General features: G+C 38.3%; 1 protein-coding gene across 3 annotated transcripts; it reads left to right on the plus strand.

Moving 5' to 3' along the window:
* Window positions 1–1,450: 1,450 nt before the first annotated feature.
* On the plus strand, window positions 1,451–118,250 carry SMURF2 (SMAD specific E3 ubiquitin protein ligase 2). 3 transcript variants are annotated; one of them, XR_006782790.2, is made up of 20 exons: window positions 1,451–1,585; window positions 61,679–61,717; window positions 67,768–67,876; window positions 76,675–76,808; window positions 79,135–79,200; window positions 83,425–83,509; window positions 85,587–85,670; window positions 88,186–88,388; window positions 90,664–90,748; window positions 95,337–95,495; window positions 99,694–99,889; window positions 101,072–101,175; window positions 103,845–103,959; window positions 105,909–106,087; window positions 107,126–107,263; window positions 110,464–110,584; window positions 113,170–113,371; window positions 114,570–114,645; window positions 114,966–115,441; window positions 116,895–118,250. XR_006782790.2 is itself a non-coding variant. In XM_045814604.2 (19 exons), exons 1-19 carry the CDS (start codon window positions 1,534–1,536, stop codon window positions 115,063–115,065), a joined length of 2,247 nt encoding a protein of 748 aa, XP_045670560.1. In that variant the 5' UTR covers window positions 1,451–1,533; the 3' UTR covers window positions 115,066–118,250. The 3 variants fall into 3 exon arrangements, 1 of the variants encoding a protein (XP_045670560.1); XR_006782791.2 differs by having other exon boundaries at window positions 116,899–118,250; XM_045814604.2 differs by having other exon boundaries at window positions 114,966–118,250.
* Window positions 118,251–122,576: the final 4,326 nt, after the last annotated feature.

Below are 122,576 nucleotides of genomic sequence, written 5' to 3' on the forward strand. Positions count from 1 at the left end.
TTAATAACAGCCTTCAGCAAAGCTAACAAAGCACATAAAAAAATCCCCCCCAACTGTTATTCTTAGTTTTCATTGTCCTACATCCTTTTGCAGGCATACGACTTTTTGTTGTGCTTTTAAACTTTATTTGTAAACTCTTCCATATTATATGATCTTCATAATTGCCATTTAAATGGCTGCATAAAAATTGATGGGGATGATGTAATAACATTCACCATTAGGCTGTTCCCTCAGCCCTCTTTTGTTATTAACCGAACTTTGCAAAGAACATCTTCTGTATTATATATCAAGAATAAATTTCGAAGAGTGCACTTACAGGGTCAAAGGGCAAGGTACACTTATTTTTATTTCATTTTCTATTTTTTCCCCCTGAGATAACAAATACAGTACTGTATGAAAAGCTTTGCATACAATGCTCTCCGAGGTTTATCTTGTTAATAATCCTTTAAGGTATTATTATCAATCTCCTATCCTTGGAGATACAGTCGGAAAAAGAGCCGGAGCAGGCAGGTAACCTGATCTCGTCCACCAGGTGAGTCCTGGATGGAGGTGGCAACGACGATACCAGGAGCAAAACACCCCACGGATTTGCAGGAGCCCTCGGTATGGGAACAGTGTCTCTTCCCTTACCCCAGCGACGCTCAATTCCCGGGGACTTCCGCTCAATTCGCGGACTCGGTTCCAACCATGCTCGCCCCAGCCTGTTAGATCGCCCTGCACGCAGTGGGCGTCTAATAAATGAAACCTGCGTCGCCCGGACAAAAGCTCTCCCTTAAGTGGGCTGGACCCTAAGCCCCTCCTGGTGCCACAGAGCTCGGCTCCGCCACTTTGCTCTTTTGCCTGTTCTCTCCCCAAGTTCTGTGTGGGACCCTCGGCTGCAGCGAACTCCACCCCCAACCCTTCACCGCCAGCGCCCAGGCCGCCCCGGGCTCCGCGCCCCGCGCCCCCCGCGCCCCGGGCACCCTGCGCGCGCCCGCCCGCCTAGGCCCCGCCCCGCCGGCCCCGCCTCCCGTCTCCTCCCCGCCCCCTGGAGCCGACGAGTGGCGGCGGCGGCCCCAGGACCCGGTTCCCTCAGACAAGAGGGCGGGTGGAGGAGGAAGCGGCCGAGACCCGAGTCCTGCTCCGGCGCCGCCGAGCACCTCCCGCCTCGGCCGACCAGCGCCGTCGGCTCCTGGGCCTCGCCGAGCCGAGAGGAGGGAAAGGCGGAGGCGGCTGCGTGCGGGCGGCGGGGGCGCGGGCGGAGGCGGCGCGGCCGGCCGCGGCTGCCGCTTTGTTGTGCGGCCCGGGCCGAGGAAGGAGAAGTGGGAGGAGGGGGGAGCTCGGCGTCCCGCTCCCTCCGCGGCTCATGGCGACGACGCTCGGCACATCCGGGACCCTCCGGCCGTGGCGGCCGCGGCGCCGGCTGCTCGGGCCCCAGCCCCGGCCGCTGTGGTGACTCCGCCGCGCCTCGCCGTCGCCCCCGCCCCGCCCGCCGGCCCCGGGCCCCGCGCCGCGGCCGCAGCCCCCGCCGCCGCCGCCCCCGCCGCCGGGGACATGTCTAACCCCGGGGGCCGGAGGAACGGGCCCGTCAAGCTGCGCCTGACAGGTGAGGGGGGGCGGCGGGAGCTGGGCCGGGGCAGCCGCGGGGTGGGCGAGCCGGCGGGGGGTGTCTGTGGCCTTGGGAAGGGCCAGGGTCGGGATCAATGGTGAGTTGGGGGTCGGGGACGTGGGAAGGCCTAGTTCAAGGAGAGTAATGGCAAAACCACTCGCCCTTGTTGGGAAATTCTTTAAAAAGCCGACGGTGTCTCGGGGGTCTTTTGTTGCGGGGAGGGCTCCCCTGGTTGGACTCGCAGGCGGATTTGAGGTCGGAAAGCCTTGGCCGAGGAGCACGACACTCTCCGGGGCCTCGGGGAGCAGCCCCTGGGCTACTGCCCAGGTGGGGTCGTCGGGGGGATGAAGAGCTCCTGTGGCGGGGATTATTGGATCCGGTTGCTGACTGCGCGCAGTAAACACTCCTTAAAGATGGAGCGCTTAACGGGAGGGCGTGTGTGTGTTCCCTGGTTGTTAACTTGTTCGCCCACTTAATGCCCGCGTGCAAAAACCTTCATTCTCGGCCGCCAGCCACTGCAGCTGGTGCCGCACACCTGAAACACACGTCTTTGGGAGGGGAGGAGACCGGGGTGGATTTTTCCGGTGTGTCCGCCTTCTCCGACGACTCCGGCTCATTGTACACTCTGTGTTTTGGAAGTGTTTGATTGTAGGGTAGCATGTTTTGGGTTGTTCCTTGTAGGCCGCAGAACTTGTGTCTCACTTCTAACTCTAGACCTGCTTTAAGAACACACTTTTTTTTTTTTTGGGGTACATTTCTAAGTATGTGCTCATACAAACTTGCAGGCGAAGTTTTCTCTCTCCTCCCCTCCTCCCCTTCCCTTTTCTAAATGGAAAAGAATGTATGGAAGGGTTGCTAGGTAGAAGGCTTCTCTCTTACAAAGTGTTTATGATTCCAAGTGCCTTAAATCTTTAACATTATAGGTACATTTTGCTTACACAGTGCCATTTTTTGTATTCTTACGTGGTCGTGTCACCCCATTTTAAGGACAAATTATTTTTGGTTTGAAAGTGGAATTGAAGTCACTGTAGTTATCCTAGTTTCACCATTAACTATTAATAAATCATACAAGTCGTTGGGGGTGTGTGGTGAGAAAGGTTCTGTGTGTGTGTGTGTACGCGCGTGTAAAAATAAACTGTAGTTATGTTTGCCTTTACTAGACTTTGAGATTTATATGGACTAATTTTGTAATTGAATGCTTGTGTGTCACATCCCAGTCCGCTGGCTGAACTTTACAGATAAAAACTTGAAAACTTGCAGTGAATTTGGTATTTGAGAATTTAACCTGTTAATTTGCTGCGCTTTAAAAAAAATATGACTTTTATGACAGTTTTACTTTCCTTGGAGAAAATTGCAAAAAACCATGAACTGAGTGGTTCTTAATGGAAAACCTGGATTGGAGATCCCCCCCCCCCCTTGCCCCCTTTCAGTTTCCTTGTTTTCTTGGGTAACCTTTATAAGGGATCTTTGTTGCTTTAGGGTTTATCTACTAATGTTCCTCTCGGAAATCAGTCCTGTGGTAGTGATCATGGAAAGAACCTGTGATTTCAGGTGTGCAAAAAGCATCAGAAATAGGCTGTGGGCCATTTATGTCCTTCTAGGCTATATGCATAATGAGAAAATGAGGGAGAAAACAGGTATTTTGATTTGTTTTGCAGATATAATGAATTTGAAGTTTTTACTGTGACTCAGTAGGTCTTAAAATGTTTATTTGTGGTTTTCTTACAGCCTATGATATGTTATAAAAATTCATGAGTAAACTTAGGAGAAAAGATGACACTTCTTTTTGGAGGGGGAGAGGGAACACCAGACTAAATTTATAGAGGGACTTTTGTATTTTTAGATTTTTCTGAGGAATATTAAATACACTGTGTCTCCTTAATTGTAAAAACAGTTTGAGGTATTCTCAATTTTTTAAAACCATTGGGAATTTGTCTCTGTCATATTTTAAGAAAAAACTATTCAGATATTAAAAACATTGCCCTCTTCTTTTTGGTTACATTTGGTGGATTCTCTTCTGTTTTGCCAGGAAAGTTAACATATTTTTTCATTTTTGCCCATTTACAAATTAGATGGTATAGATTTTAACAAATAGATTTCAAGAGCTGGATTCAATTAGCAGCTTTTTAGGACATAAACATTAAAGGGTTAGATGGAAAAGATTGTTTTGACTGACTGGATAAATGACAGGGCTGTGTTTGATGTGCGTCCAGGAATTGGTCTGGAGCTGGTGCCCAACTTTTCAGTCCATCTTGAGAAGCCAAATAAAATATTTAACCTAGGCCTCGTTTTGTTTAAAAAAAAAAAAAAAAAGTTGATTCTTTGTTAAGACCTTAAGAAATGTTTGGCATACCTTTAGACTAAGTGTTTAACAGTTCATTTAGATCGGGGTTCCATAATAGAGGAAAATCACTTTAAAAAAAAAAAAAAAGACACATCCCACAGTGAATTTTTATTTGGTTTACAATACACTTGGGCTGTAAGATGCTTTAAAATTATTGTTCTTTGCTTTAAGTCAGCACCATACTAGTATTTTAAATTTATAGAGTGTCTTTGATTTCATGGTGCTTTATGAACTGTACTCAATTATATCTTTAACATAGAGTTGCCCCTTTACTGAAAGGTATAAACAATTCTGGCATGATGACCCACACACACTCACACATACACACAAACTGAAGAAGAAATATTTGAGCCATGAGATCTCTGCCCACAAACAGATACTAGACTTTTCCACATATTATTACTTAGTGAACTGTTTGGTATTTTTGATGCTAAGGAGGCAGGGTTAATTTAATCCCACATTCGAAATTCTTCAGGCCATTGGTGGTTAAAATCTGATTTGGTCCATCAGGTACTTCAGTTGTTCTTATGACATATTAACACTTAATCATTAAAGTAGGCTGTATGGTAAAGTTATCAATTTCAACTATTATTTCTGTAGGGAATTGATTATAAAATGTAAAATTTATATACATTATACTTATTAATATCTGATACAGGCTTTTCTTACAGTGCTTTGGATAGAAAATATTCATTGTATTTGGTTACAGAAAAAAATGGGGTAATTTTTTATATCATTATTGTTTTTGAAAATCAAAGACTTGAAAAAGCAGTTTAGTATAATTTGTAATGTTTAAATTTCTTAGATATGGAGAAATAACAGAATACTTCTCCAGAAAATTTATTGCAGACCTTTTTGTAACCTAAATGTTTTTGTATGCTGTTCCTCATGTTATTAATTTATAAAATCCTTGGCAGTAATGAGGTTAACCTTGTCTATAGCTAAAGGAAAATCAACTTTAAAAGTCCCACTTTAGATATGCTGGTATCTTAGTATTTTACTGTATATTTTATTGATTCTCAAGGGTTTAAAAATCACAACTTGATTATATCTCATAGGTTTCTAAGTAGGGGTGTTAGTGATTTGAATGTCCTCAATTCATTTTATTTTCTTGGTTTTTGAGGAGGAAGCTAATGTGGCTTAAGCCCTTTCCTTTTGTCTTAAGTTGTCTTTTCTAGTCTAACATTCAGACATGTAGTGGAACCTGCTTAGGTTCCTCATGTAGTTTGGTTTTCATTGGTGAGTGAAGGGTGTGTGTGTGTTTTAATCTTGGATTTTACTTTTTTTCCTGTTGGTTGAACTGTAACTATTGTATACTACCATGTTACATATTTGGCTTATCATTTAGCATATTTAGCATAAAACTCAATTTTCAAGGTAAACAAAAGGTCACACTTGAGGCACACAAGATTTTTATTGTCGCCATTTTTGATGTCCGTTAAAGATTTTGAAGGCTTTTAAAGATGTACTATGTCCTAGTTTTTCAAATAGAACACATTTAACGGAACTTAATATTTTATTTATGATTCAGTATCATTGTGAATATAAATTAGCATCTGTTTTAATGTGTAGTGTAAGGATATCATCATGGTGTATGCAGAGAACTGTTTGACCCTGACTGTATGGTGATAAGTTGTTTAACCCCATTCTTACTGCTTTTTCTCTTTTTTGCTGTCATTTTTGTTTACTGTTACTTTCTTTGTTCTAAGAATGCTGGACCCTTGAAATACACTATTGTAATCAGCATTGTTGTGTGTTTCTCTATGACTGACAGGTATTGAATGTTTATTAAGTGCCAGATGCTGTGTTAAGTTTATATCTGTTATCACTCTTAATTCTCACAGTAGGTCCAAGAGGTAGGAAAAACTTGGGGAGGTCAAGTTCATGTCAGAACCCCAAATTGTCTGTCTAGGAAGCTTGTTACAACGTCTAAGATTTTGTGTGGAAAAATAAATACATTCCATTTAGTTGGAATTACGCTTGCCCCTTGAGATTCTCACGCATCTTTTAAGGTTCACCTCAAGGTAGGGGCGCCTGGGTGGCATAGCGGTTAAGCGTCTGCCTTCGGCTCAGGGCGTGATCCCGGCGTTATGGGATCGAGCCCCACATCAGGCTCCTCCGCTATGAGCCTGCTTCTTCCTCTCCCACTCCCTCTGCTTGTGTTCCCTCTCTTGCTGGCTGTCTCTGTCTCTGTCGAATAAATAAATAAAATCTTTAAAAAAAAAATTTAAGGTTCAACTCAAGGCTTACCGTTATCCCTAGAACTTTCCTTGACCTGAGTTGGCCTTTCCTTTGTGACTAAGAGGCTCTTCCTCTGGTATCAGACCTAACTCAGTGAAGGGTATTTGTTGTTTCTATGCTATAAGCTCTAGGAAGCCAGAATCTTTGTTTCAGTAGGGTTTTTGGCATTTTATTGAATGAATGCTGGAGACCTAGAGGTAATTCTCTGTAGTTCTTTATGTATTCTTTGTGGCTAATGCACTAGATGTGAATGGCAAGAGGTGAGGCTGGACAGGAACCAACCCAATTTGGAAAACTTACTATGTTTTGCCAAGGTGTTTGATTTTTTTTTTTTTTTTTTAAGGTAGTGGGAACCATTGAAGGATTTTTAGCTTTGATATCTTTGATGTTTAGAAACATTGATCTTTGGGCAGTAGGGAGGATGGACTGGGATGGGAACTGTGAAGACTGATTTTAGGTCATCTAGTTAAGAGTAGGCTACATAACAACCGTTGTTCTTTTTTTCTTTTTATAACTTTTATGTCTAAATTTTTTTATTACAGGTGATTGCTGTAAACGTCTTGGTGTAGATAACTTTTTAAAAAGGATTATTTTCCTAAGATATTTCCACAGAAAGAGTGCTATTACAGGGGCACCTGGATGGCTCAGTCAGTTCAGCCTCTGACTCCTGATTTTTGGCTCAGGTCATGAGCTCAGAGTCCTGGGATAGAGCCTTGCAGCCAGGAGTCTGCTTGAGGCTTCTCTCTCCCTCTGCCCCTCTCCTTGCTTACATGCACTCTCTCTCTCTCAAATAAATAAATAAATCTTAAAAAAAAAAAAGAGTGCTGTTGCATTATGGGGTGTGGATCTTTTATAAGTTCTTTATTAATTTTTCCTCAGCGGCTTCCTATAAGCATTGTGCCTATTTAGGGCAGCAATGAATAAATAAGTGTAACTTTTTACTATCCTGTTACAAGCATTGGTTCTTGTTTTAAATTTTTTGCCGATCATGGAATATAGTATTTAAACATTTACTTGTGAAGTTGAATATTTTCCTGTTATTAATGATACTTCTTTCTGTTGACTTGTTTGGCCTTGTCCTACTTATCTGCTAAGGCCTTTGTGTTTTTCTTATTGATCTGCTTGAGAATTAAAAATGTTAATCTGTTGTTAGATTTGCTACAAATGTTTTCGCAGTCTGCTATTTGACTTTTAATTTTTCACCATTTTTGGACATCAGAAATGTGTTGTTTTAGGAATCAAATCTGTTAAACTTCTCTTTTGTTTTTCTTATTCTATTACTTGGAAGACCTTTTTCTTTAAGAGGCTTAGTAAATATTTAAGTACATTTTATTTTAGTGTTTCTTAAAAATCATTTAGGAAGATATTTCTCCCCCAGTTTCTATTTAGTCATCTCATTATTATTGATTAACCCGATCTTCCTTTTGACAGTGATGGAATATCTTTTTATGTTAAATTAGTTATAATAGAGTCATATTGTCTCTTGTTCAGTGCCACACTTTTCATCATTGTAGCTTTATAATTTAGTTTAATATGCTGATTGTGATGGAACTTTTTCTGCTATTTTCACTTATTTGCTCTTCCACACAAGTATTAAACTTGTTAAGTTTAAGAGGAAATTTCCTTAGGGTTGTGATTAGAATCACCTTACTTTGGGAAAAAGAGGCATTTAAGTGTAGTTTTCCTTCCTAGGAGCACACTATATTTTTACTTTCATTTAAGCTTTTGTCCATATTGCTCAGGATAGTTCAATAATTTTATATGTTTTTTTTTTTTTAAGATTTTATTTATTTGAGAGAGCGAGTGAGAGTGTGTGCACGTGTGCGTGCATGAGCAGGGAAGGAGGGGCAGAAGGAGATGGAGAAGCAGACTCCCCTCCCTGCTGAGCTGGGAGCCCCATGCAGGGCTTGATCCCAGGACTCTGGGATGATGATCTGTGCCGAAGGCAGATACTTAACTGACTGAGCCACCCAGGTGCCCCTAATCTTCTATGTTTTGATGTAATTCCTGCTAATTTATATTTGTGACATTTTCATTGTATTTTCTAATCTTATTTATTGTTTGTTTTTAGGAATGCAGCAATAGGTATTTTTGCTTGATTAGAGCAATTTTGTTGAATGCTAATCCTGCTAGTATTTTACTTGATGCTAGTTTTCCAGGTACCAGTATTTGGCATTTTTTACAGTTGAATGTTTACATTAAAAAAATTTATTTTCTTGGGGTGCCTGGGTGGCTCGTCATTAAGCGTCTGCCTTCGGCTCAGGGTGTGATCCCAGCGTTCTGGGATCGAGCCCCGCATCAGGCTCCCTACTCTGCTGGGAGCCTGCTTCTTCCTCTCCCACTCTCCCGCTTGTGTTCCCTCTCTCACTGGCTCTCTCTCTCTCTGTCAAATAAGTAAATAAAATCTTTAAAAAAAAAATTCTTTTCTTTTGGATTTTTCCACTAAAGTATAATTAGTTTAACAAAATGAGGAATTTCATGTTAGTTTGTTTTAGAATAAGTTCTGAAGGCATGGACTACTTTTTTTAAAAAACCGCATTTGATATACTGAGAAGTATTGACATGTATCTTAAGTTTAGCAGTTTGGTTTCTTACTAAATTAACAGCAGACATAAAACTTAAGTCTTATTTATTTATTTGGTTTTTTAAGATTTAAGATGTATCTTTATGTTAATGAATCTAATAATACCTAAAATGTTAGGAATTATTACATAGATAATTGCATAAAGGTTATTCTTTTTTCCCAGAAAGTTTCCTCATGCCCCTTCACAGCCAGTCTCCTTCTCCCATCCCCAGTCCTTGGCAACCACCACTTTACTTTCTGTCACTGTGGTTTTGCCTTTTCTAGAATTTTAAGTAAATGGAATTGTACAGTATGTAGTCTTCTGGGCCAGCCTTCTTTCACTTAGCATAGTGGTTTTGAGATCTGTCTATCTTGTATATCAGCTGTTTGTTCCTTCATATTCCTGAGGAATGTTGCATTGTGTACATATGCCCCATTTTGTTTATCATTTCATAAATATCCACAGATATTTCAGTTCTTTCCAGTTTTTAGCCATTACAAATAAAACTGCTGTGAACATTTGAGTATACCTCTCTTTGTGTGAACATGTTTTTATTTCTCTTGGGTAAATGATTAGATTGTTGGTTCATATGGTGAATATGTAAATATGTGTTTAACTTTAAAAATAACTGCTGAAGTGTTTTTCAAAGTTGTACCATTCTGCATTTGTACCAGCAAGAGTTCCAGTTGCTCCCAGTCCTAGCTAGTACTTGAAGCTTGAACACTTGCTGTTGTCATCTTGGATTTTAGCCATTCTAATTGGTGTGTAAGATATTTCATTGTAGCTTTAATTGTATTCCCTTATTGACCTACAATGTTAAGCATTTTTTCATGGGCTTAGTTGCCATCTGTGTATCTTTGGTGAATATCTGTTCAAATATTTTGCTCATAATTTAAGTTATTTTTTTAATTATCAAGTTTTGACATTTCTTTTTGTATTCTGGATACAAGTCCTTTATCAGATATGTGTTTTGCAAATATTTTCTTCTAACTTGGGGCTTTCCCCCCAGTCGTGTTTCAAAAAGCAGAAGTTTTGAATTTTGATTTAGCCTAGTTCATCAGTCTTTCATTTATGATTCATGCTTTTTATGTCCTAAGCTATGTTTTCTTAATCCACAGTTCTAAAAGTTTTCTCTCATGTTTTCTTCTGTGTTACAGTTTTGGCTTTTACATTTACATCTATGACTCTTCTAAAGTTAATTTTTTTAGTAGTGTGAGAGGTAAGGATTAAGGTTTTGTTTTTTTCCTTCCCCATATGGATATCTGATTTTCTTAGCACTATTTGTTCACATACTTTTGTTTCTTCCATTGCATTGTCTTGGTACCTTGGCTGAAAATCAGCTGACAATATACATGTAGTAAGTTCTATTTCTGGACTCTGTTCTGTTCCTTTTAGCTATAATTCTATCCTTTACAAGTTTATCATTTATAAGCCACAATTTCCTGATAACTATAGCTTTAACATAAGTCTTCTGATTTCAAACAATGATTAAAAAGCTTTTCTTAAACATTTTGATAACAGTTTAATAAGCATAATTAAGTCTTTAATTTAGGATACTGTAATGATTTAGGATTTTGTAATGCTTTGGAGCCACTATTTCATTTATTCAGCCAATAAATATTTATCAAATTCTTGACATTTGCAGACATTGATTATTAATGATATATAGTACCATGAAAGGAAATATGGGAAATCAGAATAAACCTAGATTGGGGTCTCTATTTTTCTTCTGAAAATTTCTATTATGTACCTTTAAAAAATTTATTTTTATCTCTTACTGATAAAAGTGGATTGCAGCAGGTATGAGTTAACAAGGTTTGCCTGTTTACCAGCTATCAGCCCCCTCAGGTCATTTTTGGAAAAAGGTGGGATAAAAAGAATAAACATACGTAAAATGTGACAATAGAAAGGAAAGGATATACTGTAATTTTTAAATGTGTGTTGGATTATGGGTATTTTTTTGGTTGTATTATTTTGTATTATGAGCATGTATTTTCTATAAGACAAAGGAAGAAAGTCAATTTTATTAAAATCTAAGCAGACTGAGAGAGAGAGAGACAGCATGAGCAGGAGGGGGGGGAGGGAAAGGGAGAGAGAAACTTAAGACGACTCCATGCTGAGTGTGGAGCCCGATGTGGGGCTGGATCTCAGGATGCTGAGATCATGACCTGAGCTGAAACCAAGAGTCGGATGCTTAATGGACTGTGCCACCCAGGTGCCCCAGACTTTTTTTTTTTTAAAGATTAAAAAAAATTTTTTTTTAAAGATTTTTTTATTTATTTGACAGAGAGGGAGCAAGCACAACCATGGGGAGTAGGAGAGGGAGAAGCAGGCTCCTGCTGAGCAGGGAGCCCCATGTGGGGCTTGATCCCAGGACCCTGGGATCATGACCTGAGCTGAAGGCAGATGTTTAACCGACTGAGCCACCCAGGTGCCCTGATTTTTTTTTTTAAATTAGAGAGAGCGGGTGAGCATGAGCAGGGGGAGGGGCAGAGGGAGAGAGAAAATCTCAAGCAGACTCCATGGCAAGTGTGGAGCCCCATGGGGAGCTCAATATGGGGCTTGATCTCATCACCCTGAGATCACGACCTGGGCTCAAACCAAGAGTCAGTCACTCAACCAGCCGAGCCAGCCAGGCGCTTCTAAGCAGACTTTTTTATTTGACCGTAATACATTTCATGTCACAAAACAGACATCCGTAATGTAGATCTTATTTACTGTGTAAGATATACTTTGTAATTTGGAGGGAGGCAGTTGGGATGTTGTGGAAAGAGTATAGAACTTGCAGAAAATTTAGGTTCAGATCCTAGTTAGGCCACAGGTAAGCATTGTCCCTTTAAGCATATCACTTACTTTCTTGGTGCCTGTGCTTTTAGTTTTTTGTTTTTTTTTTTAAAGATTTTATTTATTTATGTGGCAGAGAGACAGCCAGGGAGAGAGGGAACACAGGCAGGGGGAGTGGGAGAGGAAGAAGCAGGCTCCCAGCGGAGGAGCCTGATGTGGGGCTCAATCCCAGTAGTCTGGGCTCATGCCCTGAGCCAAAGGCAGATGCTTAACGACTGAGCCACCCAGGCGCCCCTGTGCTTTTAGTTTTAAGTGCATGCTTAAAATGATAGTATTACGTATTTTAAGATTCTCCTAGACAAGAAATAATGTATATGAAAAATACTGTTCAAGCTGTAAAGTATTATGTTAATGTATTGTCATTTTCGATCAAAGACTTTTAAATGTTGGTCATAACCAATTATATGCTGTTATTTATAAGAGTAAGTATAGCATTAATAAGGATTAATATAGTTATCTGTTTAATTAATACCATGTCTTATAAAATAGGCACAAATGTATAATTGGGGGTACCCCGTGTATCATAAAGAATTCATATAGTTAGATAAGCTACTGTGTTACAGTTTTCATTACATTAACTCATATAGTATACACTTGGACAGTTAACTGTGTTTTCTCCCCTCCCCCTTACTTTTGGTGAAAAGTAGAAGAGCCTTGGAGAATAGTTTGAATAGCTCAGGGTTTTGGAGGTGGCAAAACTGTTTGGATCCAAATCCAGTCTTTAATGACTTAATACATGTCCCTGTAGCTTGCTGGCACTTTCAAGAATAGCCCGTAGTTTCACCTCTTGTCAGTAGGTGGGGATATTTCTGCACAGGTAGATGTTGGAGTGTGTTAAGACCTATGAAACTCAAAGTCTGAATGAGTGTACTTGAAATAAATGGAGTTGGAGAATTAGAACCTATCAAAGGTGACAGTGGCTTTTAATGAAAATCCATATATTAGGATAAATTTCCTTATATAAACTATATGCTAAATGTGTTATAGGAGTAGATAAAAAAATTCTTATTAGAATTACAAACATAAGTAGCTAATTCTTTAATTTTTGTATATTATCTTATGTCATCTGGCTTTAAATATAACTTTCTCTAGTGAAGAAAGAACAGTTATTGATTGGTCAGATTATTCAGAATCATGAATAGTATACTACTATAAAAAAGGTTGAATTTTTTAAAATTGAATTTTGGAAATTTTGTAAAGGAAGAAAGATGAGAAAAAATTTTTTTAATTTAAGAAAAGTGAGATGGCTTTTGATACATGTGATACATTCAAAATACCCTAAAGTAATACTCGATACATAGTATACGCTCAGTAAGTATTTGTAAATTAAAGAATGATTGAGGGGGCACTTGGGTGGTTTAGTCAGTTTAAGGGTCCAACTCTTGATTTTGTCTCAGGTCATGACCTCAGGGTGGTGAGATCAAGCCCTGCATAGGCTCCGCACTCAGTGGGGCATCTACTTGGGATTCTCTCTCCCTCTGCCCCTCCCCCCTGCACTTTCTTGTGTGCAAGCTCTGTCTCTTTCTCTCTAAAATAAATAAATGTTTCAAAAAAAAAATGAGGAAATTGGAAAAAAACTTACCTGGTCTTTAGGACTTCAATTGAGACAAATAATAGGATCTGTCTTTGTGATGTCATTATTGAATTAACTGACATTTTTACCATAGTAATTTTGACAGAAGTTATAAAGATAGAGGACTGAAGTATTCATTGAGATTAATATTTGACTTCATTAATAGAACTCTTACTATACTCTGCAAAACTTTTTATTTTATTTTGGGGTCACTTGGGTGGCTTAGTTAAGTGACTCTTAGTTTTGGGTTGGATAATGATCTCAGGGTTGTGAGATTGAGCCCTGAGTCAGGCTCCATGCTGGGTGTGAAGGCTGCTTAAGATTCTCTCTCTTCCTGGGGCGCCTGGGTGTCTCAGTCATTAAGCGTCTGCCTTCCGCTCAGGGCATGATCCCGGGATCCTGGGATCGAGCCCTGCATGGGGCTCCCTGCTCTGCTAGGAGCCTGCTTCTTCCTCTCCCACTCCCCCTGCTTGTGTTCCCTCTCTCGCTGGATGTCTCTCTCTCTGTCAAATAAATAAATAAAATTAAAAAAAAAAAAAAGATTCTCTCTCTTCCTTTCTCTCTTAAAAAAAAGGGGGGGGGGAGAAAAAAGATCTTATTTTTACCCAACATGGGGCTTGAGCTTACAACCCAGAGATCAGGAATCACATGCTGTACTGACTGAGCCAGTAGCGGAGCCAGACACCTCCAAAATTTACTTCTTAACAAAGTAAAGATCTGTCTGATAGTCACTGCAAAAAGATCTGTTTTTGTAGCGTCACCTAAGAAAATTCACATATCCCTGTTGATGTTAGGGAGATAATTAATTTTTCAGAGCTCTACAGTTTTAAAGTATTCTTATTTATAATCTAACCACTATTCAGATCCCAACTTTATAAGTATTTTGAACCAATGACAGTGAAATGAGAATCTTTATCTGATGAACTTTTTTTCTTAAGTCTTATGAAAAGAATGGTAATAGATTTTTGAGGAAACAATTGGTACAACTGTTCCAGTTCTATAGAAGCGAGGCTAGTTGAACCAGAAGTCCTTTGTAATGAATTATGAATCCTTCTAGAGGCGCCTGGCTGGCTCAGTCAACGAAGAGATGCATTTCTATCTCTTTTCTTCCTTGTTCCCTTCCCCCTTTTTGACTAATTGGTTCTAATAAGGAGGCAGGAAAGGTCTATGCATTGTTTGGTTGGTATGTCTCAAGTCTCTCTTAAACTATAACCGCCCCCCCCGCCCAACTCCTCACCTTTTCTTATGCTTTTCTCATATCTCCCCAATTTTTGCCAGTGCTGTTTCCTTACTTTCGTTCCTTACCTAGTCTTCCTGCCTAATCTGCTCGCCTATGAAGACATAGCTGAAGAATGATCTCTTCTGAGAAGTCTTCTCAGACTTCTCCAGGCTTAGTTAGGTACCCCTCTCTAGCAGTTGGGGTCCTGATAGAAAACAGGTAACATTCTCACTATAGGTGAAAGGGATTGTTATGAAGGGACCACTTATAATGAATGGACAGGGTTAAGGGAATACACCAAGGAGTAGCGCAGCACCTAGGGACTAGCCCATCTTTGGGCCAGCAAGTGCAAAGGAAGAGAGTCGTTTTAGGAACCCAGAAAGACCCTTGCTGTTGTTTCTTATTTACTGAACCCAGTTTGAAGCTGGAGGGCAAGGGAGCCTAGGTTGTGTGGTCCATAAAAGTCAGCTTCCTAGGACACTAAGCACTGGGTAAAGAGTGGAGAATGGATCCGGAGGAGCAAATAGAGAACATCCAGTATACCCTTATTTATACTCCTGCAGTACTGCAGCACACTTCATTGTGCTGTCGTATTGACTTAAACGTTCATTGGTTGTATTGATGTTTTCCTTGTAGCACTGTGAACTCCTTTGTAGCTATAAACTGACTTTTTTTTTTTTTAAAGATTTTATTTATTTATTCGACAGAGATAGAGACAGCCAGCGAGAGAGGGAACACAAGCAGGAGGAGTGGGAGAGGAAGAAGCAGGCTCATAGTGGAAGAGCCTGATATGGGGCTCGATCCCAGAACGCCGGGATCACGCCCTGAGCCGAAGGTAGACGCTTAACCACTGTGCCACCCAGGCGCCCCTATAAACTGACTCTTATTCATATTTGCATACCCATGGTACTCATTAGATATTTGTTAATTAAATGAATAAAAGTTTAAAAAAGAGCTGGATGAGATACATAATTTTTTAGAAGATTTTGTTTATTTGACAGCACAAGCAGGGGGAGCGGCAGGCAGAGGGAGAGGAGAAGCAGTCTCCCTGCTGAGGAGAGAGCCTGATGTGGGGCTCAACCCAGAACCCTGGGCTCATGACCTGAGCTGAAGGCAGATGCTTAACCGACTGAGCCACCCAGGCACCCCGAGATACATAAATTAAAAGGTCTGTCCTACTTAGTGGTAATGTGTGGTGATTCTTAGTTCAAAAGAGAATAAATTTAATAATTTTTGTTTTGTTTGGCAGTTTTGATGCTTCTGCAATAATTGGCTCACTCATTTTAGTTGAAGAGAGGCCAAGGGATTGATTTAGTCTGTAATAGATAGCTACTATATTTAGAAGGATTATAATGCAAGATCTGAGTTGGCTGCTTGGTGGCCTGGTAAGTATATTTATGCACTTTCTTTTGCCATAGGAGAATCATGATACAGGGCAAAAATCTGTAGAGGCTGTAAGGCTAATTATGTTAGCTTCAAGAAGAATGTGACTTATTAGACTTTCTATGGGTTCTGACATAGCTTTTTCAAATCTCATAAATATATGAAAGCTGGTCTCTATCAGGAAAATTCTTCCTTATTGTTTGCCAAACAAGTTCTTTTTCTCCCCCTAATTAGTTGAACTAATTATCATATTTGCTATAAAGGCTTGTTAGAATTGCTGCATAAAAAATTACTGCAAAACTTAGAGGCCTAAAACACAAATGATAATTTTATTATCTCTCACAGTTTCTGTGGGTCAGGAGTTTGGGAAGGGTGGTTTTGGCTCAGAGTCTGTCATGTGTTTTATTCAGACGGTGTCTGAAACTGGAATAGCTGGGGGCAAGCTGGGCATCTGTTTCTCTTCAGGTCCTCGGAGAGCCTCTCCGTGTGGCCTCTGTGCGTGGGCTAGTTTATGACAGTTCTAGGGCAGTTACACTGCTAGTATGACTGACTCAGGGTACCAGCAGGAGTTGTCCAAGGAGCAAGGTGGAAGCTACATCCTCTTTTCTGGAGTAATCTAGGAAGTCCTTGCCACATTTTATTGATTATGAGCAAGTTAGTTCATTACAAGCTCTTCTAGATTCAAGGGGAGAGAACATAGACCTCATCTGTTGATGGAAAAAGTATCAAGGAATTTGCAGCCATTTAAAAAATTGTCATAGGCAGCAGCTGCTGCTATTTCTTGTTGTTTTGTGGGTTGAACTACATACTATTTGGTATCATAATCTAATAGATACCATTTTTCAGCTTTTATAATTTATGTTCTGCCTTTGAAGTTTACAAGAATTTTATTAGAGAGCACTTAACAAGTGGCATACAAGTTTTCAACAGCTTCTAGAAGAGCTATGATAATTTGTTTTTGAAGTAGAAAAATCCGGGGGCACCTGGCTGGCTCAGTAGGTAGAGCATGTGACTCTTGATCTTGGGGTTGTGAGTTCGAGCCCCATGTTGGGTGTAGAAATTACTTTAAAATTGAAAAAAGTGGGGTGCCTGGGTGGCTTCGTTGTCGGGCGTCTGCCTTTGCCTCAGGGCGTGATCCCAGAATCCTGGGATCGAGCCCCGAGTTGGGCTCCTTGCTCCGCTGGGGGCCTGCTTCTTCCTCTCCCACTCCCCCTGCTTGTGTTCCCTCTCACCCTGGCTGTCTCTCTGTCAAATAAATAAATCCATAAATTTTGGTAAATTATAAAAAAGATACTCAGTGGAAACAAAAGCAGACTGGTGAAAAGAAAGAAGGCAAATAGTGTTTGAAGAAAATAATTTATGCAAATATAAAAATTTAATTCTTTGATTCTCTGGAATGATTTTTATATTGAAAAAATAGTTCAGGCCTAAAAAATAATTTTAGTGTTCTCCCATCAGATCTCTCTTGTTTTTCTTTAACCCTTTTTTAGTCCATTCTCCACAAAGCAGCTTCATATGTTTAAAAAAAAAAAGTGAATTGAGTAATTTTGCTCCCTTGCTTCAAATTCTCCAGTGGCTTTCCATTATGCTTTGAATGACGTAGACATTATTTGCACAAGATCCTGTATAATCTGTTCCCTGGTGACTGTTCTTTCCTTTTGCTCATTATGTTATAGTCCTATTGATTTTGTTTTAATTTCTTGAAAAGATCAGTCTCTTTCCCATCTCAGGGACTTTGTGTATTTTTTTGTGGGGTGGGGGGATAGGGATCTTTTTTTATCTTGCTACTTATGTTTCTGTGTCAGTTTAAGTATCATCCCAAAGAATTCCTAAATACTCTGTCTAAAGTAGCTTCCAGTCTCATTATTATCTCACAATATCCTGTTAACTTCAGAGGACTTAATACAATTCATTTTTATATTCATTTCGTTATTGTCTTTTAAAAAATACTTGTAATTTTAGACTAGTTTTAGATTTACAGAAAAATTGGAAAGATAGGACTGAGAGTTCCTATATATTCCATACCCAATTTCCCCTATTATTAAGTAATCTTACATTAGTATGGTGCGTTCATCACAATTAATGAACCAATAATGATACATCATCACTATTATTTTAATTTAAATGTTGTTAGTTAACATATAGCGCATACAGTGCAGTGTTAGTTTCTGGAGTAGAATTCAGTGATTCGTCACTTATATCCAACACCCAGTGCTCATCACAGGTGCCCTCTTCAGTACCCATCAGCTATCTAGACCATCCCCCACTCACCTCCCTCCGTCAGCCCTCAGTTTGTTCTCTGTCGCTAAGAGTTACTTGTGCCTTGAATGATACATTATTAACTAAAATCCATACTTCACTCAAATTTTCTTAGATTTTACCTAATGTTGCTCATTGTCTTTCATCTCTACTAGATTGTGAGCTCCTGCAGGCAGGGACTGTGTGTGTTTCACTCACCTAAGGTAATACTAAGTAAACACTTAGGAGGTATTCTAAATATTTCTTGAATGACTATTAGAAAGATGTCTCAGAGTTTACAGACTAATGTCTTTCCCATTTTAGGTGAGTATCTTGCTTAGGGACATCCTGCGTGTCTTTCCCAGTTCCATGGCTAGTTTGCAAGATCCAAGTCTCCAAGGTGGTACTAGAACCCATATCTTGTCATATCTAATTTGCTATATATAGGGGTGAGTTTACTGGGAGACTCACAAAGCTGGTGAAATTCATGAAACTAATAAAGCTTAACTTTCAGGATTCTGAGGGCCTTGGAGGAACCCTAGCAATGAGTTCACATGGTCACTTTAAAAAATCTTTTATTGATATATATTATATACATGGAAAAGTGCAAACATTGTAAGCATCCAGCTTAAGACTTCTCTCAAACTTAACACACCTAAATAACCAGCACCCAGATCAAGAAACAGAACATTTCCTGTACAGTATCACATACTTATGAAGAATTTGTAAATATCCTAACCACAATCAGTTAAGATTGCCCTCTCTTTTTTCACTGACTTCCCCTCTATCACATGTGTCCTTATGTTGGTGGCACTGGAATGGCTGTAGGCATTTTGGGCATCTGGTTATGGGGAAACTGACATTGGGATACATTTAATTGGGTTTTAGCAGGGTATGTTTATTTGGTTCATAGTCCATGTATTGTCAAGGTATTGTTAGCCATTCCAGTATAGGGATAGTTTCTAGGAGTACTACACATTATTATGTTAACTCACCTGGCATTGTGACATAAATGTGCAGACCTAGAAATGGTACAGTAATATCAGTGTGTCCCATGGTATCTGGCACCTGAAGAATGTGGTTAGTAAAGGAAAAGCAAGGTTTGATGCCAAAAGCCAGTCTGTGAAAATTCTTCCAAATCTTAAAGCTTCATATGAAAAAGACTTAAGAATTTTCCCAAGTTTGACCACAATCCTAAAAGTTTACATAACATTACCAATAATGGACCTGTGCTAAAAGAAACTTTTTGAAGCCAACAATAACAACAACAACAAGAAAAATATATTCAAGTATGTTAGAGGAAGGACTGAATTATTTTTCTGTTGTTTCTATAGAAATGACATTATAAAACTCATGAGAAAGTGCGATACTGGCATAAGCGTTGATGGATCAATGGAATAGAATCAAGAGTCCAGAGATAAACTCATATACCCGTGGTCAGTTGATCTTTGACAAGGGTGCCAAGACCATTCAGTGGGGAAAGGTTAGTCTTTTCAACAAATGATGTTGGAAACAACTGGATATCCACATGGAAAAGAATGAAGTCGAACTGCCACCTCACACCGTATATAAAAATTAACTCAAAATGGATTAATGACCTAGTTTAACAGCTAAAACCATAAAAATTTTTAGATGGAAACACAAGACCTTGAATAGGAAATGATTTGTTAAATGACACCAAAGAGCACAGGTAACCACAGGAAAAACAAATTGGACTTCATTAAAACTTTTGTGCCCCTCTGGCAAGGATTCTCATACACTGTTGGTGGGAATTGAAAATGGTTCAGCCACTGTGGCAATATGTTTGGCGGCTCCTCAAAAAGTTCAACATGGAATTACCATTTGACTCAGCAGTTCCATTCCTAGCTATATAACTAAGATAACTGAAAACCTAGGTTCACACAAAAATTTATACATGAATGTTCATAGCAGTTTTATTCATAATAGCCAAAATAGTTGGGTGTAAACAACCCAAATGTCTATTAACTGATTAATAGATAAAATTTGGTATATCTATACAAGGGAGTATCATTCATCCATAAAAGGGAATGAAGTACTAATACATGCTACAATATTAATGAACCTCAAAAATATGCTGTGTGAAGGAAGCCAGACATAAAGGGTCACATATTGTATGATTCCAGTTGGAAAATCTGTAGAGACATAAAGTAGATTAGTGGTTGCTTAGGTATGGAGTTTCTTTTTGCAGCGATGGAAAAGTTCTGGGATTAGATAGCAGTGGTGGTTGTACAGCATTAGAAATATACAAAAAAATTGAATCACACAGTTTAAAATGTGAATTTCATGTTATGCAACTTTAATCTCAATAAAACAAATTGCAAAAAATCTGTTATATGGGAAGAGATAAAGAGTATGCAGCCAGAAAACTAGAACAAAAGGTATTGTAGGGCTGTGTCCGTTAACAAAAATATTGTTATTTTCTGTTTTGATGATGTATTTGTCAGCTTGTTAAAATTTATGATTTTCCCATTCTAAATTGACTATTTGCTTTCATACCTAATTTTATATTCATAAAGTGGGACCCTCAAACTGTATAAACTCTGGGCTTTGCAAAACCTGGATGCACCCTAGTATATAAAGTAGCATCAAATAATCATTCAAGAACCATTGTCTTTTTTTTTTTTTTAAGATTTTATTTATTTGTCAAGAGAGTGAGAGAGCAAGCAAGCAAGCAGGCACAAGCAGGGGGAGCAGCAGGCAGAGGGAGAAGCAGGCTCCCCGCTGAGCAGGGAGCCTGATGCGGAACTCCATCCCAGGACCCTGGGATCATGACTTGAGCCAAAGGCAGACACTTAACCGACTTAGCCACCTAGGCGTCCTGAACTATTGTCTTTTTAAGCATGGGGGATTGAACAAATGTTTATTTCTGTTCTCTCCCAAAACCCCATTTCATGAGAGTAAAGGAATAAAAACAGCATACCACCTGCAAGAGCAAAAAGAACAGGAGACAGCACATAAGTGATGAGAAAAAAATTTCAGGAAGATGGAAGGTAGTTGGAGTAGGTAATTTAGCTGAGAAAGTAGGGTATAAAGTGTGCAGACGGGTATACCAGATTTCTTGCAGTATTCCATCTAGTTCATGTCACAGATCTCTAGAAAAGGCTCAGGAGCTGGAGGCACTCTGTATCTCTGAGGCTGCAGGTGAGATGTGAGGCAGCAAATGGGAAATGGTTAGTCTATAAATGGGTCTGTATGTACTTCATCCCAGACAGATTCACTCCAGGCAGCCAGGTGACTGTTCTTCCTCAGCCCTCACAAAATTGTCTTATTTTGTGGAGAAAGTTAACCAAAATGGCTTCTGTCCCAGGGATACCTGATACTGTGGAAGGTGGGGGAGAAGTGCTCACCTGAAAATGAGGGGACTGGCAACATCTTCAACAGTGAAACTCCCAGCCCCTTTGCACTGCTCAGCTCCAAGAACACTAACAGCCAGTTGTATCTTTTATCCTTTACGAAGAAATCTTTTCTGGAAAAAATTGGACAGCTCCAGAGAAAACACAAATGCTAAGTCTCTCAGTGAAACAGTCAGGTCCCCTGCCAGACGCCCTACAGTCAGAGTATCAGTTGCCAGTAGGGGGAGGGAGGGTCTCACCATTCAGTCCTTAAACTTTTAATTTCACATGAAGAAGTAAAAATGGCACTGACTTCTCAACAGCAGTATCAGAACTGCAAAAAGAGTTGAGCAATGCCTTCGGTATTCTGAGGGAAGATGACTTGTAGCCTAGAACCCAACCATTTGTTCCATCAAGTATGAAGGCAGAATAAAGGTATTTTGCGTGCCAGATCTCAAAAAAATCCTGTCCACTTGTCCTTCTTAAGATACGAAAGATATGCCCACCAAAATGAGGGAGCACACTCTGAAAGAGGAAGACACAGGTGATTGTACCCTTGTACACAAAGGGAAAGGCAGATGGAGGCAAAGGAAAGTCCTAGGGCCGTAAACCTAAAGTCAAGGGTAGGAGGAGACTCCACCTTCAAATTTTATGCAACATCTTGTGTATTTTTTCTTGAGAGAAGGTCTGTACTGGGACCCTTGTTTATAAATGACCAAAAGCCAAACTTGTGAAAATGCATTGCCAGCCATGACCATTATCACTTTTTTAGTGTTTAACAATTCTGTAGGTGAGAGAGATGGTATGTTTAAAAAATTTTTGAGTTTGAAAGTCTTTTTTTAATCTTTTAAAAAGGTGTATTTATGAGAGAGAGAGAGCGTGGAAGTGAGGGAGAGTGTGTGTGTGTGTGTGTGTGTGTGTGTGTGTGTGTGTGTGCGCGCGCGCGCGCATTCAGGGCGGGGGGTGGGGGAGCAGAGGGAAAGGGAGAGAGAAACTTAAGCCGATTCTGCACTGAGTGTGGAGCCCACCACGGGGCTCTGTCTCAGGACCCTGAGATCACGACCTGAGCTGAAACCAAGAGTCGGGATGCTTAACTGACTGCGCCACCCAGGCGGCCTCAAAAGTCTTTTTTATTGTCAAGTTGATCACTTTTACTGTCAGAACTGTTTTTTTTCCTGCTTTTGTCAATTACATTATGGCTTTACTGCTAAAATACTTGCTAATAGAAACACTCAAGTTTTAAAGCTGGCTGAAAATCAAGTAATTACCTTAACCTGGGATATGTAGATCTTTAAGAGGTCTGTGGGTTGGTTCCAGGTGAGTACTGTGAATCCCTTGAGTTGTATGTAAAATTGTATGTGTGGACACTCCCCCCCCATCCCCCGCATTGGGTCCAGTTTCATATTATTAAAAAAAGTATCTTAGGTTAAGTGACTTACTCAGCAGTGCTCTCCTGGCTCCTGTTTTGGTGTGCTTCCCCTGTTATGTCATGCTGTCTGCAGAGTTTTGAATTAGTGTACTTTAAAAGTTTTTAACTTTGCTATATAGTGAGAGGGGGAAAGATCAGAGTTGCCTTGGGGTGGGTAGTTAGTTTGAACTATGAAGAGGAAGACTTCGTACTTGTTCTGCTATTGTGATTGATTTGAGGTGAGTTGTTACCTGGTTTTTGTATATTTTGTACATGAATTAAAAAAAACTAAAAAAATGAGCTAAATATATATGCATGGCAAATTTAGCTTGTACGAAAGATTATACAGTGAAAAGATTAATTTCCATCTGCTTTCTGCTTTCTTAATGTGGCTCCCCCAGATGTAATCAAGTTACCAGTTTTACCTACTTTATAAATTGCCTACTGTGAAGTAGAGGATGCTTGCAGTTTTGTCCCCTTTTCTTGGTAACTTAACCTGTTATTCTTTTGGGAACCTCTTCTGTCCCATTCACAGTCCAAGTAATTCCAGTGTGCTGAGCCCATCTCTAGACTCAAGCTGTTCTAATCTTCAGCTAGAGAGAGAAGCATGAGCAAAAGTTAAGGGTATAAAATGCCCAGTTATATGTGTGGAGTAGGGTGGGGAGGGGAAGAAAAGGAACACCTGAGGTCAGATTTTTACAGTGACTTAAATGATAGGCTAAGGAGTCTGGATTTTATCTAGCAGGTAGTCAGAAGTTAATAAACATTTCCAAACAAGGGAGAAATTTTGGATTTATAATTAATTCCCCATTCCTCCCAACCCTAACTGTAAAGCACTGCCTTTTCTGCTTTGGAATCTTTAGACCCATCCCTTCCTTTTCCATTCTTACTCATTCCACTACCGTAAGTCAGTCTTTGTTACATCAGACTGAGACTGTTGCTGTGGTGAAGGAACAAACGGTTTCTCTGCTTGAGTCCTTTGTCCCGCAGTCCATTCTGGATGTCACTACCAGATTAATCTTACCTGGAGCTTCACTTTGATCAGCTCTTTTTCCTGCTCAGAAACCTTCAGTAGCTCCCTGTTGTTGACAGGATAAGATCCAGACTTCTTAGTCATTCAAGCCATTCCAAAAATTAACCCAGTCTACCTTTTAAGCCTTATCTTTTTTCCATCATTTAACCTAGGTTCTAGAGAACTTGGAATGTTCTTTTTTACCCTCTCATTTATCTTGCTCCCTCCATTTAAAAATTTTGTCTTTGTTTCTTTCTTCCTCCTGGGTTATCTCTTCTCTAGTCTCATCTCTACTGATTAAAAATCATACCCATCCCTAGAGTTCAGTTAAAATTATACCCTTTTTTTTTTAAAGATTTCATTTATTTATTTGACAGAGACAGAGACAGCCAGTGAGAGAGGGAACACAAGCAGGGGGAGTGGGACAGGAAGAAGCAGGCTCCCAGCAGAGGAGCCTGATGTGGGGCTCGATCCCAGAACGCCGGGATCACGCCCTGAGCCAAAGGCAGATGCTTAACCGCTGTGCCACCCAGGCGCCCCATATACCCTCTTTATTTTTTTATTTTAATGTTTTTTTTATTACGTTAGTCACCATACAGTACATCCCTGGTTTCCGATGCAAAGTTCTACGATTCATTAGTTGTGCATCACACCCAGTGCACCATGCAATACGTGCCCTCCTTACTACCCATCACCAGTCTATCCCATTCCCCCACCCCCCTCCCCTCTGAAGCCCTCAGTTTGTTTCTCAGAGTCTATAGTCTCTCATGCTTCATTCCCGCTTCTGATTACCCCCCCTTTCTTTATCCCTTTCTTCTCCTACCGATCTTCCTAGTTCTTATGTTCCATAGATGAGAGAAATCATATAATTGTCTTTCTCTGCTTGACTTATTTCACTTAGCATTATCTCCAGTGCCGTCCATGTTGCAGCAAATGTTGAGAACTCGTTCTTTCTGATAGCTGAGTAATATTCCATTGTATATATGGACCACAACTTCTTAATCCAGTCATCTGTTGAAGGGCATCTCGGCTCCTTCCACGATTTAGCTATTGTGGACAATGCTGCTGTGAACATTGGGGTGCATATGGCCCTTCTCTTCACTATGTCTGTATCTTTGGGGTGAATACCCAGTAGTGCAGTGGCTGGGTCATAGGGTAGCTCAATTTTTAACTTTTTAAGGGACCTCCACACTGTTTTCCAGAGTGGCTGTACCAACTTACATTCCCACCAACAATGTAGGGGGGATCCCCTTTCTCCACATCCTCTCCAACAATTGTTATTTCTTGCCTTGTCAATTTTTGCCATTCTAACTGGCGTAAGGTGGTATCTTAATGTGGTTTTGATTTGAATTTCCCTGATGGCTAATGATTTTGAATATTTTTTCATGTGTCTGTTAGCCATTTGTATGTCATCATTGGAAAAGTGTCTGTTCATATCTTCTGCCCATAAAATTATACGCTCTTGTACAGCTTCTTCAGATAATTGAGAAGGTAGTTTGAGTTCTTTCCTCTGAAATCTCAGAATTCTTTGCTTGCATTTGAGGCACTTAATGCTTTCTACTGTGCTTGTCTTAACTGCCATGCTAGATGATAGAACTTTGTTATAGTGTTTATTTTTCACACACAGTGCCTCCATATACTTGTGTGCAAATATTTATTCTGTTAATTGGATTTTCCTATTTTGGACTGCCTTTGTGCTGATGTGTTTTGTTAGTTCAGTTTAGCACTAATTGTTTAGCACTGATTTAATAGTAGTTGTTTTGTTTCTTAGTCATGGTTTCCCAACTAGACTATAAAATTCTTAAGGGCAGGAAATATGTCTAATCTCTACTTGCAGAATCCTTTCATAATGTATGTATAATGTTTCTCTTTTTTTAGAAATAGTGCTTAGATGCTTTTGTCTGGCATGAAATACTTGACAACTGGTGAAAGGACTTAAAGTTTTTTAAATAACTGGAGAAATTTTAAAATGTTTCTCAGGACATGTTTCTGAAATATATTTGACAAATACAAATTATGAAATTTGTATAGCTTTAGATTATATTTTAAGGGAACAAGTTGCCTTTTTGGGGGAGTACATATACAAGGTGATGTCCTTTTCTATAATTTACATTTTCTATAAATATAATCTATAATTTTCTGTAATTTCTCTTTTCCTCTGTGCAATCAAAAGCTTATCTACTTGAATAGTTGTTCTATAGGAATTTGTGACAAGAGTGTCTTTTTCTATGTCTGAAATTTGACTTTGATGAGATGGTTTTACAACAACTCTCTTTTGTTGTTCTTTTTTAAAAAAATTAACATATAATGTATTATTTGTTTCAGGGGTACAGGTCTGTGATTCATCACTCTTACACAACACTCAGCCCTCACCACAACACATACCCTCCCTAATGTCCATCACCCAACCACCCCATCCCCCTCATCCCCCTCCCCTCCAGCAACCCTCAGTTTGTTTTCTGAGATTGAGTCTCAGGGTTTTTCCTCTTTCTCTGGTTTGGTCTTGTTTCATTTTTTTCTTTCTTTCCCTGTATACAACAAATCTTATTTTCTTTTTGTGGACAGTTTGTTATAATATGTTCTTTATAGTTGCTACCTAGTATAATTTAATATATTATCTTTTTTTGAGGGATATGTGTATGTATGTTTGAGAATTATATTTATATACTGATGGCATTGAGTTTAATAATGTGTATTCTTGTGTCTTTATTTTTGCCTAGTGATTCTTTTTCTTAAAACCACAGAAAAATCAGTACCTTTCACGAACAGTTAGTCCAGTCATCTTGAAGTATTTGAACACGAATACATAAATGAAATAAAAACATAAATACATAGGAACCTTTGACAAGGCTCTTAGATTGTGTGACTGTCTGGTTTTGTAACAGACGTGTTAATATGAAATAAAATTGCAAACATAGTCTGCTTTTGAAGTGGAATTGGGCAGTTTGTGTTCAATTCAGAGGCTTTAAAACTTTTCAGAGAACAAAAGTAGAAACAATTTTGCACATATATAATAATTTAGAAAACTAATATGTCAACTATACTTCAATAAAGTTTAGATTAAAAATAACCTTGACTCTTTATTCCTTTTAAAAATTGCAAATATATTCTCTGTAAAGCAAATTTTTGGAATCTAAATTATTTAAAAACCCAGGTAGTAGAAAATGTTAAACATTTTAATATTCATTGTTTAGTTATACAAGTATTGTAAGTCTACATTCTCACTAAAAATTTCAATTTTTTTTCTTTAATAAAACATGGCAATGGAATCACACTGTACAAGTGTTCTATGACTTTTTCACTTTATCTTGAAGTTATTCTATTTTAACCGTAGTATGGATAGTATAAAATACTATATAGTGATTAAAAATAGAGGACTCTTGTCTTCTTTGCTGAGTATTTAGGTTGTCTCTTGTCAGCTGTAATAAATAGTGGCCCAGTGAACATTTTTGTGTGTGCATCATTTTGGTTCATGTTTTAGTATGTCTGCAGAATATATTTCTAGAATTGGGGTGCCTGGGTGGCTCAGTCGGTTAAGTGTCTGACTTCAGCTTAGGTCATGATCCTAGGGTCCTGGGATGGAGCCCCCTGTCGGGCTCCCTGCTCAGCGGGGAGCCTGTTTCTCCCTCTCTCTGCCAGCTGCTCCCCCAGCTTGTGCTCGCTTGCTTGCTCTCTCTCTGTCAAATAAAATAAATAAAATCTTAAAAGAAAAAAAAAGAATATATTTCTAGAATTGCTGAGGAGGGTAACTGAATTTTAAATATTGTTAGATACTGCAAAATTGCTCCCCAAAAAGGAGTATTAATTTACATTCATGGCTATGCGTATTTAAAAAAATCGGTTTCTTTATAACCCTGAAAAATACAGAATTTTAACAAATCTTTTAAATTTTGCCAGTTTGATGGGTTAAAATGTTTTACCATGATATTTAATTTCTTGATTCTTAGTGTGGCAATCATATTTTCATATTTTTATTTGCCATTTCTACTTCTGAAAATTCCATGTTTATATTGTGTTAGCTGTTTTTCTATTCTGAATTTTTAAAAATTGTTTTGTAGAAGCTCTTTGTATGTTCTGGATATTAATCCTTTGTTACACTCTATTTTGTTTTATTTCTTTTAAAACTTTGTTAATGGTAACTTGCTGTACAGAAGTTTTTAAATGGTTGATTGTTGTGATTAGATGCATGTTTAATATTGCATAAAGATCAAGTTAATATGCCAGATTTTAATTTCTTAAGAAAAGTTTGATAAAAACTGGTCATCGTTTCATTTTATTTTCTTGCTGTTATATAACATGGACACCTAAAATTCATACTTCTAAGTATAAAGTTGTATACAGGCCTCCTTTTGTTCCTAATTTTAAATAATAAGGACAGGAATTTAAATGGTTGGATTATGTCTGGTGATAGCAAAATTATGTAATTTTTTAAAAAGATTTTGTTTATTTGACAGAGAGAGAGCGAGAGCACAAGCAGGGCTAGCGGCAGGCAGAGGGAGAGGGAGAAGCAGGCTCCCCGCTGAGCAGAGAGCCCCACGTGGGGCTCAATCCCAGGACCCTGGGATCATGACCTGAGCCGAAGGTAGACGCTTAACCAACTGAACCACCCAGGCGCCCCCAAAATGACTTTTAAGGCAGTAGTTTCTGGATAGCTTTTTTTTTTTTTTAACTCCCCCCCCCCACAGTTGATTTCTTTTAGAATTGGTACATTTTCCTAAGAAATGAAAGCCTAGAAAAACTTTATTTTCTGTTAAAAAAAGAAAAGTGAAATCTTGTATCACTTTGGACTGAAGTCTCTTTTTTGATATTTTAATAAGCATGTAATTATGGTACTTGAACAAGAGATTGATTCTAAGCATATATACAAATAGAATTTGTGGTCTCCAACAGTTTTGAGCATATTTTCTGTAAGGGTACTCTGGAGGAAATTTTGTCCTGAATAAGTGATTAATAAACTGATTCTAGCAATGTTTAACCCCTTTCAAAATATGAAATAATTAAAACTAAAAAATAATGACAGAAAATTTATCTCGACCAAGTAGGCGTTTTCCTAAAACGCAGGGTTATTTAACTATAGAAGACATGCTAAATGATCACCCATTAATAGAATAAAATGGAAAAAGCATATTTTCATCATAATTGATGCAGGAGCAGATTTTAACACCCACTTATGTTAAAAAATGCTTAGAAAAGTAAGCTTAGAAGAAACTTTCTTAAGTTGATAGTGGATTATGTACTAAAATCATAAAGGAAAAACGATACTGATCAAATGGTAGAAGTATTCTCTTTAGGATAAGGAATAAGTTCAGAGAGTCCAGTATTACTGCTTTTATTCATCATTGCATCGTTGTAATAGGAAGTACTTACAAGAATAAATATAAGAATTAGAAAGGAAGACATAAAATCACAAATGGCAGGGGCATCTGAGTGGCACAGTCTGTTGAACAACCAGCTCTTGGTTTTGGCCCAGGTCGTGATCTTAGGGTCGCGAGATGGAACCCTGTGTTGGGCTCAGCGTGGACTCTGCTCAAGTTTCTTCCTCTCCCTCTGCCCCTCCCCTCCCTCTCTCTCAAATAAATAAATAAATCTTTTAAAAAACAAAACAAAGCAGAAATGGCATAAAAACCTAGGGCTAGAGACAATACCCTTGATAATGACAACCATATTTAAGAGTAGAATAAAGGACCCAGCAAGAGTTGCACTGAACTACTTTTTAAATTGAAATGTGATAAACCTATTTCTGCTACTGTACTTGACGGTTCGAAGTTTTTCATTTACTTTTGATAAACCCTCAAAAGTTGTTTGCCTCATTTGGGGGATTAAGCACCAATGAGTCTTTTTGTGTCTAGGATGGTCATTTTTAGTGTTAAACAGAGCAAGCTGCAAATAATTTCTGAGATTACTTCAGGATGTCATTACACTTCCTTGGCAAAAAAGTTTTCATATTAGTATTCACGGTAATTGGTGAATTTGTAGTTCTCAGTTGATTCTGAGGTAAATTATCCTCATTGCCTGTGCAAATTCATTCATTCTGTTGCCTAGTTTGTTAGAATGAGGTCCTGAATGTGGTATTGCTGCTGTATGGATGGATGGAAAGGTGATTCAGGCAGTCTCTCCCTTCTGGAGATCAGTTATAGCTTCAGTGACAAAAATCATGTAAGCAGATGTTTCATTTGTTCATATCCCAAATAACTCATTTGGTATATGTGCGATTTTTATATAAGGGGTGTATATCAAATATATTATGGGAAAATAGTGAGGTAATTAGGTCTGTTTTTGGTCTTTATATTCCATTCCATCAATCAGTTTACTAATGCACCAACACCTGTGTCTGTTTATCTGTTAGTGGTTTTAATTATAGAGGCTTTGTAGTTTGTTTCAGTATCTGGTAGGACTGCTCTCCTCTACCCCATAGCTTTTCCTTTTCTGTGTTTTCCTAGCTCTTCTTTTGTGATATTTTTCATATGTAATTAGGTATCTGTTTTTCCAGCTCCAGAAAAAAGTTGCTGGTATTTTTATTTGGATTTCATTAAATTCATAAATTAACATAGGGGCAGTATTTTAATGATGATGAGTGAAACTTTTTTAAGATTTTATTTTGAGAGAGAGAGCGAGCACACACATGAGCAGGGAGAGGGGCAGAAGCAATGGGAGAGAGTCCCAAACAGACTCTACACTGAGCTCAGAGCCCAACTGGGGTGCCCTGCTGAGTGAAAAATTCTAGTCAGTAATAAGGGATTTCATTTCATTGATCACATTTGTTTTTCAGAGATCAGAGTATAATGTTTCTACTTTATAACATTCAGAGGGTGCCTGGGTGGCTCAGTGAATTGGTTAAGCATCCAACTCTTGGTTTCAGCTCAGGTCATGATCTCTGGGTCCTGAGATTGAGACCCACGTGAGGCTTCTCACTCACTGGGGAGTCTGCTTGGGGAGTCTTCTCTGCCTTCCCCTCTCCCTCCTCCTCTGCCCATCTCCCCCCTCGAGTGTGTGTGCGCGCGTGCGCGCTCTCTCTCTCTCTCAAACAAAACCTTAAAAAAATATATAAACATTCTGATTTTTTGCAGGAGAGTGGTCCTAATAAGACCAGTTTCTATTATGGTTCTGTGTGTATGTGTGCTTAATATACCCTTTTATCAGGGTATTATATATAAAATCTGTCAGAACATACAATATTTGCATACTGTGCTTTTACATGTGTTCTGTCTTTGTCTTCTATTTAGTTCTTTAAATAGATAATGATAAAATGCTCGTCCCCAACTCTTTTACTGAGTTGCCTCAGTTATTTATTACTTGATGAAATTCATCCTGTAGTTAGACTCCTCAGAAGTGTCCATGGATAGAATATTTCTTGAGTTCTTGTACATTTGAAAACAACCGTTTTTTAAGTATTGATACTTGAAAGATCGTTTTGCTTGATGTGAAACCTGTGGCTTGCACTTTCTTTTCCTAAATTTCTTGAAAATGCTTCTCCACAGTTGCCTTCCTATGTGGTGTTCTTGAGAAGTTTGATATCACCCTGTTTTCTTGGGAGTATTAATTTGATCTTGCCTGGAAGGTCTGGGGATTTCTCTTTGTCTTTGAAGTCTAGTTTTACTAGGATATGTCTCAGAGTTTATTGTTTGAGTCTGTTTTCCCAGGTATACGATGGGCCCTTTCCAAGATGTAGATTTGTTTTCTCTTACTTCTGGAAAGTTGTTTTGTATTGTGACTTCAAATACTGGTTCTAAAAATCTTTTATTACTTTGTTTTTCCTCCTTAGAGACTCCCAGTTATATATGTATTGACCGTCTTTGTCTCCCTTCCATTTCAGTCTCTTTCTCTCTGCCTCCTTTTAACTCCTTTTTGTTCTTTTGGTTGTCTTCCTGCCTTTCTTCAGTGACCCTATTGGCTTTTCATTTGATTCTGTTCTCCCATGGACACTTCATAATTTTTTTTTTTTTCCATTTCTGCAGTGGTTTTGTCTTTCTTCAGTTTTTGTCCTTAGTTTGGCCAATTACTGTTGCTTTTTTCCTCCTCCCCCTCTTCCTGATTCTTTTCCGCCTCTCCTTTTCCTTTTTCCCTTTCTGTTCTTCATTTTTGTACATCTCTGAACTCTTGTTTGAGCATATTTAATTCAGCTAGGAGTGTTTGTCAAAGGGTTTTTTTCCCATCTTTTTTTTTTTTTTTTCTTTAGGGGGGACAGTTTTTATCAGCTGAAGTGTTTTGTTTCCATTTTCTGTTTTTATACTATCTTTGTATGGAGAATATAAAATTCTTCATAGTTGTGGTTTTTTTTTTTTTGCACTAATCTCTTGGTAGTTGCCTGTGTTCTTAAATTACCTCTAAATATAGTATTGAGAGCTGTGTACAGTGTTTTAAGCATACTATTGAAGCCTCAGAATTGTAGAGATGAGAATTTTACTGATACCCATGATGCCTCTAATTAATTGAAGTTGTGGAATCATTCATGTATGTGAACAACAAACCAATGAAGGTAGCTGAGTCCTGGAATTTAGGCTTACCATCCAGTGAATATGACACATTTAATGGTTATTCTGACGTTGTTTGGTAAATATGTGCTAAGGGACTTATGTAAATGACTATTTTACTAGCTGATACAAACATTTCACCTGGGATGGAATGGTACTGGAGTGGGTGTGGAGGAGTCAGTGGAAAGGGCATTTCCTGCCTCTACTTCTGTTTTTATATTGCACTTTCTCTTTGAAGTTGTTGTTCCCTCTGATTTTAAGGGATTCTGATCAATTCCCAACATCCTGGTTATAGAGGAATCTCTTGTTAGGGATTCTGCCTTTTACTGTAATAATAAATACCATGTACTTCTGTTGCCAGGTAAGGTTTCCTCTGCTTATCCAAAAGTAGAGCGTTACTATGAAACCTTTTGTAAACTTAAATTGCGCATAGCAAAGAAGCGATTCTCATTTTGTAGAATCGAAAATTCTCTTCAGATTTCTTTTGGTTAGTGAAAACAGGTACTGATACAGGTCTGTCCTGAGAGTGAAGTGGCGTACAGCAAACTTTCAGATAGTGGAGGAAACCTCTAAGAAATTCTCTACCTGAATCCTCTCATCTAATTCTCAACGTAATCCTATGAAGTAGGTGGGTACAGATATTATAAATATACCATCCTCAGAAAACACTGATGATGGTTAAGTCATTTGTACAAGGGCTCAAAGCTCGTAAGTGTGGGGGAGCTAGAATTTGAACACAGATGTGTTTTACTCAAGGTTCTGTGTTATACTGTCTTCCTAAACTGTTTAGATCTCTTGACAGGTCTGGAGACCTTTGAACAGTTCCCCTCCTCCCCCTTACCCAGGCAGTTCCTTTTTGTCTTTTCCCTTGCGCCCCCCCGAAAAGGGGGGGGGACACAAGCATTTGTAAATTCCTTTAGAACCAGGTTTTAGCTCAGATAGGCTCAGTTGAGTGTTTTGAATTAAGAGATGTTTGGTTTTTTTCTGCCCATGTCTCTTTCTGACAGTTGACTGAGTGTAATCAATTGGGGATTCATTTCATTTAATTGGCGAACATTCCCTGGTAGGATTGATGTTAGGAGTGTGTTGGGACACAGTGACTTATTAACCATGTGGTGTGGATTACAGAGGACATTTTGGCCATTTTACCTTCAGACATCTGAACTAATGGAGAAATTTGTGATCACTGTGTCAAAAGTCAATTAAGTCAAAACTTCTGGAGATTGAAATTTCCCTACCCTCCTTTTTAAAGATTTTATTTATTTGAGACAGAGGGCACAAGCGGAGGGGAGGGGCAGAGGGAGAGGAAGAAGCAGACTCTGCTGAGCAGGGAGCTCTGTGCGGGCCTCAATCCCAGGACCCTGAGATCATGACCTGAGCTGAAGGCAGATGCTTAACTGACTTACCTTACCCTTTTCCCTTTTTTTTTTAAAGGAGGCTTAAAACACCAGAGTGATGGCTGGCTAATGGATGGTCTGAGAGGTAGTATCTGATAGTGAAGTGCATCTTCGCAGGGTGGCTGTGTGTTGATCTTCTCTAAACTTTCATTTTCTTCTGTAGAATGGGAACAGTGTTAATCCAGAGAATTTAATGAGCTAATCCATATAGGTACTTAGCCCAGTGCCTGAGAAGTAGTAAACACTCAGCGAATATCAGTCATTGTGTAAATACTTTTTACACCCAATAAAGAGGGTATGAAAATGAGTTCAAAAGTAGAGTTTAGGATCTTTTTACATTTCACTGTTTTGTTGTTGTTGTTTGCGGGTAGGGGTGGGCATTGGTTAAATGCATTTTGTCTCATGAAACAGTAGATCGAGGAGCTGGTGTTTGGAGAAGACCCGTCAAGGTGTGTTCCTCATTCATCAAGGCCAGTTAATTTTCCTTTTGGGATCTGAAACTTTTCCCTGTCAAGTCATCTTTTATACTTCAGAATTTAAATAATCCACATGCGCCTCTCATATTAAAAAGTCTTTAGCCCTTTTCCTTTAATTCCTGTATCCTTGTAGAAAGTTTGACTTTTAGATAAGAATAGTCACTCTTATTACTATTCACATTTTCACCTTTTTTTGTGTGCTAGTCCAGTTTTTGCTCAGCCCTTTTCCAGAATTGCTCTTAGTGATGAGACTGGTGCTCTCATTGATAAAATGAATGGAAACTTTTCTGTTTCAGCTTTCTTGACCTCACAAATTCATTTGAAAGAGGTAGTTTTGGGGCGCCTGGGTGGCACAGCGGTTAAGCATCTGCCTTCGGCTCAGGGCGTGATCCCGGCGTTGTGGGATTGAGCCCCACATCAGGCTCCTCCGCTATGAGCCTGCTTCTTCCTCTCCCACTCCCCCTGCTTGTGTTCCCTCTCTCACTGGCTGTCTCTATCTCTGTCGAGTAAATAAAATAAAAAAAAAAAAAAAAAAAAAGAGGTAGTTTTAAGGATACCCTAGAGCTAGTCGAGTGCTGGTGAAAGTAGGGCCTCGGGATGTTTAAGTTCCCTTCGGTCCTATCCAAGGAAAGCTCTTAGCTGGAGCTTTCAAGAAGTTTGTAAAAGCAGCTTGTTTTTTTATCAGTTCAGCTACTGAGTGGCAAGCTCTGGGTAATTCTTACGGTTTTCTAAGGACAGTTTAAAAGACCTATTTGGGGTAAATTTGTTTCAACTCTGGATGGACCGTCATTTTTTTTTTCCTCCCCCTGTGGATGTCCTAGAGCCTTTAAATAGAAATTTTTAGGTCCGATAGTATTAACAGACAGTTCTCCTGCCTTACTGCTTACACCAACCTGTTGTACCAGTTTGGGTGTGGCGACAGGAACTAACTTCTTGTGTTTTGGCAGATTAGCTCTCTGTGTGCTTACAGAGTAACAGGTTGCCTTTCTTTTGTGGCATTTCATTTGAGCATGATCATATAATTTTAGAAATTTCCAATTGACTGATAATCTCTCAAATGAAGTGGTTTTCAACTTAATAAGACATGACTTTGGAAGCCTCTTGTAAAAAAAAAAAACCAAAAAAAACAAACCTCTTCTAGGATCTTTGGTAACCACTTGATCTGCATTAACTTTATATTTCACAACCTAGGGGCTAAAGCAGATGATCAGTTCCTCTAGTCGCCTCAAGTGACTAGTCTTTCCTGTCATTCACGGTCTCCTTTTGTAAAACCACCCTGTTCACTGAGCTCAGGTTTATAGCTAATCTTCATACATATTATGAGAGCATTTCTGGGTTCAGATGACATTTAGTTGAAATACAAGTAGTTTCTCATCTCTCAGCTTGAAACTTGTTTAAAATATTAAATAGCTCCTTTCAGGAATCTTTCGTGATTTCCCAGGTCATTCTTCTAAACCTCACTAACACTTAGGGTTATTGTTTTTATAGGTTTTCTCTACATCTTCTGGGTCTAAGCCTTTATTTTCTCCACCAGGAGCCTATGTTTCAGGATAAGTATTTTTCTTGCAGTCAGGTCACTAGATTCATTTCCTGTAGACTTTAGGTCAAAACTGTTGTCTCATGGCGGGCTTCTTTGGTGGGTGTTCTTCCAGGCTCTTACTGTAGGAGGTTTCTGAATAGGCTTTCTTTGGTTCTGAATAGTTTACCTGTTTATTATCATGATTGTTTTTCCTGGCCTTTGTTCTCTTAGTTCTGTTTTTCTGTTTGTTTTCTGTCTCCTTTTGCAATGTTGTTTTTAAAATTCTATTAACGTTGCTCTTCTTAGCCTCTTTTCTTAAGATTATTTGTCGTTCTTTCTAGTCTTTCTTTTCTCCTGCTGTGTAACTAAAAAGTCTTAAGATTCTGGCCTAGGACATCAATCCCAGTCTCCAAGATTCTTTTTTAGGACATCACTTGGTTCCTCTGGAAATTTTATCTATTTAGAAATTTGTGGCCTATTCTGGTCTGGTTGTCCCTTTAATTCTAGTGCAGTGAAAATTGCTCTAACTTAAGGATTCTTAAATACCCTTTACAATTTATAATCATGTTTTGGGGAGGGATGAAGTTGCCACAGTAGATGGGGGAGGCTATTTTCTCTTTAGATTTTATCCATAAGTAAACAGCAAAATGTGTAGAAAGAGTATGAGTTTTGAAGTAAAAAGAATTTGGATTTTAAATCTTCCTTTTCTGCTTGTTTTTGTTTTGTTTTTTAGAGGGAGAGAGAGAGAGAGCGCGCACGCGCACACAAGGGGTAGGGATGGGGGTGGAAAGGGGGAGAGGGAGAATCTTAAGCAGGCTCTGCACTTAACCAATGTGGAGCTCGATTTCACAGCCCTGAGACTGTGACCTGAGCTGAAATCAAGAGTCAGACGCTTAACCGACAGACCCACGCAGATGCCCCCGTGTGGTATTTTTGAGGCTCTGAGTCATCTTTTCCTCATCAATAAAATTATATCCACCTCCTAAGATTGTTGTAGGACTAAAAGGACGATTTCTATAAAAGGTGATACCTAGAAGGTAGTATTTACATACCAAAGGTTTTTTTCCTCTTAGGGAGTAGACCTCAGTTAACTAACCTTACTGTGGTAATCATTTTGCAATATATATAATCATCAGTTGTGGGGCCCCTGGGTGGTGTAGTTGGTTGAGTGTCAGACTCTTGATTTCTGCTCAGGTCATGATCTCAGAGTAGTGAGATCGAGCCCCTTGGCGTGCTCTGTGCTCAGCAAGGAGTCTGCTGAAGTTTTTCTTTCCCTCTCCCTCTGCCCTTCCCTGTGTGTGTGTGCATGCGTGTTCTCTCTCTCTCAAATAAATAAATCTTAAAAAGAAAATCATCAGTTGTGCACCTTAAATTTATACAGTGTTATGGGTCAGTTATATCTTAACAAAGCTGGGGGGTAAAAAAAGAAACAGACCTCTGAGACCATTAAAGTAGTGAAGTCCAACATACTCAGAGCATCATTTATTCAGTAAAGAAATATTTATTGAGCATTTGATCTGTGTCAGGCACTATGGTAGGAGAAGTGTTAAGACCTCTTTGTTTTTAAGGTAGCTTTACCATGTGGTATTTTAGTTTATTTTGGTAAATGCTGTGGTAAACACAGTACCATGAGAAGACTGAGAAAGAAAAATCAAACTTGGCTAGTAACTCAGTAGGTGTTGAGGATCACTTTCTGCTGGGAAATGATGGTTGTGCTCAATTTTTAAGGATTATTAGGATTTAGCTAGGTATATAAGCTGAGTAAAAGTAAAGGAGGTATTCTATATTGAAGGAGTATAGTGAGATTAGGCTGGAGAAGATGGTGTTCAGGGACCAAATTATAAAGTACCCTGTGTGCTAAGGTGTTTTGGCAAAGCCCTTGAAGGATTTTAAGCAAGTAAGTGATACAGTATGAGTTCTGTTTTAGAAAGTTTACTCTGGAGAGTGTATACATGATGCATAGAGGTTACTTTCCAAGCTTTCTTGATGACTGTGTGGATGGGTGATACTGTTAATAAACTTGAGGGGGAGAGGGAAAGATAAAATTTGATAGTGGGGAGAACCCTAGAAACTATTACCAAAGAGAAAAATAAAGACTATTAGAGATCCAGATTGGAGCATTGAATGAAGAACTTTTATTGCTAAGCAGGGAACCTGATCTAGCAGAGAGGATAGGGAGGTTCTGGAAGACAGCATTTGAGGAGTGAGAAATGAAGACCTTTTAAACCCAAAGACTATGAGACAATCTCTGTTTCATATTAGGAAAGCAAAGTGCTGTTGGTAGGCTGGTGATGTATGGATTTGTTGGTCAGATAAGCCATTGACTGGCCAGAAGTCATCTGTGTAAATGTCTTGAGTGTATGTAGATGTTCCTGTCTTGAGATTATGGTGTATAGCTAGCTGCCAATGCATAGGCTAACCTATAAACATATGTTTTGACCGTACAAGGAACTAAACGTAGTTAAACTCAGTCTCATTATGCCAAGAGAACACAACGATCACTTGGTATTTGATTTAAATCCCCAGAAAAATACTAGAACAATCTTTTTTTTTTTTTTCTTTTTAAAGCACAAATCATTCTGTGTTTTCCTCCAGTATCTTGTTCAGAAGCTGTCTATATATGTAGTCATCAGCTGGATCTGTGGTTATGGGGCAAGTTGTGTGTTTCTTGGAGTCGTCTGCTTCCGAAGGTATTTTAATAAATTCACTGGTCTGGATTGATAGCTTGTTTTCACTGTGACACATAAACCCATGCATCAACACCTAAAAGCTTGACTGTTGTAGCTGTTGACAGGAGGACTTGAAATGGTTCCTTGAGGTGAGGTCCTTTTCAGAGGAAAGGTCACTTATACTTATTGGGGATAAGATTGAGTAACTAAGGTTAGTCTCTCACAGTATTTAGCTAGATTTGCATGTAAGCACAGAAGAAGTTTTTAGTGAATTTAGGGCCCAGTTGTGTTGGGCATAGTGTAGTGATTTCATATGGAGAAAGTCTGTGTGAACTCTGAGGAAACAATGGCATGGCCATTGATGCTAGTGGCAAAACTTTAGGAAGGATGAAGGGTTTCTGAAACACTAGGGATAATATGAACAGTGGAGTTTCTGTGTTAAGAGAAATACATTACAGAATTTCTGTTTAACTCCTCCAGTGAAATGAATTCCTTGATCATTTGAGAGGAAGGTAGGGGTTCCTCATGTTTCACTAAGCAGTGAACCTGCTTCAGGGCCTACATGTTCATTGGTAGTAGCATATCCTGCACGGGGAATGCCTTTGTCATTTTTTTTTTTTTTAAGATTTTATTTATTTGACAGAGAGATAGCCAGCGAGAGAAGGAACACAAGCAGGGGAAGTGGGAGAGGAAGAAGCAGGCTCCCAGCGGAGGAGCCTGATGCAGGGCTCCATCCCAGGAGTCTGGGATCACGCCCTGAGCCGAAGGCAGACACTTAACGACTGAGCCACCCAGGTGCCCCATGCCTTTGTCATTTTTAAGATAAGTCATTCCACAAGCAATATTAAATCAGAATTGACAAAAGCAAGTATTTGTAGGATCAGAGCTGGGCATAATTAATTTTTGAATTATTGCTCAGCAGTCATGCAGTTCCCCATTATCTGAGGAGGAATTGATGTTGCAAGAGTAAGTTTTGAACAGAGTTGAAGGGTGATATAAAAAGTGAACAAAAAGAGATTTCATAAGAGGTGAGATGGTTGACAGAAATTCTTTAACAAATCTGTAGTCCTTTCCATTAGTTTTCTCAAGGAGCAATAGGGGAGTATTACTAAAGATAACACATCTATGTTCTAATAAAGGCTCAATAGGAGATGTATTGTTGATAATCACTTCAGGTTTAACTATTGGAGTGACTGAGGCAGTGTTTTGTAAGGATCAGTTTGAACTCTTAATGGGGTCAGCACCATATATTCTGCCCGTGTCAGTAAAATTTTTAGTGCAAAGAGTACAGGTATCATCTAATAGTGGGTTAGGAGAGGCCGGTAGGCACAAGACAACAAGGGTATCTAGGGCTGCGATAATTTGGTTTTGTGTACACTTTTCATTTGGGATCTCTAAGTATATGCCTTCTGCAGAGCATTTAATTTGACAGTGCTATCTACAGAACAAGCTTCAACCTAGCAGATTATACAGAGCAGAGGTCATACTAATGGACTAATTGAAATTGGTAAAAGTTGGGAGCCTGGGAAGATAATAGAGTTATTGATGATACCATCACTATTCTTTTAGCATAGTGAGGAAGAGTAGAAAGGAATTTAAGGTAGAAACAGAAGACCCTATACCCACTAAGGATTTGTAGGTCTGTTCTTGAACAGAAAATTATCTTCATCTTGTCTGGTAATAGCAGAGAATATAATAGAGTATTATGGAGGTTCTCAGAGGTCTGTCTGTACTGTATCTCTAATTTAGATTGTATTCCTTTCTTGTTTTTTAAGGGACAGTCACTTCTCCAGTACCTGAATCTTTCATAGATGCAGCATCTCCCCCAGGACAGGTCTTTATCTGTCATAGGAGGGAAGGTTGGACTTTAAGTTGTTTAATTTAAAGGGACATGTGGGTCTCTCCTACCCTTTTCATTGTTTCAGGGTTCTTTGATAATATTCTGTTATAATTCACCTAAATAATCTGTTTGCCAGTTTGGTTATTTTTGGTTTTAATCTGTTAAAGGACTGAAAAGCCCTTGTGGTGGTCTGCCTCTAGGTGTATATCAAAATATTCCCTAAAATTTCTAAAATCTTCTGAATATGAATGATTTTGCTTGCAATTTTAGATTTTGGTCTAATCTACTTTGGTAAGAAAGGCTTCTGGGATGGCCAGAAGCACTTTTCTGTGTCTTTACCTTTCTTTTAAACTTTCTTCTGATTTGGGATATCTGATCTGCATTAGGATCCTGCCTTGTTTTTTTGAATCATCTTTGACATTCTGTTGGGGGAAATTAGTAGTCTGAATAAGCTCGTGAAGTTCTGGAAGGCCTGGGAGCATAAGTGTCTAGAAGTATTCTAAATTCCTCAGAGAACCTTTGGTTCTTAGTGGGTTTGGGGATTCCCTCAGGTACTAAAGTTTAAAAACAACAGCATGACCTTCTTTTGAAGAGTGATAAATCCTTAATGGAAATTGCATGATTGTCTGTTCCTCATTATGTGGGTGCTCAGCAACAAGGGAGGAGATAGGACCATCATATTTAAGGGAGGAAGATATTAGGGAAACCCATGATGATAAACTGAGAAAAGTATGAGGTCTTCATCTGAAGAATCAGAACATTGGGATTCTAGAACACTGGATAAAGGTTAAGCTTTGGAGGCAGGAAGTTAGGCACTGAGGATAAGCTGCCTTTTCTTTAGCTTTTGCCAGGGAATCCTTCAAGGAAGTTAGTTATGAGTTATTGAGGCATTTAGATGTCTTGGTGTACCAGTTTAAGAAGGTAGACTATTATCTTGGGGGTTTTGCCTCCTTTGGTTCTAAAGTATTGGAGAAGTATATGTCATTATTGAAATCATGATTTCCCCAGAGTGGCTGCTGCAATTATAAACTATCCATGGTGTAATTATACCATATTATTAGAAATGTATATGAACCTGGACTATAATGAATATACATGTACTTGATTCTTTGAATTGACAGCTCCTACAACAAATTTCAAAAAGGAGTTCCCTTTACTATGTGATAGACAAATGTATACACAGAGTACCTAGGCAGTTGAGAGGGAACCAGTAGTCTGGTGCCTGCAGTCCTTGAATCTGGCCCAAACGATGAGTTTCCTGAGGAATCTCTTAAACAAGACACAGGTGGACTAACAACAGACATAGACAGAATGGATCCTCTCTCTTTGTGTCACTCAAGAAAGAGACTGAATTTCCTCTCCATCTCTACCCATGAGAAACCAGATGGCTCTGAGCCAGAATAAACAGAAACTTGTGGGACAGACCAGAACAAACTCAGAGCTGAAATCAGCTGAATCACTATCAGAAGGTGCCAAAACTCTGCTAAATCCAGGGCTCAATAGGTTCTTAAGTGTCGGTGGTCCGTCAACTTCACTGGTAGCTCAATCATACGATCTCTATGGGACCTCCAAACTGTTAAAGTGGTAACGACCCTTAGAGACCAAAGACTGAGCACTAAGTGAAAAAGCTTTATTGCCAAGCCAGGAACCTGATCCAGCCCAGAGTTTAAGGAGGCTTTCAAGGATGAAGTTCAGGGCAGGAGAAATGGAGTGGGTAGGTTTTTTAAAGCCAGAAGACCATGAATTATCTTTATTTCATATTAGAAGAGCCAAATCTTTGAGTGTTGCTGATTGGCTGGTGATATCTGGGTTTGTTGGTTCGTAAGCACTGGACTGGCTGGAGATAGTCTATAGCATATGTGTGGTACAGAATTATGTCTAGCTGCCTCTGTTTTGTACATAGTATGTGTGAGTTAGTAATATGTCACCCATCTGCTTCATTGGCATCAGCAGGCTAGGTGGCCAGGTCAGGGTTTATCAAGAGTTTAGCAGTGTTGTTTTGTTTTTGTTTTTTTGTTTTTTTTAAAGATTTTTATTTTATTTATTTGACGGAGAGAGACAGCCAGCGAGAGAGGGAACACAAGCAGGGAGAGTGGGAGAGGAAGCAGCAGGCTCCTAGTGGAGAAGCCTGATGTGGGGCTCAATCCCAGAACGCCGGGATCACACCCTGAGCCGAAGGCAGATGCTTAACGACTGTGCCACCCAGGCGCCCCAGCAGTGTTTTGGATATGAGGGGATTAGTTTTAGGAGAGAGGTCTGGGTATGGTTCTATAGCTATGTACTTTGAAATATGGTCTAGTACAGAAAAATACCAGCTTTAGTGGGTCTTAATCTGTTCTTATGTAGTAGTCTAATTATCTGTCGACGTACAATAAACCACCTCAAAACTTAGTGACTTAAGACGATATTTATTTTGAGAAACTGCCATTTATAACAGGGTATGACAGGCTCAGTTTGTTTCTCTTCCTCTCAGCATCAGCTCGGGTGGCTCAAAGGCTGGGATCTATGTTATCTGAAGCTTCACTAATATTCACTGGCAGTTCAGCTGGCTGTCAGCTGGGACCTTAGCTGGAACTCTCAGCTGAAATTCCCACAAGGCCTTGGTCAGTTGCAAGGTGGGTACTCAGAGAACGAAATCACTTCCAAATATCCTACATGGGGGATTAGGTTTCAACATACAAATTTTGGAAGGACACAAATATTCAGTCTATTGCATACTTATTTTCCAACTATATCAAAATTATATACCTTAATTTCCATAAAAGAACATTTTACTAAAAATAAAACAACATAATCTGAGATTTTCCACATGTGGAAATAAAGGTTTATGAACCACAAATGATAAAACATTTTTTACAGATTTTTACTTCATTTTTTACAGATCTAAATACAGGGCCTGTCACATTGTAGTTGCTAACAATAGATGCTCTTGAGGGTACAAAAACCTAATAACCTTTTGAAACAAAAATCCTAAAAATTCTGCCCTTGCAGGATAAGTGATATTCAGATCATTATGTAAAAGTGCTATGCGTCTGAATTTTTCTAGTGGCCCAGAGAGCTTTCAGAGAATGAGTTTCTCAAGTTTTGTCTGGATACGGTGGATTTTATGTGTAGGTCTCAGTGGACAACTTGCTTTTTAGAGTGACTCTTCATAGCAAAAAATGTGTACCTTAGCTCTAATCTAGAGTTTTTTTTCCTAAGGGAATGCAGGTACGTCTTTCATGTGATAATTAAGGTCTTAATCTATTACTCCTAAGTGTTTTTTTTTTTCGATTTAATTAAATCTAGATACAGATTTTGTCTATTTTGAAGATAAAATTTTGTCTATTTTTGGGGGCGCCTGGGTAGCGCAGTCGTTAAGCGTCTGCCTTCGGCTCAGGGCGTGATCCCGGTGCTCTGGGATCGAGCCCCACATCAGGCTCCTCCGCTATGAGCCTGCTTCTTCCTCTCCCACTCCCCCTGCTTGTGTTCCCTCTCTCGCTGGCTGTCTCTCTGTCAAATAAATAAATAAATCTTTAAAAAAAAAATTTTTTTTTTTTGTCTATTTTTTGTGACAAGGTACAATTGTTTTCAGTTGGGTTTTTCAAATAGAATCTTTGTTATTAGTAATTTGAATGAAAAAGCCTTTTTTTCTTTTTAAAGATTTTATTTATTTGAGAGAGAATGAGGGAGAGAGAGAGCATGATGGGGAATGGGCAGAGGGAGAAGCAGACTCCCGCTGAGCAGAGAGCCCGATTCAGGGCTCGATCTCAGGACTCCAGGATCATGACCTGAACGGAAGGCAGATAGATGGTTAACCAAAGATTGAGCCACCCAGGTGCCCCCCCTTTTACGATTTTATTTATTTGACAGAGAGATAAAGCGACAGAGCACAAGCAGGGGGAATGGCAGAGGGAGAGGGAGAAGCAGACTCCCCCCTGAGCAGGGAGCCCGATGTGGGGCTCAATCCCAGGACCCTGAGATCATGACCTGAGCCAAAGGCAGTTGCTTAACTGATTGAGCCACCCAGGCGCCCCAAGCCTGGCTCTTAAAAAAAAAGCAAAACAAAAAACAAACAAGAAAAAAAACAAGATGAGGGACGTCTGGGTTTCTTAGTCTGTTAAGTGTCTGCCTTCAGCTCAGGTCATGATTCCAGGGTCCTGGGATGGAGTCCATATCCGGCTCCTTGCTCAGTGGGGAGCCTGCTTATCCCCCTGCCTCTCTTCTCCCTGCTTGTGCTCTCTCTGACAAATAAAAAAAAATCTTTAAAAAAAAGAAAAAAAGCTCAACAAAATGAATGTGAAAAAGCATTAGGTAAAACAGCCAACTGTACTTGAAAAAATATTTGTATAAGATCCTTTGTTATTATTTTAATGAGATTAAAAAAAATTTTTAGATTTATTTATTTGACAGAGACACAGCAAGAGAGGGAACACAAGTGGGATGGGGGTGAGTGGTGGGAGCCCCAATGTGGGGCTCGATCCCAGGACCCTGGGACCATGACCTGAGCTGAAGGCAGACACCTAACGACTGAGCCACCCAGGTGCCCCTTTAATGAGATTTTTTTTTTTTTATAATATGTTATTATGTTATGTCAGTCACCATACAGTACATCCTTAGTTTTTGATGTAGTGTTCCATGATTCATTATTTGCATATAACACGCAGTGCACCATGCAATATGTGCCCTCCTTAATACCCATCACTGGCCTATCCCAGTCCCCTACCCCCCACCCCTCTGAAGCCCTCAGTTTGTTTCCCAGAGTCCATAGTCTCTCATGGTTCTTTAATGAGATTCTTAACCTAGAATTATCTGGAAGAGGTTATGGATGACCTTCTGAATTTCCATAAACCATTTAAAGTGTGTGTGTGTGTGTGTTTGTGTGTAAGTACATAGTTTTCATCAGATTTTCATAGTAGCCCTTTACCACCACCGTTTCATCCTCCAAAAGTTAAGAACCATTACTTTCTGTGGTTCTCAAAGTGTGATGGAGACCAACAGCATCAGCACACCTGGGAACTTAGTCCTGGGACCCTACTCCAGACCAACTGAAGGTGCACCTGTACCCACCCCCATCTGTTTTTAATAAGCACTCCAAGTGATGTGTGATGCATGCTACAATTTGAGAACCATAACTTTGAGGTGATAGAGTAGATATGCTCAAATACTACGATAGACCCCTTTGTCCCATTACTGTGTCAGGTGCAGTCTGGGAGCAGATAATCCTGCATCTGGCCTATCATCAGAAGGTCAGTAGTAGCCTAACACTATTTCACAATGCCTACATGATTCACCTGACTTCATCTCATCAGGTAGACATTTTATCACACATTATCACAAGAAGAAGGGTGAGTACAATACAATAAGATATTTTGAGAGAGAACACATCCACATAACTTTTACTACAGTTTATTATAATCATTCTATTTTGTTTTTAGTTATTTCTTACTGTGCGTAATTGATAAACTTTATCATAGATATGTGTGTATAAGAACAAATCTTGTATATACAGGGTTGGGGACTGTCTACCATTTCAGGTATCCACTGGGGGTCTTGAAAATGTGTCCCCTATGGATGAATATGGACTATTGTAGTTTTATATATGTTGGCCTATAATCTGTACTAATCTACACTAGTGTTAATTTGCTGATCTGATATAGAATAGAGATACCTGTTGAATACAAAATTCTGTATTATAAGCATGTTCATATGTTCTTGTCTGTATAGTAGTTTTTTGAACAAATATGTTTTTGTTGAGATTTAAGATTAGAACTAACATTTGAAAACGTTTTGATAAAATGTTAATGACTTTTGGTGAAGTGCATTTTGGTCTATGACAGTACTTTGGTAAGTATTGTGGATTACCTTTATTTTAAGACTTTAAAAAAATTTTATTAGAGCAAGTGAGAGAGAGAGAGCGTGCACGCGTGCACGAGCATGAGCGGGGAAGAGGGGCAAGGGAGAGGGAGAAGCAGACTCGCTGCTGAGCAGGGAGCCCGATGCTGGGCTCCACTCCAGGACCCTGGGACCATGACCTGAGCCAAAGGTAGATGCTTAACCTACTGAGCCACCCAGGCGCCCCTATCTTAAGACATTTTTGGTCGCAAGTAACAGGAAAACAGCCCATTCAGAGTAAAGTAAAAAGAGACATTATTGGAAGGATATAGTTTTGGCACCCAGGTGGGAAAGTCCTGCCTGACTTAAGATGAGACAGGATTTAGGAAATGGAAAGCCTCAGGAACTGACAGCTAATCTCAGTGGCCTACGAGGGCCATTTAGAACTCTGTCTGTGAGTGCTTCCTAATTTTAGTAGCTGTGACTCTTAGTGCTAGTTTCACAGGAGAGTGGATCTGACTGGCTCATTGGGTCTGCTCATCCAGTCAGCTGTGGCCAGTGGGTCAGGATCACCCTATAAATACAGCTGTGGATACCTCTCTGGTTTATGCTGTAGCTATAGATTATTGAGGGTCGTGTAATTTACAGCATTTTGATATCCTGTTAAGGTTAAAGTAGAGCTTCTTGACTTGCCTTTTAGTCAGTAGTGAGTAGCTTTCTTTTTTCCTTATAGTAACTCTCTTTAAAAAATGAGGCATTACAAATTATTTAGTGAATGTTGTAGTTACATTGTAGATATAAAGTTGCTTAGTAGAATCATCCCATTATAATCTTGGCTTATTTTTGCCTGTGTTTGAATAGGGTACGGGAACACGTCTTCACCTTATAATCAAACGACGTAAACATGAGACCATATGTGTTTAGTTTATGCTTTTTCCTTTCCACATATTCCATTTATTTATAAATCTATAAAAATTTGTATATTACATAAAAAGATTTATAGAAGAGATACTGGTAGATGTCAGATGCTTTATTTTACATATATATTAACTGAGTGTTTGAGGGGGCATGGTATATAAACAAGTATCAGTAGATTCTTGGCACTTTCATTGTCAGTAATTTTTCTTCTGCCACTGTTGGTAAGGATTTGGCGTTATGCCTTTCATTTAAACTCTACAAAGTTAAAAATGATCATTTGAATAGAACTTGGAGAGGGTGATGTAAATGGCAATATGCCATTATAGAAAGAATCTAGGAAATGTGATGCATTAGTCCTTTGCACTGGAAATTTTACTGGGAAATACTTAAACTTTTGGTGTGTAGTGGAATAAGAGGGAGGAACAGTGGAAAAAGGAAGCCTTTTGTTTACTGTAAAACAATGCAGTGAATTAGCCATAGTGATGTTAGACCAGGAGTCTAAACGTGACACATCTAGGCAGATTCCATTGGAATGGCAAGTTATGTTGTGACTCAATCCTGAGTCCTCCTTTGGAGCTTCAGAATTTGTAAGACTTCAGTATTTGTGGTAGTTATTGAAGGCATACTTTGCACGATTTTCTAGGCTCTGGGGATGTAGTGAAGATCAAAATTAAGTTCTTGACCTCATGGAGTTTAATGTTCTAAATTAACTTTATCTGGGGAAAGATCTTAGGAATGAAGGGTTAATTGGCTTACCTGTTTATGTTTGAAAAATGTGGGTCTTTATGGATGTTTAAAACTGGTAACTCTCAGGGCTCCTTGGAGAAATGACTTGTTCTAGGACAGGGGCAGGAACACACAAGATGAGCCTGGAACATTTTCTAGTGTCAAAAAGTATACAGTATGCCCCCTGTCCCCACAATTATATGCGTATGTCAAAGGAACACAGGAACCAACTGAAATAACTCCCAATGGCCAAAGCTGGAACAGTTTGAACAACAGAGTAAAATAATACTGGATTATAACCCAAAGTATAAAATAAATATTTATGAGTCCATACTGATATAAATAAATGATTGAATAAATAGATAAATGGAGAGGGATAGACAAATCTCCCATGTAGAGTTCCATATAATTTATGTGGACATTCCACAGTTAAGGAGGGGAGAAAACTCCCTGGTTCTTAAGTGTGGGCTGCACATAGTGATTTCCTTCCAAAGAGTACAGTGTGGAAAGGAGGATAAAAGAGTACCTCTAGAGTCGAGAAGCCCTACAAACACTACTTTAGCCAGGTCAAGGTTAATATCAACAGTGATAAGTCACCCTTCACATGATACCATGAGAATGGCACCTTTACCTTTGTGGTCTTCCTCCCAACGACTCATAAACGCAGAATGATCATGAGAAATCAGACGGATTAACTTGAGGGGCATTCTACGAAATACCTGACCAGTATTCCTCTAAACTGTCAAGGCCATGAATAATAAGTCTGAGAAACAATAACAAAGTCTGAGAAACTGTCATAGCCAAGGGGAGCCTAAGCAGACATGATGACTAAATGTAATATGGCCTCCTCCATGGGATCTTGGAACAGATTAAAGATCTTATGTGGATACTAAGGAAATCTGAGTAAAATAATGAACTTTAGTTAATAATAATGTATATTGGTGCATTAAATTGTGACAGATGTGCCATACTAATGTAAGATGTTACGAGTAATAGGATAAATGGCTGTGGGGTGTATGGGAGCACTATGCTATCTTTGTAACTTTTCTGTAAATTGAAAATTAGTCTAAAATAAGTTTATTAAATTTAGTAATTCCCTGTCAACCCAGAAAATATCTCAAAAGCATGAAGTTCTAAAGAAGTGTTGTTATAAATCACAGTGCTTTTTTTTTTTTTTTTTTAAATAGTTGCAGTCTCCTTTCCTATTTGTACTAGTGGCTTGTATTTACAAATAGGGTCTGTTTCGAAAACTAAATATCTTTGGCACTTTGCTTTATTAGAGTAGATCGTCAGGTATTTGAGTGACTAGTTTTTAGAGGCTGGAAGGTTGCAGAATGTCTGAGAGCTTATCCTTATTTGCACTGTTGTAGAAATAAGGTTAATATAATTGATGATAATACAAGGTGATAATATGCCTTTTTATTGTGTATGAGAGAAGGTTCAGTGAGATTTTTTTTATTTTTTGAAGATTTTATTTATTTTATTTGAGAGACCGAGAACAAGGAGGGGTGGGGAAGAGGGAGAAGCAGACTCCCTGTTGAACAAGGAGCCTGACGCAGGACTCAATCCCAGGACCCTGGGATCATGATCCAAGCTGAAGGCAGATGCTTAACTGACTGAGCCACCAGGTGCCCCTGTTTTTTGTTTTTTTTTTTGTTGTTTTTTTTTTCTTTTAAGATTTTTAAGTAATCTCTATACCCAGTGTGGGGCTTGAACTCAGCCATGAGATGAGAAGTCACACGTTCTGATTTAGCCAGCTCAGTGAGATCTGTTTTTAAGAAAGGGCTCCAATAGGTAGTTGGATAAGCAGAATGTTTACAAATAGTTGCGAAAGCCACCCTGATTTGAACAAAAAGACTTGCTAGGTTAAGGAAAGCAAAGAATGAATTTTATTATTTACCCTTTAGTTTGGTCATACCTTGTCTTGGTTTTCTGAGGATTTTCATTTATTTCAACAGGTATTTGAGTACATATTATGTTTAAGACATTCTACGTATAATAAACTGTAGGAGAGATAAAAGTAAGTCATGGCTTTGTTTTTAAGAAATGTATAGTTTAGGGGCGCCTGGGTGGCACAGCGGTTTAGCGCCTGCCTTTGGCTCAGGGCGTGATCCCGGCGTTATGGGATCGAGCCCCACATCAGGCTCTTCAGCTATGAGCCTGCTTCTTCCTCTCCCGCTCCCCCTGCTTGTGTTCCCTCTCTCGCTGGCTGTCTCTATCTCTGTCAAATAAATGAAATCTTAAAAAAAAAAAATGTATAGTTTAGTGGGACATTGAAGGACAGATAAGATACCACGTGAATAACTTTAATACAAGCTTAGTGAGAAGGGACATATAAAATAAGTAGAGTCAAAGTGGTGTTGAAAGTTCATAGGAAGGGAGAGACAAAATCAGATAGTGAGAAAGGAGGAGATCAGAAAAGGTTTCACATGAAGATGAGATTTGAATGGATAAGATTTTGAGGGTAGGTGGTTAGAATAATAACGCTTGAGGTGGGAGGAATATTTTGAATGAAGGCAAGACAGAAAAGCCCTGGGTTTATTTCAGGGGACAAAGAGGCTGATATTTTCAGTCTAGGGGTTAAGGAGAGGGAAAGCTGGTGTGAGTGAGCAATCTATAGAAAAAGAGAATAGAACCTGGATTCAAAATGCCTAATAAACTCATTTACTAGATGACAGGTTAGGGCAAGCCATAACTCTTAGTTGTAGTTTCCTTTTCTATGGATATTAGAACATAACTCACAAATTTTTGTAAGGATCAAGCAAGGGGACTCGGTGTGAAAGTTTTTTTGGCACATTATAAGGTACTCTAGATGTATTATTTAAATGTGAACATCAAAAATGGAAATAGGGAGAGAGATAGGTATATATGATACCTGATACAATCTGGCAACTGCTTTAGATGTGAAATGGTCAGGGAGAGATAAGAGACATTGCTTTCTAGATGATTGGAAGCATGTGGTGCAGTTAACAGAACTAGGAAGGTCAGAAAGAAGAACAGCTGGTTCAGGAGGAAAGCCGTTTGATTCAGTTTAGAATAAATAAAATCTGAAGTGCTGGTGAGGTATTTAGGTGGGTATGTGAGTTAGGCAGTTGAAATGTGGGCTTGGAGTTTGAGAGAAGAGTGACCCTAGACGTACGTATTGAGACTCACTTATCAATATTTACTGAGAGCTAAGTACATAAACTTTGTTACTGACTGCATGTTTGTGTCCTCTCCGAATTTTATATGTTGAAGCCCTAATTCCCAATTTGATGGTATTCGAAGGGGGGCATTTGGGAGGTAATTAAGTAATGAGGGTGGAGCCCTCATGATTGGGATTAGTGCCCTAAAAGAGACTCAAGAAAGATGATTGTTCTGTTGGCCATGTGACCATACAGCAAGAAGGTGGCTGTCTGCAAAACAGGAAGATGGTCCTCACCAGACATCAGATCTATTGGCACCTTGATCTTGGACTTCCCGGTCTTCAGAACTGTGCAAAATAAATGTTTACGACACCCAGTGTATAGGATTTGTTACAGCAACCCAAACTAAGACAGGTTCCTTATCAGGTTAGAGAAGACCCCTTTCTTGCTCTTTAAGATACTTGCAACTTGGTGGCTTAATTTTATTAGGAAGCTTAAAGTAAAAGGGACAATAATAGCTAATATGTATTGAGCACTTGCTGTATACTAGGTGGTGTTCCAAATGCTTTATGTGTTTCAGTTTACTTTAAAACACCACTTCAGGACTTCAGGGTGGCTCCTAGAATCCTTCTTTTTGTAGGTAAGATACGAGGTAAAGAGGCATTAAGTAGTTTGGGGTCACAAGTTAATAAGGAATAGCACCATATTCAAACTCATAGTGCTTATAGCTTAACACTACACTGTGCTGTTTCTATGAGTGTCTCTAGAGTAAGTAAATAAGAGAAACTTGGGAGTGGACAGAAAGTGATACAGCCTTTTCCCAACATATAGAATAGTGTTCAGGCTTCATTGCACCTATGTACTTGTATTTTATAATAAGGTTTTCTTCTCTTGGTGTTCTGATGAAGAAGTAAATTATCACGTGGTGAAATTTAGACATAACTATATCCATCACTTTGAGCAGCCCTCAGTTGTGCCTGTTTGAATGACACTGTCCAGTAGAGAGGATGCAGTGACTGCATCTGCAGTGCCACTAGCCAGGTGCGTGTTCAGTCTGCAGACAGCATAGGAGGTCCTTAAGTCATAGTGAATTTACCATCCTTATAAGAGGAGATAGTACTTTTATGTATTTTCATCCCCAAATTGGAGAAAAGAATTTCGTGGAAATAATGATTTAAGATATATAGCTGAAATGCTTTCATAGAGTTTCTTAAAATAATACCTTCTATCGTGTGCCTAGACTACGTGCTTTACATTTCTGAATGTAAAATTTTTTAACATGTGAACTTACACCAGAGTTTGATTACTGTGTTTGTAAGAGAAGTTTTATTTATTTATTTATTTATTTATTTATTTTTATTTTTTTTTTTTTAAGATTTTATTTATTCGACAGGATAGAGACAGCCAGCTAGAGAGGGAACACAAGCAGGGGGAGTGGGAGAGGAAGAAGCAGGCTCATAGCGGAGGAGCCTGATGTGGGGCTCGATCCCATAATGCCGGGATCACGCCCTGAGCCGAAGGCAGACGCTTAACCGTTGTGCCACCCAGGCGCCCCGAGAAGTTTTATTTTAAAATTACCTCACTATAAGGCAGATGTTTACCGTTGTGGCTAAAACAAGTACTATATCTGCATTTATTATGTCAAAGTAAATCATTGTTTTTGTACTGAAGAAGCTAACAAGCCACTTAAATTTTTAAAGCTTATTTATATACCCTAATCTTGTTTCAGTTTTATTCAGTTAAAATATACTTTTTAAGGAAAATTTTTTGACCAAAATCTCCGTATGTTTTAATTCAAAAAAACAAAAAAACTGTAGTTACTTAAAAGTTGTTTGGTATGAGTGAGCTAGAAAGGTCACTTTTAATTGAATAACTTGAGAACCCATTTTGCCTTTGGTGGAATATTTAAATGCTGATAGTTTGGGGGTTTTTTGCTTTGTTTTTTTTTTTAGTAAGAATATTTACCTCATTGTGATAGAACCTGCATCTTTTGGGGGCGCCTGGGTGGCGCAGTCGTTAAGCATCTGCCTTCGGCTCAGGGCGTGGTCCCGGTGTTATGGGATCGAGCCCCACATCAGGCTCCTCCGCTGTGAGCCTGCTTCTTCCTCTCCCACTCCCCCTGCTTGTGTTCCCTCTCTCGCTGGCTGTCTCTCTGTCAAATAAATAAATAAAAATTAAAAAAAAAAAAACCTGCATCTTTTAATATATCCTCTAATACACTAATTTAATTAACTGCCTGCCAAGTGCTAAATATATTAAGTTAAACTTAGCGGCCCTGTTTGTTTTGTAACATGCATAAAACAAACGGCCTGAAATTCCTTGATTAAATGGCACTGTGGCAAGATACTTAGTTAAAAGCAGGTCTATTATGATTGTACAGGTAGACTGTTATATCTATTGAAAGAGGGAAATTGCTAGTTTTTTGTAGAAGGCTCTTTTGATCCTAGGTTTCTGTTGACCATTTTGTGAACTTTTATCAGACTGATAATTGCTTTAACCAGCATTAAGTTACTTTATATAGGAAGAGCTAATCAGAGAGAATATGTTTCATTTTATATATGATGGTTCGAAGTTTGGATTCTGTAATTAGTCTGCTTGAGTTGGCATCTCAACTCTAGTACTTACACTGTAATCTCTGGCAAGTCTTTATGCCTGAATTTCCGTTTCTTCATCTCTAAAATGTAGGTCGTAGTACCACTTACTTCACAAGTAGTTGGCGTACACTTGCACGTAGTATATATTCAATAATGTTAGCCAGTCTTCTTATATTCCTTACTAAAATTACATTTTATTAAATGTATTATTTGTAAATGGACTTCTCTTAGCATTTAAAGAAATATTTTCTTGTCAATAAATATATTTACATAATTTTAATGGGTGTGTAATATTTCAGCATGCTACTTGTCATCCTTATCTGTTTCATTATTATGCACAGAGCATTGTAGTTGGTACTTCTGCTCATTGCAACATTTTATAATAAAGCTCTTGAATGTGAATTGTGTAGTGCTCCTGTTTCATGCAACAGTAACTAAAATTTGTACATATAAACATTTGTATATGAGTTGTCTATAGAGCTTAAATTTCATTTTCCTTCTGAGTGTAGGAGTTGAGGTAGTGGTTGTTTCTTGGAGCAGAAAGACCTAAATTGTTGTCATGTGCCAGCAATCAGTAAGTGTGCATATTAGTAGACATTTTTAAAGCACTAGGCCGTCTTGTTGGAATATGTATAGGAATGTTATCCTGAACTTCGGTTTTATTTTACAATGATAATGTAAGTTCAAAGAAAATCCAGAGAAATCTACTCTTTTCAAAAATAGTCTATACAACTTCGCAATTGCAGGAACAGTATTATAAAATCTGTTTTCATGGGGCGACAGAAGACGGGATGTCTGAGTGGTTTTTTCTTTCTCTCAAGCAGCCTCATTCCAATCAGCAGTGTAATTGGAATGCAACTCCAATCTGGAGGAGGAAGGGGAATTTTTGGCAAGAAGATACTGAACATTTGGGAGTTTTATTCAGATTAAGCATAGACAGCCATTCATTATGAGTACAACTCAGTAAGAACAGCAGTACCATTCTGTTTCTACAGCTGGGGTTTACTCTGATATTACTACATGGTGTGTTACGTATAGATAACTCTTATCCAACCATAAAAAGAAATTATTGACTGAGATGGTAATATTTATTGCATCTGCACTTCTGCAAATGTTTTTCTCCAATCACCTCAAATTGGTTGCCTCAAATAAAAGATACTAAAGGAGATTTTTGCAAAATTTAAAATTGTTTCTTGAGAAAACAATAAAAAAACAACAAAAAAGAACATTGATGGCATAAAATTTGAATTATACCTGACCTGCAAGCTCTGAGGGCAAAGTACTATTTAAATACTAAGTACTGTTTAAATACTGTTTAAATACAAAGTATTTATCCTTGTATCTGCACAATCTGTCATAGCACTTGGCACAAAGTGTAGGACCTTAGAAAATGGTGAAAGAGTGAATGATACAGGGGGACAGCTGAGTGGCTCAGTGGTTAAGCATCTACCTTTGGCTCAGGTCATTATCCCAGGGTCCTGGGATCGAGTCCTGCCTCAGGCTCCTTGCTCAGCAGGGAGCCTGCTTCTCCCTCTGCCTCTGCTCCTCCCCTGCTTGTGCTCTCTCTCTCTCTCTTCTCTTATTTATAAATAAATAAAATCTTAAAAAAAAAACAATGATGAATTTAGAGGCCAATCCAGAACATAGGTGGAAGGATAGTTCTGAGGAATGTTTTAAGGGTATTTTGGAATGATATTAGGAGGAGGGGAAATGTATGGAAAGACTTAATCATATTTGTAAAAAGATCACTTTGGATCCATTATGGAGAACTGATTGTGGAGAGTTGAGGCTTGAGGCAGGGGACTGATTGGGAGGGTGGTTGTAATGGCCTAGTCTAGTTGATGGTAGCCTGGACGAGGATGGCCGCATTGTTAATAGAAGTGGACAGATGAAGGATATTTGAGAGGCAGAATTGGTTAGAATTGGTATTTGCCAGGAGGTGGGGAGGGGGAAGAGTAGTGAAGGTTGCTGTGGAGGTTTCTGACTGGAGCAGTGGAGTCAAAAGCAGGGTTATTTATTGAAAGAAAGTAAACTGGAAGAGCAGTTTTTGGGGAGGAGAAGATGGTAATTTTATTTTGGGGGCATATTTAATTTGCCTGTGTGGATGTGAAGTTTAGGAGAGAGTTAAGATTGGTTCTTTATATTTAGGTGTCACCAGAATGGTAAAGGCCAGGGAGAATGTATGAAATGTAGCTCCTCATATTTATTTTTTGAGAGGGAAAGAAGAGCTTTGTCAGTCCGTTAGGCTATGAATTTTCTCCTAGGAAAAATGTGAGTTCTTTCCCCAGAAAAGTACACATGCATATAGCAGTTTACATATAATTCCAAGGTTTGCAAAGATGGGCTTTTGTGCTCCTCAGGTTATAGAGTAAAAGAAGAGGATGTAGGCCCAAAATCCTGAAAGAACCTCAGTTTCCATATGCAGAGTATAGGAAAAAGATTTAACAAAGAAGATGTAGAATGCATTTTATGCCTGGCATAAAACCAGGTGAATGTGGTGTTGAACAGAAACCAAAAGAAAAGAGGGGTTCCAGAAGAGGCAGTAATGGCAAATGCTCCTCAGGGGTCAAGTGTGATAATGAAAGATGTCCATTGGATGGATTTAGTAATTAATGTCCCTGGCGCTTTGGAGAAGCCATGTAGGGGCAATGGTGAAGGAGGAAGCCAAATTGCAGTGAATTAAGGCATTAGTGGGAAGTGAAGAAGTGAAGTCACTCTAAATTTACTTTGTTCAGAGTTTTTATTATGTACGGATGTTGTACTTTGTCAGGTGCTTTTTCTGTATCTGTTGAGATGATTGTATGGTTTTTATCCTTTCTCTTTTAATGTGATTAATCATATTGATTTTGTGAATATTGAACTGCCCCTTACATTCCTGGGATAAATTGCACTTGATCAGGGAATGATTTTTGTTTTTTTTTGAATTGTCGGATTGGGTTTGCTAATATTTTGTTGGGGATTTTTTCATCATTGTGCTTCAGAGATATTGGCCTGTGATGTTCCTTTTTTAATAGTGTCTTTGTCTGGTTTTGGTATCAGGATAACGCTGACCTTGCAGGATGAACTTTTCTTTAAATGTTTGGTAGACTTCACCGTGAAGTCTGGTCCTGGATTTCTGTTTGTTGAAAGCTTTTTGATTATTATCAAAATTTGATTATTTTGATTGTTGTCAATTTTATCAGTACTTAGTCTGTTCAGATTTTCTTTTTCTTCCTGATTCAGGTTTGGAACGTTCTTTGTTTCTAGGAATTTATCCATTTCTTCTAGGTTGTCCAGTTTGTTGGCATAACATTTTTCATAATCTCTGATAATCCTTTATATTTCTGTGATATTGGTTGTTATCTCTCCATGATTTCTGATTTTGAGTCATCTCTTTTTCTTGTTGAATCTGGTTAAAGTTTTATCCAGAGAAAATAAAATTTTGTTTATTTTTTCAAAGAACTAGTTCCAGTTTCATTGAGCTTTTATCTTTTTTGTTGTTTGTGTGTGTTTTGTTTTGTTTTGTTTTGTTTTTAGTTTCTGTTTCGTTGATTTCTGCTCTAAACTTTATTTCCTTCTTTTGACAGGCTTTGGACTTTGTTCTTCTTTTTCTAGCTCCTTTATGTGTAAGGTTAAGTTGTATGTTTATTTTTGTTTCTTGAGGTAGGCCTGTATTGCTATAAACTTGCCTCTTGGAGCAGCTTTTGCTGCATCCCAAAGATTTTGGACCATTGTGTTTTCACTTTCATTTGTCTCCATGTATTTTTTTATTTCGTCTTTGATTTCTTGGTTGACTCATTCATTGTTTAGTAGCATGTTATTTAGCCTCCATGTATTTGTGTTCTTTCCAGATTTTTTTCTTGTGATTGATTTCTGTTGTAGGTAAAAATGCATGTGATTTCAGTCTTTTTGAATTTATTGAGACCTGTTTTGTGACCTAACTTGTGATCTGTCCTGGAGAATGTTACATGTATACTTGAAAAGAATGTGTATTCAAATGGAATGTTTTGTATATACCTGTTAGTCCATCTGGTCCTGAGGGGGAAAAAAATTAAGACTTTTCCTCTAAGATCAGGAACAAGGCAAAGATATCTACTCTCACCACTTCTATTCGATATAGCGCTGGAGGTCCTAGCTCCTAGCTGCAGCAATCAGACAAGAAAAAGAAATAAAAGGCATCCAAAGTGGTAAGGAAAAAGTAAAACTTTGACTATTTGCAGATGACATGGTACTATATATAGAAAATCCTAAGGACTCCACCAAAAAACTACTAGAACTGATAAATGAATTTGGTAAAGTTGCAGGATAAAAAACCCAATATACAGAAATCTGTTGCATTTCTATACACTAATGATGAAATAGGAGAAAGAGAAATTAATAAAACAATCCCATTTATAATTGCACCAAAAAGAATAAAATACCTATTAATAAACTTAACCAAGGAGGTGAAAGACCTGTACTCCAGAAACTGTAAAACATTGATCAAAGAAATTGAAGATGACACAAATAAATGGAAAGATAGTCCATGTTCATGGATTGTAAGAACTGATATTGTTAAAATGTCTGTACTACCCAAAGCAATCTACAGGTTTTATGCAATCCCTATTAAAATACCAACAACATTTTTCACAGAACTAGAATAAATAATACTAAAATTTGTGTGGAACCACAAAAGACCCTGAAAGTCAAAGCAGTCTTGAGAAAGAACAAAACTGGAGGGGTTATCACAGTTCCAGATTTCAAGGTAAATATACTACAAAGCTGTAGAAATCAAAACAGTATGGTACTGGCACAAGAGAGACATATAGATAAAAGGAACAGAATAGAGAATCCAGAAATAAACTCACACTGATCAGGTCAACTAATCTGTGACAAAGTAGGCAAAAGTATACGGTGGGAAAAAGTCTCTTTAACAAATGTTGCTAGGAAAACTGGGCAGCCACATGCAAAAGAATGAAACCGGACCACTTTCCAATACCATACCAAAACCAGAGTGGATTAAAGACCTAAATTTGAGACCAGAAACCATAAAACACCTAGAAGAAAACCTAGGCAGTCATTTTGACATTGACAGTAGAAATTTTTTCTAGATATGTCTCCTCAGGCAAGGGAAACAAAAGCAACGCTAATTTTTTGGGAGTATACCAGAATAAAAAGCTTTTGCACAGCAACAGAAACTAACAACAAAACAAATCGGCAACCTACTGAATGGGAGAAAATATTTGCAAATGCTATATTTGATAAGGGGTTAATATCCAAAATATATAAAAAACCTATACAACTCAACATGCAAAAAACACAATCCTATTTAAAAATGGGCAGAGGACCCGAATAGACATTTTTCCAAAGAAGACATGCAGATGGCCAGTAGATCATGAAAAGATGCTCAGTATCCCAAACTAACCATCAGGGAAATGTAAATGAAAAGCATAATGAGATATCACTTCCTACCTGTCAGAATGGCTGGAGTCAAAAGGACAAGAAATAACAAGTGTTGAGAGGATGTGGAGAAAAAGGAATCCTCATGCTCTGTTGGTAGAATGCAGCCACTGTAGAAAACAGTATTGAGGTTTCTCAAAAAAATTAAAAAGAGAATTACCACATGATCCGGTTATTCCACCACTGGGGTATTTACCCAAAGAAAATGGAAACACTAATTTGAAAAGACATATGCACCCCTGTGTTTATTGCAGCATTATTTACAATAGTCAAGATAGGGAAGCAACCCAAGTGTTCATTGACAGATGAACAGATAAAGGTGTGTGTGTGTATGAATGATGGAATACTACTCAGCCATAAAAAAGAATGAGATCTTGCCATCTGCAACAACATGGATGGACCTGGAAGGTTTAATGCTAAATAAAATAAGTCAGAGAAAGACAAATACCATGATTTCACTCATGTGGAATTTAAGAAACAAATAAATGAATAAACATAGAAAAAAAAAGAAACCCAGATTCTTAACAGAACAAACTGCTGGTTGCCAGAGGGGAGGTAGGTGGGGTAGAGTAAAATAGAGAAAGAGGATTAAGAGTGATCCTGATGATCAATGAATCATTGTACACCCAAAACAAAGATAACACTGTACTTTATTAAACTTCTATTAAAAAAACAATAATTAGTGCAGGTATAAATGAAAATAAAAAGCAATACTTTTTTCAATAATATTGTGATTTATATATTAATATATATTGATAGTTAACATTTAAATAATACTATGATAAAAGTTCTGGATCCAAAAGAAAAATGGAGTCACAATATGTAGACAGGTCTTTTTTTTTTTTTTTTTAAAGATTACTTATTTATTTGACAGAGAGACAGCCAGTGAGAGAGGGAACACAAGCAGGGGGAGTGGGAGAGGAAGAAGCAGGCTCCCAGCAGAGGACCCTGATGTGGGGCTTGATCCCAGGACTCTGGGATCACGCCCTGAGCCGAAGGCAGATGCTTAACGACTGAGGTGCCCCAAGACACTTCTTTAAGTATTTTCATTATGATGGAGGAGAGATAGGATGATGTCTGGAGGGTATGTTTAAATGCTGACAAGTCCATCAGTAGAGGAGATGAGACCAGATCCCTGAGAAAGTGGTAGGTTGGATATGAGATCCAGAGCACGGTGGCCGGGGAGGGGGGGGCGGGGGGGGCAGCAGTGTTAGGAGGGTGGACACTGTAAGTGGAAGGAAGACAAAAAGAATGAGTATCAAAACATAAGCTTGTAAGGTTAGTGATAAGTTGGAGAATTCATATATATTTTCTGTTTCTCTAAAGTAGCACGTGAAATCATTTTACTTCTGGAATCATAGGATGGTGGTTACAAAAACCATTACCTTATCAGTACTGAAGATTATAATTTGGATTCATGTATGTGTTGTATATGTATTGATCCTGAGTATTGTGTTCAGTTTATATGGTGGTAATGAAGATTTAGGGAGAAGTTCTTCTAAATCCAGTTTGTGATTTGGTACTCTTGGTTATGGCCCTTAGTTTTCATGATTAAGTTTTTATGTTTTTAAAAATAAAACCATTTCTTTCTTTCTTTCTTTTTTTTTTTTTAAAGAAAACCCGGTCCTATCAAACATTGAACCAGGCATAACATAACATTTTTAACATTTTAACATAACATAACTTTTTTTTTAAAAAGATTTTATTTATTTATTTGACAGAGATAGAGACAGCCAGCGAGAGAGGGAACACAAGCAGGGGGAGTGGGAGAGGAAGAAGCAGGCTCATAGCGGAGGAGCCTGATGTGGGGCTTGATCCCATAACGCCGGGATCACGCCCTGAGCTGAAGGCAGATGCTTAACTGCTGTGCCACCCAGGCACCCCAAAAATAAAACCATTTCTAAGACAAGGCCCAAGAAACTCTGACTAGTAAATCAGTATCTTACTGCTTATGTAATAATTTTATTCATTTGCCGGTGGTGTATGTCTTCAAAATGATTTTTTTTTGAGCTTTTAAAGTGATTATAATTTGACTTATTGCCAAGGTTTGTTATGTTAAGTGAACTTTATACACTAAACTTTAAATAGTTGTAATAAATTGAACAGACCATTTAAACTGAGTAAAAGCGGTAGAAATTAACCAAACTTACATTAACAGATATTTTATAATTTAGAAACATATGGAAATTGATGTTTTCCCTTCACTTGTAACAAGTTTGAATTAAAGAAGTTAAGTTTACGACTCTACCAAAGCAGTAATTTTTAATTAACATATAATCATGCCCTATAAAATTCATCCCTTTAGAGTATGCAATTCAGTGCTTTTAATACATTCACAAGGTTGTACATCCATCACCATAAAAGTAATAATTTAATGCAAGGTAATACAGAGAATGTCAATATATTAACTTTCAGTTTTTGGTAGATATAGTAATCGGTCTTGTCATTTAGCTGATGGTTATCTCCTCTAAAATTTCTGTAGAGTTAGATGAAGAGTAAAATAATAGAACTTTAATTAAAAAAATCTCATCGATATCAGGAAAGCTCTGTCTTATTTATGATCTTCAGTACAAAATTATTTCATTTTTAAAACATATATATCAACCTGAATTTACATGTTTCCTTCTTAGAACTGTTTTCCCCCTTTTATGGAGCTACTCTGAGATAAATCTTGATGGAAGATTGATTGGAAGTCGCTCCTTATTAGGATACCAGATTTATAAACTTCCTGGTCCTCAGCTGTTACTGGTGATCATTGCTCAAGTTGCAACCACGGGTTCAGCTGTCTTTTGCTAGTCTTTAATAAAAATTTGTGATATTTTATACTTTGCTGTACTTAGTGTTTAATTATTCACTGGTGTTTTCAGAGTTTTAAAATGAGCCTTTTGACAGTGCAGTCTTACCATTTTAATTCTTTCCATGTATTTTTTTGTTTCCTTTACAGTACTCTGTGCAAAAAACTTGGTGAAAAAGGATTTTTTCCGTAAGTAAATTAACTTTAAATCTTGTATGTTGTTTGTAGACCTTTTGGATAACATTTTCAGAATTGTCTGGCTTAGCGAGTTCTCTATTCAGAAATCTACTCAATACTGTTTTATGAATGCTTTGGTTCAGAGCCTCTTGGCAACACTTTTTTTTTTTAAGAGGATTTTGTGCCTTTTTAGCTTTAGTCCCTTTCCTTTTATCCACCCCACTCAAATATTTGTGTGAAATGTTTGTGTGTAAGTGTGTGTATGAGGTATGTGTTAAGAATATTGAAGGTGTGCATATACTACTGGGTTTCTAGAAAAGTAGAGATTATTTTGTAAACACTTTCCTAACATTTTATAGGAAATTTTATTCAGGCAGTCATGATTCCTTGGAAAGTAGAGAAGTCATTCAGCCTGCTTGGAATTTCCACAGTGTAGGAAAGAAATCTCTGCCACATTTGATCATAGATGCTCTTATGTCTCAGACTCCAAAGCAGACATTTGGTTCCCATATTTGCAGTCTCTTTGCCAATAAGTTGTCAAATTTTTTTTGTGGCTTTATTTAGGATTAAGTTTTGTGAGGGAGGATTGGGAAGAACCATCACGTGTGTTTAGAATCTTTATCCTGTAATATCATATTTCATAATAGTTTTAGATTATTGAGTAAAGAAAATTGAAAAATATATAAATGAATAAAAATGATATAATTTTTAGTAAGGAACTCTAAGCCAACAAAATTTTATATGTAAAGTATTTGAAGTTATAAGTCGAAAGGTTTCATTAGATTTTAAAATTCAAGTTCTATTGGCCAGGAAAACTAGCTATAAAAGTGCTATCTAATTTAATATGATACTACTTAATTTTCGGGGGTTTGATTTAAAGAAGTAATAAGTACTTGATGCATTTTAAAATCATACTTAATTCATTTCACTTGAAATTTTCTTTTGGAGAAAATTTCTGGAGAGAACCAGAATTAAAGTTTGTAAAATAACGTTTTTATTGTAAAATAACCTTTTATAACCTTCTTAAAAACCTTTATATAATTAGAAAATTTTCTGGTGTCTGTGTTTATCTGGGAAAGGAGTTAAATAGGATAATTTGGAACATAGTTAAGAAAGCTTTAATCAGGGGTGTCTGGGTGGCTCAGTGGGTTAAGTGACTGCCTTGGGCTCAGGTGGTCCTGGAATCTAGCCCCGAGTTGGGCTCTCTGCTCAGCAGGAGGCCTGCTTCTCCCTCTCCCACTGTCCCTCCTTCAGCTTGTGCTGTCTCTCTTGGTCACTCATTGTCTCTCAAATAAATAAATAAAAAAATAAAAAAAACAAGTAAGGTTTAAGCAGACTCCAGTTTATGTACCACGTGCTCTCCACTCAGCTGCATGTCCCAGTAGCAGAGACCACTGGCCTCGCTCCATGCTGCCACCAAATATCTTCACAGGCTTTTACTGAACTACCCTATCTCATCCCTGTCACTAATAACCTAATAACCAATGTACACTCTCTTTTACCCTTCTTAAAGGTTGATTTGAGGTAGGATTTATTCTAGTAGGACTGCAGAGTGGCAAATAGGATCAGGTAGGCAAGTGACAAGGAAAAAAAGGAGAGAAGTGAGGAATGCATACTCTTACAGTTGCTTTTGCACTCTCCAAGACATCTGCTCTGGTTTTAAAAATAAAATCTGTTTTGTCTCCTAGCCTTCCTTCCCAAGTTCATTCTTTCCTCCAGAGTCCCAAGACGCAGCTTCTCCAGTAAAATATCCAGATAACCTTGTCTCAGTTTTCCTAGAAAATCTAGAGGAATCTTGCTTTAATTTTTGGTAAACCTCGGAGAGCCAGTTATTATCACTTATATGATCTTTATCTGCCCTTAAGTCGTAGGTAGGAAAAAAGGAGTTCCTTCTTGAACTCTTTCTCTTATTTCATTGGTGTAGGCGTAAAAATTAATAAAAATTCTTAAGCGTTGTGAGTTTGCTCCAGGGATAAGAAAATTAGGGGAAACTATGTGATAGTCTTTAAAACCAGAATGGAAGAAACACTTTGATGGCTCTGGAAAGGGAAACAGGAAAGCCAATTCTGAGATCTTCAGAAGGCACTCATCCAGGGATGGACTATCTCCTGGGCTCACAGTGGGAACAGCCTCTGTTGTGGTAGATTGACACCGGTCTTTGATCTGTTTATAAGTTGAGGGTTGCCCACAATAATTCCAGAGAAAGAATTCTAATACTTCCTGAATCTCTTAATGAAGTTTAAGTGAGAGTATCTGTTTATTGATCAGAATGCAATTATCATTGATACCAAAATATAAAGTGTCTGTAATGAGGTTTAAATCATGTTGAATGAGAAAAGTAAATTTTAATATCAAGCATGACTGTAGGCTGATGAAATATGTATGTGTGTATATATTTAATTATAGGAAAAAATACAAAGCCAAGTGTTACAGAGTAATTTGTATAATTTGAGATAATACTATTTTGGGTATCTACCCTTGCTGAGAAAAGTCTTGCTAATTCACTTTTTAGAATTGTTTGCAAGCTTATTGGCTTTAAAAAATAAGTTACTTTCCCTTCCCCCAAAATTTTAGAAGGAAAAATTTCTCAGCATTTAGGAACATGTAGAGAGTTTTATAGTGGATATCCACCATCTAGAGTCTACCATTAACTTTGTCACATATCTGTTTATCCATTATCTGTTTTTTAAAGACTGTTTTCTTTTTTAAAAAGATTTTATTTGTTTATTTGAGAGAGAGAGAAGCAGACTCCCTGCTGAGCAGAGAACCCGATTCGGGGCTTGATCCCAGGACCCTGAGATCATGACCTGAGCCAAAGGCAGACACTTAACAGACTGAGCCACCCAGGCACCCCAAGAATGTTTTCATTAGTATATATTTTTCTCTTTTATGTGACATTTAAATAAAAGATTTGTGTGTGAGCTACTGTGTTGAGGTGCTGTATGTAAGGGCCAAATTGAAGTCACTCAGAACCAAGATGGTTGGTGAAAGATTTTTTTTTCCCCCAATCAAAAATAAGGCTTTAGGGGCACCTGGATGGCTCACTTGGTTAAGTGTTCGACTCTCAATCTCAGGTCTTGATCTCATGGTCCTGAGTTTAAGCACCGAGATTGGGCTCCATCCTGGGCATGGAACCGACTTAAACTTTGTTTTCTCTGGAAAGTAGCACACTTCTATGTTGAAATTTTTGTTTCATTATTATTTGCAGCCCAAGTACATTTGTGTAGTGAGGAAGGTCTTGAGCTTTAGCTATTTTTATATGACTGGGGATAATGATGGGGATAATTGAGAAATTTTTAAAATACAGAAAATACCTTAGCCACTTTATATTTACGACTAGAGGTCTCACTCCAGAAAACTTGATAGCTTTTGACTACATCACAGAACTTGGCTCTCAAGTTAAATTTTTGTGGAGTAATATAATCAGGTAAGTTGAAATTTAGGTATTTTTGTTGTTGTTGGTAGGGTATAGAGCTTGTATTTTGTATTATTTAACAAGAGAAACGTAGGAAGCTGGGACTAAGAATTTCATACTTAAGGATTTGGAAGCCAATTTTTTTGTGTGTGGAAAAGTTGTTTTCCTTAGTCCTTATTAGTTCTAGAACTAGTTAAACAACATCTAAAAGGAAAGCTAGAAATGTGATTTTTGTTTTTGTTTACAACCATACACTTATGTGTTTTTTGAGATAGTAGAATCAAAAGAACAAGATTCCTTCAGGAGAAAATACTTAATGTTATTGAAGGCAGAGGGAAAAGTACTCTTCCATTAAACACAGTTAAAAATGATTAGGTATTACTGAAATAATATGAGTTGCAGTAAACTTCAAGAATATAGTTAAATAGGGACGCCTGGGTGGCTCTGTCAGTTAAGCGGCTGCCTTCGGCTCAGGTCATGAACCCAGGGTCCTGGGATTGAGACCTGCTTTGGGCTCCCTGCTCAGTAGGGAGCCTGCTTCTGCCTCTGCCTGCTGCTTCCCCTGCTTGTGCTCTCTCTATCTCTGTGTCAAATAAATAAATAAGTAAATCTTAAATAAAAAAATATAGTTAAATATATCAATACCCTGACTTCCAAGTATCTTCTGAAATACTTAACATTTGTAAATTTGGGTCTTCTCTTATTTGAAATTGACAGATCACAGAATCATAGAATTGGGGACCTGATGACGTAATTTCTGCCTGTCCTTGAGTCTTGGCACATTGGTATCTTAAAAAAAAAAATTAGCTGTCAAGGTGTACAAGTTCTTCAGTTATCAAGACTTACCAACATTTTGTTCTAGTGTTTGCAGCTGTCCATAGGAAATGTTCGCTATCCCAATATGTCTAATAGCTAAATTGTCATTTTTGTCTCTGTAACATTTTATTTAGTTCTAACTTTTCTTTCCCCCCAAAAGACCACTCTTCTCATTGTTACTTAGGGCTGAAAACTATACTGTCATTTTTTACTTACTTTCTTATAAACTCATACTAGATCTTTCAGAGTAGCTTATTTCACTTTCTTTTCATGGGACTTCCCTAGGGTAGGGTCTAATCATCCTACTCTGTGGAACTTACAGCAGCTTCATAGATGTCCTCTGTACCAGTCTTTTCTTCTCGCAGTCCACCCTGAATACCACTAGTGGAAAAACAGGACCATGTATTTACAGCCGTGCTTAAGAACCTACAGAGGCTCCCTGTTATCTGTTTCAGCCATTTTCTGATTTTTAAGCCTCTCTTACCAGCAGCATTAACTTTTACACATTAGCACAGACGATTTGGTTAGACTCCTTGGAGACCTTCAAATATTGTCAAACCTTTCTTGGCAATCTTCCTGTTTGTCCTTTAAAACCCAAATGAGTCCCGTCCCCTAAAAAAAAAAAAAAAAAAAAGCCTTGATTTACTGTTCAGACTCCAAACTCCAACTCTTCTCCTGTTTTTCTGAGCTCTTACTTGTACACACTGTTGAACTGCATAGTAAATGAGAGGTATAACATAGCATAGTGGTTAAGAGCATGAAATCGAGAACCAGATTATATGTGCATGGCTTTAAAAATCTGAACTTTAGACCCTGGCGCTCTCATGTACTGTTTGTCCTTGGACTAGTTAATTAACTGTTTTGTGCCTCAGTTTCCTCATCAGTAGAGATTATAGTAGTATTGACCCCATTGGATTATTGTGAAGAATAAGAGATTGAATATATGTAAAGCATTTAGAATAGTGCCTGACATAGTATTAAAAGTGTTTTCTTTATAGTCATACAAACACTTGTTTATTCTCAGGTTCCCCTCTCCCCCACAGCATTTTTAAAAAAAGATTTATTTATTCATTAGAGAGAGAGCGAGAGAGAGCGAGAGCAAACATGAGCTGGGGGAGGGGCAGAGGGAGAGAGACTCTCAAGCAGACTCCCCACTGAGTGCGGAGCCATGCAGGGCTCAGTCTCACAACCCATGAGATCATGACCTGAGCTGAAACCAAGAATTGGAAGCTTAACCCACTGAGCCACCCAGGTGTGCCAGACCATCCCCCTGTCCTCCCCTGACCATGGCATTCTTATCTCCCCAATTAGATAGTAAGATCTTTTAAGGCAGGGTATTAGATTTTTTTATTTCAGTTTCTCATCACTCATGGTAGCTATTGAAGAAAACTTTTTGGCTAATTTGATTTCTCTGTAGCTTATGTTCTTGTGTGAAAACCTTTAATAGGCTCTTTCTTTAAATGCTACTAGGAGAGACCTTGGGAAGGCTCTGAGAGAGCCAGGAGTGTTTTAAGCTTCTTGGGGTCAAAGGGCTGGTAAAGATGTATAAGAACTTCCACATTCTGAAGTAACCTCTAGGCTTTGGTAGTTTAAGCTGAGAATGTTTTGAGATAGGAGCAAGAAAAAAAATGTGGCTTCTGGTATTTAATATAGAATTAACTTTAATCTTAGTTTTAAAATGGACCACTTTCATAGCCAAATGTTAAACTTTTCATAAAGAATGGGATAATCTTTGTTTTTTAGTAAATAGTAAGCTTTATACAATTAATCTTCTATTTTCCATGTCAGAATATTCTTTAATAAAAAAAAAATTCTTCCCCTTTTTTCACAGGACTTCCTGATCCATTTGCTAAGGTGGTGGTTGATGGATCTGGGCAATGCCATTCTACAGATACTGTGAAGAATACACTTGATCCAAAGTGGAATCAGCATTATGACCTGTAGGTTTAAATGATTCATTTGAAATGAAACCTAGAATCAGTATTATTTGATACAGTCTTTGAAAAGACTCACTGAAAATGATCATTTGATCTGTGGTATAATCTGGTCTTCATAGAGGGACACAAAACCTAATGGGAAGGTACTCTGGCTTATTGATAGCTAGTTTTGAGAGACTAAGTGCCCTTAATAAGCCTATGGAGAACAGATTGTATATGTAGTTTAGAGCAGCCCCACCCCATCTTTTTTCAGTTAAATAAAGGTATTAATTGACTTTCAGCCAATTATGAGTATAAAACCAGAAGTCATAATTGGGATGGACTCGTAGGCGTTCTTTTTGCTTTTGTAGGGATGGTTTTATTTTAATCACAGTAGTATATGTAATCTCCTAAAAGGGCACATAATACTGTAAGGGTTTTAATGGGAAATTGCAGTTTGCTGCCCCATTCTTATTCCTGATTCCCATTCCCAAGGTAACTACTTTGAGTAACTTTGACTGTTTATTCTGGTATTTTCTTCTATTTCTAGATATCATGCTTATTTTACACATCTCTCTATATGGGATGGGGGTGGGAAGAGAGATGCAGAGAGAGATTTAGTGCATACGTACTTCTAGTTTTAGGTATTATTTTTACATTTCCTACCATGCAAGAAAATTTAGCTTTTACAACTGATGTCTCTCATCCCTACTCTCACAACACCTATAACACCCATATGGCCCTTCTTTCTCCCAGCCCCCCAGTATATTTATGTGAACCATCTTAGTTAAATCACTGTTCCGTATTTATATTACTGTCATCATGTAACTATTCATAATTGAGTCATGTGGTGTGAGATGATTACATTTCCTTTCTTGACAACTTTTGTTTTTCTGGAGTTATAACTGTCCTGCTTTGCCATTTGCTTCGTTTTCTCTCTGTCTCATTGCTTAATTCCCAAAGTCTCCCACAGGACGGAACATTTCTGCATATATTCAACCACATGAGCTATTCCATTGGCTTTGTTTTTTTCTTGGATATACTCTCCTGAAGCCTCTGTCCTCTTCCTCCAGTCTGGTTTGGTGGTCTGAACTGGTCTAAGACCTGCTGCACAGCTGTCTGGGAACTTGCCTTTATCATTACATTGGGGATTTCCTTTGTCTCTGCTAGGTTCAGTGACTTCCCATTTTTTGTTTATTCCCTGTTTTGGTGAAGTCTTTCATTGAGAAAGAGTACAAAGATAAGGAAAATTTCTTTGATACCTTATCTGAAAATATATTTTGTCTTCTCACTTGATTGTTTGTCTGAGTATGAACTTCTAGGTAAGTCATCATTTTCTTTCCAAATTGTGAATACAATGCTCCATTGTCTTCCAGGTTTAGATCAGCACTGCTGAATAGAAATACATTGTGAGCCACAAATGGGAGCTTGTCTGCAATTTTAAATTTGCTAGAAACCACATTTAAAAAAGCTAATAAAAAATATATTTTTATAATATATTTTATTTAGTTCAGTGTATCTAAAATATTGTCATTTCAACATGTAATCAATATAAAGTATTTTTATAAATAAATAGAATTTTAAAAATAAACATTTTAAAAGTAAGTCTTTGAGATCTTAGAGGAGTTTGTTTTGCACTTACAGATTGCCTCAATTTAGACTAGCCTCCCGTACTCAATAGCTCTCTGTGGCTGGTGGCTGCCCTTTTGAACAGTGCAGTTTTAGAATATTGCCAATGGCATCTTGATTATTGTTTTCCACTGGAAGATTTCAGGGTATTGTCTTTATGCCTGATACTACATTTTTTGATGATGGTTTTGGTATATTTGTTACATAGTGCTAGATACTTATTAGAAACTTTCAATCTGGATAACTAAACTCTTTAAAGACTTTAATTTCAGTATGGTTAACATACAGTGTTATATTAGTTTCAGGTGTACAATATAGTGATTCAACAGTTCCATATATTACTCAGGGTTCATCAAGATAAGTGTACTCTTGGGGCACCTGGGTGGCTCAGTGGGTTAAGGATCTGACTCTTGATTTCAGCTCAGGTCATGATCTCAGGGTTGTGAGACTGAGCATCAGGCTCTCTACTGGGCGTGGAGCCTGCTTAGGATTCTCTCTCCCTCTCACTCTGCTCCCCGCCATCCCACTCCCTCACTGACCCCCCCCCCCCATTACCATCTTTGTGTTCTCTATAGTTAAGAGTCTCTTCTTTGGGTTTTTCTTTTTTCCCCCCCTTTGTTCATTTGTTTTATTTCTTAAATTCCACATATGAATGAAATCATATGGTATTTATCTTTCTCTGACTGGCTTATTTTGTAGCATTATACTCTAGATCCATCCATGTTGTTACAAATGGCAAGATTTCATTCTTTCTTACAGCTGAATAATATTCCATTCTTTATCCATTCATGTCTCAGTGGACACTTGGGCTGTTTCCACAATTTCGCTATTGTAAGTAATGCTGCAATAAAAAGGGGGTACATAACCCTTCAAATTAGTATTTTTGTATTCTTTGGGTAAATACCCAGTAGTGCAATTACTAGACTGTAGGATAGTTCTAGTTTTATTTTATTTGTTTGGTTTTTTTCTGAGAGAGAGAGTAAGCGAGCCGGGGGAGGGGCCGAGGGGGAGAGAGAATCTGAGGCAGACTCCATGCTGAGAGTGGAGCTGAACATGGGCTCAATCTCATGACCCCAACCGAGATCAAAACCCAAACTGAAATCAAGAGTTGGACACTTAACTGACTGAGCCATCCAGTTGCCCCTCTATTTTTAATTTTTTTTAAAGGTTATATTTATTATTTGAGAGAGAGAGCGAGCAAGTGCATGAGAGCAAGCAGGGGGGACGGAGAGGGACAAGCAGACTTTGCACTGAGCTTGGAGCCCAACACGGGGCTCGGTCTCAGGACCGTGAGATCGTGACCTGAGCTGAAATCAAGAGTCGGATGCTTAACCAACTGAGCCACCCGGGACCCTGCTATTTGTAATTTTTTGAGGAATTCTATACTGTCTTCCCTAGTGGTTGCACCAGTTTGCATTCCCACCAACAGTGCACGAGGGTCCCTTTTTCTCCACATCCTCACCAACACTTGTTTCTCGAGTTTTTTATTTTAGCCATTGTGACAGGTGTGAGGTGATGTCTTATTGTGGTTTTGATTTGTATTTTCCTGATGATGAGTGTAAGCATCTTTTCATGTGTCTCTTGGCCATCTGTATGTCTTCTTTGGAGAAATGTCTGTTCATATCTTCTGTGTGTTTTGTAATTGGATTATTTGTGGGTTTTTGGTGTTAAGTTCTTTATATATATTGGATACTAATCCTTTACTGGATATGTCATTTGCAAATATTTTCTCCCATTCAGTAGGCTGTCTTTTAGTTCTGTTTGTCCTTTTCTGTGCAGAAGCTTTTTATTTTGATGTACTCCCAATAGTTTATTTTTTTGTTTCCCTTGCCTCTGGTGACGTATCTAGAAAGATGTTATGACTGATGTCAGAGAAATTACTGCCTGTGGTCTCTTCTGGATACTTAACTCTTTAGTTATGGAAAATTTATTCATTTATTTAGTAAGTAAGTAAGTAAAAGATCTTGATTTTTTAAATTTTTTATTTTTTTAAGATTTTATTTATTTACTTGGCAGAGCACAAGCAGGGAGAACAGCAGGCAGAGGGAGAGGGAGTAGCAGGCCCCATGCTGAGCAGAGAGCCCAACGTGGGGCTTGATCCCAGGACCCTGGGATCATGACCTGAGCCAAAGGCATACGCTTAACCGACTGAGCCACCCAGGCACCCCATATTTTCTCTCTCTCTCTCTTTTTTTTTAAGATTTTATTTATTTCAGAGAGAGGAGGAGTGTATAAGTAGGGGGAGGGGCTGAGAGAGAGAGAGAGAGAGAGAGAGAGGAACAGGCAAACTCCCCACTGAGTAGGGAGCCTGTCACAGGCCTTGATCCCAGGACCCAAAGATCATCACCTGAGCCAAAGTCAGACTCTTAACTGACTGAGCCACCCAGGCACCTTCTCTGTTTTAATAAACTATTTTTGTTTTAGTAAAAAATTAGAAAACTGTGATGAAATGTCTGGGCTGTTTCCCCAACTTAATTTTCAAACATTCCTTTTATTGTAATTTCTGTTTTCACATTTTTAGCTTCCAAGATCACTTTGTTTTTTGACAATCTTTTTTTCATAATTTCCTCTTATTTCTTGGATGCAGTATCTTCTCTAATAAGAGAAGTGAGTTTTCTTCTGTTGCTTGTATTGCCTCTCTTTTGTCAGAGTTCCTTTTTTTCTGTTAGTTTGATTTGGGTTTCTTTCTCTTTATATTTAAGGGGAGGCATTTAAATGTTGATTGGAAATTCTGTGCCCATGGGTAGAGCTGGTCCACTCACTAGGGTAATCAGGTACGACTATTGATAATTCTCCCGTTTCCTGCTTGGGGGGCTATATATGCTCGGATGCTAGTGTTCTTGCAGCTGAAGAGTATAAGGATGCTAGGGGGTGTCTCTGTTGCCTGTATTTACCTCTTAATATCCCTGCTTTTATTAAGGACTTGTATCTTCTTCCTCAGCTGTGCCTAGTGTCACTCAATAGAGAACTTTTCAGAGTATAAACCTTGGGTCTCCTGACAGGGTTGAGGATGAACTGGATCAGGGAGGGGATTCAGGAGGGCTTTCCATTCCTTTTCAATACTTTGAGCAGTCCTTCTGTTTTAGCCCCACATCGCTGTTGGAGTATCTTGGGCTTAGGAGTTTGGGAATATTTCAGGGATTTGATGGCAGTAATAGTCTTGTTTCTTATTTGTTCCTCCCTGAAACCAGGTATAGGTTGCAGTTTTCTCCAGGCTATTAATTCCATTATCACATGCTTTCTACACCACTACCATTTTGTTAGCATATCTCACGTTATAAACATGTTAACTGCCTTGATATCCTGACTTTTAAGTCCTTGGTCTTTTAAGCTTTTTAAGCTTTAGACTTCACCCTTCATCAATTTCAGTTTTTCTTCAAAGTGTTCCACTTGACTTAACTACAAAAATGAATTTTAGCTCGCCCAGCAAACCTTTATGCCTGACATCTCACCTACTTACTTCTAGACAATTAGTTCTAGAACCACCCTAGAGTACCCAGCTCAGCCAGGACTCTGGTCAGTTACTTAAATTTGACTTTCTAAACCACATGTGAACAAACGTCCTGTCTCTCCTACTGAAACACTGAGATACATAGAGACAACTCAGAATAAGGCTTTTGTGTATGCCCCTCAGAGCTATGGCTCAGTAACTCCAAGTTAGTAGGCAGATAAAGAGGAACCAAAAAAGTAGGCGGTAGAGAGAAGTGAGAGTAGAGAGAAGTGAGAGTACCCGGCTTCCCGCCTCCACCACTTGCATGTGTGATCATTAGCTCATTGTTTAACCCCTTGTGCATCGGTTTCCATTGACGACAGCAACAGTGCCTACTTTAGAAGACTGATAGGAAGAGTGAGACAGATAATAACTGTAAAGTGCTTAGACTAGTATCTGACAGGTAATTCTCAAATGTTACATACTTTTAGTAAATGTATTATATTAGGTCACATATTTTTTTTTTAGTACTTGATTTGACCTGCGGTGAGTTTGAAATCGCAGCCCTAATAGGCTACTATCTGTGTAACTGACTAAGCTTTTGGGTTCTTAATCAGATTGTTTTAAGCCATGTCTTTAAGCTTCAGTGAGATTTAAATTCAGCGAGAGACCCAGGTACGATAGTGAACAAGGCATAGTCCTCCAAGTGTACAGCCAAGTGGTGTATCAACACAACTAAATAGGAAATTATAAACAGTGTGATAAGAAAATGGGGAAGTATTGGGTGCTCTGGAAATACACAGAACTTTATATGAATTTAGGAGTTAAGCACAGCTTCCTAGAAAAAGTGGCATTTAGGCTTAGGCCTTAAGTAGAAGTTAACTTGAAAAAAGGAAAAGTGGGCCGGGTCTAAGCAAAAGCAGCCTGTGTGAAGACCCAGAGTTGAAAAAGATCATGACTTTGAAAACAGTTTGGAGGGGCAGCATGAGTGAGTTCATGTAAGGGGAGTATGGCATAGGACAAACAAAGAGAGGCAAACAGGAGCCAGCTCATGAAGGTCCTTGAAAGCCTGTTAGTAAATTTGAATCCTCTCCTAAAAGCAGTGGAAAGCAATAAAAGGGTTTTAAGTGGGGGAAATGCTATAATAAGGTTTATATCCAAGAGTGACACTTGGGCTATTGTGAAGAATGGCTTAGAGGGAGGCAAGGAAGTCCAGGGGACTAGTTCCAACACTGGAGTGTGGGGCAATGTGATCGGGTGGATCCTGGAGGAGCAGGTGATTAGAGGATTCACCCAAGGCAGAATGAAAGAGATAGAAGTTTTCTGAATACACTGCAAGGGAGCAGTGGGCAGGACAGCAAAGGAGAGACTGTCCACCAGAGGCAATGGTGGGGGCCTGTATGTAGTTAAGGGGGGAGTGAGGAAGTATGGGAACATGGAATTTTCCTTTTTTCGGTACCTGTGCCGGTTGTAAGTAACCTATTGGTCAGCTAAAGCCTATGGATATTTTGAGGTGGGTCACTTAATGAGCTTGTTTGCATTCAGCCCGGTGGTCACTGTGGCCTCTTTGACATTATTCAGGTTTCCATTGCTCAAGCCTGTTGCCCAGAAGTAGCCTCTACACCCCCCTCCCCCCCCGCCCCCGGAGATCAACAATGACAAATCTTTGGCATTTGGGCAGAGGTCTCCTCTTTAGTAGCTGCTTCGTGCTGGACCTGGAGGGCGGGGGTGTCTCTACCTAAACTTGTCTGTTTGTCAGGGGTCCTGTACAAGTTACAGACCACAGCTTGGTATTATACTAATGTGCTAATAGGTAATTTGAGTGGGATTCCCTGGTGGCCAGGTCCATGGGATTTAGGGGGAGGGGACTCTCTAATGGTATGGGCTGGAATCCCTGTTGAATCATCATTTGTATGTGGAATCGTTGGATCCAGCACATAGAAATGATAACTTTATGTTAGAAAAGTGGTAATGTGAATGAAGAGATGTAGACTTTCTAAATATTTATAATATGGCCTTAAAACTTAAAAAAAAATTTTATCCTTGAAAATGAAATCACATTATATCCTATGCTCTGTTGCGTTTGGCTCACAGGCTGTGGGTTGCTGACCTCTGCCTTAGACTCCTTGCTTTTCTAGGCTTGCTTTTATGGTCTTTCTCAACACAGCAGCTAGGGTGATCTTATTAAAACATATTTCAAATCTTATTACTCCTCTGCTGCACATCTCCCATTGGTTTCCAGCCTTACTTGGAGTAAAGGCCAGAGTTCATACCATGGCTGACAAGGCCCCTTATGATTTGCCTTCTGTATTGGTTAGTGCAGACTAACTGATATAATAGGCAACTCCAGATTTTCAGTGACTTCATACAGTAGCCGTGTATTTTGTATAAAAGTTTCATTTGTCAGGGAGGCTATCTCAAAGTTGTTCAGGGACACAAACTGACAGAATCTCCCGTTTTCAGTGTATGTTCTTAAGGTCTCTGGGCCTTGACAGCTAGCCTCCTGAGAGGATGCTTATGTCAGTGGTGGGCTAAGGCATGAGGGGATCAATATTTTATCATACTTGTACATCAGGCTTACCAGTTGGGAAAGTGATTTAATGTGATTTTTTTTCTTTTAATGTTGGTTTGGGGAGATTTAGCTGTTTAATAATTGATTCTGGTGCTAGAATTTTGACATATCATGCAGGAGATAACTTGCCAAGTTAGGTCTGTTAGGTATATTTAAAAACTGGTGCATCCTGGATATTTTAGTCCAGAGTTTTTCATTTGCAAGCAACAGAAATGAAATTCAAATTGGCTTAATTTTTAAAAAGGCAGTGTATCGGTTTGCATAATTAAAAGTCTGGGGGGTAGGCATGCTTTTAAGCACAGCTGCATCCAAGTGTGGCTTCCCTGTTTCTCATTTAAAAGGTTTAGTTCTTAAGTGGTTTTGGCTTTTTTATATACGAGGTGAATTTTTCTGATATTACTGCTTTACCGAATGATACTTTAAGATCAAGGTTGCTGGACCAAAAATTTGACCACTTAGAGGCAATGAAATAGGGTTAGGGTTCTACTGATATAATTATGTTATTTTATCATATTTTTGCATGGGATGGCACCATGTGAACAATTGGCTGTGGTAGAGCTTTCACATACTTGCAGGTATATGCACAGACAAGTATAGTAACGCTTTTCCCTGCTCTGCTTGTCTGCAGGCAGTGAAGTGAAATCTGCAAGAGTCCTGCTCGCTCAAGGCCTGCATACAGGAAAGAAGCAGGGGAAAAGCGTTACAATCAGCTTTTGTTCTACAGCATTTTAAAACATAACAGGTATGTCAGATTTTTGGTCTGTCAGCCTTGACAATGCCCCTTGAAAACAGTACTCTCTGAGATGATAGGTCATGTCATTGAAATGTGTTTAAAATGTGACTGATAAAAGTTCGTGTAACATTTTTGTTCTTGGAAAGAAATGTCAGAAACTCTGTTAGTGTTATTTGACACTAGCTACTAAAATAGTTTTTTTACTAACAAAAATCGTTACCCAGCCTGAGAGTGGCAGATGTGATGAAGGATATATTAAAAATTATTTTTAGATTTTACTTTTAAGATCTTTTAAAAATTTAAATTCAATCCCATGGGATTGATTGAACTCAAAACATTTTGCAGTATTTAGTCATACTCTGAAGCATTTGAGACTTTAGAATACAAGAGCAAGAGAAAAATTTCATACTAACTACTTGTAGTTGCCAAGTTACTCATTCAGTCATGTTGTGTTTTAGGTATATTGGAAAGTCTGATTCAGTTACGATCAGTGTGTGGAATCACAAGAAGATCCATAAAAAACAAGGTGCTGGATTTCTTGGTTGTGTTCGACTTCTTTCCAATGCCATCAACCGCCTCAAAGACACTGGTTGTGAGTAGATACTAGTGCTTTTTAAAATTAAAAAAATATGTATACATATTTGTGTGTATATATATTACACACACACACACGTTTTTTGGGGGAGGCAGGGATCCAGAAACTTAACTTCCTATGTATGTTTGAAACATTGGTAAAAATTCTTCGTTAAATTTATTTTATGGACTTTATAAAACAATGAAACATTTAAAGTATGTGAAACGAACTAAATCAGAGCTGATGCTTAGTATCCAGTGAATTTATAAGTGTTAGGAAAGGTCTGATATCCAAGAGTAAAAAGAAAAGTATCAAAGTATAAATGCCTTTTTTTATTTCTTAGTACCCTTCTCTGGTTTTGGTGGATTAATGAGATAAAGTGAGTTTTATTTAGGTGATTGGAATGTTTAAGGTGAAAGGGGAAGTACTAGTGAATAAAAGTGATATATAAAACGGTGAAAAAATTAAAGTTCTGGAAAGGTAAGACATTGAGTGTAAGATAGCTGTATTAACTACTGAATTATAGATTTAGTTTCCACCAACCTGGGTGTTTAGAAGATCAGGCCAAGGTCAAGACATCAGAAATGATTTCCATATTGGAGTGACATGTTTAATTTGCACATGCATAATTCATGTAACCAGGTAACAAAACATCTTTTGGGGGATTATTTCCATTGGGACATAGATAAAAGTGTCTTTTTCAACAAAATTTTTTGTTGTTTCTATAGGATTCTTTTTTATATAATATAAAAAATATTGCTGGTCATTCATTGTCATGGGATTTTAGCCCAGCTGTCTCTGCTAAACAAAAATTCACTTATAATCTAGCTAAAGAAATTAATTAAAAATAGAGCAAATTTAGCTTTGAATATTAGGTATACTGAGATGACCCCTTTTAATGTAGTCCAAATATATAAATATTGATCTGTTAAAAAGGGAGAAAATTGTGCCAGAAGTTCTGAGTCGGGGGAATCTAAAGGCACCTGAGAATTTCTTTTATTTCTGGGTTGACAGGGTGACCCAACAGGAAATAGAGGACGTTGGGATTGGTAAAGGTCTAAGCATATAAAAACGAACTGTTTTATTACCCAACCCAGCCGGCAAACCGAAGTCTTATAGGCCACATGTATGACCTTATCTCTGCTTCAATTTAGCCAACATTTATTGCACTTTTAATGTGCCAGGTACTGTTCAAAACCCTGGTGATAAAAGGTGAAAAGGGCATGGATCCTGTCCTCTGAGAAGCAAGGGCAAAGGCCTGCTGGCAAAGGGAGGAGGACTCACTGGAGAGGCTGAACAAGAGAAGAGGAATTGCTTTGCAGAAGTCCGCTATGTAGTGGATTTAGCAGTGTCTGTTTTGCAAAGGGAAAAATGTCTTTTTTTTTTTCACTGCGTAGCCAGGCGCTGTAGTTTTGGGACACAGATTTTTCTTTCTGCTGCCTGCGAGTGTTTCATTGCATTAATTTACTTGACCCTTTTGATGTGCCATAATATTTCATTTACAAACATTTATTGAGCACCCTGATACAGTGTTCTACCAGTTTGGAGTGGAAAATACAAAGACTAATGTATGGTCTCCTCATCAATTCACAACTTGTTTAAATAGACAGATGGCATATAGCTGTACAAGAATTCAGTTTTATATAATCAAAAGCAACGTGCTGTGGGTGACACTGTTTTTTACTATAACTGGCCAGGTCAGTGTGATATCTGTTCTATAGATGAGGCATGAGAGAGTAAATGAGTTGCCCCTAAATGAGTTAGTAGCCGAACTTACTCAAATCCTTATCTTACAGTTTACACTCAGCTTCTTATGAATGCACTTTGTGTGTGTGTGTGGAACTCATTTGAAATGGTTAGATAAAAAATAACAGTGATAACAACTAACATTTATTGAACACTTATATCTCAGGTACTGTGCTAAAAGTTTTACATAATTACCTAATTTGATCTTTAAGAAATATGGGATAGGTACTACAGTTATACATGAGAAAATCAAGACTCAGGCATAAATTGCTTAAGGACAACAACTATTAAGCGACAAGCCGAGACTCAGATAAAGTGGTTTGAAATCTTTGGAGAAAAAATAGTTGCATGTTGGCAATGTATACACCAGTGCCTTATGGTTTTTGAAATCTGAATTTATCAAAACCTTGTTAAGACATTTATACTAATTATATACGCACTTAGAGATTTTAAACATTTGTTTCATCTTTAAAACATTATTATTTAAATGATAGGCCTGATTGCCATTGGATTATGGAAATTTACTATCACTCTATAGATGTTAGAAGCTCTGATACCAGCTTATTTTTTAATTGCTTTTTTTGTTGATTTGAAATAGATCAGAGGTTGGATCTGTGCAAACTTGGGCCAAATGACAATGATACGGTTAGAGGACAGATAGTAGGTAAGTGTGGAATTTAAAGTCATGTGAAATTTGGCATCATTCAGACTAAACTCTAAATATCTTTTAAATCCGCGTAACTATAGCTTCATTGTATTGGCTTGAGTTAAATGAGCCACGTAAAATGTTTCAAAGAGTGGATCCAAGTTCCAGGCTACCTTAATTTAAAGAATTAAAAAACACACAAACCCTCAAACTGTAAATAATGTTAAAAAAAAAAGGCTCCAAATGTTGTGAAAAATTATTGATCCTTTAGGCATTCTTTTAAAGACAGATTTTATGCATGGTCTGAAAGTTTTCTAAAAGTAATTCTTTTTTTTTTTAAGATTTTATTTATTTATTTGACAGAGACAGCCAGCGAGAGAGGGAACACAAGCAGGGGGAGTGGGAGAGGAAGAAGCAGGCTCCCAGCGGAGGAGCCTGATGCGGGGCTTGATCCCAGGAGTCTGGGATCACGCCCTGGGCGAAAGGCAGATGCTTAACGACTGAGCCACCCGTGCGCCCCTCTAAAAATAATTCTTTTTTTTTTTTTTTTTTAAAGATTTTATTTATTTGTTTGACACAGAGACAGCTAGTGAGAGAGAGACAAGCAGGGGGAGTTGGAGAGGGAGAATCAGGCTCCCAGCAGAGAAGCCTGATGTGGGGCTCGATCCCAGAACGCCAGGATCACGCCCTGAGCCGAAGGCAGACCCTTAACGACTGAGCCACCCAGGCGCCCCTCTAAAAATAATTCTTAAACTGGTTTTTGAGTAAGAATATTCTATTGAACTTTGTTGTTTAAGCTTTATAGTTTTAAAATAATCTGTGCTAATTGAAAAGAATATGAGGAATGATAGCATAGTGATTGGAAAAAGGGATATCTTACTCATAAAGTACTCAATGGGGCTATCTTGAATTGTCTCAGAGAAAGGGCTTTATACAAAATTTCCTGAGACTCAAGAATTGGTGGATTGAGCTTTGATCAAGATACACAGTGTGTGGGGCACCTGGGTGGCTTAGATGGTTGGACATCTGCCTTTGGCTCAGGTCATGATCTCCAGGTCGCAGGATCGAGCCCCATGTCGGGCTCCCAGCTCAGCGGGGATCCTGCTGCTTCTCCCTCTTTCTCTGCCTCTCCCCCTGCTTGTGCTCTGTCTCTCTCAAATGAATAAATAAATAAATCTTAAAAAAAAGAAAAAAGATACATAATATGATAGGACACCAAGATGGGCTCCTTTGAGGCTTCTTAAAGAAAAAAACATAATTGGAATCTTACCACTTCACTATAGAACAGAATTTAGGGGAAGTTGATTGCATTATGAACCTATCAGAGAGGTTTTAGTTACTGAAGTTACTTTTGAAGGGCTTCATTTTCCAAGGGAACGAGTTGGGTTCATAGTGAATTCAGAGTAGCAACATAACCAAGCCCTATGACTGTTATCACAGGGAGATATCTACACTACAGCCTTCTTGAGAATTCCTGTCATTCTTAGATTGAGAAGGGAGTAAACAAACTAAAAAATAAATGCTGGCATATAAGATTTTAAATGATTGTTCTTACTTTGTTTGGTGTGTTATGTAATGTTTGCCAACTAATGTCCAGTAGTAACGAAATAGTTTCACTAGGTGTAGATTGGCATTTATAAAAACAGCAGACTTTCCTTTGTCAGCAATTAGAAATAAACCTATGGAATATACTGTATAAAAAAGGAAAGCTTTACTTAGACATGTATCTGTGTTTAAATTTGAAGCTTTTGCGTGAATTTGGTTTTCATGTAGAGATATGTTGGATTCAAACATTATGCTTTATGATCCTGCCATTTAAAAATGGAATAAGTTTAAAAAAAAAAAAAACCACAACCAGAATAAGTTCTAGTTCTTGCTGAATTAGACCTTTACAAATAATCATGCATAGATAACATACTTTTGGGAAATGGAGAAAAGTATACTAGAATACTAACTTTAAAAAATATTTATCCCTTTCTAATAATTTTATATACATTTATATAAAATTTTTTATGATTTTGGTTCATTGAATATAAAATTTTTTTCTTTCACTTACTGTAACCATTATTAGTGTTTGTAATTAATGATTTTAAAGGATGAATTATATCAATATATCATAACTTATTTACTGGACTTGTAAGTTGTTTTTTTGCTGTTGTAACATTGAAAGTTGCAAGCATTTTTGGACACTTAGCTTTATCCTATTTTTGGAGTATTACCTTAGAGAAAAGTCACCCAAATTGAGACGACTGATTCAAGGTTTTAAATCCTTTTCCTTGTTTTTGAATCTGTTATTCAATTCTTTGCATCTATTGTGAGGTTTTTCTTTTTTTGTTATAAAATCAAATCAAATAAAAATATAGACAGAGAACATAAGGAACATCCATAATATGCCATCATTGTCGTTACCTTGATGTACATACCGTTCTGTTTTTTAAAAATGGTATTACACTGTGCAGAATTTTAAATAACCTGTTTTAATTTGTCCTAAACATCTTTCGTTGTTCATGGATACATTTCTGTAGCATTTTTAATGTTGCATGACAGTCCATGGTGGACAAATAATTTAGTACATTATTGCTGGATATTTAGATTGTTTCTGATGTTTTAATGTTATGAACAGTGTTCTTATACACATATTTCTATGACTCGTTTTTACATATTGCTAGGATTAGGCCATTTAAAAACACAAGCCCACCTAAAAATTGCTTAGGTGCTTTGTAATATAGCATTCTGGAGTTGAAGCTCGTGAAATCCTTAATTTTGAGCCTTAATAATTATTCTAAACAAAGCTAATGAGAAAATACACAGTTTTTGCAGTGATTATATCTAGGTAAGCATTTCACTTAGTTTTTCTGTATAAAAACTGGCTAATACTGTTTTCTAGTACAATTTTCATGTAACATTTTGTTTATATTCACTGAGGAGAGAGGTATGTTACAATGTCACCTATAAATGAAGTTCATATAAAGGAGTAATGTGTTAACTTTCTGATTTTTCAGAATTTTTGCAGAGCTGGAAGATTTCAGAATTTTGAGACCCTTCCTAGAACGAAGGGTCTTAAGATGACATACTTTATGTAGTAACTGATTAATTCTTTAAGAAGTTGGGTTATAGTCACATTTGCCTGTTCCTGTTTTATCTTTTGGGAGAATTGCCAAAAATAGAATTAAAGAATATTAGAGCAGCAAGGAAGGACTTCAGACATATCAGTTAGCCTAACTTCCTCATTATTTAGATTATCTAAACTTTAAGAATGTGAAGTGTTTTGTTGAAGGTCATTGTGCCAAACTAGGTGTTAGAGCCTGGTCTAGAGCTTAACATCTCTTGCTTCCAAATTTATAGTGGTAGTTTTACAGCACACTAGATCGTTATGTACTGTTTTAACTCATGGAATCGAAGTGTTGCCCAATTGCCAGAATCCAGTGTTTTTTATTTTTATTTTTTATTTATTTTTTTAAGATTTATTTTAGAGGACGTCTGGGTGGCTCAGTCTGGTAATTGTCTGCCTTCGGCTCAGGTCATGATCCCAGGGTCCTGAGATCCAGTGCTGCATCGGGCTCCCTGCTCAGTGGGGAGTCTCTTTTCCCTCTGCCTCTCCCTCCTACTCATGTTTGCACGTGCACTCTCTCTCTCACAAAAATAAATAAATAAATAAATAAATAAATAAATAAATAAATAAATAGGGGGGAAAAAAAGACTTATTTTGGAGAGCATGAGCAGGAGGGGCAGAGGGAGAGGGGGAGAGAATCTCAAGCAGACTTGATCTCATGACCCTGAGATTACAACCGGAGTCCTAACTGAGAGTTGGACCTGTAGCCGACTGCACCACTCAGGTGCCCCTGTTTGTTTTTTAAAGATGTGTCAAGAATTACACATAACCCAAATAAACCCAAATTAATGTGAACTTTTCCTCTTCCTCTGTATGTGAATATACCTTTCATGTATTATGCCTCTTTTGAGTGTAGTAAGAGACCTTACATGGCCCCATTACAATGGGCAAAAAGGATTTAAACTCTCCTCCACGAACACAATAAAGTGTAGAAAATCATAAAATTCTGACGGCACTCCTAAAGGGAAAAATCTCATGGAAAAAAAATTACAGAATTTATTAGAAGCTAAAAAATTCATTCTAAAGTATTAAAATAAGGTAAGCTAGATGTCTTTTAAAGATACATATTTTAAATTGTAATAACTCTTTCTAGTTTTATGACTTTTAGTAATTTTCTTGTTGTCTTATAGTAAGTCTTCAGTCCAGAGACCGAATAGGCACAGGAGGGCAAGTTGTGGACTGCAGCCGTTTATTTGATAATGATTTACCAGATGGGTAAGCTGAGATCATTAGAGAAATATTACTTGAAGGATGTTATCAACATGACAAATAAGTTGGCATTTATTGTATACTTAACTTTAGAAATTTGCCGATCAGTTCCAGAATCTAGATTTTCCTTGTACTTGGAAAATTAGCAAGGAATCTTGTTCAGACAAATTTATAAAATGAACCGTGAATTAGATATGTTAAGTTTGGTTTTTAAGAGTTTTGACTAGGAGACAAATTGCTTGACCAATATAACTTTCCTATAAATAATATGTATTTTAAAGAACAACTTTTTCGATTATTCAAAACTGGACATGTAAGTGCTAAATCTGAGACATTACTCCATTTAGAGGGAGGAGATAGAGATTTGTGGAGTAAAAATTTTAACGACATAGAAACATTTATTGAGCATATGTGTGTCAGATACTGTTATAAGCATTTTATGTGATACATTAGTTCATTTAATTCACATGTGAAGTGTTTTGTTGAAGGTCATTGTGCCAAACTAGGCGTTAGAGCCTGATCTAGAGCTTAACATCTCTTGCTTCCAAATTTATAGTGGTAGTTTTACACCACACTAGATCGTTATGTACTATTTTAATTCATGGAATCTAATCTAATCCTTACTCTTCTGTTTACAAACTTTATGAATTTAATTAGTGTATTTAACTTCTGTAAGCATTGGTTTATATTTACTTATAGAAGAGGATTGTAATAATAGTATATATGCCATAAATTGTGAGGATTAAATGAAATCATTCATGTAAAGCACTTAGCACAATGTTTTGCATATACTAAGTGCTTAATAAATAAATAGCTGCTATTATTACTCCTTCTACTGTTTTCACCCTCATTTATTTCATAGATTAAAAACACTAGGACTCAGAGGAGTTAAGTAAACTTGCCTCGAAGGCCGCATAGTGAATGGTAGAGCTGGAATGCAGACTTACGCCTCGATTCCAAAGCTCATACTATTGATCACTGCTCTCTATCTTTGTTTGATACTAGTGCTTACACTTTTCTGATTTTATTTTTAACCTTCAAAATATGTTTAATTAACATCAGTGAGGTGTAGTTTATATACAGTGAATTATTTAAAGTATATAATTGGTTGAACTTTGACTTAAATTATTTTTGATATGAAATTTTACATCCAAGCCAGGGTATTTGCTCATTTTGTTTAAGCTCTAAAAAAATGCCACAATTTAAGTCTATTTATAGATTATTTTAGCTTCTTAATATATATGGATGTGACGTAGATTATGGTAATTTTGAAGGAGAAGTTTAGTATGAAATAATTAGCATTAAGAGCTCACAACAATGTAAGGCTTATTCTAAGCTTGCTCTACTTTATAGTACTTTCTTCCCCGTTTGTTTTTATATCACATCCTTTAAAAATATCTATTTGGTCTACATTTTATAATACAATTGTACATGTATATAATTTATAAATTAATTGTGCTTTAATTAACAAAATTAACATTTTGTGCTTTAATTGTTATCACAGGGCAAAAGACCTCTTAAGCATCTCTTTATTTCCTATTTTCTATGGCTCCTAAACCTCTGCCAGGGTTTTGGTGGAGATATTAACATTACCACATTTCTGTGGTCATTTACCTGTGTTTTGTTGTTGTTACATTCATTAAAAAGTTACTGAGGAGGAAGTACCATTCTTTTTAAAAAAATAATTTGGGAAGGCTAAATGCTTTAAAAAGCTTTTATATACTTTTATGTTAATTTTAAAAATTAGGTGTGATTTTTATTTTTAGTATGGCTTTTCCCCCCCCACTTAATTCTGGAGAAATTAGTATAATTTAATTGAGTGTTGACATTATTGAAGAATTCTGAGTTTGGCTGATGGAAAATATTAGTCACACCTCAGTGTAAATATTCTAGAAGCTTCAGAATTCCAGAAGATACATTGTACAGTTTTAAAATAAGCTGAAAAAAATTTTGGTATTCTATTGATTTTTCAGTTGTCATTCCTGATTTATAACAACAGATGTCTTCCTGACTCAGTTATTGCACTAAAAGCATTCTGTATCCACCTTCCTATTGATGCCTTATCTCTCAATTTTTATTTAAGCTGGGAAGAAAGGCGAACTGCCTCTGGAAGAATCCAGTATCTAAACCACATAACAAGAACTACACAATGGGAACGCCCAACGCGGTAAGAACATACAGATGTCTTCCCGTGGTCTGTGCTTTTTGCCTTCCTGAAGTCGTCACTTTCTGTTTATCTGTCGGCTTTACCAGATTTCCTTTCTTGGTTTATACTGCTCAAGATCAGTAGATCTTACAGCAAGTGCCATTATTATTTCCAAAAGTAATTTTCAATAAAGATTGTTTAGCAGGTCATCCTGTTATTGTAGCTCTAGGGCCTGTGATGGTACTTAATAAATATTTATTAAATGAGTTGAGGAGTCATCTTATTTCTGGGACTCCAAAAATTTTTTTTGAGTTCATTATAGAATGGCTGTAACAAAATATATATACTGGATCTTTATTTGTTCAGTCATGTCGGGGTATGATTATAGTATTATATTGCATCCAGTAAGGTCTATGATCAAGATAAGAACCAAATGCTCTGAGACCATATGGAGGGCACCTAACTTAGAGTGGGAGGTAAGGGGATGTTAGAACCTGCAAAGGAAAACTCTGAAGGAGGAGAATTTCTGAATTAAATCTTGAAGAATGTTAGAATTTAACCAGGTAAGGGAAGGGTGATGAAAAGTTTTCAGAGTAGTGGTAACAGCTATCAGTCAGTTCATCAAATGGGTATATGCCAGTTACCATGCTTAGTCAGCATTTATGCTGTAACAGTGAACAAGGCAGAAGGGCCTTCATGGAGCTTAATGTATAAAGACATGGGAATGCAAGATAATTTTTGGAAACTCCAAGGAAGTATTTTTTATTTTTATTTTTTTGAGATTTTATTTATTTGGGGTGCCTGGGTGGCTCAGTCAATTAAGTGTCTGCCTTTGGCTCAGGTCTAGCACCACATCAGGCTCCCTGCTCAGTGGGGAGGGAGCCTGCTTCTCCCCCTCCCTCTGCAGCCTCCCTGCTTATGCTCTCTTTCTCTTTCAGTCTCTCTCTGTCAAGTAAATAAATAAAATCTTAAGAGAGAGAGAGTGTACATGTGCCGGGGAAGGGAGGGGGGTGGAGGGGTGGAGGGGCAGAGGTAGAGGGAGAGACAAAAGAATCTCAAGCAGGCCCTGTGCTCAGTTTGCAGCTGGACTCAGGGCTCACTCTTGTGATCCTGAGATCATGACTTCAGTTGAAATCAAGAGTCAGACATTTAACTGACTGAGCCACCCAGGCACCCGAGAGGTACTTTTTAAAGTAACTGAAAATAAATAGGATAAGTGGCTGAATTTCTTTTTTTTTTTTTTTTAAGTAAGAACAACATTTTGTTTTTTGGTTTTTTTTTTGCTGCCTCTACTCAGTGTTTTGTCCCCCCAACCCCTCTTTCCCTGAGCAGGGCTGGCACCAGACACACAACATGAAATGCTTCTCTAAGCTATACCTCCTTTTATTTATTGGGGATTAATTGCTTAACTCATTAAGTCATAGTTTTCCCTCTTATATTAAAATTCTCACATAAAAGCTTAGCTCATGTTGCCATTTTAAAAAATGCGTGTTTGAGAGTTGCATTTCTGGTATTAAACTGCCAAGGATTTTATTGAAGTCAACCCATTTTTATTGTATCTGAGTGTAAATAAATGTGTATTTGTGTCAGTGCTTTGGCAAAGTCCCGTTTCCTTCTAACTCATTTAACTGATGAAACTGACTTTAATTTCCACATATATAAAGTTGATTGTGGTTGTAAATGTTAGTTTAAAAATTAACTCTTGATTATCCTCTTATGTTTTGGATGACCTACCAGTATAGCAGAAGTTCTTTGAAGAGTCACACCATCTTCTTTATTCATTCAATAAATATTTATTGAGCTACTCTTATATATATGCCAAGCACTATTCTAGGTGCAGGGGATATATATAGTGGGAAACAAACTAGGTGGACTTTGTTCTCTCAATAAATATTCTAGTAAGGGAAAACAAACAAGGATGCAGATAAAAAAAAAATTAAATAATTGCTATGCTGAGAAAGTAAGGTGATGTACTTATCAAATGCCTGGGTGACTGCCTTAGAATTGAAGGTCAGGAAGGACCTCTCAGATGTTTAAGCTTAAGCTATGATTTGAATGACAAAAAGGAGCCTGGCCTAGGGAGAGTAGGAGAAAAAAAGCATTCTGGGTGGGAGAAAGAACTCCTTTCCAGCCCTAAAGGTAAAACAGTCTTGACAAGTTCAGGGAACAGGAGGAATGTCAGCGTGGCAGAGGCTGAATGGGAGAAAGGTGGGAAGTTAGGTCCGAGAGGTAGGCTGAGGCTAAGTCAAGAAGTGCTTTGTGAACTAGTGCTCACATCTACAAATATATGTGGATTTCATATAAAATGTAATTAAAATCAGTATAAAATGACTTGAATACATAATTGACAATCAGCCTATCACATGAGTTTGTTTGGTGATTAGAGGTGTCAAGCTTGCTTTTATTCAGAGTTCCTGAAATCATTATATTTGTATTGATCATTCCATTTTCTTGTGATCCTTCAGTACATACATTGTCTAGAGGACTCTACCTTTGATAGTTGAGTAACTTTTTTTCCCTGGTTACTTTTCAATAGACCAGCGTCTGAATATTCAAGTCCTGGCAGACCTCTTAGCTGCTTTGTTGATGAGAACACTCCAATTAGTGGAACAAATGGTGCAACATGTGGACAGTCTTCAGACCCCAGACTGGCCGAGAGGAGAGTCCGGTCACAGCGACATAGAAATTACATGAGCAGGACACATTTACATACTCCTCCAGACCTACCGGAAGGCTATGGTATGACTAGCAGAGTATAAAGTGTGGCTTACTGATTTCAGCTTGCTAAGAAGGCCAGAAAATCAGCTTTAAAGAAGTTAGTAATCTGGGTTTAGGGATTCTACATGAAAATAAATGTGTAAAATCCCCCAATCTGAAGTCTTGAAGTGGTAGAGGACTACCTAACCAGCAGTTTGACTTGGGCTAGTCATTTAACCTCAGCCCTTTTGCTCTTTTATAATGAAATGAGATGAATGATGCCTCTCCTTGTCTCAGAGGTGTTGTGAAGAGCATATGTAACAATGTGAGCTTCGTTGCAAATAGGCACTCTGTAAAGGTAAGATGGTATTGTTACTGATAATGGTCATCTGAAGTTAGATCTGCAATGTAATTTTCTAGACCTACATATTTAGAAATGCCATCAGAAATATGCTTTTAAAGATATTTATATCTTTGTATTGTCTATAATTTTGGATTATCTGCACGATGTGGATTATTGTTGTAAATGATTTAGTCACTTCTATGTTTGTATAAAATGATTATAATCTTCTATAATTACCTAAATTGTAGAATTTCATGTAGAAGATGACTTGAATCTTCTAGTTGGATACAGAACTTTCTAAATTAATCACAACTTGTGAATACTCTTGCAGATACTTTGAACTCAGCTGTCTTCTCCTTTCCTGCCCAAGGTTACCCTAAGCAATTATAGCCCTGCCCTCCCAACAGCCTGTAGATAAACCGTATCTGGGCTGATGGTGACACCTAATGACCAACATTGGGAATCGCCTGATGTAACTTGAGTTTTATTTTTCCTCTACAATATGTTTTCAACTGTTCTGCAAATGCATGATTCTAGCTTTACTTTTTAAATATATTTTTAACTCTTTAATTAAAAAATTTATCCATCAACTGTGCTATGTTGCACAGGTTAGCCTAAGTAGCGCAGTGATGAGAGCATGGCTTGGGAGGGAGAGAGACCTGGGTTTACATCCTGGCTTCGCCACACATGAGTTGTGTGACACTGGGGACATTATTTAATTTCTCTGAGCCTCAATTTTATCTTCCATAAAATGGTGAAATTAATGATGCTTTCAAGTGATGGTTTCATGTGAAGTGCCTGACACAGTTTCCAACACAGAAAGCACTTAGTAAACTTTGCCTGTTATTAATGTTCAGACCTTAGAATAAAGTATTTTTTGTCATTTCTCTTTAATTGAGATTATAAGGCAAGCAGTTTGGGGTGGTTATATTTTTACAATATTTGTGTGATTTGGATTAAAAACAGGTTTTGTACAACCAAAACCTATGGGTAAAGTGGGTACGAAAGCTGAAATTATTTCAGCTGTCACCTGTCACCAATTTAAAACATTTTTATGTTTATAATTTTAAGAAACTTAAAGTTTAAATTGACTTTATTATAGGTTAATAAACAAATTTATACTAATAAATATTAACAATAGTTGTTTTATATGTTGGAATTTTTCATTTGATTTTGTTTAAAGACAAGTGGTTCTGTTGCTTAAAAACACAATTAATGCTAAAAACCACCATTGAAGAAACTTTTACGCAGATTCTTTCCCTTTTGCCCTGGCTTCCTTACTCTCTTGCTTTTGACCTTTTTCTCCCCAGAATGCATGCTTGTTCTCTGGTCCTCCTCTTTCTAACTTGCTTATTTTTGTGTCTTTGTCTATTTTTGACTATAGAGTGAGTCCCCTTTTAAAATGACATATTCCATCTTTTTTGCCTTTGTTTGAGCTTATGGTAGTCATGAGAAAACACTTCTCTCAAGAAGAAAACTTAAGTTTTAATATAAAGTTAGGCATAATAAACAAGCATTACCAGCCTGCAGACCTTTTGAAAGTTTTTGCAAGTTCTCGCAGAATCTCCCACAGTTGGTTAGCCTCTTCCTCTGAGCTATCTTTTGCTCCCCCTCAGGCTCCACTGTTAGACAAATAAAAGTCATTTCTTCATGTTTATTTGTTGAAATATTGGTACTGTGACAATCTTGTTTTCTGTTTTCCATAGCAACATGTTTAGTATTTGAGCCATACTGTAAATGTACTTGGCTTTCAGATAGCTGGCCTCTGACCCTCATCACCGTTTATAAGATTGTTTCCAGGAGAAGATGTATTGAGTTGAAAAAGAATGATTTATAAAGTATTTTTTGGTAATACAATAGATTGGTAATTTGGAGAATTTAACTATTGATGTATTATCATCCTAGTGTCTATAGCTGTCTTTGATTTGGACATTCTGAATATGTTTTTATTATTAGTGTTTCTTAATTTTACAGAACAAAGGACAACACAACAAGGTCAGGTGTATTTCTTACATACTCAGACTGGTGTGAGCACATGGCATGATCCAAGAGTGCCTAGGTAAGAACATATCCGAATACTCTTCACGCCGCTGGATATCTGTTTTACCTAGGATTTCTTTGATTATTTAATCTTCAGCTTACAGTGGTTTATGTAACAGTTAGGCTTTTTGTGACAGTCATTTCAGTTGACGTTTAGTAGAAAGGCCTTCCTATTTCTCTGCAGTCTCACCCCAGTGCCCTGCCCCCAAGCAGCCCCCAGTCCTTCTACCCTCTCACCCGTAAGAAAAAAAAAAATCAGGGTAAAAACATGGTTCTTTTAGGAATTTGAAAATTGATTGACCTGAAGAAGAACAAAAAACCTTACATACATCCCTTCCCCCCCTTTTTTAAGGGTAATAAAGTGATATTTTAATTTTTGGATAGGCTTTTTTTTAAAAAAAGACTTATTTATTTTAACCTAATATGAGAGTATTCAATGTTCTTTTATGTCTTCTTTAATAAAGTTTCATTTTAATATAAAAAAAGAACCTGGGGCGCCTGGGTGGCACAGCGGTTAAGCGTCTGCCTTCAGCTCAGGGCGTGATCCCGGCGTTGTGGGATCGAGCCCCACATCAGGGTCCTCCGCTGGGAGCCTGCTTCTTCCTCTCCCACTCCCCCTGCTTGTGTTCCCTCTCTCGCTGGCTGTCTCTATCTCTGTCAAATAAATAAATAAAATCTTAAAAAAAAAAAAGAAATAACCTAATTAAATTTTATTTATTTAGGACATTTGTCATTTTTTTTTGCACCAGCTGGTACTATCATGTGATTTTTCTCTTTTATTCCATTAATATGACATTATATTGATCAATTTTCAAATACTGAACCAGTCTTGCACCGTTGGAATAAACCTTACTTGGTTGTGGTGTCTCATGAATTAAATTGCTTTTAAATACCAGAACTTGTACATTTAAACTGTAGGCCTTACTGAATGCATTTACTAACCCAAATGTCAGCTAACTTTTAAGTTGAAGAAGATGGAATGACACAAAAAATCACTTTGGTAATTAAACATAATTTTTGATACATTTTAATATCAAATAATAAGTTTTTCAAACACTGGTTTAGCTCTTTTGAGTTATTGAACAGATGCAAAATAAGTAGTTCAGTTGAAGCTACAAAAAAGGTCGAATTTTAAATTCTTAATCAACTTGGTAAGCTGCATATATACCTTTGTGAGACAAAAGATATTTTATGTTCTAAGTGCACCATTCTTCTCCTCCAAAAAAAAGACCATGGAGGTGAAGAGATCTTTTTCTGACTAAAGCTTATAGTCGGAGCTCTGCTTGTCAAGACCTTGCGTTTGAATCAGAACCAGATGTGACTGGCTGATCTTGGATTGCTTTGATACTCTGTATTTACAGTTGACCCTTGAACAATGCAGGGGTTAGGGGCACCGACCACCCGCACAGTTGAAAATCTGTGTAACTTTTGACTCCCCCAAAACTTTGCTAATAGCCCCCTGTTGACCGTAAGCCTTACTGATAACATAAACAGTTGGTTAACACACATTTTGTATGTTACATGTATCACATATGTATTCTTAACAATAAAGTAAGCTATAGAAAAAACATTAAGGAAATCCTAAGGAAGGGAAGACACATTTATACTTAAGTACTGTTCTGTAAAAAATCTGCATGTAAGTGGACCCTCACACTTTAAACTTGTATTATTCAAGGGACAACTGATATTTATTAATGAAGCTATTATAATGTAATGTTTTACTTTGTGATACAGCTTAATTAGAATCTTTTGAGGGTGGCAACCGAGGAATGTGCAGTCATTCATTATTGTATCAAGGTTGCCATGTCTGCTTCTTGATAATATAAACTGTTTAAAAAGTAGTGGGGAGGAAATTTTGGTTTTAATAATAATTTTAATAATTTTAATAATAATAAAAATTTTGGTTTTATTAATAATAAGCTCACTAAAAAAACCCAAAAACTAAGGGCCTAACTTTTAGAAACAAGAGTTTTGTTAATAAATTAGGAAAAGAAGTGTCTATCAAATTGTAGGTCAATAATGAGCTTTTCTATAAAATAATTGAAAATCATTGGCAGGAAATGTATAGAAAAAAATAGTTTTGAACTAAATGATTTACAATAGTGGGAAAGTTGATCTTGAGGTATCTGTTGAAAGAATAGTATGTAAACTGGCATCAGAAGTTGAAATTGAGGGAGGTTTTGGCACCACTGTTGGTCATGTTTCTCTTATTCCTAAGGAAACAGGTCAGTTTTTCATTTGTGATTAAAGGGTTTCTATAAAGTTTTAAGAATATTTTATGTTGAGTATTAAATAATGATTTTAAAATAGTGCTCTGGATTATTTTTTTTAGTCTCTATGTTCCAAATTGTTACTGTAAAAATGTGTATCATATCTTTTGTTTTGGAGGATCCTTTAAGTAAAGATGCCTTTTGTTTGGAGGGTCTTTTGTCAAAGCAAATCATGAATATTTAGATTATATTAAAATATCATCACTGTTTAAAGACATTTATAAAATAGTGTAACTCAGACACTTTAATTTTATAAGATATCCAGTAAACTTAGATTTGTTTGAGAAGTCCCATTTTGCCATCTTTTGCATTTCTCTTTAGAACAGTGATAAGCCTTGTTATTCATTATATTTCACCCTGACTCTGTGGTCTTGTGGTACAGATCTGTATTTTTATGGCTATATAACATACCATTTTTCTTTTATCATTTCCTAATTGGACATAAAGATTGCTTCCAGTTTTCTGTTCTTTTTTTTTTTTTTTTAAAGATTTTTTATTTATTTATTAGAGATAGAGACAGCCAGCGAGAGAGGGAACACAAGCAGGGGGAGTGGGAGAGGAAGAAGCAGGCTCACAGCGGAGGAGCCTGACGTGGGGCTCGATCCCACAACGCTGGGATCACGCCCTGAGCCGAAGGCAGGCGCTCAACCGCTGTGCCACCCAGGCGCCCCCCAGTTTTCTGTTCTTTTAACCCATTCTTCAGAGCTCTCCCACATATGACTAGATTTATAAAATTCTAAATAAAATGAATAAAACCAAATTCTGCGTTATGTCAAAAGAATTATTCATCTTTGATTTCAGTAATCACTTTTCATTTCTAAAAATTCCATTTAAAAAATCCATCTGTTCATTCTTAATCTCTCATTGATAGTTTGTCCTTGTAATTATTTCCCTTCCTTCTTTTTTGAAACGTTGCATATCCTAGCCGTTCTGTGTGATCTCTGACAGTATTTGGGGATCTAATTCTGTGGTTTATTGTTTCCACTCACTCTCAGTCATCATGACTTTTCTTTCTGGAGTGTGTGGTGATCTTTGTGAGTTTGTTTGATCTTAACTGGTTGGAGTTCTGTGGACCTAAAGTGGGAATTTAGGAAGTTTTCCTGGAATCATTTCATCTTCCCTTTGAGTTCTCAGCTTAGTGGGGAAGTTCCAGATTTCCTTTTCCAAACTTGCTGCTGGCCTGGGGCTGAGTTTCCCAGTTAACAACTACTCTCTGGCAGCCCTACCCCTCTGCCTGCCTGCCTGCCTGCCTGCCTGCCGTCAGTACCAGCTCCAGCCATGGGTTTTTTGTTTTTGTTTAATTTGAGGAGGATTCTTGGAACTTTTTCTCTCTCTTCTTTTGAGACTAGCAGTGTATTTTCTAAGCTTTAGTTTTTCTGTAACAGAGTGTCTTGAAGCACCTATAAGCAGAAGTCAAATCATTGTTTCAACAAATCTGTGGGTGCTTAGATGTGTCCATTATTATGCTTCACCATGACCAAGAAGAGGTTATTTCAGGAAAATCTTTTTCTAGTTTAACTTTTAAAACATGATTTCTAGTTTAACTTTGAAAACATGAGATTAATCATTATTATTGTTACAGTTTAAGTTTACATTAGACATGTTTTCTGTAAGGTTCTGTAAATCTTTGTTTATATATGATAGTATTTTAAGAATGTGTAATACAATAACAGTGGTCTTTGATCCATTAAAAGTCTTACTGCTTTTTTTTTTTTTTTTTTTACTGTAGCAGTAAGCTTTAGAGAATTCTTCCTTAGGTGTCTTAAAAAGGTTCTTCATTCACAAGCTTTATACTTTCAAAATTCAAAGTGGAACAGTTTTCCTTTAAAATACGTACTGTGATTATTTTCAGGGTTTCTAAATTCAATAACATTTCCAGTGTTGCTTTGTTGGAGAGTTTAAGATGAATATGGAGTGAACATTTATTTACACAAATTTTATGGTGTAATAATGAAAGTAATAATTGAAGGGAAATTGTAGAAAACATTTCATTCCTTATGTCATTGACATTTTGTCAGACAAGTATTGAAGCACAGTTTATGTTGGCAAATGTTGTGATTGCTTTTAATTAATTTAAAATCTGTATTACATTAAAGCCCAGGAATGAACTTACTAAAAATGTAGGCTATGTGATAAGTTCCTGAGCCATTTATGAATTGGGTTTTGAATATGCAAGTTTGTTAAACCATTGGGAATTAAGGATTCTAGCTGAACATCTCAGGTTTCTGAAACAATACATTTTCTCAGACTTCATGGAATTGTTCTGTGTCATTTACACTTGCCTGGCCCAGCAGGCTCAGCAATGAGGTATTTTTTATTTTATATTTGTTTTTGCAGGGATCTTAGCAACATCAATTGTGAAGAGCTTGGTCCATTGCCTCCTGGATGGGAGATCCGTAATACTGCAACAGGCAGAGTTTATTTCGTTGACCATAACAACAGAACAACACAGTTTACAGATCCTCGGCTCTCTGCTAACTTGCATTTAGTTTTAAAGTAAGTTTTTGAAACAGTACATGTTAAAATGCAAGCCTGAACAAAGAAAAGACTGAAGATGCTTTTTGTAATGTGATACAATGTCTGCTGTCTTCAATTATAAATTAGTTTTGTTGGATGACATTTTATGTAAGAGTATGACCTGTTTTATTCTGATACGTGAGTATTTTAATCCCACTGTGCTAGCAGGAACCTGTCCAGGAGCGTTAGGGAAGGGGTGTGTACCACAGGTGCCTCGTAGCACACTTGAGGAGACAGGATGCTTTACAGGGTAGTTGTGTTTGTTTCTTCTGTGAGTACATCAGAAACAGCTCCAGGATAGCTGAACCCGTCCCAGAGGTGGTGGTTTTTTTTTTAATCACCTTCATTGAAGTGTAAGTGACATCCAATAAACTGCATATTTAAAGTGTCCAGTTGAAGTTTTGACATATTCTAACACCTGTGAAACCAACACCACAATGTAGAGAGTGAACATACCCGTCATCCCCCCAGATTTCCTTGCGCTGCTTTGCCAAGTCCTGCTCCTGTAGGGCTTCCCCCTGTATGATTTCCTAGGGCTGCCGTAACAGAGTGTCACACACAGCGTGGTCTAAAACAACAGAAATGCATTCTTTCATGGTTCTGGAGGCTAGAAGTTTAGCATCAGGTTGTCAGCAGAGTCGGTTCCCTCTGCAAGCTCTGAAGGAGAATCTGGGCCAGGCCTCTCTCCTAGCTTCTGATGGTAGCCGGAAAAACTGGCTCTCCCTTGGCTTATAGACACATCATCTCCATCTTGTTTTTGTCTTTGTCTTCACATGGCCTTCTGTGATCTGTTTCTGCACACAGATCTTCTGACCCCAAATGTGTGGGTTTTTCCCTCAAAGCTTCCAGTTCTCCAGATCTCGGGATACCAACTGAGTGTGCAACGATTGAATTCAGGTCTGACAGACACTACCCGCGGTTAGCATCAGACCCCACAGGTTAGGGACTCACAAGAGCATCACCACTTCAGAAGCCAGTCCCAAGTACCAGGTCGTCTGTACTTTGTATTGACTGGCTGTAAATTGGGGAGTTCCCATGATTCCCTCTTTGGGTTCAGTAATTTGCTAGAATGGTTCACAGAACTCAATACTTTCTTTGCTATTACGTTTATAATAAAGCCAAATGGAAGAGGTGCATAGGGCAAGGGGTGGGGGTGGGGGTGGGGGTGGGGGTGGGGGAGCCTAGAGCTTCAGGCCCTCTCCAGGTGCTCCACCCTCCCAGTGCCTCCGTGTATTCAGCAGCCTAGAATCTCTCTGCACGTCGTCATTTGAGGGTTTTTGTGGAGTTGTCATACATAGGCATGATCAATTATTAGCTCAATCTCCAGCTCTCTCCCTCTCCTCAGAGGTTGGGAGGATGGAGCTGGAAGTTCCAGGCTTCTAATCAAGCTTTGGTTTTTCTAGCAACCAGGCCCCATCCTGAAGGTATCTAGGGCCCCACCAAGAGTCACCTCATTAAAACAAAAAATGCTCCTATACCCAGGAAATTCTAAGGGATTTAGGGGCTCTGTGTCAAACTGGAGGCAAAGAACAAATATTAGAACAAAAGATACTCCTATCATGTCTCTTACTCCGGAAACTTCAAGGATTTTAGGAATTCTGTGTCAGGAACCAGGGACAAATGCCAAGGTTTATTTCTTATTCTGCACCTGTTTGTATGCCTGCATCCAGATTTACCTCTTTTCATAAGGGTACCTAGCAGTTTATTGCATTTAGGGCCACCCTAATGCAGTGTGACCTCTCTTAGTACATCTGCAAAGACTCTCTTTCTAAATAAGGTCACATTCACAGGTACCAAGGGTTAGGACTTCACATCTTTCTGGACACAACTCAGTCCAAAACACACCCCATCTTCGGCTAACCACTGATCTGCTTTCTGTCACTATATGTTAGTTGGCATTTTCTAGAGTGTTAGATAAACGCATTCCTGCAGTATGTGGTCTTTTTTGTTTTCTATTACTCGGCATAATTATTTGGGATTCGTCTCTCTTTTGTGTATAGTTCGTTTATTTTCTTTGCTGGTTGGTGTTCCATTATGTGGATATACCAGTTCATTTATCCATTTACCCCTATTGATGGACATTGGAATTATTCCCAGTTTTTGGTCATGACAGATAAAACTATTACGGACGTTTATGTATAAGCTTTTATATGGACATATGCTCTCACTTCTCTTAGATAAACGAGCACTTAGGAGTAGAATGGCTACATCATATGATAGATTTATGTTTAACTTTTAAAAAGAACTGTCAGGTTGTTTTTCGAAGTGTTTGTATCATTTGACGTTCCCCGAAGCAGCGTGAGAGTTGTGGTCGCTCCACGTGCTTGCTAACATTGGTATGGTTGAGCCTACTAAATTCAGACCCTCTAGTCGGTGTGTAGTGGTATCTCATTGTAGTTTTCATTTGCGTTTCTCTACTGACTAATGACGTTGTGCATCTTTTCATGTGCTTATTTACCATCTGTGTGTCTGATTTGGTGAAATATTTTGCCTCCTTTTTAAAAAAATTGAGTTGTTCCTTTATTTAATTTTTGAGTTTTTAGCATTCAGTTGTATGCTTTGGAAAGAGTTTCTCCTAGTCCATAACTTGTCTTTTCATTTTCTTAACAGTATCTTTGGAAATGTGGATGAAGTTCAGTTTTTCCATTTGTTCTTTTATGGATTGTGCTTTTGGTGTCACATCTAAGAAATCTTAGCCTAATACAGGTCATGAAAATTTTCTTCTGTGTTTCAGAAGTTTTATGGCTTTCAGTTTTACATTGAGGTCTCTGATCGATTTTGAAATTCAGTGTTTGTGTGTGGTATGAGATATACACAAGTTTGTTTTGTTTTTGTTTGTTTGTTTTGGCATAGGATTAATAGAGCTGTTTAGAGAGTATATTTATTCATTCATTTATTTTTATTATGTTCAGTTAGCCACTGTATAGTAAATGCATCATTAGTTTTTGATGTAGTGTTCAATGATTCATTAGTTACGTGTAACACCCAGTGCTCATCACAGCACGTGGAATATCTTTAATATAATAATCTGTTTTGATTTTGTTTATATGTGTATATAGGAAACATCTTTAATGTTTGTGATAGTAGTAAATAGTGATTTGTGATTTTCATGAAAGCTGTATTTTCTCTGGGAAGTTACCTGTTTCAGGAATAAAATTTGGCCTGCTACATAAGAATCACTGTGTGTAAGATAAGTTTGGGGCGATTTATTAGACACCTTAAAGTTTTGTTTATCTTAGCTACCACTGCCCTTTACCTTTAGGTTAGGAAGTTGTGCTCCTGTCTGTTGTGTGTAAAATTAAACTCCAAAATGATTCAGTGTCTGCTTGGGTATCAATAGTGAAGAGTGAATTATTGGATTTTTTATTTCCTGGTAGTTTATTGGAATTATGTAGCTCATTATATCATCAGGTTCTTAAAAAAAAATTCTTAGTTGTAACTTACAGTATTTTTGCCGGGAGAATAAAAATATCTGCAGGCAATGTGCCCTTTTAAAAGTATTATATTTCTGTTGTACTTGGGAGATTATTTTCGTGTGTTTGTGGTAAACCATATATGTGCACACTTAGAAGTCTCTTTAGCACAATATGAATGTACTTAATACCACTGACTATATATTAGAAAAAGGTTACAATGGTAAGTTTTATGTGTTGTATATTTTCCACCGTAAAAAGAAAAGTAGTCATTTTATAAGGCATTTAGACATGTTTGTAATGTGTTCATTTCTCTGTGCCAGTAACTCACACGTGATCTTCCAAATTCTTGTGGTCTAGACTTAGCACGTATAGGAAAGGGGCTCCTGCCAAACTGCCAGCTCAAAGTGTCTCTTCCAGAGAGACAGACTCGAGATAACAGGCACAGGGTTTGGCATATGCCTGAATTTTAAAATGGGTGATGGTCAACTATGCAGAAAAAAATGGAGGATGGTATTTGAGAAATTTATTCTCAGCAGCTAAATAAAGCTGCATGGATAAAACTCTGTTGTTCTGTTCTATAAATTTGTGTGGATTCTGAGAAATAAACTGGAGGTAGTTTATCGTCATCAAAAATGTCAAGCCAAGAATATCACAAGGACTGAAAATTATACAGGTAGACTTGCTTTCTAGTATGATGCTCTTTTAAATGTATAATTGCAATCTCTTGTACTTAAAATACTAGCATTTCTGTTTACTTTCAGTCGGCAGAACCAGTTGAAAGACCAGCAGCAACAGCAGGTGGTGTCGTTATGCCCCGACGACGCGGAGTGTCTGACAGTCCCGCGGTACAAGCGAGACCTGGTTCAGAAACTAAAAATTTTGCGGCAGGAACTTTCCCAACAGCAGCCTCAAGCTGGTCATTGCCGCATTGAAGTTTCCAGGGAAGAGATTTTTGAGGTAAATTTACAAGTCTTAAAATAGAAAAACATTAAATTTCAGTGTTTCACTGTTTTCTAAGAATACTTTCTGGAATTCCTCTCTCGCTAGAATGGGACAGTTTTCATTAATTTCTTTTTTAATTGTGGGGAATAAAGGCAATACTATCAGAGATTTAATCTAGAAGATAAACATTTAAATGGGATGAAGAGTGTGAAACATTCCAGTTGGTTCAGCTTGCTCTCTGCATTGCAAGTACTTACTTGTTAATAAATTTATATATATGTATGTGTGTGTGTAATATATATATATTAAAGTAAACTCTGCGGCCGTGGTGGGGCTTGACCTTATAACCCCAAGATCAAGAGTCACATGCTTCATCACCAGCCAGGTGCCCCTGTCCTGTTAATGAGTTTTAAAAAGACAGCAAATACTATCCATCCCTTACTTTCTAATTCTTCCAAAAGATGAGTGACTCTTAAGTCAAAAAATCATTTTGTTTAATTCTTTTTGGACTACTTCCTTAATTTATTGAAAATCTCCCTTTCTAGTATATTCTTGTATCTTTGGACTTTATAGCCCTACTATCACCTTCAAAGTTCTTCCATAATACGTGGCAGAGGTCCAAGGCAGGGGTTTCCCACTCATTAGAGGATTTGTGGGTAAAAGATATTTGGGGATTTGATAACCTTTTTCCTAAAGGATGAACTTTTTTCTCTCGGGACAATTCTGACCTTGTTTGTAAGTCAGTCATTTGTATTTTAAAATAATATGAAGATGCCGGTTTAATGAAGATCACATAAATGATTACTTATGTTCTTTTGAACTTTCTTTTTCTCATCTTTACTTTCTGTTGGTGCCTATGACCTAGAATTAGGTCAACTAACTTTTAAATATTTAGTATTTTTGTCAGATTCTGTTAATGTGAGTGTGCTGGGTTCATAGAACTTGAATATGGAGTTCTGTACTTAGGCTATTAGTATTTATCAGATGAATTAATTTCAGTAGTATTAAGCTATATCCATCTTGTTTTTATAAGTTCCATGAGGTTTCAAACGCTTGGAGTTTATCCATTGATTTGATTGTTGAACAGATTTCATCTCATTTCAGTAAATGTATGTTTTATAGGTAGAATGCAAGGGAGAATTTAAATAACAAGTTTAAAGCACCTAGTAACAATAGTATGTTAACATCTTTTTTCAGGAATCCTATCGGCAGGTCATGAAAATGAGACCAAAAGATCTGTGGAAGCGATTAATGATAAAATTTCGTGGAGAAGAAGGCCTTGACTATGGAGGGGTTGCCAGGTAAATACTTGCTTATGAGTAAATGACATATGGTTATATTCATAAGCTTAAGATAAGTTTCCTCTGGTGATACTTATTTTCTAGTGTAACATTCCCTAATTTTTGCAGTACAGAGGATATCCTCATAGATATGTTTGTGATGAGGTTGGCGCAGTACTGCCACCACTGAGTGATTGAGAGCTCCCTACTGGATTATCCAGCCCAGCGAGACTTCCTCTGAAAACTAGCTGCAACCCTCCATGGGCAGGGGTGGGCCCCCGGGCCCTGCATGCTTTCCGTCTCTCTCCTTCAGTATGTGTTATTCCCTCTGCTTTACATTGTTAGGAACCATCTGGAGATTTTAATGATGTATATTCTAAACTGAATGCTGTTTTCCTTTGCTCCCATTGCTATGCTTTTTAACCTTGTTAAAGTAGTGTCTGTGTGTGCATGTAAGTATGGAGGCGTGTATATACATATGTATATATCATAAGTGGTCTTTAAAATGTTTCAATATAGAAGCTGTAATGTTTATGCTACATACATTCAAATGTAGGTTTTTTTTTTTTTTTTACAGGTTTGTGAAAATTTACTTTATGTAGATGTAGCAGAAACATTATAACTTCTGTACTGACATGTCCTAAGGACCATTGTGATAATTCTTCTATCCCTAATCTAAATCCAGCCTGAATTAAATTTGTGTTTCCACCAAGTCCCATTACTGGTTTTCACCTGTAGGCTTCTTTTTATTCTGTGGCCTTTTTACCTATAAATGGATGGTTTCTTTAGTTTGGAATTTCAGAATTGATCACGTGTACATCATACTTAGGGCTCGATAGTTCCCGTGGAATGCTTACAATTTGCTCCTAACTAAATTTGAATGCTTCTCGGGAAAACTTGTTAATTATCTGTTGATGGAATCTAAATGCTGTAATTATATATATAGTCAAATAAGTAGTCAGTCTTTTGTTTATTTCTTAACTTCATTACTGCCAGGGTTTGGGCAGACTAAAAGCGATGTGGCAGTGAAATGCTTTTTCTGCTCTGTATTGCATAGTGGAACCCCAGAGTAGCTGGGATCTGCTTACACTGTGTTCTTAATACTTGGCAAAACAAAACAAAAATTTGGATTTTCTTTAAAATAATGCATCAGAAAGCATAGAGGACTTGTTAGGTGAGCTTGTTAGGTGTGTTGACAAATCTTGTTTATATGGAGACCTCCCTCACTTCCTTTTTTAATCTCTAGAGTTCTTCCAGTATTACATAAATGGTGGTGATTTGATTTAGACTCCATCACCTACAGAACTTTGAAACATTTTTAACTACTTGTCAAGTGTTTCACTGCATTTCCTAAAAACATTTTTCAATCTTTTTATAAAGGTTTTATTTATTTGAGAGTGAGCGAGCGCATGCAAGAGCATGAGTGGGGGGAGGGACAGAGGGAGAAGCAGACTCCCCACTGAGCAGGGAGCCCAGTGTGGGACTTGATCCCAGGGCCTGGGATCCTGACCTGAGCTGAAGGCAGATCTTAACCTACTGAGCCACCCAGGCGCCCCTCAGTCTGTTTAATCCATAATATCAGAGCATATTTAAATACCTTTCCTGGTGGGAGAATGACAAGAATTGAGACTAGAACTACATCTCTTTGAGTCCTAGACTAGTGATTTTGTTTTATCAAGATGAATAACGAGTTACCTTTCATACGAAAAACATAAAGGATTTAATAAGTTTCAGGTGCTAGTACTGTTTATTATGTGGGTTTTTTTTTTTTTTTTTTAAGATTTTATTTATTTATTTGACAGAGATAGAGACAGCCAGCGAGAGAGGGAACACAAGCAGGGGGAGTGGGAGAGGAAGAAGCAGGCTCATAGCGGAGGAGCCTGATGTGGGGCTCGATCCCATAACGCCGGGATCACGCCCTGAGCCGAAGGCAGACGCTTAACCGCTGTGCCACCCAGGCGCCCCTATTATGTGGGTTTTTTTAAAACACCGATGTACACTGGAAGCCAATTACTATGGAACCTACCCCCCAAATGCAGGTTTGCTCTTGTGTTCCTCCCTACACCAAATGCCTTGCAGTGTCTGATTACTTCATACTTTTATTATGGTTGATTTTAAGGTTTACACAAAAAAAGATGATGAAATGGGATGATTGCCTTACCAAACAATATCAACAACAAAACAGAGCCTTATCTAAAAGTGAGAGTAAATCAATGCTATAATATTTTATCAGTATAAACCAGTATAAATGGGCCGTAATAGGAATGGACCAGAATAGTATAGACCACATGGATGCTTTGAAACAAAACCATATTCTTCCCTTCATTTTATATTTATCCTGGATTAGAAATTTATTTAGTAATTAAATAGGTTACAGACCACTAGGCTGCAGCAGCTAACGAGTAGTTGGCACTTCTGGATAATACCTTTCTACTGAGTCCTGTGACTCTCGGTCATATACCGAAATGTCATAAAATTGCCCTAAATAGAGTGAGAAGTGACTTTAATATAACAAAACAAGAGTTTGCTTTTTTGGGCATGGTAGATTTTTCCAATGTCATTTTATAGAGCTAGTTAGTGATGCTTTATTTTCTTTTATTTAAAAAATTACTTGCTAAAATAATTAATAGCATATCTTAACAAAAATATTCATTCGCTAAAAAATTCCTGTGTCCTTTCTTGCTTTCTAGGGAGTGGTTATATCTCTTGTCACATGAAATGCTGAATCCTTACTATGGCCTCTTCCAGTATTCAAGAGATGATATCTATACGTTGCAGATCAATCCTGATTCTGCGGTTAATCCGGTAAGATTGGTGGTTATGATGATGTGAATTAACTTGTGACCTGTAATGCTTTTCATATTGAAGTGTCAGTGGAGGGTTACTGTCCTTGTCCTAGTCGCTACCTACCTAGCAAGTCCTCTTTTGGAAAATTTTCTCCAGTAAATGATGTGGGTATATGCAGTCGTTTGTGCACAGGGATGTGCACTGCATCATTTAAAGTAGCCCTAATTGGAAACAATATCGTTGTCCGTAAGAGAGGGATTGAATAAATTATGATATTGAAGCAAAATTACATTAATGGTAAAGAGCATAGGTTCTGGAATTAGAAAGACATGAGATCATACATCCTGGTCCTGTTACTTTCTAGCTTTATGATTCAGCCTCCATTTTATCATTGTTAATAATGATAAACATAGTGTGAACCTCGGGAGGGTTGTGACGGTTAAGCGGGACCCTGCGCAGTCAGTACTCAGCATGGTGATGCGCACTGGTAACCCTATTATATATTATTAAGCACTCGATGGAAGGTAGTAGCTGTGATTAATTTGTTGTTTTTATGTCTGTTAGCTTTCCATACAAGGGCATATTGTATAGCCACTAAAATGACACTGTGGGACAGTGGTTAATGACAGGTGAAGATATAGTGCTCATGATACATTACGTGAAAAGAAAGTTACAAAATAAGATGATACGACTTTGGTAAATACATATATGTGTAAACATTGAAAGGCTCTACAATATTAATATTGATAGAGGTTATCTCCAGGTATTAGATTATGGGTGACTTTTGTTTTTGCTTGTCTATTTTCTAAATATTTTCTTTAAAAAAAACTATTTTTAAGATAAAAGGGGGGTTTAAAGATGAACTTAAAGATTACTTATTAACTAGAGAAGAAAAAAAATTTTAAATGCCAATAACTAACTGTCTATCATAAAAGACCAAATATATCCAAACATAGTAGAAATGTTAGGTTCATTGTAGAGAAATTTTATAAAGGGAAGATTTTTAGGTGAAGGCTCTGTTTGGGGAGCCCGTCACTGCCACCACATTAATAATAGCTTGTGTTTGTTGAATGTGTACCGTATGCCCATCCAGTGCCATGAGCTTCATCATTTCATTTTACTCCTTGCAGAAACCTATTTGAGATACTGTTATTACCCTCATTTTTCCAGATGTGGAAAATGAGTCCTATAGGAGTGAAGTAATTTGCCCAAATACACATGGCTGTAACTGGCAGAATTAGGGCTCTGGTCCAAGTTAGACATGAAATCTGTGCTCTTAAATCTGTGGTGTTCTGAAGTTGAGATTCTGGTTAGGTCAAGGAAATAGGGAAGTTTAGGATTGAAAGCTGCTTTTTCCACAACCGAGTCAGGATTGTAAAGGGCTCAGCAGGTGACGAAAGGAGAGGAAGAGAACAAGATCTGTGAGTGGTTTCATGAAGCTACAGTGGGAATGTAGTTTGGACTTAATTTCTAAAGGTAATTTTTGCAGAGTGACTGTACTCTCTGGGAGAAGCATTGTCCCTGGTGTAACATTTTAGCAATGGAGAGAATTTTGAACATGCCCTATGGAAACTCTCCCTATTGATTATTGACCTTTGATATGACAGCCTTTTCCACTTAAATAAGTTGTAGAGTATAAATTGATATTTATAAAAAAGATGAATGACGGGGGCGCCTGGGTAGCGCAGTCGTTAAGTGTCTGCCTTCGGCTCAGGGCGTGATCCCGGCGTTTTGGGATCGAGCCCCACATCGGGCTCTTCTGCTGGGAGCCTGCTTCTTCCTCTCCCACTCCCCCTGCTTGTGTTCCCTCTCTTGCTGGCTGTCTCTCTGTCAAATAAATAAATAAGATCTTAAAAAAAAAATCTTGAATTAAAAAAAAATGAATGATGAATGTTGCTTAATTTTTATTAAAAATTCCCTGCATAGTGTCTGACTTGAGTATTTATATAAACTTTTCTCAATTTCAGGAACATTTATCATATTTCCACTTTGTCGGACGAATAATGGGAATGGCTGTGTTTCATGGACATTATATTGATGGTGGCTTCACATTGCCTTTTTATAAACAGTTGCTTGGGAAGTCAATTACTTTGGATGACATGGAGTTGGTTGATCCAGATCTTCATAACAGTTTGGTGTGGATACTGTATGTATTGAGTCTTGTATCTGTTCATGATAGTTAGAATCTGAGCCTTAAAAAAAGATACGTGTTTCAAAATGGATGCTTTTTAAAAAAAATGATGCACAGAGAATATTGAGAGAGATTGATTATCTGAGTGTTAGGACCACATAAGACTTGTGCTCTTTCTGCTGCTTTCCTGTATATTTCAGATTCCTACAAGTTATTGCTATTACTTTAAAAAGGAAAACAAAATCTGGTATATTCTGTTTTAAAAAGGACCACTTGTAATGATTTCCTCATCATGATACAGGTGCTCTTGCAATCCTGCATGTGTGAGAATAGCAAAGTCCTGCTGAAGTAGTGATTGTTGAAACCATACTTTAAAAAGGGCATCTGTAAGAATCAGTGCTGTTTTGTCAGAGGTTATTTGTTTATAAATATACGTTGGCCATACTTATTTTTTTTTTTTTTTTTAAAGATTTTATTTATTTATGTGACAGAGAGACAGCCAGAGAGAGAGGGAACACAGCAGGGGGAGTGGGAGAGGAAGAAGCAGGCTCACAGCAGAGGAGCCCGATGTGGGACTCGATCCCGGTACGCCAGGATCACGCCCTGAGCCGAAGGCAGACGCTTTAACGACTGCGCTACCCAGGCGCCCCGGCCATACTTATTTTTAACCAAATACACAAGTAGCTTTCTCATGGGACACTCAGGCATCTGGTTGCATGGGGGCGGGTACCCAGATTCAAATAGAGTTTCTTACCTAAAAACATAACATAATTGAAGTTTTCCCTATGTAAAACATAGCCCAGCTTTGGCCAGGGGGCTTTGTCATTACTCAGGAAGTGAAATGTTTCCTGTGTTTATGAAGGTGAAAGCTCTTTGACCTTTCTGCCCAAGGACTAGGAGGTGTGGTAGCATAAGGACTAGCAAAAGCATCTGATCTTACATTTGTCATGTCATAAAACTATCTTAGTTTTATCTGTCCTACCAATTAAGCCATCTGTAGGATCCGTATTTTAAGTTTTCCAGTTAAATATCTTTCTCTTTTTTCCTTTCTAGTGAGAATGATATTACAGGTGTTTTGGACCATACTTTCTGTGTCGAACATAATGCATATGGTGAAATTATTCAGCATGAACTTAAACCAAATGGCAAGAGCATCCCTGTTACTGAAGAAAATAAAAAAGAGTATGTCAGGTAAACACTTCTGTGTTCTCAAGCCTGAGAATTATTTTAACTCTGTAGAATGGCAGTACAGAAAAACTTTGAAGTATTTAGGTCGTGTTACTTATTGCTACAAAACACGCTTCTGCAGAATTTAGTGGCGTTATAAACCACCCGCGTTTTCTTTTTTCTCACAATTCTGTGGATCAGTAATTTGGATAGGGAACAGCAGGGAGAGCTCCTCCATGTGGTGTCAACTGGGACTGACACCAGGATGGGCTCTTACTCAGCTAGGGTGGCTCAGATGGCCACGGGCTGGCTTGAATGGCCCCTGGGTCACCATTTAGGGTCAGTTCTCACTGTGGGTTGGGCTCCCTGGTTATCCCCATGTGGTATCCGGGGCCTCTCGGAATTCTCCCCACGCCCTCTCTCTTCCCAGCAAGCTAGCCAGACTTCCTGTGGGGCAGCTGGTTTCCCAGAGCACACAAGCAGAAGTTGTTAGACCTTTTTAAGGTCTAAGCCTGGAACTGGCCAGATCACCTCTGCTGTATTCTTTCTGTTAAAGTGAGTCATAAGCCAGCCCAGGCTCAGTGTGGACGAGGGGCTGTACAAAGGCACGGATGCCAGGAGACAGGGTGCGTGGGTCTGGTTGTAGCGTAGCTGCCGCAGCTAGCCGTGCAGACCGCTGCCACGCTGTGCGACCAGCACCCGCCCCGTCTGTAAGTAAGCATGTCATGAGTGTAAGGGGTAAATACAAGAAAACGTTCTTCAGATTTTATATAATCACATGATGATTGAAGAATTTAGAAGTATCGGGTTAGATCATTTGGCCTATGGTAACTAAAGTTCTTCTAAACATAAAACTATGGTAATCAAATATAGGCGTTTGAATTTGACCAGGTGTACACAGAAATGTACACGCTGTACTTTTTGGTGTAGATTATGTCCCTAAGTCTTACTGGCTTAAATTGTCCTGGCTGACACGTGAGGCCCGTCAGTCTCACAGACTGTTCTTGGGAGTGAGCACTGGAATAGCTTTTTTGGAAAGCAATTTGATAACAGCTACCAAAATGAAAATGTGCATGTGCCTTTCAACCACAGCCCTGTTTTTAGGAATCTATTCTATGGAAACACGTGTAGTTAAATACAAATGTGGATGTTCAGTTGAATACTACTTGTAAAAACAACTGAAAACTGATGGAATGTTTTTAGAGGAGAACGGTTTACATACATACATTCAACAGAATATTATATGGATGTTTGAAAGAAAGAGACTGTGTAAGTTGTCAGAGTTAAAAAAAGTTTTAGGGGCACCGGGCTGGCTCAGTCGGAAGAACATGTGATTCTTGATCTTGGGGTAATGAGTTCAAGACTCACATTGGGTGTAGAGAGAACTAAAAAAAAATTAATAAATAAACTTTTTCATTTTGTTTTAAAGGCAAGTTTTAGGGGGCGCCTGGGTGGCTCAGTCGGTTAAGCGTCTGCCTTCGGCTCAGGTCATGATCCTAGGCTCCTGGGTTGGAGTCCACATGGGGCTCCTTGCTCAGTGGGGAGCCTGCTTATCCCCCTGCCTCTCCTCTCCCTGCTTGTGCTCTCTCTGACAAATGAAAAAAATCTTAAAAAAAAAAAAATGGCAAGTTTTAGGAATTACATGGGAACAAAGTCTATGTTTTTGTTTTATAATTATTCAGAAGATGTCCAGGAAGACTACATACTAAATGTTTGGCTAGGATGAGGGAGTGCCGGTGCCGATGCTGGGCCTGGAAGTAGACAGGGAGAAGGGGGGCAATAGAATGGATTGTCTAGCGTGGACTACTCAGTTCCTAGACCCCACTTGCCAGGACTCAGTCACGTTTTCACCACACAGTCATATCTCCTACCGGATACAGTTTTGACAGAAAAAAGTTACAGAGGGGCGCGTGGGTGGCTCAGTCGGTTAAAGCGGCTGCCTTCAGCTCAGGTCGTGATCCTAGGGTCCTGGGATTGAGCCGCACGTCAGGCTTCCTACTCAGGGAGCCTGCTTCTCCCTATCCCTCTGCTGCTCCCCCTGCTTGTGCTCGCTCGCTTGCTCTCTGGCTCTCTCTCTGTCAAATAAAATCGCAAAAAAAAAAAAAAAAAAAAAAAAAAAAAAAAAAAGTTACAGAGAAAAACTTTTGTAAAGATGCGCAGTTTTGCTATGCTTTTAAACAAGCAAACAAAAGTGAGGTCCGCCAAAGGATCTAATGTTAGGTAACTTCTTAGAGTAGAGATTGATTTCCCCAAGTTTGGAAGAGGAAATGTTGACATATTTGGAAGGTGAATAGTTCTGAGATTTTTGAGGTGGAGAAGTTTTCCCGGGTAGATAGATTTTATAAAAAGGCAATTTAGTTATAAGTCCAAGTCAAAAGCATAAATAAAGCTGCAGGTTAGATGTAGTTTGGCATATTTTTTGTTGGTAGAATTACGTCTTCCAGGTTTTTTTTTTTTTTTTTTAAGCCTCCAGGGAACAATGAGTATTTAATCAAAAAGTCTATACTATTGGCTTTTACTGTTCTCATTCTGGATATGAAGAGTCTCTTTACCTCTTCCTTCCCTAACAGTAGCTCCAAAGTATAAACAAAACACCCAACACATTCAGATTATATTTTGAAATGAAACCAGAAATATAGTCTGTTTTGGTTGAATGGACTCTTTTTTCTGGTTGGTGGCTGCATGCTAGAAGTTCAGAAAGAAGTTTGTCCAGATTTTAACTTCGGACCCATCTGCTCTCGAGCTGCCTTCCGGTTTGCTAGGAGTTTCTCTCCTTTGCAGAGTTGCTTTATTCATGTCGCCACTTTTTAATTTACAGTGAACCACCTCACAGCTCAGGGTCCAGCACCCTCAGGAATCTGAGTCTTTTAGACTGTGGACTAAATTCTTTTTTTTTTTCTTTAACATTTTATTTATTTATCAGAGAGCAGGGCGTGATTGGACATGGGCAGAGGAGGAGGGAGAGGAAGAGGAAAAGAATCCTAAGCGGACTCTGTGCTGAGTGTGGAGCCCAACATGGGCCTTCATCTCATGACCTTGAGATCATGACCTGAGCTGAAACCGAGAGACCCTTAACCCACTGAGCCACCCAGGCGCCCCAGGCTGCAGACTAAATTCTTAATGCTAGGTGCTTATGAAGTGTAATGTTGTGAAAGTACAGATTCATAATAGTTACCAAATCTGAATGTATTTGATCATATGAAACCTCTGCCCAATGTTTACAGGCTCTATGTGAACTGGAGATTTTTACGAGGCATTGAGGCGCAATTCCTGGCTCTGCAGAAGGGATTTAATGAAGTAATTCCTCAGCATCTGTTGAAGACATTTGATGAGAAGGAGTTAGAGGTCAGTGTATTAATGCATGACGTCATTTAGTGTCACAAGGAAAGGTGGGGAATTTTCTGTTAACTTAGTTTTAGAGGAAAGTCCTATTGCTGGTGCTTTTGAAGTGTTATGGTGCAATGCTATGAGAATTCTTATTCACAGGAAAAGCCTTTCCTGCTTTGGAATTTCTACAAGTAAGCCATCTACCTCTCTTATATTGTGAACACTCTTTACTGATTTTTCCATATTATCCTTTCTTGTTTTCAGCGGATTTCATGTCCTATGTGTACATTCTTCTGTGTGTACATGCTCTTTTCTAGTCCCTAATTAAGTGGTTATTGATTTAATTAAATTTCATTACTTTGTCTCCACCATATTGAAATTTATTTGAATTAAAAGCCTAGGTTCAATTGGATTTACACTAAGCTTTGCAAGAAAGCATTTGATAGACAAGATTATAGAGAAATAATTAAAACACTTAGGATAAACTGTATCTAAATATCTTTCCTCTCTTTGGAAATTCATTACTAACAGTAGCAATAATAAACAGTTAATAATTTTTTTGTTGTTTTCATTTAAAGCTGGTCATTAAAACACCTTTAGTTTGGTTTTATAATTAAGACTTTAAACAAGTACACATCTGAATTTCCACCGAACTACTTTGAAAAAACAATGAGGTTTTATTCTGCTAGAGGTCCCAAATTTAATTAGTGGCTAGGAATAGCATAAATATTTGAAATCTACAAATAAATGTAAAACATGATTTTATTCATTAATGTCAGTGTCCTTTCTTTCTTTTTTTTAAAAAAAGTATTTATTGGGGGGGCGCCTGGGTAACGCAGTCGTTAAAGCGTCTGCCTTCGGCTCAGGGCGTGATCCCGGCGTTCCGGGATCGAGTCCCACATCGGGCTCCTCCGCTGGGAGCCTGCTTCTTCCTCTCTCACTCGCCTGCTGTGTTCCCTCTCTCGCTGGCTGTCTCTCTGTCACATAAATAAATAAAATCTTAAAAAAAAAAAAAAAAAAAAGTATTTATTGGGGCACCTGGGTGGCTCAGTCGGTTAAGCGTCTGCCTTCTGCTCAGGTCATGATCTTGGGGTCCTGGGATGGAGTCCTGAGGCGGGCTCCCTGCTCAGCAGGGAGTCTGCTTCTCCCTCTTCCTCTGCCCCTTCCACCCCTGTGCTTGTGCTTGCTATCTCTCTCAAGTGAATAAATGAAATCTTTTTAAAAAAATTATTTAAGTAGTCTACACCCAGCGTGGGGCTTGAACTCACAACCCCGAGATCGAGAGTCACACACTCTTTCAGCTGGGCCAGCCAGATGCCCCTTCAGTGTCCTTTGTAACTAAATCTGTTAACAGACCTGTAGGTGATTGGTTTGACTCAGTACCATCCCCCATTCCTTTTGTGTTTGAACTATTCAGTAGTGAAATGGCCAGAGGAAGTGGTCAGGAGGAGGAAGAAAACACAGCAGGAGTGGCAGTAACTCCGAAGTACAGTGTGTTTGCGTCCGTTCATAAAATGAGTGAAGAATTTGGCCGTATAATTACCACTCCTCTGAAGAAAAGAATTGGGGAGATATCTTTTGTGTTAATAATACTTCTGTAATTCTATTTGGATAACCACCTCTCTGTTTAGTGTGGCTTTGATTCAGTAATCTTTCTAGAACACTGTCAAAGCTTTGGTAGAGATTTTATTCAATAGGGTTAGGGTTTATTATATAGTTTCTATTGGTAATGAAATTAAACTTTTTATGAAAAAAAGGCATAATTTATTTTGGTGTTATATGGGATTAATAGAACTAATCATAAAATGGGGTATATGCATATTACATTATGGTTTACACTATAATTCACTGTTATAAACACTTTATTGAGATGAGTTAGTCTTGGAGCCTAAGGAGATGTGTTAATAGTATCAGAGTGATTTCGATACGGCTCGTCTGTGCTGACCATGCAGCAAGATGGCCAGCGGAGCTCTCTGTCCTGTATTTCGTACTTTGCTGTGACTTACAGATTATCAAACAGATTGTTCTCGCTTGCTCAGCACCCATTTCTTGAGTTCGGAGCCGTGTGGTTCTTGCACAGGATGGCGTGAGGTAGATGTTACCGCGGTGTTACAGTAGGGAACCTGCTGGCTGAGGGAGGTGGACCGAATTGTCCAAATCCTGGAGCTAGTAAGTGCGGAAACCCACTATGACGCAGGTATTAAGGAAGGCACATATAAACTGTATTTACTCTGAGTCAATTTTCTGTCCATTAGACAGAATTTAGAATTCTGTGAAAATATGGGACTTCCTTTCTCTCTGAAGCTCATGTTTACCACAGTGGTGGTTCTCAGACCCTGGGTGGGGCGCCTGCGGTACGGAGGTCCATGGAGCCTTAGAAGTACAGGTACCGAGTATCACCCCAGACTCGCAGAACCAAAATCTCCCAACATAGGACCTGATGGTGTGTATGTTTTGAAAAAGCTTTTAGATGATTCTGATGTGTAACTTTGATTAAGAACCATCATATGAGAGCCAACGCTACAAATCTGAAGTTCTGTTTGAGGGATTTTTGGCTTAACGAGGATTTCCACTGGCTCATTATTTGTGCAATATTTTAACAGCTCATTATTTGTGGACTTGGAAAGATAGATGTTAATGACTGGAAGGTAAACACCCGGTTAAAACACTGCACGCCAGACAGCAATGTCGTCAAGTGGTTCTGGAAGGCTGTGGAGTTTTTTGATGAAGAGCGAAGAGCACGGCTGCTTCAGTTCGTGACGGGGTCATCTAGAGTGCCTCTGCAGGGCTTCAAAGCTTTACAAGGTGGGGCACACGGCGCGGCCTCCGAGGACTCGGGGGAGGGCGTCGAGATGCGGTCTATGTAGTTTACAACCCGTGGGCTTATAAGCAGATTCTCTTCATTCTGTTTCGTATCTGTAACTCTCATATCTTGATACCTTCATCTCCTTCCTTTCCTGTGTTCTCCTCCCAAGAGCCTTTTGTGCCGGGCTTCTCTGTGATTGTGCCGCCCGCTAGAGACCGTAGGTGACGATGCTCTGCCTTTTCTGGTCACCTTGCTCTGAGCCTGTGTTGCACATCCCGACAGAGAAAGCCTGTCTGCTTCCACCTTCACAGCTCAACCTGGCAAAACCTAAACCCATTTGGGATGCCTCTTCCCTCTTTTTAATTCTTCTAATAGAAAGAGGCAGCGTGAGTTTGTGGAAACCGTTGGTCAGAGCACTTTCCTTACTGTATGGCGTCGGACTGTGTGTTTACAAACTTTCCATTTTTAAGAATTGTTTTCTGTGGCATAGCTGTGTATTTGGGCATGAGCTGGTAATGTCGCTAAGGACTGTGGTGCTTCCCTGGGTGACAGTTGCTCCCTTTCCCTCGGAAGCTCTTCACCCGTAAAGCCACTGCTGCCGGCCGTGACTGGGTCGTACACAGCAAGCCTGGGGCAGAATTCGCCAGAGTTGCCCGCGGCGCAATGTCACGCGTCCACAGGGAGAGCAGACTTTGCGTCGTGCTTACATTCCCTGTTTGAAAACTCACCAGCAGCCTACGCATCTGAAGCTGTATTTCCACATACACTTCTCGGGCATCTTATGTGAACTGAAATTTATTCCATGGGCTGCTAATCTTTTGCTCTCGGCCAAGTTTGAGGCATGAAACCTAAATTTGCATTTAGGTTGTTACCTTTTTGAATGTGTATATATGTATATTTGATCTTAGATTTGTCCATTTACTTCTCATACTTTTGGCACATGAATTTTTTTTATAGAAGATAGAAATTGGCAAAGGATTTCGATCCTGGACTTTTTCTCAAATTGAAACGCTAGCATATTAAGGAATCCAGTGTTATCCAGTTTTCAAAACCCAGATTCTTTTCCTGCTGCCCTTGGCAGCTTGTAGTGGAGTCACCAGTATCCCCATCCCTAGGCCCTGTGGTTTCTGTGCCAGTTTTATTCTGCGAGTTCGGAGACTGATACGGTCACGTGACCCACACTACCTTCTTCGGCAGGTGCCGCAGGCCCACGACTCTTCACCATACACCAGATTGATGCCTGCACTGACAACCTGCCAAAAGCCCACACTTGGTGAGTTACTTACGGAGCTTTCCCCCCTCATTCCGTGTCTGTAGGTGTTAGTTTTAAACCGATTTGATGTTTCATTTGCTGTTCTTATTACTAAGAGAACTCCAGAAGGAATAAAAGCAACTTTTAAGTGAATTAAAATTATTCAGAAGTTGGTAGGAAAGCCTGAAAGTGGCGGTCTCTGCTTTGGAGAAATCCAACTTTCAGTTTTCTGTGTGTCACGCGAAGTGATGTGCTGGAATTAGTGTAACACTGCGCTTGCTAGGCTAGGCCAGTTGGCTTCTTCTCAATGAACTGTGTCAATCTGATTTGCTTATTTACAGCTTCAATCGAATAGACATTCCGCCCTATGAAAGCTATGAAAAGTTATATGAAAAGCTGCTAACAGCCATCGAAGAAACATGTGGGTTTGCTGTGGAATGACAGACTTCAAGGATTTCCCCAGGACTCTATTTATACCCCGACCGCCAGCCTCCTTTCAGCAAAGTTTCGCAGAATGCGGAAATACAGGATAATGCCCCCCCCTTAAAATTTTTTTAGGACACTGTGAGGGGAAAGGACAATTTTGAAATTCCTTTTCAAGGAAAAAAAGAGGTCTTTATGCTTTGCCATGAGGCCACACTCAGCTGCTATTTAAAATTAATATCTTGAACCTTAAAGAATGCTGACTTTTCCTACATTTCCAGAGTTAGGCAGTATTCTACACTTAAAGACTACTACTATTTTTATAAAAGGTAATCTATTCAAATCGCTCCACAGATTTCAAGTCTCTCAAACATCAAGACAGCTTCAGCAGTCGGTACGCGTCACGTTTCATTTTGATTGAATATATGATTTTGAACAGCTCCTGTACTTGTTCTTTGTAAAAGAAAAAATAAAATTATTTTGAATTATTCTACCTTTGTAAACAATTGGCTAAAGGAATCGTTATCTTTAAAAAAAATTAAGCCATTTACACGTTTAATTACATTTTTCTATAGCAAAGCATTATATTTTAAAAGCAATATATGTTTCAACCGAGCCTAAGTGAGTCTTTTGTATATTTCTCAAGCACGACCTTCCTGGAATACAGCCACATAATTTTGGTTGTCAGATTCCTAATGCAACCATTTAGTCTAAACTTAGTAGCTTATTTGATACGGTAAGATGCATTCAGGGGCTCCTTGTTTTTAAGAGACTTAAAGAACACCCTAATTTTCTTCATCTTAAATCAGTATGATTAGGTATTTTGGCCTTACTTTTCATCTTAAATGGAAATACTGCATTTTTAAAGCTCCTCAGATTGTGTGGATGGGATGGGATTTTCATTCTTTTGCTGGGTCAGCTTATCTTTAATATATATACTATTTCTGTAAACCAAAGTCTCCTATGACAAGTGCACCTAATTTATATTTTAATTATGGCCTAAGTTTCTATCAAGTAAACCATCCAGTATCTTTGTTTAGCTGCTCATGATGTTTTAATCAGCTGAAATTATGACAAAGGAAACATTATATTTAGCCAGCTTAGAAAATCCTGGTTTTACCTAATAAAATGAAGGTGAGGTGGGGGGGTAGGATTACTGAAGAAATAGTGATTCTGAATCTCTGGTATGAATTAGTTCAGAACTGAAGAATTCATTTTGGAGGTAAAGGAATCCCAGTTCGCTTGGTGTTGATCAGCATCTGATTTGGAAATATCCAGATTTAGCTTTCAAGGTGTGTGGCATGTTGTGTAATCCAGAAGGCAACCAAAATTCTGGAGTAAGGGATTGAAAAAATCTGAACTCATGGATGGATTTGTAAATTCAACCATCCAGTATCTGCACTATATATATATTTTCTCTTACACTGATGTGAATCAAGAAGGGCAATTTTGATGAGATAGCTCTGTTGAAATTTTGCAGCTTAATCATCAAGTGAATAGGCTCTTTGTGTTCTTTCGTTTGTTGGATTGGTTTTCAGCCTGTTTTCATGAGCCAAGGGGTTCCTCCGAGGTGCCTCAGAAGTAATGGTTTAAGAGAGGAGGAACAGAGGGGGAGAGGAAAGGCCTAGTTGGAATCTGAGCAGAAGCCTCTAACCCCCCCCCCCCACCCCCTTTACCAGAGCAGCTCCCAGTTTCTCTCTTCTGTGTATTGGAATTCCAAGGAAGCTTTTATGGGGTGGAAGGTTGGGGGAGGGGATATAAAAGAAGTGGACATTTTGTTGTTTAAAAAAAAAAAAAGTCGAGAACTACTTGCGTAGTTTCTAAGTATTTGAATTTCTTTCATTCAGCCAGATTGGACTGCTACATGCCAGCCGGTCACAGTCCCACCGCGCAGTGGCAACGTGCTTCTGACTTTTCCTTCCCACTTCGTGTTTTCCTGCTGCATTCTTTAGTAGTACCCAAGGACATCTCGAAATGTACAGAAGAGGCTTCTAAACTATTTATCTGCTTTCAGCTTTCACAGTAGTACCGTATTGGTTGCAGGGCCGTCTCTTTTATATTAAAGCACTAGTGCAGTGTAATCGTGCCTACTCTTAGAATCTTCCAAAAAGTAAGTACCTGATGAACACTTCAGAGAAGTCCTGACGGATGCAGTCATAATGCTACTATCATAATGTCCAATGAAGCAGGCTAATACCATCGCTCTTGAGTGCCTTTTTAACTTTATAATAATGACTTACTAGAGGTGTAAAGGAAGCCTACCCTGACACTCTCTGGGATCGCCACCATGATTCAGAAGGACATGATTTAGATTTCATTCTCAAAATTATGTTCCCTGATGACTTCCAAACAGGTGCTAAGCAAAAAAACCCCACCGTGTCATTGAATCTGGGCCTCGCACCTCATGTGTAATGTGAATATTTATTTCCACACGGCCCTCTGAGCTGGCTTTTTTCTAATCCCTCCCTGTAGTTGTGTTATTTCAGATACGTGATGTCACGTTTCCAAACACCGTCTCTCCATCATGAAAGCTTAATTACGAACAGTGATTATTTGTAGAGCTCATACGCAGCACAGAGGTGAGTTCTGTTTCAGACGTCTAACTTCTTGGTGTAAAGTTTTCAACAGCGCTGTGTATAGTGTACATTTTGTTTTGCACATACATTGTTGCCCGGAATGGGTTTTATTTCTACCGTCTGTTTTTTCAGTTAGTATTTAGGGTTCAGAGCACAAAATTCCTTTCTTTTAAATGCAATGTAATTCGCTTTATTTTACAACACAGTCCGCTTTGAACTTCCGGGGCATCGAACCGGTTGCTTTGTTGGGAGTTAGAGACGATTCCAGGCATCTGTGCAGTTGGAGAGCGCGGCTCCCGCTGCTTCTGTAGGGAAGCTGGGGGCACGTGACGCTCTTCTGTTTGGGTGATGATTGTACCACATGCTGAGTTGTTTTCTTTCGAGATGTAATTAGTTCACTTCATGTAATATTCTTCTTTCTCTCAGACTGACTTTAAAAACAAAGTTTTATCATTTTCATTGTATTGGTATTTATTACAGAGTGTTTTAGCTTTGATATTCTTTGTATTTTCACTCAGTTGTTACATGAGCTTTATCAATAACATCTGTATAAATGGTTTTTAAAATTAACTATGTATGTGCCCATGCCGCAGTTGAGCAATAAAATGAATGCTGTTTGCACTGTCACAGCATCAAAGTTTTTAAAGAATATTGAATTTATAATGCATTGTTTTGCTAAAACGTCACGATTGGCTCTATCGAGAGTGACAGCATGTGAGTCATCAAGTGAGAAGTTCACGAAGATTCACGTGCCTGCCTCCGTTGTTGCCTCTGTCACACCGCAGAACCCCGGGGAGGTCCCCCCCACCCACCCCCGTCCCCGTCCCCGGGCAGAGCAGGTGGCTCGGCCGCCAGCAGCTGCTGGGAGGCTGTGTGGACATGGATTTCGGGTGCTGCTCTGGGCTCCCTGGGGCAGTGTGCTGGGCCCGGAACGGTGTCTGTCGGGGCTCTGGCGGCCCGAGCAGTGGTGGGGGCCTCCTCTGCTACCTTGGTGTCAAGACGTAAAATCCTCAAAAGGAGAAACCAATTACGTGTTTCCAAGAAACCAAGACTTTAAGGGCCCTGATTCACAACTCTCTAAATGATAGTGGATCAAAGTCCAGCTAAATATACTGGTGGAAAAAGGAATGGCTACGATGTTTCTTCCTCCACAGCGCAGCCTGTGTAAGTCTCCCCTACAGCACGGGCCGCACAGAAGGAATGTTGGGCAAGTGCAGGGAGGTGGTCGTGGTGTAGGAAAGCCCAGACAATGGGCGTGCTGTCTTTTATATCCTTTTGAAAATTTTTTTTGCTTGGCCTCACGTTGCCATGTTTATTGGTTATTATCTAAAATTTGTTGTGTTAGTATATTAAGGATTTTCGTATTTTTATAATCTATGAATTACCCAAAAGTTTGATTTGATGTTACATTTTTCTGCTGTGTGGCGACCTAAAAGGTTTGTCTCTTTGTTATATTGAAGGTTAACCTTGTACCCACCGCGTTTATTCATTTTGTGTATCCAGATGCTTACAGTTAGGATACATAGAACAGAACAAGAGCCTTGTAACAGGATAGAGGTAATTATACAGGAAAAAGGGTTACGTTCCTACATTAACACCCTTAGAAAACCAGACAAGCCAGATTTTAATTTTTTTAATATATTTTTTTAAAAGATTTATTAGAGGGATAGCAAGCACGGAGGGGAGGGGCAGAGGGAGAGGTATAAAGAATCCCGAGCAGACTCCACAGTGAGTGTGGAGCCCAATGCGGGGCTTGATCTCATGATCCTGAGATCATGACCTGAGCCAAAACCAAGAGCTGGATGCTTAACTGTGCCACCCAGGCGTCCCAAGGTGTATGAATTCTTAATGTATTTTGGATATTAATCCCTGGTTAGTATTTCATTTACTAAAATTTTATCCCCATTCAATAGGTTACCTTTTCGTTTTGTTTTTACTTTTAAGTAATTTCTACACCCTACATGGGGCTCAAACTTACAATTCTGAGATCGAGAGTCACATGCTCTTCTGAGCCTGCCAGGTGCCCCAAAGGTTAAATCTATTTTTTTTGTTAGTATTTTTATTTATTTATATTTTCAAGTCACATGCTGTACCAACTGAGCTAATCAGGTGCCCCAATAAGCCAGATTTTAAAGTTACATTTATTGGGTCTTTGCCCTATGACTTTGTTCTTTCAACAAATACCTATTGTGCTCCTACTCGGTGTCAGGCTCTGTACTAGTTGCTAGGGATATAGCTTCTTCCTTGTGTTTGTGTTCATTATACAGTTGGCTACATTTCCAAGGTGATACGCTCAACTGTTGCTGATTGGCATACTTTTGTGGATTTTGGGCTCTGGTTTATCTAGGTTAACAATTAGTCTATAATATGAGTTGTAAACCCCACTTCTGTCTCCCTTGAGGTGTTTTGTAACTGAAGAAAGTGGAGAGGCAACTGTAGCAGTCCATGGGGTGGGTGATGGACCCTTCTAAGATATTTCTCCTGCCCACCCAAATGTTCATGATGTTCTGACTTTTAGCACAGGAACTGGGCTTGAAGATGGAGACGCACCTCAAACTCAACCTTTCAGACCACTTACTTCTCCCAGACATGATGCTGGCATGGCAAGAAGGTGAAGAACCATCGAGACCAGAAGGGCAAAGTTCTTTTTAAAACTGAGGTATAACTGACATATTAGTTTCAGTTGTAGAACTTAATGATTTGGTATGTGTAGATGTTGCGGACTGATCACAGTAAGGTTCAGTGTAACATCATCATACATAGTTACAAAATTTTTCTTGTGATGAGAACTTTTAAGATCTACTCTGTTAGCAGCTCTCAGATATGCAATACAGTATGAACTATAGACACCGTGCTGTACATTACATCCCTGTGACTTCTTTATAACTGGAAGTTTGTACCTTTCGACCCCTTTCACACCCATTTCGCCATTCCCCCGCCACCCTCCCCCCCCAGGCAGCTGCCAGTCTTTTCTGTATCTATGAGCTCCATTTTGTTTTTAGATTCCACATAGGAGATAATGGTATTTGTCTTTCTCTGACATGCTTCACTTAGCACAATACCCTTAACATGTTTTTAGTTTGTTTTTTTAATGGCTGAATGATACTGCATTGTAAATAAACACCATGTTTTCTTACGGACACTTGTTTCCATAGCTTGGCTATTGTAAATAATGCTGCAATGAACATGGGGTGCATATATCTTTTCCAGTTAGTGTTTTCATTTTTTTTCAGATAAATACCCAGAAGTGGAACTGCTGAGACATATAATAATTCTCTTTAAAATTTTTTTTAAAGTTTTTTTTGTTGTTGTTGAAGATTTTAGAGAGTGCGCAAGCAGGGGAGGGGCAGACAGAGAGAGAGAAAAATCCTCAAGCAGACTCCCCGCTGAACATGGAGCCCCAGGTGGGTCTTGATCTCAGGACCCTGAGATCATACCTGAGCTGAAACCAAGTCAGACAGTTGACTGAGCCACCCAGGTGCCCCATCTTTTAATTTTTTGAGGAACCTCCATATTGTTTTCCACTGTGATTGCCCCAGTTTACATTCCCACAACGCACAAGGGGTTCCCTTTATCCACATCCTCCCAACACTTTTTTGATAAGGGCCATTCTAACAGGTGTGAGATGGTTTTGATTCACATTTTCCTGATGATGAGTGATGTTGAGTACCTTTTCATGTACCTGTTGGCCCTTTGTGTGTCATCTTTGGAAAAATGTCTATTCAGTTCCTCTGCCCATTTTTGAATTAGATAGGTTTTGGTTGTTTTTTGTTTTGCTATTGAGTTGTATGAATTTTTTTTGAGAGAGAGAGGTGGGGAGAGGGGCAGAGGGAAGGAGGGAGAGAATCTTAAGCAGGCTCCACACCCAGCACAGAGCCCGATGCAGGGCTTGATCTGACAACCCTGAGATCATGACCTGAGCCAAAACCAAGAGTCAGATGCTTAACCAACTGAGCCACCCAGGCGTCCCAAGGTGTATGAATTGTTAATATATTTTGGATAGTAACCCCTTGTTAGTATGTCATTTGCTAATATTTTATCCCCAGTCAACAGGTTACCTTTTCATCTTGTTGATGGTTTCCTTTGTTATGCAGAAGCTTTTTAGTTTGATGGAGTCTCTCCCACTTGATTTTTTCTTTTGGTGTCAAATCCAAAAAATCACCAAGACCAGTGTCAAGGAACTTACCACCTATGTTTTCTTCTAGGAGCTTTATGGTCCCAGGTCTTACGTTCCAGTTTTTAATCCTTTGGAGTTAATTTTTGTGTAAAAGATAGTGTCATCTTTTGCATGTGGCTGTCCTGTTTTCCCAACATCATTTGTTGAAGAGACTGTCCTTTCCCTGTTGTATATTCTTGGCTCACTTGTAAATTGTAAATTAATTGACCACGTATGTGTAGGTTTATTTCTGGGCTCTGTTCTGTTCCACTGATCTGTGTTTCTATGCCAATACCATACTGTTTTGATTATTACAGCTTTGTCATAGTTTGAAGTCAGGGAGTGTGATGCTTATAGCTTTGTTCATCAGAGGGCAAAGTTTTATTTTGAAATTATTTTTCTTCCATATTTTTATATTCTAGTTAACATTCTAGTGTGATAGTGGTTTCAGGAGTAGAATTTAGTGAGTCCTCACACAACACCCAGTGCTCATCGTACATACCAAGTGCCCTCCTTAATACCCTTCACCCGTTTAGCCCATCCCCTCACCCAGCTCCCCTCCAGCAACCCTCAGTTTGTTTTCTATTAAGAGTCTCTTATGGTTTGCCTCCCACTCTCTCCTTCTGCAGAGGGCAAAGTTTTAAAGGCACTTTGAGTTTAATGTTTAAGACAAGAAGAAATTGGTCATAGCAATCAAATTAGCTGGGTAATATAGTCTGAACGGCTTGAAATGCCAGATGAAACCTGTTCATATGCTCATCACTGTGCTACTCTGTACATGCCCTAACGGGAGCCTC

Source organism: Ursus americanus, chromosome 23 (genome assembly GCF_024610735.1).
Source record: "Ursus americanus isolate L20-20 chromosome 23, mUrsAme1.1.p, whole genome shotgun sequence".
NCBI lineage: Eukaryota > Metazoa > Chordata > Mammalia > Carnivora > Ursidae > Ursus > Ursus americanus.

Bases quoted from the DNA above. Each gene is read 5' to 3' on its own strand.
- SMURF2 (XM_045814604.2), top strand. From the start codon at position 1,534: ATGTCTAACCCCGGGGGCCGGAGGAACGGGCCCGTCAAGCTGCGCCTG. The intron at 83,510-85,586 runs GTAAGCTGAGAT...TTTTTATTTAAG, and splicing joins GATAATGATTTACCAGATGG to CTGGGAAGAAAGGCGAACTG. The intron at 95,496-99,693 runs GTAAGTTTTTGA...GTTTACTTTCAG, and splicing joins AACTTGCATTTAGTTTTAAA to TCGGCAGAACCAGTTGAAAG.